The sequence below is a fragment of the Passer montanus genome, unplaced genomic scaffold, assembly GCF_014805655.1.
Source record: "Passer montanus isolate IOZ18808 unplaced genomic scaffold, ASM1480565v1 scaffold7, whole genome shotgun sequence".
Classification (NCBI taxonomy): Eukaryota; Metazoa; Chordata; class Aves; order Passeriformes; family Passeridae; genus Passer; species Passer montanus.
The window spans coordinates 982,645-1,126,823 of record NW_024372147.1 but is presented as its reverse complement, the minus strand read 5'-3'; the positions used below and the strand labels follow the sequence as shown (position 1 = coordinate 1,126,823).

Here is a 144,179-nt window from a genome sequence, read left to right as displayed (position 1 = left end):
TTGAGTAGCCCAAGAGGAAGTTGAAGTATGTTGTAGAGATTGGAGGAAGGACAAGAAGAAATGGGAATATTGACAGCTATTATTGCTCCTGAAAGGGCAAATGAATCTCTAGTAGGGAGTAAAAGACAGAAAAATCACAACTAAATTGAAAACAGTCCATTGCCAAAAATTTAAATAAAGGGTTGGTTCTGGTTTTTTAAAAATATGGTCCTACTGTCAATATAGATTGTTCTGTGTAAAGTTTTCATTCTGTCAGAAGTTATGTCCATTCCCAAGTGTCCATTTAGCAAAAAGAAGACTCATCTTTGGAGGGAAAGATAAAAAAATAAAATGCTCTGTGTTTATGACAGAGAATTTCTGTGCTTGCATAGAGCTACCTTCAGGCAACCATTCCACAAATCTGACAATAAGCATGCACTCTGTAACTATGGTTTTTTGGAAATGTGACAAATTGGAGAGGGCCCATTTTCTAAATGAGATCCTGTGGAAATATATTGTTTTGACAGAGTGTTGTTCAGGAAGAAGGACTCACCTGCAAAAGAAGGAAAATAACTTGACAGTTGAAGCTCTCAGCTGGGATTTGTGATACCTAGGTTTCAATTCCTACTTTTTCTGATTTAGCCTAAAGAATGGACTCAGACTTTCCTAAAATCTAGTTTTAGTGATCTGTCTAAAAGACTATCAGGTATTTCAAATTGTCTGTGCTCATCTGTTTCTGTCTTTCTCTGTCTTTTTTTTTCAGATTATTTTTTTAATTTTTAAAAAATAATAATAATAAAAAAGAAAGTAAATCCTTGGCTTTGTCCTGATGCAAGACAGGAATATGTTTTACATCTCAACATTTGCAGGACAGGGAATCAATTTTCTGCCCAGCTCTGTCTGGAATATAATTATGTTAATTTTAATATCCTCAGCTTTAATTATTTTTATTGATCCTGTTATTGACCTGTGTCCTCTTGTTACTGCATAAATACTGGCAAAGAAACAGGTGAAAAATAACAGTTACAAGGTGGCATAAATTAATTTTTAAAAAATTTTCTGAATGGGGAAGGAAAGAGTGTTTTTTTAGTGAAAGTCCTATCCCGTTCTCTTCAGTGTAATCTTCAGTTCCCCATTGTAATCATCCCTTTCTTAATTGCAAGTATGTTCTAAGTCTACTCTCAGATTCACACTGGTGCCTAAAAAAATCTGTCATGCCCTGAGAGTGCCAACTGGGGACATCATAAAGCAAAACAAAGTTCTGTGTCCATTTTGAAATCATAACACAGGAAAAAAAGCCAGTAAAGGACACTGCCCTGACTGCAATGATTTGCATAGTGAGTTTAGATTTGTTTTTCAAATATTACAAAAGAATTAACTGTTTTTCTTAATGACTGCAGAAATCAGGGGTGGAAAGGAGACAGGATACCCTCACTCTGACTGTGGGTTTACACATGATATAAGCTCTTGGCTGCATCTGGGCCATTTCTGAGCTTCTTCATTTCAGATGTCAGAGTATATCTGGCATCTAGGGCATACACACAACGGCCTTTGGATCCTGTCTGTTTAAGTATGTTTTGTGCACAATTAAATGGGTGGAGGGTAGATTGCTTTTGTCAAGCAACTTGGCAGATTACTTCTCCTGCATGGTCAACATGAGAAAAAAAATTCTATGCCTGTGTATGCAGTCATACAGACATTTGTTTGGCAGAAATGTGCAGCTTTTTCTGAGATAGTCAAAGACAGCTCTTCCCACAAAAATGTACTGCAGCTAAACTGTTGGTTTTGAGCAGGATTATTTTCATCCATTTTATTATGGCAGAATTACCTCATGCGGGCAAAAGGTATTATCTCTTTAATAACTAACAAGTCAGCCTGTTTGTTTTCATGGTGGGAGTGAATGGCTTTGATACAAGCAGTGTGTTGCAATTACAAATGAATGAAACAAATCCAGTGACAATTCTTCAGAAGGGGTCTTTTTTTGTTGCTCTGAGCTTTTGTTGCTACTGCTGGTACTTTGTTCTGATTCCCATTTGTAGATGTGGGAAGCTGGAGGGAGGCAAAACTGTAGTTCAACATAGCAGTTAAAGGATGTGCAGCTCTATCATGTACTTGGTGTTCATGAAGATGGCCAAGACTGTGTCCTCTGAATCTGGCCTTGGAGTTGTATTAGGCAGTGTATTTGGGGAAAGCCAAGAACGATGCCTCAGCTGTGGGTATCAGGACAGTCACAGGCCACGGCTCCAGTGCTCCAAAGTGGGGTCTGTAGCCAGTACAGGTCAGGTCTCTACTCACTGTACCAGGCAGGACAGGGCAGATTGTAAAAACCTAAAAAAGGCTCTGAACTTTTGTGGTTCAGAAATATGTTTTTTTTTCTGAGACCCTGTGACAAAATAGAAGATAAAATAATCATGAACACTAACAGAAGACCTCAGAGGAAATAAATATTTTTGGTTGGAAGTTTAGGGAAAAATGTTAAAAGTAAAGCCCACAGGCAGTCAAATTAAACCTAATCTGTTTGCCTCTCTGCAGGACCTCTGGACTAGAGTGTAATATCTGTTAATGTCACATTACTATCCAAGGATGGAATTTTAAAAATAATTCTTGTTAATTATTTTGTTTATTTGGCAACCACCATTTTTCTTTGCTCCCATCAGGAAAGAATTGTAAGTTTGCAGTTTGGTGTTCTTGCACATATGTTGTCTTAGTTTTGTCATTATGGGCAGTAAAAGAAAAAATTTACAGATTCATGTCACTTTTGCATTTAGATATTTGGAAAATTGTGGGGGAAGTAAAAGGGCTTTCTTGAGGTTAGCATTTTTGGTTTTATAGATTTTTTCCCTTTTGAAATTGTTGTTTGGACAAATGAAAACATGACAAATATAATGACGAGAGGGGCAAGTAGAAAATTTAAATATCTTAGAAATTTGAAGAGGTTAGGTTTGACTATAGTTATGCAACTTTACTTTCACAGAATATAGATTACTTGGATGTGCCCAGGGCTATTTTGAGGCTGGTCTGTCCTGCCAAACTTTGTCCATAGAACTTGTCTTTTATAGTAATTGTCTTCACACTCATGTTTCAAAACATGAATTCAAGCAGGTCATCTGGTTCTCCATCCATGTAGCTCAACACAGACAATGACTCATAAAGCATTTTGCTGTAAGCAATGGTTTCCCTGCAAGTGGGAACACAAAAACTTCAGAGCTGAATAATAGTCTTTTCTTTTCCTAAATGAGTTCAAGTTAAATAGATATAAAATGGACATTGTCTTGGATATCCTAGTATATTTTGTGGGGCACAGGTTGGGTCACATGAAAATATTACCTTATGGAATTGAAAATGTCTCCTTTTTTTCATCAGAGGGCAGTGGACTTCACTACATAATCAAAACAAGTATCTGTTCAATTGCTGTGAAAGTGCTACCATATGAATACTTATTTAGTGGCTTTTAGGACTCTGACATTTTGGTGTGGGAAATTACTGCCCAAAATGTAACCATAGTGAGCATAAAATGTGTGGGATGTGCTGACCAATCTGTGTGACGAGTGAAAAGTATAGGGAATAGAAATTCCCTACATCACACACAGATAAAACAAAATGGTTTTGAGGTTGTGCATATCCAGGTTTCCATACCTCATGGAATCCTGTCAGTCGTGACTACTTCTCCAGCTGGGGTGATTAATAAGTATTCAACAAAAAGCCCAACGACTGTGACATCACTTTATCGCTTTAGAGGCAAAGGTTGTGCTTGAATGACTCTGGTATCCAATATCCCCTTAGCAGCTCACCTGTTGGGGCTACCAAGGTAGCTCCTGCCAGAGCCTAGGCTGCTGCCCTGGCTAGTGATGTGTTTAAGATTTCCTTGGTGCCTAAAAGATGTGAATGGCTTTATGTTAAATGCTTGCATAAATAAAATTCTGAGCTAAAAGTAAAAAAATCACTGGGTTTGGGATATGTCAGGGCTGGAAGAGGCAGCAGCTGTAATAACACTGTTTAAAGCTGCAAAAAAGCAAAATTTCTGTTTTCAAATTTTCTTTCTGGCCAGTGTTAGGCCATGATTGTGTTCTTTTTATTTCTGTAGGAATAGGATAAGACATTAAACAACTGTGAGACCAAAGGGCAAGTAACTGGCTGTTTTAAACAGTAGAGGGTGATGAGAGACTTCTCATACTTCTCATCTTAATTTTCTCTTTTAAGTGACACAGCTTTCCTAGCTTGACTCTGGTAGTGTCTCATGAGCTGTTAGCTTCAACATATATAATCCGTGGGACTTGTGTGCTCCTCTTTCATGATATTTTATTGATAAAAGTTATACCAGAATTTTGGACAGTAGGTGGCTGGAGACATGTATTCCAGCCCTAAGCGATTTAAACTCATGTATCCTAGATCAGGTGAGAATCACCTTAACACCTAACTAAACTCATAGCAGAGTGGATTATACTTCTAACCAATCCTTTGAAGCTATGTGCCTATATATCAAAAAGCCCTATGAGCTGTACAGAGCTAGGAAGGATTAGTCTCTAGTCCTTGTGTGATGACAAATATATATATATTTATCACAATTGTCTATATGTAAATCAGAAAAAAAATCTGTAAATGGATGCAGGCAGCCCAGACCTCTGCTTTGAAAATGAGTGCACCAGAGTAAATCAGAAGTTTGACTGTAGTTTCTTGCTCCTCCAGTGAGATTGTGTGCTGGCTATAGCAGCTCCAGTAAAGGATGCCCCTACTGATAACCTCTAACATGGTGCTCACAGAACTCAGCTTCGGAGTGAGAGAGATGAAAGTGAGTTGCTCTGCTAAGAAACAGACTTTCCATTTCTAGATGAGCAGTTGTTTGTATAAAGATGGATATCAGAATAAAAAAAAATATTTAAATGCAATCAACTGAAGAGGTATGATGACTTGATTCCCTAAAGAATGTTGTACATTTTTGTTAGTTATGCACACCAATGTACTAGAAAGAAAGGGACAACACAATTTTGACACTGATCTAGGCAATGTTTGTTTATGAGTAATGACAAGAAAGTCAAGAACAGGTAACCTACATTTTGAATTATAGCCCTTCTTCACACTTGTTCAATTTTTCACAATCCTTATCTAATACCCAGGATAGATTTATCTATAATTTCATTGTAGATAAATCTTTGTAAAGAAGAGTCTGTCTTTAGCTGGAGAGGCTAGCACTTTTTAACTAAAGCCTGTTGTTGTCTCAGCTCACTTGACTAACTTCTGAGGAAGTGACTTGGTTTCAAGCAGAGGGAAATATGTGGAATGACTCTTTGGTTACCCATGCACCTGATGAAACCTAGCTGGTACAAAAATATTTTTATCCTAATGATCAAAATGAGTGGAAATATGGAATGAATTATTTTTCTCACTCCCTGAGGATATAGGCTGAGACATACTGAAAAAACAGTGCCAGTAGAAGCAGGTATTTAAGAGTAGATTTTTCTTTTTTTTTTTAAAGAGGGGACATTGGCCTTCAATCTGTTCCTAATCAAACTTTTAAACTTCATTAGTGGCTAGAATAAAATAAAATTCTGCAATAAGGCTTTAATTTGGCTTTATACAACATTTTTAGACAGTCTAAGAACGCATCAAGTATTACTGTAAATTACTGTAATGTTCTCTGTGAATTGAATTGTGACATGTACTCTGGGCCTAGTAAAACAACAGAAAATGTATTGCTCTTTAATTCTGTACAAGTTTTGCTGTTGAGGCAGACAATAGGTGCATCCACCTTTCCCTTCCCCCAGGGCTAAGCTGTGTGAATGACCCTAGGGAAAAAACAATGCAGCTTGTACCAGGCTCAATGAGAGTGATGTAGCATCTTCACCCTGGGGTTGCTGCTGCACAGGATAATACCTGTGAATCCTAATTCCTTTATATAGACATCTACCCAGCAGAGGCCTGCAGCCCTTGAGAAAACCTTGCTACAGAAAAGAAATATATAAGTTATCTCAGCAAGATAATTTAACTGACCAAAACTTTAAAGTATTTTCCTGTTGCAGTAATTTCAGTGAAGGGTGTGATCACTTTATATAAATCCTTATGTACACTTATAGTGCAGTTAAAATATTCAAACTATGGAACTGTTCAGGAATAATTCTAAACACTTTTTTACTGCAGTAATGTAATCTACTTTAAATTATTGGTACAGATTTGGTCTACCAGATTAGGTAACACATACGTTTTAACTATGTAGGTAATATGGCACCTCTCTCAAAATGGGAGGATAAATCCTGATGACTTTCATAAGAAGGATTCCTGTTTTGGAAAGCCTGAAACAATCTATAGAAGTATCTGAGTAATATAACATCTCAGCATATGTAATTTTTTCTCATTGTGAAGCAAAGGGTAAATTGGAGGGGAAACTTTAAATAAATACATTATTATGAGCTAAAAAGAAAAAAAATCAGTTCTAAAAAGGTCAAGCAAACAATTTATGTTAGGTCTTTACACCAGCATCAGCAGCTCAAGATGATCACGCAGTCTTTTCAAAGAGACAATCAACTCACGAGATGGATGTATTATGTGTAGGCTGATTTTGGGAAAAGTGCCACTCATTAACTAAATCCCCAAGACCCAAAAATAATAAAAAACCTAATAAAATTAAAAACCAGACACAACTTCCCAACTAAATAAAAAGTAACTGCCCAGTGGAAAGAAAGATAACATATTATTACATCAGTATATTATTCAGTTACAATCAAAAATTCAAAATTATGAAGACAGTTGCTAAGATTTTGCAGAGAATGGGTTAATTTTAAACATATGGGAAAAAAACCCCGGGCTTTGTCACAAACTATCCTGTGAGCTTGCAGCCTGGCACCAGCTCCTGCTGTGCACAGCAGGAATTTCCCCTGCAAACTAGAGCATATACTCACAAGACACTAAAGAGGATCAGAATTCCTCCTGATCCCTCCTTGAGGAATACATATTACCTCTGGCTTTGTAAAGAGGATATAGATCCATCCTGAAATGGGGTTGAAAATAGTATTTATAAGCAACAAGACAGACATAAATTCAGTATTAAAGATGCTACTCCTGAGTTTTGTTAGAAAAATATGTACCCCAGTAATTTTAGTGAGGACAATCAAAACACTCAAACAAACCAACCTTCCTTCCTTCCTTCCTTCCTTCCTTCCTTCCTTCCTTCCTTCCTTCCTTCCTTCACCATAGGTGTAATCTAACCAACAAAATACACTTTTCCCCTTGAGAATCAGCAAAATCCATACTTGTATTTTCTGCTACCTCAGAGGAAGATAAAGCAATAGAGAATCCATATCATCACTACAGCTGCGGTGAAAAAGTTGATAGATACTGCTGAAGGTAATTTTGTCAGGCAGCAAAACTCATAGGTCAGAATGAGAAATGTATGAAAGAGTTTCTTCAGTGAGACCTGTGCTACCAAAATCCCTCTAAAATCAGCTTTGTATTGGTGTTGAGGGTCTTGGCAGTCTGTTATTCATGCTCACAGTGGTGAGCTGTATTTCTTGCTAGTTCTGTGTGTTTTCTTATATTATCTGTCTCTGTGATACTTTTTGAAGAAGCACAAAGTGAATTGTTCGGGTTTGGCCAGAACTTTGGCTTTAAACCTCTTTTAGACTGTTTTGTTTGTACTCGCACAAAGAGGTAGATTTGGTGCGAAGTGTTTGTGCTCCTCCAGGTTTTCCTCTAACTTATCACAATGTAATGAAGACACTTCTGAAGTACATTATGGTCAGAATCTCCTGCTAAAGCTACGTATCCTGGAGGAAATCTCCAAAGAAAGGCTTACTTTGCCAGAGGAAGTTTCTTTGCTTTGGTTTATATCACGCGTGCTGTTAATTACCGGCTCATTTAAGACAAGGCTCTCACATACCTCAATATTCAGCAGTGTAAACTGTTTGGATAACAGTGTTGCTGTTTTCCATCTGCTACTGTTGGACATCTGGAAGCCAAATCTAAACTTACAGTAATAATTGAATATCTTGGAGCAGTCAGTCTGTCTGCTCCTATTTCAGGGATGTCCATTACAAAAGTCTACCTCCGGACAACAGGAGCAGCAAAGCCTCTTTTTTTTTTTTTTCGGATTTTTGGCCTGCTGCATTCTTTAACATAATTGTGTGAACACCCAAGGGCATGAACATGCTTTACTTCTTCTCCTGAACTGAAAGGAGACCAAGGATTATCGGGACGTAGTTATCCATGTGATGATGCATAGATCATAGATCGTTGGACCTTTCAGTTCACCTGCTGAAAAAGATTAGGTCAGACATTATTTAATCAGCAGTGATTATTTCTGTTTAGTATATGTCTATTTGTATTTTTTTTTTTCTGTTCAAAACACTTAAAAAGAAAATTAGAAATTCCTATTGGTGGTTGCATGTGAGGCAAGATAACTGAACAGCTCAGCAAAGAGTCACAAACCATGACCCTATATTCAGTTCATCCCAGTGGGTAAAGGTGCTTAGACCTAACATTTTGATTCAGGCCCCATCTTTACTTTAAAGCTTCACTTGACTGCTTTAAACAGACCACTGATTGCCTAGATGGATTTTCAGTGCTCCACAGCAGCAGTCTATTAACCTATTTAGATGGTATCTAAGGTAGTAATGAGATTAGAAACGAGAAAGGAAACCGGGAAGGAGGGAAGTCGAGAAATTCAAAAGCAGGTCAAAATTTTGGTACTTTTTATGAAAGTACCAGAAATAAGGGTCAAATTGTCCTGAAAGTGAGTGTGTCTAGTTGATATGAGGTAATCCGTTAAGGACTAAAATGCAACATCACAAAAGACAGTCATGTACTGTCTATAATTCTGAAAGAGGCTGATTCCAGATAACACAGGATTGTTAGGAGGTGTTGTGCATTTCTCCCCGGTGGCATCTCCTCACAGACTAACTGCAGCGCTTGGGAGCACTCTGTTTTCAATAAAACTCGTTTTTCTGAATGACAAATCTGTACTTTCCAAACTTTTACTAAGGAACTTAAGTGCAAACTTGCTTCAACAATTAGATTTTCATCAAACTCCCAATTTGATGGCTATGGCCCTAGAACAGAGCAACTATTCCGAACTTCAGAGAATCAAGTGATACTTTCTCCAAGAGGAGGTTTTGTCTCAGAGCATTGCTGTCTTTAGATCCAGGTTTTACACCTTTAAAACAGTAGTGAATTTTAATTAATTCTTAATTTATCTGTGTTGCCCAATAAAAGTTGCCATCTTCACAACAGTAGGATCTGTTTCTCCCACTCTTTGTATTGGACCCATCTTTGTGAGATCTTGGTGTTGTTTGTTAGTAAATGAGATGTTATTGTAAATCGGGTTTGTATAATTTGTAGTTGCTAATTTTCAGGGAATCCCTTCAGGCCAGCAGTTTGGGACCGTACTGGAAGCTGGGGATCAGAGGCTTTCCGCAATAGGTTGTAGCTATATTTTGCCTCTGCTTTGGTTAAAACAAAGGCTAAACATTCTACAGCTCTGCAGCAGGAGGCAATTTGTTTTTCATGGAAAAACACAGCCTATTAGCAGTTGTGAGCACAAGCTATTGCCCATTATAGCCACTCAGAGAAGATTGCATGTGTACACATATGGAAAATTCTTCTGATTCACTTGGGCTATACAAATCAGGGAATGGCCATACTGAGATCGAAATCAACCTTATTTAAAACCCTGCCACTCAGTAAAAAGTCCAGCAGTGTTATGCTGTAAAAATGCTTTTGCAGAGAAGATGTTCTTAAAGCACAAAGATATCCTAAAACCACAAAGTATCTATCAACTGTGGACAAATGTGAAGTCTGAAAACTGAAAAAAATTCAAGGAGTAACAGGGGAAACATAACACTCCAAAAACCCTTCCCCCCTTTTCTTTTATTTTCTTTTTTTTTCCCCTTCCAATAAGAGGTAAATGATTTAAGGGAGACGCTGGGACAGTATAATGAGCTTTGTTTATTTTGCCATTATTGAATGACAGGTTTTGAGATAGCTAAAAAGAGTGGGTTACAAATTTATATTTGTAAATCTTCATCGAACTGTCACATGCATTGCAGGAACTGTTTCTGACCATAGAAGGAGATATGTATACCCATAAACGTCTAAAGTAAGCACGGCGTTCAAATTAAATTTCTTGATGAGGCAGAAGAAACAAAATTTTCAAGCTGCTATCTGATGAAGAGTCATAAGAAAAGTAATCGAGTTGCCTAGGAAAAGAAAGGTTTAAAAAGTAGTTTTTTGAACTATGTAAATGGATACTGCATATATAATTTGCCATTTTAACTTTTGTATCAGTCATTGAAACAAATATATTATAAGCCTAGATTCTTTCCTATAGAAAATATAGTTCAATTCTTGTGAGGAAAAAACGCTGCTTAGGAAATTCCATTCCTTTCAAGGAAGATAATTTTGGAGCATTAGACAGATACTAGCAGATACTTGTCAGATGTCCATGAAAAAACTGTAGATATTTAAGGGAACTATGTTCTCTACACACTGTAGAAAATGACATCCTGTGTAAAAATCTCTATTTGTCAATCTCCCCACCCCCTAACCTTTTTTTTTTCCCTCACAAAAGCGTGTGAAGTTCCCCGGATAGTGAGTTGAGGTATACTGACAATCAGCTTGATTTTCTGTTACACCTTCCATGGTGATAAAGGTAGATCCCTGCAGGTACAGAAAAACACGGCTTTAAAAGAAATTTCTCATTTAATTTCACAGGACTGTTAAAACATACGGAAGAATCCAATATTGCTAGTTAGGTACCAATAAAATTTTCTATTAAATGAAGAAAAACCAACCCCGAAATCACACTTTCAAGCCCAAAGAAAAGTGGGAACTTTCTGTACTGCTTCCATTCTGGAAAGCAGAGTACAAGTAGTGTGAAAATAACCACAGAAGTTTTTTGTTGGTAAGACACTGGGAAAATTTTGAGAATCTCCTCTTCATCCTTACTTTACTTGAGAAGCTGGAATCAAAAGGAGGAATTCTTTCTGCAGTGAACATGCACATTTTCCCCTTCTATTTAAAAACCTTTTTGAGCCATTGGAATGCATTCCTGGCGGGCACTCAGAAGCACAGGAAATTTCAAAGGAGCTGTGAATAGCTGTTAAGAGTTGCATTCAGAAGAGAGAAGATAGTGGAAGCTAGAAAAGCTAGACCAGGAGTTTGTTCCTTACCTAGTAGGAAAAAGTCATGTTTTTGTGTTTCTACATAGCTTTCTAAAATAATATTTTTATAAACCTAGATTTTCCCTATTTTGTGGTTTTAGCAACACAGATCTTTGACTTAGTGTTTTACTGCCTCAATTAATTAGAGAGTTATCCTGTAGTATGAGGTTTTCCCAAGATTTTTTTTTGGCATGTTTAATGTCTTAGTTGTAATGTTGATGTCAGCAGCCTTCTGCAACCTAGCAGCTTAGGATCCTGCTTAGTGAGAAAATGCACACTATATATCTGCTGTCTCAGTCCCTAAAGCTAGTTTGCTTACCACAGTCATCTTGAAGTACATGCTATGTTATGCAGAGTCCTAAAAACTCACTTGTATGGGAAGGAACCAATTCCTTTTTACCATGGACAACTGCATCACACTCTGCTAAGCACAGAGAAAACAAAGTGTTTGCTTTAAAACCAGCCGGAAGGTAAACCAGTAGAAGAAAGATTTCTTTTGAAAATTTCCAGTATGTTTTTCATAATGTTTATGTGTTTGCACTGTGATTATGTCCATCAGTCACTGTACCTACCACAGCAATGTTAAGACATTAACCACCCCCCCAAAGCACAAACTGAACCAACTCCCCAAGGTACAAGTTCTTCAGTTTTGCAGTAAAGTTTAATAACTTTAACAACTTGCTTATAAAGTTCTGTTAAAAACATGCGCCTCTCCTAAATCCCGCCTTCACACATATGTGTTTTTGTGTTTGATCACCTGGAAGTTATAAATAGTTAATTTCTTTCAACTGTATTAGGAAAAATAAAGGAAAAATATTTTAAAATGGAGAAATATTGGAAATGTCTGTTGTACAAGGATTAGATTTCTTTTAGATATTTTTTTATCCTGTCCTGGACAACAGGGCAAAACGGTAAGATAACCTCTGGATGCCTTGCCTTCCCCTTTTTGTAGCTCTGTAATTGCTTGATATTCTTTCAGCAGAAACAGAGAAACAGGCTTGTCCTTGAGTATCTTATTTTCCTCATGTTATTGCTTAACGCAGATTGAAGTCAGGGTGACAGGAGGAAATGGTTCTGTAACACCATGTTTAGTAAAAATTCACCTCTCTTCTGTGGTCAGGGAGCTGAATTAATGTATTGCCAGCAACAATTTGGAAACGATACAGAGAAAACTTGAGAGTCTTTTTAAAGTAAGATTACAACTTAAAAAAAAATATTTTAAGTGAAGAAATTTTGGGTATTACCGAAGTTTGAAAATATGATCATAAAAGGCTGTTTCCCTCACCCATTAGTGAGGGAAACAAGACCCTACCAAGACGCAGTCTCTTCTAGTATAAAAATTATCTTTTTTAAGCACAGCACGTATATTTCATTTCCCAGATGACTTTTCCTGTTTAAAAAATATTTTCTTCAAGTGGTTGGAAAATAGGCTCTTTGAAAACAGCTCTAGCTGGTTTCCAGCATGCAAAACTTTTAATAGCTTGAAGCACAGGTTGGTGGATACACAGCAAGGTTACACTTTTACCATAACTGGTAGTTTTTCTTTGTTTTAAGTTTTCTAAAGTGAGAAAGCTTACTATCTGCAAAAATACTTTCCTACAAGAATGATCCTAGCTGAGATATTTTGTTGTAATTATCTTAAAATAAGACAAATAACCTAAATTAAGAACTATAAACATGCAGAGTATTATGGAGGTGAAATAAAAGTTTAAAAATTAGATAGAGATGGAGAGTTCAGTTTTTTAATAAGTAGTTGAAGAGTAAAGAAATCTGTTCACAATTAGCAAAAGACAAAGGAAAAGCAAAAGTTACTAAGGCAATTAGTGTGAATTATTCATCCGAGTTGCCACCATTCCTATGGCAGAAAGTTGCTCTAGTGCATAATCTTTAATTATAGGGTGGCACAGGAACTAACTGTGAGGCCAAGGAAAGGTAGCTAGGCTATATCTTTGAAAATATATTTGTTCTATTAATACTCTAGAGAGAATACAAAATTTGTGTCCTGGTGAAACTGTCCATTTCTATAGATGCCATCTGCTGTGTTCTTAATTTTAAAAACTGAAAAATATACTAAAAAAAAAAAAAAAAGAAAAGAGAAAATATTTTCAAATCTTCCCTAGCACTCTGAGTGGAAAAGCCCTTATCAAACACCGGTCCCAGCTTCATTGTGACAGAGAACAGAAACAGAACACAAAGGAATCCATGACACAAAAAGGGGTTCGGCAGAGGCAAGATGGACAAGTATAAGTTGCAGCATAGGTGAGAAAGGTGGAGTAATTCCCTGAGAGTTGTATATATGATAAAAAATTTAGCAAAAGTTCATGTAAACAAAATCTAATCCACTAGAAAAGCAGAGAAATCTTTCCCCTTCAGTTGCTAAAAAAATAAGTCAAGAGCTCTAAAAGAGCTTTAAGAGAATCTTGACCTTTCTAGCCTGGTAGGGAGGCTCTTTACTCATCATCCTTCTGTATACTTTCAAAAGCAAGGAAGAAATAACAGCACATTCTGTTGTCAAGTCTCTCTAGCCGTTGCTTACCAACATCTGTTTTCAAGAACAGCTCGCTGTGAGAACTTGAAGCAGCTTTCCAAGTTGTGTCCTGTATGGTTTAAATGCTGCTACCTCTGCTTTCCTGCCTAGCAAGTTAGTCAATAAGCAATTGAGAGGCAATTATCACTTGTCTACCTCCCACTCCCAGTATGGATATTTCCACTACAGCTCACCCGTGTGAACATATGTCACAGCAGATAGAGGCTGCCAGTGTTTCTGGCACATACTGCCCCAGTACTGTACACATTTTGTAGCAGGTGTCAGAGGCAGATGCATTTTCACTGATATTCGTGGGATGAAAATTTATTTGTACCTACACAGACATAATTGCCCCAGGAACATTTTGGAAAGCCAGCAGGTAGCACAGATTTTTGTGAATGAAAAAACCCATATCTGTAACACATTCACAGAAATACCTAATTAAAAACTGAAAACTGCAGCAATGAGTTGAATGCTTTCTCATATTCGAAAGAATCCTAATTATACTAAGTCTAGGATGTGTAATAGTGTTGAGTCATGCAGTAGCAGACAACTGTAATCCATTTTCTTGCTTTCCAAGCTGGAGCTCTGGCTATTACTTGGGCATGGAACTGAAAGCTGTAACGAACGAAGCCTTAAGAGCTGTCAAAGCTTCATGAAATCACAGGTTCTCTAGGTAGGCTTAAGGATCTGCCAAGTCAATACGAAACAGAATGTCTTGTATGCTAACTTTCCCTTGTATGCAGATGGTGCCTGCCTCAAGGAAATTTACACCTGTAAAGTTTAAATTCGAACAAATCATCAGGTGAATGTCAGGCAGCTGGCCAAGGCTCTTTAAGCCTAACACAAGTAATCGAAGCTTCGTGGGCATTGTAAATTACACATAAATTGCCATGTCAAAGGGCCCGGCCCTTTGAGAGAAATAGTTTGACAATATGGATTTATGCACTCATTTTGCAATACAAGGTCAAAACACAAGGCCAAGGCAATAGAGAATAAAGGACTAGAAGCCATATCTCCATTACATTAAAGAAAATTTCAAATGGGGTCTAATAAGCAGTCAATTCCACTACTGTTGAAATTAGTGGTGGTCCCTCGGGTAACCACTGCTTGTGCTTTGAGTACACCATCATCTGCAGCTGCTTGGGATGGATCTCAGAGGACCTGTGCAGTTTACTAGTGCACAACAGAATGGCTGTACTGCAGTGCTTGGAACAAAAGCATCTTCTTTTCCTCATGTGTAAAGCTGTGAGAAAAATGTGTAATGATTTGCTAGGCAACTTGGGGAAATGGAACTTTAAGGCCATCTATAAATAGGCGATAACTAAAATTTAACTCTGGGATACCAACATTCCTTGGACACTTACACATATAAGCACACACACACACATACACACACAAACACAGATAGGTATATAAAAATACATATATGCATACAAAGCAAAAAGAGAAATCTGCTGAAACGGAGGAGCAACATATGTTCCAAGTTGTACTGTCTTAAAGTCATGGACTCCCTTGTAACACTTGCATAGTTTTTTCAATACTTTCTTTTTTACTAGCTTCAGCTTCTTGGCGTTAAATTGAGCTGGCACTGTTGCAGGCCATTTTAAATTGATACTTGCAGAACAGCAAGAAGTGTGAAGCTGCCAATGAAGAGTCAATGAGGAGCCAGTGATAGCTGTTATCAGCTTCTCCACACAAATGTCCTGAGTTTTCCAGCTGTGCGAGCCTCTCCAAGTTTGATTAAAACGGGATTAATTTTCTTTTATATCCATACACACACACACACACACACACACACAAAATATATGTGAACCGGCTTATGTGGGGTTGCAAGTTATAACCCTTCAGGAAGATTTACATTTGAATGCACTTCTTTTCCCAGGGTGAGCTGTGATTTCAAGCAGCAGTGAAAATTTTTGATCAGACGTGCTCATACAATTTTACAAGCAGTTTGCATCATTTCATTGTTGAGCCAGAGCTGGGAGAGGCTACGCTTCAACAGTGAAGCCAGTGAGTTGGTTATGAAATTATTCCTGTCATGCTGAAAATAGAGAAGGTTCCTGGTCTGAGTGAGGCAGAGTTTTTAAAATTCTGTTGGTATTCATCTCTATTGATGTGATGCAGGGTTTTCTGGATTAGGGAGGGGAGGTCATGCAATTTAATATGGAATACATGAACTGCTCCCATCCAGTGAGTTGTTCCTTGTCGTTGGCTGATCACCTTCTCATTCCTTTAGAGAGAAAACATATTGAATAACAAACAAAGTGGTTGTTTTATCTTTGGTCTGTGACTTGAATTGGCTCATTTGATGTCAGATTGGGTGTTTCTCTGTCAAAAGCAGGGGAAGTGGGAAAGAAATTTGGAAAAGGAGTGGGAACTATGACTTCTGTTGCTGTCACTTTACCCTGTTCACCAATCCCACTGAAATAGCTTTGGGACCAGAATTAATGAAAGACAAAATATTGACTCAAAAAACTGGGTCAGAAACACCACAACCTCTCTTATCAGCAATGTGATGAGCGTGCACAGTTTTTAAGAGCTCCATGTGAATATATTGGTACAAGGACTGGCCATCAGGCCAACAGCATGTTTTTATTATGGGCTGTATTTATTGAGCTGTATTCCCATTTTGCATCAAACTGGCTAGACAACATAAGAGGGGTATGTGCTGAGGTTGCTTCAACTACATATGCTAAGTTCCCAGTGGTGTAAACTGGAATTTATTAAACTGTGTTTTTCTCTGCATGTTTTCTGTATTCTTCAGGGTGCCATGAATGCATCAAACATGAGCAGCAACTTACAGATCCTGTAAATATTTTTTACCCACGTTTGTATTTGTAATTGCTAAGGTATAAATCAAAGCAAAAACCCCTGTGTCAGTAAATGTACTGTGAGTTTTCCCCTTGTGTAGCTGTAAATCCTAGGGGATGATGTGGACTTGGAGCATTAAATGATCCGAAGTTAGATACTGAAGCAACATGACTCCAGAGGAGAAACTGAATGTCCTGTCTTTCAAGAATGTCTCAGGCATTTATGGCTTAAAACAAATGCTACTATGATATTCTTTCCCACCTCCCACCCCTGATGGCCCACCCCCCTCTCCCCATTCTCCCCTTCTCCCCACTTTTTGTCCCCACTTATTTTAAAATTGTTTCATATCCTTGTGAACAGAACATTAAAAAATTGTCTTCACTGATGGGGTAAATCACATGCTGTGATTCTTGGGGTTGTCCTCTACAGGGCCAGGAGCTTGACTTTGATGACTCTTGTGTCTTCCTTCCAACTCTGGACAGTCTGTGATTCTACCCTGTGGTATGAAATCTTCTTCTCTCTGCTTTATTCCTCTTTCTACTCTCATCTGAGCAGCCCTCTTGTGCTGGTATGTGTTAGATTTGGAAATCCTGCTGCAAACTAATTGCATTCTCAGAAAGCTGCTAATATGTTTTGCTGGAACTCTTTCTTCTGAGTTAATTATAAGCCACAGAGAGGACCTTCTTACTGGCAGAGTTGGTACAAGGTAAAGGATGGAAGTATTCACCCAGGAGCAGAGAAGGAACTAGGTCTTTCAAAGAGTTTTCATAAGCCTGGTGTGCTTTTCTGCCAAGGAGTTCCCCGGTTGAAGTTTGCCTCTCCTCACCTCTTGCTTTGGACCTGAACATGTAAGGCAAGAAGTGACAAAAAACCTTCTTCCTTTTGATGAAATTGAGCTCCTTTCACTCTGTCTCATGGATTCATGCCTTAAACACCAAACTCAGGCTTGGACTACAGGCCATCATAGAGAACTAAGGCCTGTATACACCTGTATATGCTACTCAGACCTTTGTCTGCTGCCAGAACTGCTATTGTTCATCTCCAGAACAGGTTATTGAGGACATTGTAAATTTTGGGTTTGACTTCCAAAATCTTACCTCAGCAGACTGCTGTCTGTATGGACCAGACACAAACAGGGAATAGTAGTTCCTAAGAGACGCCTTGTACAAACTGGTAAGGAAATAATTTAGAACAATGCAAAAGTCTGATGTGTTCATGGACTTTTAGCTGATGATCATGGCAGAGGACAAGTACAGCACAGTGGGTGCTTCTCACTGCACTGGAGCTTATCCAAGATACTGTCACACTTTAGCCTATCAATATTTATAGTCAACATTCACAATTAAACATATAGGATTTTAAATACCTATGTACAATCCCTTCATAGAAGACAGAAAGACCTTTGAGATCCCTGGAGCTTTTTCTGAAGACCCTCAAATCTCCTAGAATCTGATCAGTAGCAGTACAGTCATTAGCTCTCTGTTCATCAGTCCAAAAAGCTTCTGCTTGGTTGTCTGAGAGTGAGACTTCAGTTTCCCAAGTGCTGAGCTAATTTGGCTTTGCCGCTGTCCTGCTTACCTAGAAATGTGGGACTCTTCCCTTCTGCTGCAGGTCTCCCTACCTGCTGAGCTCTGCCAGGTGTGGATTTCAGCTGACAGAAATTAAAGCTGCCAAAAGAGATGGGATGTTTTTCCTCCTATGTTTAACTCCCCAAACCTGCTGTGTCTGGAACAACGCAGGTACCAGTGCTAAAAGAAGGGCAGATGGATGTGTCCAGAGCAGAGAGAAATTTAAAATGACTGCGGGAGGTCTAGTATTTTTTTTTTTCTGGCAGATTTTATCCCAGCTTCTTCTGCCTCCTACTGGAGGCATCATGTAGTTCTCCAAGAGATTAAAAACAAACTTTAATCAGTCACAAAGTGTCTTTTCATCTTTAAAAATAATCTCATTTTGGTGCTCCTACATTACTTGCTTATAATGCAGATCTCAAATCTCTGAAATACAGTCTTCCAGTTAACCTTATTAGATTGAATAAAAAACTATTTAAGGCACAAATCACCTGGGAATCAATCCCAGTCAGAAAACAACTTACCATCTCCCATTTTTTTTGTCACCCATTGCTTGTGGATACATAATGAAGTGCTGTTTAAGTAATTTTTTCCTTCTGCAGTACTGAGAAACATAGGTTTTAATTGTTCTGCTTTTCACAGTGTATATTTAGTTCCTTTGGTCCTGGCATCCTGCATGCTTTGTAATTATTGCAGAGGCAAGAAATCGGACTGAGGTATCCTTTATTTAGTTCCTGTGCTTTTGCAGGTCAAGGCTGTGCTAGCCTTTGCACAACCAGCACAAACCAGCTGTGAGTAATTATGGGTAGAACACAAGGAGAGGGTTACATGCCTTCAAACAAATCAGTTGCAGGAGCCTCTTTTCCAATAGCACTGGAGGAGTTTGATCAGCTGGTGAAAAACTCTGTCTCAATTGTGCCTGCAGTAGTAGGAAACTTAGTTCAAAAGATCCAGAAATTGAAAGGGCCTTCCTATAAGATATTTTCACCACAGTGACTGTCTAGAAAATGCTGTTTCAATAATATCTCTTCTTTTTAGGATATTTTGTTGTACCAAATGTAGTACTTAAGCACTTCATGTGACTTTTTGAATCTGTGTTAGAAACCTGTGTCCTAGTATAATTGCACATTTATCTGTTGCTGGCAATAGTTGAAAACATAACAAAATATTTTCATTTAAATTATTCTCTGTGTCTCTGATTTCACGCATTCTGAGAAATCACTATCAGTACTACTGATGAGCTCACTGTACTAGGATCTGTTCCACCTCAAACATTAATTTATAAACCTGTAACACAATTATTAAAGTTCTGCTAAAGGTTGGGTTTATTAAAATTTCCCTTCCAAATCAAAATGATGAATTTGGGTCTTAATGGGATAGTTCATTTAAATGCATTAAACACCATTTAAACTGTTTTAAAAGATCATTAGATTCTACTAGATTAATTACTTTAAAGCTATTGTTTAATCTGTATGAATTGCCCAGAGAGAACAAGGGTCCTTCATCCTTTCTTACAATTCATCTTCTGCTGTGATAAACTGCTTTGTCTCCACTTGTAATTACCTTCTGTAATTGCCACTGCCCCCTCTTGTAATATTTGTTTGACAGACTGAAAGCTAATATATATTTAATGATTGTAGCACCTTTAATATTTGCTGTTGTCAACAATACGAAGCTCAACAGTGTAAAGCTATACTGGTAATTAATAATGCTGTTGTTATTGTGCTGCTAGTAGTGAATTGGTGTGATGTCTTTCATCTGCAAAGGCTGGCAAGGTCTTTGAGTGTGTCTTCAACTTGAAGACCATGGAGCACAAGACCTGATGGTGGGTCAGTGTGATCACAGGAATGATTAACAAATCTGTCTGGGCTACAAGAATCAGTGTCAGTAATCATCCCTGAACCAAAGCACCTGCCAAACCCAGGTTCTTCTGTAGGTGCCACAGCCATCCTATGTACTATTCACAGAGCTTCCCAGACCCTCAGGGTCTCCATGGCATGAGGATATAGGTCTTGTGGCTTCTGGCTGTGTGGAGATTTATAAGTTGTGGGGTCAGCAAACTTGATGTCTTGTCCCTACAGTATAGAGGTTCTTTTGCAAAGAGCCTGTACTCTGTTCCAGCTAAATATTTGATTCTGGTAACTAGCCCCATGAGTCATCTGTAGAGGAGATGCCTGACTGTTTCTGGGTGAATTACCTTATCAATATTAATGTGTGTTAAGAATGTTCATAAAATTAAAACTTCTCCTTATCCACCTTCAGTACTCTATTCTTGATCTTGTTCTTTGTATGTCTCTCCTATTAAGTAAAAAACTTGTATACTATATAAATGAAAACCATTAACAACTCATCAAACTGGCACAATTAAGTTATTTCTCTTCCTTTCAGAGTTCTTCCCACAGTCTTTACAACTGCAGTATTATAATGGTGTGTTTTGAGGATGAACTTTCATTCAGTGTAATTTCTCTCAGCTCTTTTCATAGTATAGAGAGTGAAATAAATTACAGAGAGAAGCACTACAAAATTAGCTTAACTCTGATGGCACAAGGTCTGCAGTGACCACAAACTTTTTGTTACTGCCCTAGATTGAGCTTTATTGCTCTAGTTTGAACTAGTTTCTTATGTGTCACTTTGAAACTGGAAATTAACTTACTCATATGGGCTCCAATCATAAGAAATTAACTTGAACTCTTCTAACACTTATTAGGTCATTGCGGTGCAATCTAAATTTGGTGTATAATCAGTAACATGGCACTGAGTTGAGAAATCACTTAGAGATTTTTTTTTTGCTGTGTTTCTCTGAAAGTTGCTTCTCTTGAAGGAGATCATGTTCATATTTATACTCTCTCTGCTTGAAGTTTGTAGGTATGGACCAAAGCTCTTTTGCTTCATGGCTCTGTCTTCCACAGTAAAGTTATGATAAGAATTTTGAAAATGCTCAAAATATTGTGCAAAAAGGGGCAGAAAAGCTGGCTGGCAGCACATGAGTGAGAACCAAGTTTTAAAACTCTCAAGGCAATTTTTTTCTTTGCGTCACTTGGGTTGCACCTTTATTGTAATTGACTCTTCTGGCTCATGTGCCCTCCTAGAAGTGTTGCCTGAGTAAGCAAAACATTACGATTACCTGCCATTTCTGCTGCCAGCCCAAAATTTTGCTGGCAAACATGCTTCAGAAACCCTTTATAGTCTGCTTTTACCTTAACACAGCTGGTGGGGAGCAGGCAGTGGGCAAAGTAAGGGCAGTTATTATCGTGGCAGGCAATCCTTGTTCATGAGTCAGAATCCCAAAGTCTCTCTAAGCCTTTATCCCAGCCTTGTCTGATGTGTCAGAGTGGTGATATGAGGTCAGATTACACCTTCTTCCCTGTAAAGACATGAGCAGGCACCTGGCATTGCAGGCCAAATTTGTTTTCTGATGTCACAGTTTTTCCTCACTCACTGGCCTGACTCATGGCACCCTCATGAGTTCTCACTGATCTTTTGTTTCTTACTTTTTTTGTTTAATTCTTTGGTGCTTCTTTTCCTACATTTAATTCAATTCAAGCTCATTCCCCTTATATTAGGGACTCTGAAAAGGTCAGTCCTATTTTCTTATTTTCATTTTGTGTTGGCTTGTGACAATTATTTCCAAGCATGAGATGGTTAAGGAATGCCTACAAGTCATGTGGACTGCAAATAATAAAAAAAGGAAAAAAAAGAAAAAAAAAATAGTAAATATTATGTTGTTTATTGGTGAACCATTTAGTTTATTAGCAGCAGGTCATGAATTAAAAACAAAAACAACTGGATTAGTAGACAGAGACAGCTTCTCTTCTCTGTCTTTTCTATCTGTAGCTAGTAGTTGCACATCTAGGAAAATTTCTGTCTCTAGCCTAGTAATAGACATAGGGAGCCCTTTGAACTGCATACTGTATATGAATGGCTCTACAGTGGGGCTGCTGGGATGAGGCAGTCATACCAGAGGGTTACTCTGTGTTCTAGTAACATATTATTGCAATACCTCCACTCTGTAAAACAGATTGCCAAAGCAGATCTATTTCTGAGGCTCCACGTGACATACAGGAATAAAGAAAAAAGCAGGTATTTGTATCAATCTCTCCATAGTAGCACTCGAGTTGAAGGCAGAAGATCCTCAGGGTTGAATACTATAAGTGCAAGGAAGTCGGCACCCTTGTAATTTGGACAATAGATGGCACCCTTTGTTTCCTTCTTAAAAACACCACCTTATGCTGTGGTTTCATAAAGCAGCAAGTCTGCAGGAGGAGGGTGACAACAGTGTGTGTGCTACTTCCTAGCCAGCTCAGAATAGGAACCTTTCTTTGTTTTCTTTATTGTACCACAACGGAAAGCAATGGGGCAAGAGCCAAAAATCTGTGTTGATCCACAGTGTGTTGTGGTTTTCACAAGGTAGAGAGTTGCTTTGTCCTCTCAGAGACGAATAGGCTGCTGTATTGAGTTTGTGTGGCCAGGTTTTGGTAGTAGGGAGCGCTACAAGCGTGGGTTCTGTGACAAGCTGCTAAAAGCTTCCTCTGCGTCTGGCAGAGCTAATCCCTGGCAGCTCCAAAGATGGATATGCCATTGGCCAAGGCTGGGCCAATTAGAAGTGGTGATAATGCCTCCAGGATAACAGATTAAGAGAAAAAAATGTTATTGCACTAATGTAATTGTGGCCAGAGAAGAGCAAAGTGAGAACATGTGAGAGGTACATATATCAAGGTGGCTGGAGAAAGAGAGGAAGGAGGTGCTGCAAGCACTGGAGCTGAGATTCCCTTGCAGCTCATGGTGTAAACTATGGCGAAGTGGCTGCGCCCCTGCAGCCCATGAAGATCCACAGGCATTTAGAAATCCATAGGGATTCAGATATCCACCTGTAGTCGGTGGAGGAACCCCATGCTGGAGCAGATGAATGACTGAGAGGAGGCTGTGATGCCATGGGAAGTCTGTGCTGGAGCAGGCTCCTGGCAGGGACCTGTAGACTTATTGAAAGAGCAGCCCAGACTGGAGCAGGTTTCCTGGTAGGACTTCTAAATCCATGGGAGACATACACAAGAAAAGTCTCTCCTTGAAGGACTTCGCCCGTGGAAGAGTGACCCATGTTGGAGCAGTTTGTGGAGGACTGTTGCCCATGGAAAGGACTCAAATTAAAAAGTTTGTGGAGAACTCCTGTAGTAGGATCCCCACACTGGAACAGGGAAGGACTATTCTCCCTGAGCAGTGGGAGAAACAACTGTGATGAACTGGCTGTAATCCCTGTTTACTGTTTGCTTGTACTGCCAGGGTGGAGGAGGTAGAGCTAGCAAGGAGGAGGGGTAAGCGAAAGGTGTTTTTAAGATTTATTTTACTTCTTATCCTACTCTGAATTTGTTACTAATAAATTTGGTCAATATCCCCAGTTAATGCCTGTTTTGCCCATGATGGTATTGGTGAGTGATCTCTCCCTCTCCTTATCTCAATCCAGAAACCTTTATTATATTTTTTCTCCCCTGCCCATTTGTAAAGAGAAGTGATAGAGAAGCTTTTGGAGTCCAGCCAGGATTAACCCACTAGAGCTGCCTAGGAAGTGTGTTTCATTTGATAGCCCAGTGGTCTGTTTCCTCCTGAGCTCATGGCAGGCAAATGTTGAACTGAGATTTCCTATATTTCCCCTTATTCTTCCAGGTTTAATTGTCCCAGGAAAATCATGAGTTTTGTCCCTTGATAGTGCCCTGTTGTACCTTGATGAAGATATGCATACCAAAAAGAGCTTGTGCTACTTCACTGACTTGGTCAGGGTGGAGGGATAGCTATGGTTGGCTCCCTTTAATGACACATCTAATGAGGCTGTCTCCTAAGCCTGTCTCCTACCAAAAAAAGCCTCCTGTTCTCAACAATTACTGGTCAATCAAATGTAACACACATCTAATTTCTGTTCATTCACACCAGTGGGCTCCTGGTGGGCTCTTGTATCTTTAATTTGTTGCACAATTAAATGTAATGAGAGAGATCAATAGATGACACGCCATTATTTAGTTCACAAAATGTTTCTTAAATGAGGTGATTCAGTTCAAATCAGGTACAAGTGTAAGTAGCTCTAAAAGGAGCCTGTGGTTGAGTAAAACTCTGCTTCCATTTACGAATGTGTACATCATTCACACAGAGAGCTGATCATCATATGTTAATTATAATCTAAGTTCTGACATGTTTTCATCTAGGGAATCTTTATAACCTTGTTAACAACCTCTTGGGAGGACTTCCATCAGTCACAGCCTTTTTGTCTACTCAAAGTATGTGGTGTCTTGTACAACTCTGTATTTTAAGTGCTACATTTCTTCCTTACAATGTCTGTGCAATCCTTCATGAGTTCTTAGACATGCTTCCTGTTATAATTTGAATGTCCTTGCACATTTACTGGAGGTTGACTTGTCTCTGGACAAAGTCTTAATGAGCTGAAATTATTTTTAAGGTATTTATGAAATTTTGGGGACAGATATACAGATGTCTTGTGGTTCGTTTAGAGCTGCTGATTCCCAGATTGCTTGGGAGCTGCAATTTTGAGGACTTCTGTATTAAGTTAACAGAGTCTCCAATGAAGTCTCTAAAGAGCAGCAGGGAAGGGTTTGTTTTCAGAAGAGTTGTGTAATCTCAACAACAACAACAAAAAAATACAACATGAACCACAAGCCAAGCCTGCTGAAGCACCTGTGTGATGGCAGAGTTAAATCTGCACAAAAGGTCTCACAGAATAGGTAGGACAGCAAAACAGTGTGACTCAGAGCCCAGAATTATGAACATTGCCTTAGACTCAACTCATCATACTAGGCTCCAGGCACATTTCAGAACAGTCATCTCTGGGCTGTAGCTTTGTCAGGAGTTATAAATTGGATCTTTCTTTGGTACATACTGAGATTGCATCAGAAAGGACTGGCCCCTTAATACTGAAAGGTCACAGATATAAGAATCTAACCTGCTGAAGTGATTTCTAATGTGACTTACAGATTCTGCAGTATTATTACATTTATGCAGCAGCTCTGACAGCTCAAGACTGAAAGACATATGGATAATATGAAAACAAAGCAACAAGCAAAATGTTTTATTTTTGCTGAACAGTTTTGTTCAGTACATGATAAATTACTGTAGCAAGTTCTTTCTTCAGCCTGACTTTGTGTAAGTCTTTGCATGGATTTTACTTTGTTGTATATTTATGGGAAATATGTCCCTAAAAAGATGTTACTTGTCAAGTGTTTCCTTCTAGTAGATGTTTTGATCACAACTGTGCTGGAATCACTCTGTCTTTTAGGTCTGAAATGCTGGTATGAAGGTGCCTTGTCTACATGAAATGTTGTTCCCACTTCTACCCCATGCTAGGTCTTGCCTGCAGCCTGTGTTACCCAGACACTGACCTTAATGTTTAGAGTTTTCTACTGACCTTAATTTAATTGCATATTGTTATCCTTAGAATGAACAAGGAAGATAGACCAGAAAAACAAGCTTAGATATGTTTATACAGCAATTATTTGCACAGCAGATTAGGTTGCTGGTATCTTTGTTGCCTTTGTGAGTTTTCTATAAAGAAGAGATTGAGTTAAGTAGGGAAGTTTTGCTACACCTAATGCACAAGTGGAAAAAGATAATATCTCTTGGTGTGCTTGTTTACAGTCAATTCTCATTTACATCAGCTGGATTATCTGAGTGATGGATTTGTCAGTTTTGTGGGTAGATGATCTGCTATCCTAGGATAGCACACTGATTTATAACCAGGGCTTTTTTGATTTCAGAGTGAATTTATCACTGAAAGCAATACAGCTGCTGCCTCTGGAGCAGCTGGCTTCAAACTACAATAGCTTGGACAGATTTGCAAGCTGTTTCCAAGACTTGGTTGTCAGGGAGTCCAGTGCTGGCTACTTCTGTATTTCACAATAGCTCCAGTTCATGAGACTGATGAACTCCAGCAGCCAAAATGGACCAGGCCTCTTTATGAAATGACTGGTTTTGTACAACTTCCCAGGCAATGGTTTTCGTCCAGGAGGATGATTCAGTAGACTGCAGTGTCATATGAGTACACAGATGCTGGTCAGTCTACTGGATCACCTGGATGAGAAGCAATTCCTGTGGGAATGCTGTGGCAGGCATGCAAGGCTGTGTTTGAGCCAAGGTCAGTTTGGCTCTGACAGTGAATACTGCTGATGATGAACTGGGATGCAGGATGCAGTAGGCAAACACCTTTGAACAAACTAGCTTCTGTCACTCTAGTATGCCTTAAAATAGGCTCAAGCCTGCCAATGGGTTTTGTTGTTAGCAAGCAAGCCTTCTGTCTGTTCACTGGCCTGAGCAGTGTGCTGTCTTCTACTCCCTTGCTTGTGGTATTTTCATACTATTCTAGCATTTATGTACTAACTTACAGTTTTCCTTTTCCTTTTTATTTTTTTGTCAAGTACACTGAAATCCACAACTACACAGTATTATAGATTCTGTCCCTCTCACCCCTTTATCTCTCTTCCCAGTCAGTCACTTTTTAATATTTTTCTAAATCTTTCATGCCATTCCTCAGTTGTTTTTCCATCCTTAGTGCATTTTCTTTAATAGGATTTTTTTAAATGTAGGTGATGCCTACTTCATCAGCTGATCTTTTTTCTCATTCCCTTTCCAGCAAATATCTCAAGCCTCTCCTTGTCATGGGTAATCTATGATTGTAGTTGAAATGTTAGCTGATCTATGAATCCTTGGCTAAGGCCAGAGAATTAACTGCAAGCTCAGCTTTCTGTTACTGAAACACATTTCAGTATTTAAACATTTTAAGAACAGTCTTACCTTCTTTTGCCAAAAGCAACACCTGCACAGCATGGCATGGATCCTGAAAAAGTAAGATAGAGGTCAGTATTTTCTTAATATAATTGTTAATTAATTATTATTTCATGTTGTCACATTCTGAACAATAATATAGCAACATGTTTTCCAGGCAGTGTGCACAAAAGGAGAATTACACACCATGCTTTAGAATAAAGAAGGGATGTGCTCTCCCTGCTCCAAAGTATTGTTTTCCTCAATTATTTCTTCATTAGCTTTTGTGGCTGAAGTCTGATCATGCTCAGGTAATTACAACAGGTAATCCCTATCACTACATGGCAAAAACCCCCATGTGGTAGTGTTTCTTTTCTACCTAAAAAACTACCCAAAAATTTGTGGGTAGTTTTATGAGAAAATAAAAATGTAATAAGAAAATTGGATGTGGTGATCACTATTTATTATTGATATTTGTGAAGACTAAGATGACTGAAGAGTAAGGGTATGTGATGCAGGATCCTTCAGGCATGTTGCCATACCTTGAAACACACTGCATTGAAAATTATCAAAGCGAATCCTGAAATGTTGTCCTTCAGGCTTGAAGACAAAATTGAACATTTAAACTCACAGATCATGACTTTCCCATTCTAATATGATGTGATTTCAGTAAGGTCACTGAATGCACAGCAATGTAAAACCAGTATCTGAAGCTTAAGCTAAGCCCAGATGCAGTAATTAATGGTTATTGCTACTGGCAGGGATGAAAAATAAGCAGTAATTGTTGAAAAATATTGTTTTTTAAAAAAATACTTAAAAATATGAAACTATTTTAATTGAAAAGCTGAATTTTAAATGAAATTAATTTTAAGCTAAGCCCAGATGCAGTAATTAATGGTTATTGCTACTGGCAGGGACGAAAAATAAGCAGTAATTGTTGAAAAAAGCAGTTTTTGAAAATATTTATGATGAAAACCCTTATTTTTTGAAAATAGTCTTCCTTCCTCCTCCCTCCCTCCCTCCCTCCCTCCCATAGTTTTCTGATTAGAAATGAATGGGCTTATTTAATCAAAGGTACAATCAGAAAATGTTAACCATTCATGCTGAATTGTCAGGGAGGGCCATGAGTGTCCTGATGTGCTTCTGTGTCCATGTCCATCTTCCCTCTTGCATCCCCAGGACCCATCCCTTTTGCCCATGGCTCATATCATCATCTCCTTGAGCTTATCAGCCCCTGCCCTGGCAATGCTGATCCTGCAGCAAGATGATCTCTGGCTGCCCACAGCCCTGCCCTTCTGTTCCACTAACAATAAGCAGGAATACAAGTGAAAAGCATTGTCCTAAAAAAGGTGAGCCACCATCAGCAAGAAAAGCAGAATTTGCTGTAAATCAATCAGTCATACAAACTGCATGGTGATAGTCTGTGTACATATGTGTGTATTTATTTCAGAATTGAATGGATGTGGAAAGGAAAAGGTAGCCTGTACTAGAGGAATTCAGACTGTATATGCATTTTTTCTTTTATGCTCCTTGCCCTTTTCCAACAAATATACATAAGTATGAGTAATATTAGCTCTGTCACACTTCCCTTGAAGCAAATGAGATGCTGTCCTAGCACTGTTGTTTCCATCCTGTGTTGACTCATGCAGTGCAGACACTTTATCCTGCCCGTGTCTCTGCTGTAAGACCACAGATCATGTTATCACTTTACAAATATAGCATATTAGTATATCTGGAAGGCTAGTCACGCTGCAGGGTTCAAACAGATCTGGCTGGCCCTGAGCTGTGCTATGCTATAAACAACCTCAGTGTCCCACATTGAATAACTGCAGAGCACACTCAGGAGCTCTGGACACTTGTGTTCTTTAGTAGTAGGTAAGTGACAGCTTTGCTGATTATTGTGTTTCTTCAGATGTGTGGGGTCAAGGTGGAAAATGGCAGGAAAAGTGAGAAATAGCTATCAGGTTGCTCCTGTTGTGCTGCGGATCTTTAAAAACTAATGCATATGGGAAAAGTAGTTGAAACAGAGAGCAGTTAGTGCAAGGCAGTATGTTTGGTGGGTATCTTTAAAGAGAGTGAGATTCACCCCGTACATAGTTCCTGTAAATAGATTCATACTTGTGACAAATCCAAACTTTATAATTTAGGAAACCCTTCAAGTTCCACTCTGTGACTCAGTTATAATAAACCATTGCTATTTCATCTCAAGGACATATGTGTGAGAATGATTTTCAATAAAAAAATGGTTTGAGAGGTCAGTCATTTATCTTTGCTGTCTGCCAAAATCTACAGTAGAATTTAAAAAGAGTTATAGAACTTCACTTTCTGAAGGCTACTTACAGTTAATTTAATTGGCACAGGAAATACAGCCTGCTACATCTTTTGAGAACACAGCCTATCATTTAAAGTCAAATATTGTCATTATTGCTGTTGCTACCACAACAAGCATTTATGTGCTATCATTCTATTCATTTCTAGGTTGAAAGGTACTGACCAGCTCTCTTCCTCTGAACAGCAGTTAATTGAGCACAGTTTCAAGGATCAGAGATAGATGATAATGCTTGTTAACCAATGAGGTAGATCATACCAAAGAGTTTCACTCACTTTGCTCTCCTCAGACAGTAGGTAAAAGTGGAGAATTATTCCAAAGGAAGGTGTCCATCTGTCAATGTCACCTGTGTCCCCTATCCACAGATGTGGGAAAGTTTTGTGGGAAAGACTAAAGACACAGCTGTGGTGAGAGAACTGATAAAATACAGATGCCACCTCATGACTTTAAGGTGGAATTTGGGCCATTAGAACTAAAATAACTTGATTGCTGGAGTAGTTGAAAGCAGCATGATCTCTTGCTTATCTATATTATCTACCAACTTAAATTACAGAATTTAATATCCTTGCAATTGGCTATGACCATTTTACTCATTATACCACTAATGATCTTGTATCCAACACTGGAAATAGGACTGCTGTAGGTCAGACATAGGTTTTTGTTCTCCTTCTGCAGTAAAGGCAGGATTGAATTCTTAGATCAATACATGCAAAATGCACCCAAGAGAGAAAAAGAAAATGATAAATTTTGTGAGTTTTTAATTAGTGTCAGTTAGGACAGAGAGTCTAAAATAACATTTATGATGTAGGCATTCACAGAGATAATTTCAGAGGCTGTATCCTCTAAGGCTACATGAAAGGTAAGTAATAGTAGCCTCAGTTCTTAGGAACCTTAAGAAAAATAAGAAGTCAATCAAATATTGTGTTAAAAACCACAATGGATGCAAAACAAGTTTTAGAGACCTGAGAGTGCAATTTTATGCTTAATTAATATCATCTAATTGTATATGAAAGCCTCAATGTTTTGCTCAGTGACAAAGAATGCCAATTTATTTGCCATGGGTCTATGTATGAGAGGTTAACAGGGATCTCTCTAATCAGTTCTTAAAACATGCTTTTAGTTTCCCAGGACTCTGTTGTATGCTACCCAAGACAATTCTTTACATCTGCTGACTACAGCTACATACATAGATTCAACACCTTTACCAATATGTAATACACTTTTGAGCTGTTTTTCCTTTGACAAGAAACAACCTCAAAATGCATGCCCATTTCAAATACATCATCCCTCTTTCAGTCTTAAGAGAACTAGACCTCTCCTCAGCAATACCCAATGGAAAAAAAAAAGAATGGATTTTTGTCAGAGATATCAGTCCAGTGTTTCATTAGCTTCATTGTCAGTGGAAGAATAATTAGTCAGCTCACTGAAGTGCTAGGGGAATACATCTGTAATAAATCCCCTTGCATATGTAACATCTATCATACTTGATGGCAAACATATTAGTGTTACAAGAGTTGAGAAAGTATAAGGAATATTGTAATTCAGCTGCTAATTAATCCATAATTAAAGACCTAATTAATGAATAACCCTGTGAAAAATTGTCTAAAAATCAAGATGTGAAGACTGCAGTGATAAAGAGGACTCTTGTTTGTGAGACTGGTTAATTTATGTCTAGAATAGGAACTGATTAATGAAAACTGTCAGTAAAACATTATGCTGCAGCACTGGACAAAGAGAAATATGCACATAAAAACTGTGGAAACCAAGTTCAGCTCTTGCATATCTGTTTTTAACTTTATAGTGCTCATAGCTATTTTTACCTAAGATATAATGAGTAGGTTAATAAAAAGATATATTTTCTCTTAGCTGTGGTATGTAAACAATGCAAGAGTTATTTATTTGTGTATGAAAGAGGCTAATGTCAGATTCTATTCATAAATGTCTCTTCCATGAAATAGCTAAAGAAGAAAACTAAAAAAAGACCTTAATTCATCAAAGTGTTCATGATTAAGCTCCGTGATACAGAAAGACACTAATTTCTGAAATTAACTACACTGAAAGTTGGACTAATTAATAGCCTGAAAGTGTCACTGTCTGTCTGTGTTTGTTTATGTAGGAGCCAGCTGGCTGAGACTGTACTCTTGAGAGAACAGGAAGGAACATTTCAAACTCCCAAAACATCTGGGCTCATGTCCAGGTGTCAGGACTGCCTTCTCCAGCCCTGGAGCAGATTGTCTCTTTCCTCTAGTATTTATTCTGTGCTGTAGCTACATTTCTTGGATCTCTGGGGACCCAGGCCTTCAGGGGGACACCCGCTGTGATCCATTGCATTGCCCTGCCCACATATTCCCCAGGACCCAGCAATCACATGCACGAATGCATATGTGCTCTGAAACACAATTTATCTTGGATCCCAGACCTCAAACTCTCACTGTCAAATCTGCACTTTTGGCTAGATCAGTGACAGATAAACCAACCAAATTAGCAGGAAGAATAATTCCCTGCTGGTGTAGAACAATAAAAGATTGTTACTAGAAGCAAAACAAGGTAGGGAAGAGCAACTTCCCACTTTGCAGTCCTCTCCCACTCCTCAAGCGTCACAGAGAAGCAATACCCCACTTACAAGCTTGCTCAGTTAGCAAAATGTAATTGTATGTGGTGAACAGTGCCACAATCTCTATTGCTCTTTCAATCACAGCATGTTTCTCTAATTTAATCTTTTCCTCATAACATAAAAAATGTGTTCAGTTGCTATCCAAATGTCAGGTTTTCTCTGAATTATTTAAAAACTTGAGATAAATGACTTGATGATTCTGAAGCACACGGCGAGTGAGCTTATTTCCTAAGAAATTATTTGCAGGGTTGGTAGGAAATATTTCACTCACATTTTCCCCATGTAATCCTGCCAGTAATACTCATTAGAGTGCAGCAAATCTCCCACAGTGGTCATCTGAAAGAAAAAGGGCCCAAGTGAACCAGGTTGTTAAGCAAATTGAAGAAACCAAAACGTTAATAATTTAATAACTCACATTAAACAGCAGAGGAGAGTATACACAGTGCTGCTTTCTAGGGCAACCAGATGCCATGTGAAATCAGGAAAGCTGTTAACAGAGACTAATACTAGCTCTATCTGTAGTGTCAAAACTATGTTGGACTCTTTCAGACTCAAGACACAGGTCTTGTTCTAGAATACCGTACACACACAGGTTGGCTGGCACTAACGCTGACAACAGCTATGTTCAGAGAAATTTACACTCTACTATAACAAAGCCAATGCAGTTTTGACTTGTCACTGGCTGTATTCTACCCACTGCAGAGAAGACAGATAATGTTGGTAAACAGGAAGGAGCTGTAGGAGTTCGGTACAGTTAATCTCGGCAGACTACAGAGTCATCATATCTAAGAATACTTTTCTTGTGCTCCACTGCTTTTCTTTTCAAAGAAGACCTTTCCTTTTTTTTTTTATTTTATTTTTGTAGTATGCTTCTCAAGGTATTTACTCATTGATTGATCTATCTCAGATGCTGAGATAAGTGCAGAAGGGCTGAAAACTGCTCTTTCAATGAAGTTGCTGATTTGAAAAGCACTTTTTATCTGTGGAAGGCCTTCCATCCAGAATTCAGTGTTGCTTTTAGCTTATGTGTCCTTAAACTCTTTTTTGAAGATCGGGTAGTCCATGGCATCTTGTGGTGCAAGTGCAGGTGATGGAGATGAAACTCCTTCAGCATTTAACACCAGGAGCTGCCAAAAGGCATCCTAATTTTGAAACTTTGTTGCCTTCAGTGGTCCTCCATACTCAGGTTGGTGACACTTCTGGAGGTATTGAAAGTCACAAATTTCTCCCTTAACCCAAAGGGGAAAAAAAACAAAAAAGAAAAAGGAAAAATCCCAGTCATCAAATGCCTGTTCATTTGAAAAGGGTTCAGAGGTCAAGTGGAAACAAGCACAAGTGGTCACAAGATCACTGGCTGCTATCAAAGATGGCTGTGGTAGCATCTGTGGCAGACCTGTAAACAAGGGTTGGAGATATCAGTAGCTGAAGGGAGCAAGGGCATTTAAGGCACAGCATATTAAACCTCTCCAGTTTTACTGTAGAGTTGACATATGAAGTATGTGTATATTTGTAGCAACAACATGAATAACAATAAATATAAAATAATAAAGACTATAGACATTACAAGGTAGCTATCTTATTTTTCATCCTATATATTTTCAACACTTTGCTGAAGAGATTCTGTTTTAGAGCTGAATACTCCTACTATTTAAAAAAGAATGTCTGAAATAGATGCTAGAGACCAATCTGCCTACTTTTAGGTGAATTTATACAATACAATAAAATAAATGTAATATAAATGATAAAATAAAAATAATCCATGCAGATACTTAGGCAGATGCTTTTACTAGCAATAATATTTGGCATTAATATTATATCATTTAAATAAAAACATATGATGAGTATCATCCCTAATATGGTGTTTTGCCAGTTTATCCTCCAAATGCTTAAGAGCATCCAAATGCTCCAAATGCTCAATATCATTATACACATGAGGACTGTATTTGATTTTAATAGGCCTATTTGTAGATACATTTAAATGAATAAAATTTATGCAAGATTAAAGAAAAGTTTTCTTTTTTCTAAGAGCAGAAATTGCACATAAGTGTCTGGAAAGGCAGTTTTTCTGCTATATGTATGTAGGGATAGCTCACAGCAATAGGACACACAAACCCAAATGTTGGGAGCAAAGGAGTGCTCTTACAGAACAACTGCTTCTTCTCACCTCAGCTGGCCCAGAGAAGTGGCAGATTATTAAATCAGATTATTAAATTCACTTGGTAAGAAGATGGGTCTTGGTGTTGAGATGGGGCCTGCAATAGGAAGTGTCAGAGAGAATTCCTTCGTAGGGGAGGGACTTAGTAATGTGTCCTAGTGAAGGCACAGGACCCTGGAATAATGAAATTGAGATTATAATGTACAAGGTTTATAATGTAGAAGGAAAATTCTAGTTCCACAGATTCCGTGATTTCTTTATTGATGAAAACAAGGACAAGGTTGACATAACCTGCTGGTTGAGGAAGAGATGCAAAAGCCATGGTGTTCAAAGGGACTTTTTTATTCCCCCTCCTCCTAAAAAACAGCATAAAGAGCAGGAAAACTGAAGCAAAAAAAAAAATTTTCTTTCCTCTACCACTAATATAAGTTTCTCTGGTTACAAACTCTCATATCACCTTGCCAAGCTATGCAATGCTTATTTAAAAAAAAAAAAAAAGCTATTAAAAAAAAAGCTATTTTAAAATTTTTGAGAGGATTTTATTTATTTATTTATTATATTACCTGAAAATATTTCCTAAAATCTTAGAACAGCTAAAAAAAAAAAAGTATCCTGAATGGCCAACTCTGTTTCTGAGCTAATCATTACAAGGAAGGAAAGATCAGCTTGACTTCCCGGTATGTTGCCTTTTAAGGATATTGATTAAGGTCTTAAGATAACTTCTTGGGAGGTGTAACGGCTAGGGATAAGATTATTTGCTTCCACAGATACAGAGACAACTAGTTTCTCCAGATATGATTCTCTTGTAAATGACATTGCCTTCTTGTGTTCCTGAATCCCTTTTCCCCTGGAAAGTGCTGTACATTAACTACCATATGTTAGTGAATAGCCTTGTTTTGTGACCTATCTCACTAATAACTCAAAAGACTGATAAATGTTATAACCATGCATCAACTAAGAAAGGTGTACTGATGAACTACAGCATAATTTAGATGTAGATGTTACTCAAGTCGGGTCTTGCGAATGCAGGCCATGACTGCTTTTGTGGGCAGGACTTGTCCTTAACGAAAGCAAGGTTGCCTGTTTCTTGAGTACAAAATAGTTTTTTGTTTTTCCCTTATTGCCATATGGATGGGTGACATAATCCTCACAACTATGACAAAGCCTGTCCTTAATGATCATGTGTAAGTGTGGGTTGAGAAAGAAGCAGTGCTGAATTAAAAAATGATGGGGAAATTGGAAGAGGAGGGGTGCTGCAGGATGTACAGAACTGTATGACTGTTTTGAGCAGAGTAGTCAGACAAGGTGATCTCTAAAGGTCCTTTCTAACTTTGCTGTGGTTTCTGATAATGGACGGAATGATAATAGTGATTACTTGTGAGTAGCTTAAGTATGGGAGGAAACATAGCTGTGTTCCTAGTTGAAGCTAAGAAGTTAGAAAGAAGTGTATGATTGAGATTTTTCTCTATCCAAATGTAGCTTACCCTGTGAATAATAGGTGATAGTTTTGAGTTTTCCTCTACAGGCCTAATCTGATGTTTGGAAGAAAGAAACTGCTGTGTGTGAATTTGAGCATGTATTTCTAGAAATCAAAATCATTATTATTAGTTGCTTCTTCTGTGATAAATCCTTGTCATGTATGAGTAGGTATCCTGAAGAACCTATTCTCAGTATCAGCTAAGCATAGCTTTAGCCAGTTTTGCTTTCTGGGCAACATCTCATCATTAAGAAAATGATGGTGTCTGAATTTTGATAAATACATATTCTCACATCATGCTTGATACTTCATGCCTATTTTTTAGACAAGGATATAGAATAAAGCAACAGCCTTGTGAAGATTGCTAGGTGACCTTTTCAGAGTTGTAGATGTCAAAAAGCATTTCACATTTGTCCTGATACATATTTCTACAGCCTTAGTCACCCTGTAATCTGATGAGGATTTGTAGCTTTGCTCCCTCTGAAGAGATTAATTCTGAGGCGTTATGATGGACAGCTCTCACCTCCCACCCAAGTTTGTCCTCTGCTTGGTGTTACCAAGGAAGAAAACCCTACAATGCCTTGCCGTTTAGTGCAACATGTGGGTAAAAGCTGTATATGGATAAAAGCAATATGTTGATAAAATGAACTTTTCTGACCTAGTGTTTAATAAATCAGTGTCTCAATAAAGAATGGATGACTTAACCTGTGAGACAGGAAGGTGAGAAACAAGTCAAGGAAAAGGAGTGCTTTCACAGTCGATTCAGACTCTCTGTTGATTAAGGCCATCTAGTTCCAACAGAGGTCAAGTGTCCAGCTGCAACTTCACTGTCTCACAACAATTCAGCTTCTGCAACAGCCTTTCTACCAAAACACACTTCTATGAATTGGTCTATTAAAATGAATTAGACTCTTCAGAGTGACTGCTGGTCTGCAGTTACTGTGAGGGGTGAAGTTCTTGTCATTGGGTTTCTTCCTCCTGTAAGCAGAGGTGAACATTTTATTTTATGAGGTAAACAGTTCCTGTAAATTAGTAGCAAATATGTTTTAGAAGGACAAACCTTTCCACAGAGAATAAGGTCACTGTTTTAATTACACTGTTTTAATGGGGTTTTGACTCAGCTGCTGTCATCTGTTAGTTCCAGAAAGGTTAGGAAGGATTTTTGCCTCATTTTTAGTGCTATCAAAGATAAACAAGAAATAGTTGCAGCTTTATGAACAACAAAGATAACATTTATATAAACATCCTAAGATACAGAAGGGCTTGTGAATAGAATGATACTGGTCTCTGACCAGTTTCTGAGCCAATACTTGTTGGTATTTGAGAGGGTCTTTCTTACTGAGATGACTAATAAGGTGAGCAGGTACCTTTTCTCTGGACATATCTACACATAATTCTTTTTAGTCCATGCTGTGCATTTTCCAGAGGACATGAGGGTGTTTTTCTGGCTCAGAATAAATTATTCCTTTATATCCTATGTACTACAGAGGGATGTGTAGGTGAAAGGGGGTGAAAGAGAATAGCCACAGTTGCAAAGTTAAGGGAAAAAATACAGAGGGGAGAATAATTTCCCCTTTGTCCTCAATATTATAACAGAAGGACAGATAATAAATAGACCAAGCTGAAGGACACAATGCTTGGAAAAAATGATCACAGTAGCATCTGAGGGAAAATTATAGACATGAGCTTGAAAACACACAGGAAAGGATGGGGAGGATTGCTCTTTAACTGATAAGTAGATGGTAAAGAAGGGTTTTCTTCTACTGTTTATTTTTTCCCCCTAAGCTTATAAATGGTATAATAAATGTGTTCTCTAATAAAAGCCCACACAAAGTTAAAATAACTGATTTTCCTCTGTTGGTAATCTAGCTACTGTTTATGAGAGCTAGTATATTGTGGTGATTGTATCACGACTAGTGACTCTGAGCAAGAAAGTATAGTTCCACTTCTATCAAGATTTGTTTGTGTACTTGCATTAGAGATTTAGTAGGTGATTAGTTTCTTATGCTGGTACTGAACCACTGTAAGGAGCACCATCTTGTAAGATATGCTGTGTTTCACACAGAGAATCACAGAATGGCTTGGGTTGGAGAGGATCTTAACGATCATCCAGTTCCAGGACAGGGATGCCTTTCACTGGACAGGGTTGCTCAGACCCCCACCCAGCCTGCTCTTGAGCATGGATAGGTAATCCACAGCTTCTCTGGGCAACCTGTTCCAGTGTCTCACCACCCTCACAGTAGAGAGTATCTTTAGAATATGTAATCTAAACCATCTCTTTCAGTCTGAATCCATTGCCCCTTGTCTTATTATTACGTGCTCTCTCCATCTTGCTTGTAGATTTCCTTCAGGTACTGGACAGTTACAATTACCCCAAAGCCTTCTCTTCTCCAGGCTGAACAATCCCAATTCTTCCAGTCTTCTCAAAGGAGAGGTTTTCTCCTTTAATCTTCCTGGTGGTCATTCTCTAGACTAACTCCAACAGGTCCATGTCTTTCCTGTGCTGAGGAACATAGAGGAGGATGCAGCACTCCAGGTTGGGTCCTCATTAGAGTGGAGTAGAAGGGAAGAATCCCCTCCCTCAGTTGGTTACCATTCCTTCTGATGCACTCATTTGGCTTTCTGGGTTGGGAGTGCCCGTGACTGGGTCATGTCCAGTCTCTCATCCACCAGCACCCCTAAGTCCCCCTGGTCAGGGCCACTCTCCATCTGTTCATCCCCCAGCCTGTATTTTAATGGGTTGTCCTGACCCAGGTACAGAACCTTGCCCTTGCACTTGCACTTAGTGCAGCAAGTTGCACTTGTGCCAAGCGGGAAAGTGGAAAAATAAGTGGGAAATTCCCATAGGCCCAATTTTCAAGCTTGTCCAGGTCCCTCTGGATGACATTCCATCTTCCAGGTGTATCAACACCACTCAGCTTGGTGTCCTCTACAAATTTGCAGAGGGTGCATTTAATCCTTTTGTGTATGTCATAAAGGAAGATATTGACTACTACTGGTACCAATACAGACTCCTGTGGGACACCACTTGTCACTGGTGTCCATCAGGACTCTAAGCTATTGTCCACCACCCTCTGTCAACCTAATTCTTTATCCATCCGACATTCAACCTGCTGAATCCATGTCTTGCCAGATTAGAGAGAAAGACATTGTGGGGGACTGAGTCAAAGGCTTTACAGAAGTCCAGATAAATGGCATCTGTAGCCTTTCCCTTGTCCACTAGTGTAGTCCCTCCATCATAGAAGGCCACTATATTGGTCAGGCAAGAGTTGTCCTTAGTGAAGTCCTGCTGGCTATCCCAAATCATCTTCCTGATCTCTTTGTGCCTTAGCATAGTTAGGAGGATGATCTGTTCCAGGACCTTCCCAGGCACAGAGGTGAGGCTGACAGTTTGGTAATGCCCAAAGTTCTCCTTTCTAACTTTATTAAGGATAGATGCAGTTTTTCCCTTTTTCCACTCACCAGGAGCTTCCCTTGGATGTTCCCATGATCCTCTGCATATCAGGGAGATTGGCTTGTCAACTCTGCCAGCCAATTCCCTCAGAACTCTGATATGCATTCATCAGGCCCCAAAAACTTATGTATGTTCAGGTTCCTCAGATGGTCATGAAACTGATCTTGTGGGAGGAAGTTTTCTCTTCCAGTCCACATCCTGCAGTCCACCCAGTCAAGAAGGGTGGGAAAAGAGGTTGCCATTAAAGAATGAGCAACTAAGTGTTTTCTTTGTCCATTGTTACTAGTTTTCCAACATTTTATATCAGAAGAGATATATATTTTTTGAGCTTCTTTTCTGGCTGACATCAGTTCTTAACTGTATGGAGCCTGATACACTGATACCAAGCCTTTGACTGTTGGAATGTGTTTCCATATGTGTTGTGGTTTAGGAATTGTATTCTCCAATTTAGTGCTCCTCCTCAAAACACACCAGACAATGTGCTGCTCTCTCACTGTGCCTGCCTACCCCTGTAGCAGGATCAAGGGAAGAATGAAGGCACAAAAAAGTAAAGATCATGGGTTGAGATAAGAGTGATTTAGTGGAAACAGCAATGAAATAATAATAAAAAAAAATTAAACAGTATTTTCAGGAATTTCACAAATTCCATTGAAAGAGGATAGTTTGAGGTCATAAAGATCAATACACAACAGCTCCAGATGAAGTGCTTTTGCATGATTTAAAATGAATAAATTCTTTATGAGCATTCATTATAATATTAGTCACAGAAACGATTAAAAATGCAGAACCTTTAAAGCTATTTTCATCAGTGTTACTTAATCAAACCAGTATTTTTTTTTGCAACTCTGTCTTTATCTTGAAAAGGAAAAAATGTAAAGAATACAAAAAATTCAGTGTGTAGCTGTTGCCATGGATTTTATGTAGAAGTGAATTGTATGCTACATTGATTACTGCCAGCACAAAACCCTAGATAAATTGGGAAGATGGAAAACATACTATGTTAATATTTCTTATGACTTCAGCTCTTTTCCCCAGACAATTTTAATGAAACCTGATAGTTTGGAGCTTTATTTATCTCATTATTCCTTTTTCTGAACAATTGGCTTGTTTTTGCAGGAGAAGCTTAATGTCAACAATATGGGGCATCAGGTGATAATATTTGACTTTTCTGTCATAAGAGGACTATGGGAAACTCGAGTTAAGAAGAGCAAAGAACGTCAGAGGAAGGAGAAAGAAAGATTAGAACAAAGTGCTTTGGAGAAGTAAGACAACTTTTGTGTTATTGTTTTTGACCAAATCTGTTCTTATTATCCACTAACATTGCCATATACTAAACATAATAAATAGAAATATATGTAACAAATGTAATGAATATACTAAAAAAAAATTGTTGATTATTAAAATTTTGGGGTTTGGGTTTGATTTTAATGACATCTTGCTTCCTTTCCTCACATGATAGTAGGAAAATGCAGCACAAACAATACTCATGTTTCATTAGTTTATGCTCTTTCCTATGTAGATTTTAATATATTAATAATATATTTTATTGTTTAACATAGACATAAATTGAAGAGAAAAATAACATATGTTTGTAACTTTCTATTTTAATATACTGCATAAAAGTAGGGATTATTAATTATAGAATGAGTGAACATATGCTCACAAGCTTCAGGACTAAAAAATACTTTAAGTATTTTTGTTGTGTTGAGAGGAGAAAGAAAAGGAGTTAAATAAGTGGGCATATTCAATTGTTTCTGAATAGGTAATGCCAAAAAGAATAAGAATTATTAGGTTATTTTTTCTTGTGGTATTAAAGAAGGCCTTGATTATAATGCTTACCTCCAATGATAATTTTATGGGTTTTATTACACTGGATTTTTTTTTCTTTAAGCAATGTTTTGTTTACCATATGACACTGTTAAATATTAAGCTGCATTAGGAAGTTTGAAAACATAAGACTTATGAATTTCCTCTCTCTGAAAGTAGAACAAAATAAAAATCAAAATAAAAATCACATTCTGTTTTAAAAATAAAATGCACAGTGTTAAGCAATGCCCTTGTTTAAGAACATAATTGCATTGAGCCTTTATGTGGTGTTTCAGCACTCTCAGGATACCCTTACTAGCAGATTCTCACTACCAGGGCAGTTGCACTTGCAAGAGAACAGCTGGTCTAAGAGGAGACAAAGGTAATACAGAGTCTGACCGGCCTTTCTGGGACCTTTCTCTTCAAAACAGCCATAGCAGTAGTCTTGGTTTTCCCATCTCCACTAAAGCTTACCATAAAAGCTTTAATGTAATCCTAACAAAAACAGAAAAAAAAAAAAAAAAAAGAAAGAAAAAGAAGTTCATACTTTAGATTGAATTCTCTAGCGAAGATAGACATTCTTTTTGGTGTGAGCTGTGTCCTGGTTTCAACTAGGATAGAATTAGTTTTTTTCTTACTAACTAGTACAGTGCTGTGTTTTGGACTTAGTATGAGAATAATGTTGATAACACACTGTTGTTTAGATTGTTGCTAAGTAGTGCTTATGCTAAACCAAGGACTTTCCAGTGTCTCATTCTCTGCTAGCTGAACACAGATCTGGCAGGGAGCACAGCCAGGACAGCTGACCTGAACTTATGATATTCCATACCATAGAACTTTATTCTCGCCATATAAATTGGTGGAATTGGCTAGAAGTGAGTGATTTTGTTTCTCAGAAATCAACTAGAATTGTGTCAGCAGGTGATGAGCAGATGTATTTGACATTATTTATCTTGGATTTTCTTTCTCTCTTGTCATGATTATTATCACAATGAATATGAATAGTATTATGATATTTTACTTTGTTTCTATTATTAAGCTATATATTCAAAGCTATATATTCAAAGCAGAAGTATTACTTTTCTATCCTGATTTTTCTGCCCATTCTTCCGGGGGGGTTGGAGAGTAAATGTCTGTGTGGTACTTGGTTACCATCTGGGGTTAAACCATGACAGCTGAGAGATGGATGTTTGCTGTTTCTCAATGGTATAAAGCAAAAGCGAAAGGGCTTGGGATCAAATTTGATCAAACCTCCTTTCTGTCCTAATGTGGACAACATGTCAATATCCCCCTGCCACTTTTTTTTAATTTTTATTTTTATTTTTATTTTTTTTTTGTTTTGGTTTTCTGTGGTGCAGAAGACAACTTCTGAGTTCACTAGTATAAAAGAAAAAGATGCACAGTAAATTTTCTCTGTAAGAGGGAAAGAGGGTAGCCTTATGTCCTCTGAGGTAGCTGATTTGAGCTCCCATAGCTTTTGTCAGTAGCATATGTTAAGAATAAGTTCTTAGCGTGATTTATCTTTTCCTGAAACCAATTCATTTTCCCTGTTTTTTCAGTCTGTGGTTAATTACTGTAGACATACTGCTATTTGAAAGAGGGGAGCTTCACCACTTTTTCTGCATTTTTTCCACTAATGATGTCCAAATTAATTCTATTATCTTCCCATATCACTCAAAGATAGGAAATTTGAGATATAATGTACAGAAATAAAAGTTCCCAGGTATACTTGCTGCATGTGCAAAGGATCTTTCTCCCTTTAAATTGCAATTTGTGTATTGTACTTTGTTTAGTTGTGTCTTTGTGCATTCAGATTGCTTTCCAGTTAGTTCTACTTGTAGAGCTCCTGGAAAAAAATGAGGAAATAGATTAGCCTTTGTCTCCTGAGTATGAGTGATCAGTATTACACCCACTGAAACAAATGGCAAAGTTCGTGCTCATTCTCATGATGCTGGCCTTGTAGAATGGTCAAAGCTGATAGAATAATGGTCAAAGTAATAAGAATATTAGTAATAATATGCCAAATTCAGTTAAAAGAAAATGTTCATTGTTTTATGAGGTGTGCAGTGACCACTGGCATTTAGGTCCTAAATGTCAGCTCACAAGTTACTTGTTATGTGTTTTTCAGAGCTCTCAAATGTCAGACCAAAAATATGAGAAGACTTTGCTGATTTTTAACTTGAAAGTATAGATAAAATTATATTTCTAATTTAATAATAGAAATAGTGTTTCCATATATAAATACATTTAATTATTTTATGGAGTTCTGCATTGATCAAATTCAGGTATCATACTCAGGGATTAAAGTTTTACTATTGTCAGGTAGGCTTACTGAAATCAATGCAAGTTCATACTGTGTCACAGTAAGAAAGTATTTTGATCCAAAATTATAATTCCCAAAAGACATTTAGAGAGGGAACTTTCCTGAAATGAAGACTACATTCTAGCATTTAAGACTCTAGATATTCACTTTTGTTAGAAGACAGAGTGAATTCTTAAGTAGTGTTGAAATTAATAGAGTTTCTCTGCAAATACACTCGTGCAACAGAGTTGGGAATCTGGTCTTTGGGTTTGGGGTTTTTTTTTGTGGGTTCCCCCCCCCTTTTTTTTATTTTCTTTTTTTTTTTTTAAACCAGTTTTTCTCAAAGTGGTTATAATTTGCTAATACCTTTGAGATTGTGCAGTTTCTTTATATTCTGTGTTATTATGTAAAATGATCTGATAATATGCAGTGAAACGTAGTATGTATTATTTGAGGACAAACTTCCAGTCAGCCTCTAGGGAGCTCTGTTTGCCATGGGGCAAGGTAATTTAGTTCATGCAGCCTCATTAAACTGTAAGATAATTTTTGACTGAAGATTTTCTTCAGAGGAAAATTCCACAATTGAATGAAAAGCTTCAGCTGAACATTAATGGTGAGGTCTTGTAAAAACTTGTTTACAAGGTAGATGTTTAAGCAACTGGCCAGTGAAAGCTGATTCTCGACAGCCAACTACTGAGAATAAGGGCCTTCTGAGGTACTGGTATCAGATAAATTTTCTTTATGGATTTAATTCAGTCCTCTGTTTCGTCTTTGGTTTTGTGGGACTGTGAAAGTGTGACAGTTTGAAGAACACATGTAAACCAACAACTAAACATAAAAAGACAAAGAAATGGAACAGTGTTGGGTAGGCTTATTTTCATTGTATGTCATCTTTTTGATCCTGTCAGACAAGCCCATTTGAAATCTCCCATAGGATATGAACTACAAACTGTTAAAAAAGTGTGTACTGTCCTGAGATTTCCTATATGTTTATGAAAGTGCATATTATGGAAAGAAGTGTGTTTGTTTATAGCACTGTTTCATATTTAGTCTTCTAGATTCTTGTAGTGGTGATCTTTTATTAAAACCATCTTTTATTGTTCCCCAAAATCCTGAATACTGTCAGATGACCTTGATGTGGTATGATGATTTTCCTCACCGAGATTTCCTTTTTTTTTTTTTAAGGGAAAAAGAGTGAATGCTTACATTTAGCGTTGTTTTTTTTTTTTTTTTGAGGGATGGCAACATGTTTGTCATTTGTGTGAGAAGTGGGTAAGATAAATCTGAAGGCTGACAAATTAAACATTCTAGTGAGGAAATGATGCCAGAGCTCTTTGCCCAGATTAGCTATCTAAATCTTTGCTGTGAAATGGCACGGCCGTCTCTGTCCACCAACAAACATGCATGAAAAATAAAAGTTTGTTCAGCTACCTCTTCCTCTGTCTCTTCTTCAAAAATTTCTTCTCAAAGTCTGGATAATTCAATGTGCATGGATTATTTCTTGAGTTGTATACTTAGTGAATATTAAAAGTAAAAAACAACAAAGAAAACTGCATTTTGCAGACAAGCTGACTTTTTTTTTTCCCTGAGAGTTTACATGTTTGTTTAATAAAAAAGATTTTTCTCTCTCTGCCAAACTTCAGTGTTATAACTCTATTTGTACCTTAACTAAGAATTTATTTGTTGTGTTTATCTTTATTTTCCTACTCAAAACCCAATCCAGAACTTTTTCCAAGCTAGTCTAAAACTGGAGCTGGCAGCCCCTTGGCCACAAACACAAATTACAGTCAACAATTTTGGTTTCAATCTGCAGCACTAATAAAAATACTGTGTTATTTGCCTTTGTTTGTAGGCACTTGTGCATACAGACCATGCATCTAAAGTAATGCCCAGAAGTGCATTGTAAGATAAAAGCTGATGTTCAGCCACAATCCTTTAAATTGCATGGAAGAGCCTGGCAGTGATACTGAAATTGAATCAATCCAATTGAATTTGAAGCAAATGTTACTCATCCATCAGGAATATTATTCTGGGCTGAGCTCCAGTTCTACTGTGATGGCCTTCTAAAAATTCCATAGGATGATTCAATGATCCTGCACATCTAGTGGCTCTGATTTAAACATTGCTCAGGAGTTCTAAACTGGTGTTACCATGTAGTGTCCCAGTCAATTCTTGTGCCCTGGTTTAGAGGAAATAGTGCCATCTAACGAAACTTCCCTTCCGTACCTAGGAATCATAGCTTTCCTCCAAGAGCTTCTAATCAGACATTGAGCAAAGTGTACCTGCTGAAGGAAGAGTAACTGCAAGAAACCCAGTTACTCCTAATTTGCTCTTATGGCTCTGAAATCCCTACCAATGCACACTCCTTTTCCAAGATGGTTGCTCCTTTGAAAGGTTCAGTCACTGAGTTTATTGTAATTATTTGCATCAGGTTGATTAGATTAATTATTTTGTTAGAGAAAATAAAATTCCAAGGGAACTACCATGTCCTTGAAAAGAAATATGTATAATTATAATAATGAAAAATATATGCCATGAACCTTTTTTCTGAAGGTATAGTCCAATAGTGAAGAAACATTTGGGAAATGATTACCTGAAGAGGAATACAGCACTAACCAAAATGAAAATACTTGAATCTTCTATTTACCTGCTGGTCTTTTTTCATAACTGTAACATATTGCCCTGAAAGCTTACTGTAAAAAGGCAATATATTGGAAAATAACTTGCCAGAGTAAAATTCCTCTATACCACATACATCTGCCTTATTGACAGGTGTGCTTTTATGTTACAGATGTATAGGTATGCAACTTAATTTTCCTTTTTTTTTTTTTTGACAAACACAAGCAGCATGCAACCAGCCTTTTTTAAAATAAAGCTAACTATTTATATGATTGAAGAGGAAATACTAAAATGGTTAGCTGAGTTGAAACCTTACATCCCATCTGAGCCCTTTGAGAAAAATATTTTTCGTGTTCATAATCCCACCTAAATTAGGCTTGACCTTGCTATCTTCATTTTTCTTACTATTGAAAATAATAGTTGGTTTTTTTAACCTGACTTTAACTGTTTAATCAAGGCCTAGAGGAAGATGAAAATATTTTATTGTTAAATAGTATTAAAAAGACATAAACTTCAGCAGAGCTGTGGTTTTGTAGCTTATTTGTCATATGTGGAAAGATATGCTTTATTTTATATGTGTTTCTGGAATATGAGGAATCTTTAAAGTGTCAAGATTAGAAATATAATTTCTTAAAAGTATATTAGTATTTAAAAATTATTTTATTTGTGTGAGTATTTTTTTTTCGTTTTGCCTCACTGGTTTAGAGACCTTTTCTTTTAGATGTCTTTCTTAAAGATTCATGTAACAGCTTCCTGATATGACAAACATGGTGCAAATTCTGTATAATTTGAGGATTGTCACCAGATGAAGACTTTATTTTCATAATAATCCCTTAAAAAGTACCATCATCTCAATTTTTTGACAATGACAGAGCAGAATGACAGCCATGTAGCCAAATAGATCCCTTTGGTTTGGTCTGAACTGAACCTGCAAATTTACAGCTTTGTCATCTTTTCTTCATGATACACACTGGTTTGATATAATTTGCAACTCCAGGCCAGTAAGGCTCATAGTGATTAATTTGGGTAGTGTGCAACTTGAGGGTACAGCCAGGTGTTGTAAATTATTAGAACCTTTGCCCATGGGAAATATGATGTTTTCATTCTGAGATATACTGTACAAAATTATGCACTTTTGTTGCTCCATTATTAATTCACCTTCCATCTGTTCTAAATGTGCTTGTACACGATACTTGCATTCTTTAAAAGCCTAACAGAGCATGTTACCATAACTTCATGTACGAGTAAGGAGAAAATTTGACACAGGATTTCCATATCAGTGTGCAATATACATGCTGAATTCATTAATAAATTTAGTTTTTTACCCCTGTCTTTCTTCTGAGGTAAATATTTCACTGACTGATTTGCTTAACAATCATTTTTGTTGTATGCATTTTATTTTACTTGGCTAGCAATCACCTCTTGAATTTTTCGTTTTATCCTTATTATCAGCAGACTGTCAGAGGGCAGTTTATTTTTCAGCTTTAATGTAACTCCCTTCTTACCATTTTTTATATTCCTTGTTGTGGGAAAGTAATGTTTTAGACCTGAGTCCTCTACTCTAGTGTTCCTGGGGTCTACCAGACAGAGCCAGCGCAGATGTGTAGTAATGCAGCTTATTTTTTATTGAGCTAGGCTTTTTGACCTCTTATTTCTGTTAAGTTTCTAAAATTATTAGAATTTATACTGTCAGGCACAAGTCAGTAATTTTTTTGGGCCTGAAAGAAGAGCAATGAATACAAAACCCCTCCATTTTGTATTGCATTTTGTGCAATTTTTTTTAGTACACTAAAGTATGCACTGAGTGAAATATTTATTGTTTTGATAGACAATGAAGGAATTCCATGGGAATGAGAGGGTAGTAATACAAAATTAAGCTTTACAGAAGAACAGACAACTCTGTCTGAGGGACTGGAGAATGTGAGAAAGAGCAGAACAGCAGTGGTAAGTAAAATTTGGAATATTTTAGTAAAAAAATAATTCTACTTGTTTAATCCTATGGTCCTTATGACTCTTGCCTCTTTTGTTCAGATAATTTTATTCTCTTCCTTGAAATTCAGTTAACACCTTCCCCACACACTTCATTTCCTAGCCGTACAGAACTTTTATATCTATATAGCTATACTCACTGGTACACAAGTTTTGGAACAAAATGTGAGAAGGTGTTTTGGGACTGTTTGTTTTTCCTTATGTGCATAGAAATATTGGTTTGTAGCTTTCCCTAGCAACCTATTGCTATTACAATATTCACACTCTGTTGTGTTGGCATTCAGTACAAATGACAGATTGAATAGTTAAAATCAAAACTAAAAATTGAATGGGCTCATGTGTCAAAGCATCTGAATTGATTTTGAACTATCATGTCTGCTGATATGGAAATTCTGTCATCTGAGCACTTCTAGACTGCAACTGGTGGGGATACCCTTAGCAGGGCTGCTTGGTCAAATCAGATGTTTGGATATTTCTCCCTCTTTAATTGAAAATTTAGAAATATTAGCCACAACTTGATGACATATCGCAGTGTGGGCTAAGGAGCTGTATCTGTTTTAATCTATTTTCTTGTCTTTGTCATATCAAGTAAACTCAGACAATATTTGTGGAGATATTGTAAATAGTTGGTGGACTGTGCTAACACCTTTAGCCAACAATAGGGACTCCCTGGGCTGAATGTTTTTCTGTCTGCCCAGTCTATCTTTTGTTAACTCACATTTAATCACAGCTTGCTGTGGTATGAAACATTCCACAATGCAGTAGACACTGAGAGAAACTAGGAGATTTATTTCAAATATATTTTAGTACTCTCACACCTCCCCTACTGATACTTTTTAATACAAGGAATTCTTCCAGATGTTGACTTGTGAAGTACAGCTTGATCTCTCTAATGAAAACTGAAGCCAAGAATGAGTAACATTTCTGCAGGTATCAATAACTTCTATAACTATTCCTTCATTGCTCCTTTCATATTTTGAGAAGTTATTGTTCCCATCATCTCTCTGAATCTTCTTTCATCTGATATGCTACAAATCCTTTTCTTACACATTTGCATACCTGCAGTAACTTAATTTTCTTTTTTGGTGCTTATCAGAGATCATGTTTCTTTCTAATTTTTTTAATTTGAAGGTAAATACAATTTTATCTTTTAAGAAATATTTCTGTAATTTTTGAATAAGGGACAAAGAGATCCTTACTGTCTTTTCATTAGAATGCACTTAGTCAGAATTTGTCCTGTCTTCCTATAGTCTGTCAACATTTTATCCAGTGAGCTACCTTTTAACCAACCTCACAGTTAATTCACCTCCTGAAATATTTGTAGAAGATGTCACTTCGGAATACATTGAAGTCATTGTTACAGTAGGGGCTTTCTGCAGTTCTCTTATGTTCCATGTATAGTGTGCTGCTCCTTGAAACTCTCCTCCGGTGGTCGCTCAGGCTTGCTCCTCTGATAAATGGTTATATGTATTTTCCAAAAGTGTAGAAAGTGCCTGCAGTGTGTCTCTGGTCTCTGTGCTCTGTGTCTTTGCCATTGCTGTGCTCTCTGCTTCCAAAACTCTCTAAAATCCCCTGAGATTTCTGTAAGTGCCACAATATATACAACTGTCTCAATACCTTTCTATCTAGGCATGCAGTTTTGCTCTCTAAAGACTATTTTTGATAGCATTAAGTCATCTATGACTTTTAATCTGTGTTACTACATTTCCATAAGAGTGCTCTGCATTGAGGCTTCATACCTTGTTATAGATGTCCAAAAATAATTTATTTCAATAACAATTTGAGACAAGCTTCTTTCACCTAAGTTTATAGTGGGTTTCTTGTATGTGACTTAAAACTCGACATTCTGGCTTTAATCCTGACAGATCTGTGAGTCTTTTATGATGGAACCATGGCATTGGTGGATAGGGGCAAAGCAATTGACATAATCTACCTGGATTACGCAAAGCATTCAATGCTGTCTCACATGCCATGTTTGACTGTAAATAGGGGGTCATGGATTTGAGAGATGAACCATCTAGTGGATAAAGTACTGGCTGGGTGGCCACTACACTTTGCATGCAGCCACCCAGCCATGATGGCTAATGGGTGACGATCCCTCTAGAGTCAGTGGGGTTGTAAGTACGTGATCTTCATCGTCCCTTCACACCCAAATAATTCTATTACTTCCAACTTCTCTCTCATGTGGCATTTTTTTTTTTTACATCCTAGCGTTGTAGAGAAGAACCCCATAACTAAGTGGTAATATGTGCAAAGATTTTGTAACTTCCTATTTGAACTTTTTAAATTTCCATGTGTTTCTCTTTCTAGGATACAATGTATTTACTTTCTCTAGGGCTACTTAATCCTGAACTTTATGTTGTTCTTAAACTCTCAGTTTTCTTCAATCCTTTAGATTAAAGTTTCTGTCAGAGGATGAGATCACATAAATGAGTCTTATGTACCACAGGATATAGAATTCAAAGTGTGAGGTCCGATTTATGATACAAGGGGCCCTCCAGAGTCTTGTTTTGGTGTAAGAAAGGCTTACTTCTGTTAATCAATGAGTTCTTTAATTGACTAAATTGAAATAAATCTCTCTTAAATAAAAACATGAGCTCTTAACAATGCTTAATTATATCAAATTGAATTTGCACCTGAAGTTTTGTGAAAAAGCTTGCCTTGGAGATGATGTAGAAGTTACTGAAACTGAATCTGAAATCAGTTGGCGTGTGATAACTTTGACCTTTTCTTTCTAAGAAGATATTGGTGTAAAAATAGAAATAAATCATTATAGTTGATCAAGAAAGGGCAGGGAAAAAAGGCACTTCTTACCTTTTCCCAAAGAAAATGTTTTCCTATATCACCAAGTACTTGATTTCGTTTATGCATGTAATTTATTCTGTGAGAATATATTTCCTATCCTATCAAAATAAAGGGTATAATTTTTGCTCTTTTCTGTTACAGTTTGCTCAGTCTCCACTTTTCTATTGTTCTCTGCATCTCATTGTTTTATAGTCAGTGAATGAAATCCTGATCACTTGAAATGTATACGTACCTTAGCCTACTCCAGGAAAGCATATTTTCTTGGTATGCATATATAAAAAATAGCCAATACCTTAGATGAATAACTATATTTAGTTAAGTACTTTTGCAAACACAGATTAAGCTTTAGAACTTACCTGCCGTATTTTTTTCCCATAAGCATTTTTTTGCACTATTTCAGGATAAAACAGGAATGGAATTTGATACTAGAGTGCCGTAAGAAAGGTATTCCTCAATCAAAATACCTCAAGAATGGCTTTGTAAACATCAATGAGAAGAACCTGGACATCCATGGAAAGAATCCTCAGCTCAAGAAGAATCATGCCTTGTCAGATGGAGCAAATAAAGAACGGAACAAGTTTATTTTTCAGCTTTCTGGAGAGCAGTGGACGGTAAGTCTAATGGAAAATATGTTTCTGTTGGTGAAGACTTTGTGTTTCATAGACTATAGCTTTTAATCCTACCCTTTTTATGGCAAATATGAAACTGATGCTTTTGCACAGTGTTAGAAGTGACAAAGTATTTTCTACCCCATCCTGAACTAGTGGTTTAGTTTTCAGGTATTTGTATTTTAAATTCTCTGCTGATACATGTAATTCATCCTTCTCATAAGTTTTGGTATGGACAATAATATTGCAACAAGGTCTTTTTCACTAAAATTCCCTAGAGTGTGAAGAGAGATGAAAATAACATTTGTTGTCTTATTGCTGTCTTCTACTAATCAGAGATCTGTGTTATTGCTCTAATGGTGTGATAACACTTTCTCAAGCTCTGCTCAGTTTAAAATTAATATTAGCAACAATTCACAAGGGTCTTATTGAAAAAAAGCACATCTGACTTGCAGATATTTTTGATGTGAAATAGCAGCTTGCAGGTAAGATGTGAATTAGTGCTGGCTTGAAATTGAGCAAGTGTTGGGTTAGAGTTAGTCTGAAGATTTCTGGAGTTGTAAAAGCTTTGATTGAAATGTATTTAGAGAAACATTACTTTATTAATGATAATGTGAAATCAAAATTTTGAATTTCATGTAGTATTGTCATTCAAAAAAATATAAGTTAAAACATTGATAAAAAAAGCTAGAATTATTTTTTGATTGACATGAAGTGTAACTTTATCCTAGATTTGATCTTGAATCTGATGGTATTTTCTTTTTCAGTTTTCATTTTTCTTTCTTGCTTTAATTTTCTTCTGAATAAACATACAGTATTTGAAATTTCTCATCTATAGAAAACCCTGGCTCTTATTCATCTTACTAAGGAGCCTCTTTTTGCAACTGAACCCAGTCATTCACCTGGAAGGACTGGTTTTTGGGGAGCTATCACATTTCTTCTTTCAAGAACTTGGGATTTTGAAAGTGATGTGTAAGATGTGCAGTCAAACACTGCATTCTTTTGGGTATTGTAAACCTTAGAGGTACTCTTTAGGGAAAAAAATAAAGAGAGAGGGAGAGATTACAGCTCCTTAGACTCTGATATAGTAGCACCTGCAAATATCTTTAATGCCTCCGGGTGTCGAGAGTTGCATAATTGAACTTTTCTGTTACTTATTCCCTTTTGCCAAACCATTAAAATTTTGCTTTGTCACCATAAACTAGGCTTACGTTAGGAAGCAAAATCAAACACACATGTTTTATTCTGTTTTCCAGAATATTTAATTTTAATTTGATGTTCTGAAAAATCCAATTTAAGAGAAATTGGTGTACTGTCATGTACTGTTATATTATGTCACCTTGAGCAGTACATTCCTAACCATCATGAGTTTTGATATCTTCTTATCAGGTGCTCAGTATGTCCATTTCAAACATGCATCAAGTCTCATTGTCCAGCTCTAGCCTAACTAAAGTGGGTTTCCTGCTTCAACAACAAACTGTGACATAGTTCAGATATCTGTGGACAAAAATACAATCACAGCTGTTTTATTCAGATCAGTACTCCTTCAAAATTGAAATGTCACTTTCTAACAGATGACAATTATTTTAAAATTGTGAAAACTCACTTGACAAAGTTCTGAAGGAAGTGTATTTCCACTTACTGCAGAAATTTTGTTGTTTTTGTCTTATATAAATAATTATTTTGCTTTTTAAAATCTGAACTGTTGTTTCTGAACAAAAGACAGAATCAGCTGCTATAGTCTTTTCTCCTATGGCTTTCTCACAAAAAGAAAGGATTCACTTTTAAGCAAAATGAATTTTCAGATGATAAAAACAATGCTGCACAGTCTGGCAATCTGCACATGAACAAAATCTGTGGACATATGACAGTTTTCTCGGAGACGTTTGTATGTTATGTAGCTGGGAGGTGGTGGTGTCAATTGTGATTTAGGGGTTTTTTTTATGTGTTTTGCACACAAATACGTCTATGAGTTGAAAGTTTCAGTGATTAAGCACTCAGGGACTTGGAGAAGTCTGAGCTGGGATTACCTGTGCAGATTTATGGGCACATAACAAGCTGGATTTGCTGTTGACTGGCCACTTACCATTGGCAGCAGCAAACAGCACAGTCCTGTAAAGTATCCATTTGGGGACGAGCTGCTGAATCTTCTATCTTCCTTTTAGCTGATAAGTATTTCTATTATGTTTCCCCTTTTCTCTCATCTATGAAGCAGTAATATATCCTCTAGACAGTTGATAGCTAAATCTGAGCAGGTTGTTGGTGTGACTTAGAGGTTTAATTTTGAGAACAAGGCTTGCTTGTACCATTTCTTTTTATGGATGCTGGGAAGCTAAGTTACACAGAGGAGTAATCCCCAGCATAGGGATGCGGCTTTAACACATCCTTTTCATAGATCTCAGTGTCAGAGTGGCCAGGCTGTCTAGATGGTAAAAATGTAGCCTGGTTAGAAAGAAGCTGCTGCTTTGTGCTCTGTATTCATGTAGCATCTAGCTTAGTGATTCTGCGTTGAGTAGGAGGTTAAAAAATGGATTTGTAAAACACTCTATGATGGAATCATAGAATTGTTTAGTCTGGAGAAGACCCTTAAGTTCATTCAGACAAACTATTAACCTAGCAGTGGAGGGATGTAGCCATTGCCTTTGGTTGGTTATGCTTCAGCAGAAGCCCCATGAGGCTATCTGGCCCCTGGAGAATATGGTTTCTCCTTATCTCTGAGTATACCTTGCATAGCCAGAGTACTTGTGGATACCTAAGTATATTTACCAAGCCACAAGAGTTTGGGAAAACAAAAACTTGGGTAAATATTTTGAAAATAATCTGGATCGTGCCCTTTTGAAAATTATATCAGACCCACTTCTGAGAACCTTAATAAAGGTCAAAATCAGAGCACATTACATCTTTAGAATTCCTGTTAGGAATTCCTTCCTTTGAGACCTTGTGCCACTTTTTTCCCCGCCTCTCAAATATCATTGCTATGATAATGTATTTTCATAAGTGGAGACCCACTGTTCCTTGTAAAGTAATTATTTTTACACATCTGAGAAAAGATAAAGCTCTTTGACAGCAACAAAATAGTAAGGGAAAAAAGAGTAATAATTTTGTAATAATTAGCCTTTAACACTTTCTGGTATATTTCTACTATTAGTTTTCATGACTGTGGACGTCCTTAAAGGCATTTATTTCTGTGAAGAGGATGACTAGAGTGAGTGATTTAGGGATTTAAAGCCAAGGAATTATGACACAATGTTAAAGTAGACAAGGGAGCAGTGCAGTTTGTGCTTTTAACAAAGCTAGAGTGACAGTGAGATCAGTGAAAAGAAACTGAAAATAAGAAGAATTGAGCACAAATCAGGTTTTCTTAGAAGCAAGAATAACAGTCTTAAACATGATACAGCTAGCACTAGGCATGCCTTGCAAGGGAGAAGTACGGGAATGAAAAGTATTTTGATTCCAGGAAAACAAAAAGAGAAAATGTTAGATTGGAAGAGTAAATGACATACTGCATTGTCCTGTGTAGCTCACACAAAAATAAAAATCTCACACAAAAAAATACTAAGTTAGACAAATAGGCACAAAGTAGTAGCTAAAGAGGCTTAAAATCAATTTTACAGTGTATGAATTCTGAAATTATTGTTTTCTCTTTATGCAGACCCTTATTCAAGTCCCTCTGAATCTGGAAGACATTTTGTAACTTGAGCTGTGGTTTATCCATGTCTGTCCATGCAGTTAGCTTCAGCCTATGGGCAGTGGTTGATAACTACATTTATGAAATAGTCTTACCTTTGTCTGTCAAAGCTCCATCTGGCTGGGCCTGTTAGACAACAGCCTTAAGGTTCAGGGATCCTTGTCTCCCTTTTACATACCAGACAAATATTTTAGGCTGGACACTTTAGGGAAAAGTTCTTCACAGAAAGAGTGATTGGGCATTGGAATGGGTTGCTCAGGGAGTTTGTGGAATCACTGTCCCTGAAGATATTCAAGAAAAGCATGGATGTGGTACTTGGTGCTATGGTGTGACAAGGTGGTGTTAGGTCATAGGCTGGACTCAGTGATCTCAAAGGTCTTTTCCAAGCTAGTTAATTCTGTGATTCTGTGGTTCTGTGACTCAAGTGTCTGTCTCCCATGAGTGCATTTCTGCCAGCTGGAGACAGTAATGAATCAGTATTTGCAGTTGGGAAAGAAAAGCGCATACCATAAAAAATGGTCTGGTCTCATAATCACAGAATCGCAATCTGATATTGTGAATGAAATTGTATGGGTTTTCTTTTCTTTTTCTCTTTTAATATAAAAGGGGAAGAATCCAGTTGTGTTGCCCCAGCAGTGAGTCTCCTAAATCTCTCTGTGTTCGCAAAACTTTTGGGACTTTGAAAGCATGAGAATGGTGTGTTGTGCCACAAGTAATTTCAGGTTTCCAAGGTATGTTTCAGAAAAACATTCAGAAAAATTTGGGAGTTTTACAGGGAAACACACTGTGAAATATATATATACACACACACATATATATGGATTATGGACCTTTGAATTATGCGTTTGAATTGGATGCCTAGGAAAAAAAACCCACAACTGATACAACACTTCAGAACCTCTGTACACATAAACATGTATCTACTCAATTAAATTAGTTCTTCAGAGAAATAGCACCATTAGAACTAGAAACTGAGGCAAAATTATGACATGAATATTCATATGAATTTTTACATTAAATCACTTTAACTCTGTTTTTCCCCTCTGAGTGTTTACTTTCTGCTATTAATTAATGAATGTTTATTCTCTAGTGAATCAGTGAATTTTAAATATTTTTTCACAAAACATTCAGGATAAACAATTTTTAAAATATTGTGATATCAATATTGGCAGAGGAAAGCTGATGATGCTCCTCAAATACAGAGTAGTACTGCTCTTGGCTATGCTGCTTTTCCTAAACAGAGTATCTGGATGCATACCTACTTTAAAAAACTTTAATGTCAGATGTGCAAGTAAGTAAGCAGTGGAAAAATTTTTTACTCATAAATAATGATTTTCTTGCATTTAATTTGCTCATGAAACAAGGCAGCAAATTACTATATTTATATTTATTCTCACAATTTTATTGTCTAACATAATAAGTATTTTCACTGACAATAGAAAATTTCCATTGTTATTCCCAACTGTTTCTCACACTGATTAATTTCCTATAAAGCGTCAAAGAGCATTGCTGCATTGAATGGACAGGGAAAAATCTCTCTTGCACTTATGTAAATTCCAGAGATTTCCCCAGAGATTTCCCCCTGGAAAAAAAAAAAAACAACCAAAAAACCAAAATTTAAAAAAACCCAACCAACCAAACAGAAAAACCCAAAAGAAACAACAAACAAAAAAAGACATTCCTGACTCAGTCATGACCACATTTATTAAAGGTGGTCCCACAACATACTATATTCCACAGAATCATAGAATCAGTAAGGTTTGAAAAGACATCTAAGTTCATTGATTCCAACCATTAACCTAACACTGCTAGGTCCACCAACTAATCAGTGACCCAAAACACCTGGGGAATGTTTAGCCTGGTGACACTGCCAGATGTAATCTCTTTGCTTCTGGGCTCCAGCCAGTCAGGAGTGCAAGAGGCATGGGAGAGGCTAAGGGCAGGATCTCTGCTTGGCCCATGGAAGAGGAGCATGGGGGCTCTCCTGCCCTACCTGTCGGCATGGGCCTTGCCTGCTCTCCTATTTCTCTCAAGAAGCAACAGGCACAAGTAAGCAGAGTTGGCACATCATCCTATTTGATTGACATGTCCACAGAAAAGTCCCCCATGCTGCTCTCTTGGGAGTGTGATATCCCACCACAGATTTGTAAATGCTCACTGTTAAAAGGAATGACAAAACTCAGAGGGTCCAAAAAAGCTCACAGAATTTTATCAGTAAATTACTGTTACAATTTGATATTAAATTGCTCTGCCCAAATGAAGGTGCAAATGAGGCCAAATACTGGTACAATAACAACAATTTCACTTTGTGTACCAAGTTTATTAAGAGTATGGGGAAAAAAGACTGAGGTGGTGAGGAGGCAGAGAGAGATAAAGAGATAGTGGAGATAGTACAAGCAGAAGATAGCTACCTCTGAGTGCTTGTTTAAAGTATATGATGAAAATGTTATTAAGCCTTTCCTTACACCACCCTGTTACTTAAATTTTGCTCGGTGGTCACAGTCTTTGATCATAGCCTTCATCCATGATGGTGATGTGAACATACCATTCAGAAGGAGAAAATAAGGATGAAGCAGAAGAGACAGTGCAATAAACAATGTATGAAACAATTACCATTCCAATAATTTAGAAAATAAATCCAGTTAACAACATCATTCCAAACTGCAGTAACCATGAGCCCCTTGCTAAGGAGTTCTAATGATCAGAGTATAGACATCAACCATTACATCAGTCATTTGGCTTCATGGACTGAAATTCTGCAGTTTAGCCAGTCATTTTTTCATGTCAGCTCACTCTTCCTTAATGAAAGTAGAGGCATAATGAATGGTTATACAACATTCTGTGTTGACTAAATTTAAATTCCACATACATCTTGTTCTTTAAGTAATTGATCTTGTAAAGCCTTTTTTGATACTTGTTTGACTTGCAAGTTTAGTTCTCCAGAGGCATACTTTGTCCAATTGCTTGATGTATGCGTTTGCCATGTTATGTTTTTTATTGCCCTTTGATGTGGTCTGATAACTATATAAGGTGTATCTTAGATCTCAAAGCTAATCCAAATGGTACAAGACAGTTCCTCATCTTGCAAATCCAGGTATCATTATAGCCCATCAAATATATTTAGGAACACTGTGGTAGCAAAATAGTCTTTAGCAGGCAGTGGGGGTGAGGGATTGCACAAATGCTGCCAGTTGGATATGGGTTCAGTGCATCTTGATTTCCAGGAACTGGGCTCAAAGTCAAGCCACAGGGTGGAAAAGTCTCAGATTAGGCTTGTGGGGTATGTGCTTGGGAGTGGTAACATCCCTCAGTTCTTTGTCAAAGGGTACGAGATTGGGATAGAAGTGCAGAGATGACAGGCTATGGGCAGAGCTTCTCAGGTAGCCTTGATCCTTTTTTATTTGTGGCACAGTTTCTTGCTACACTGAGGTTAATATCTCAGCAGGGACACAAACAGCAACTCCCTTCCCAAGATTTTTTTTCTCTGAAGCAGGGCACTGAATTTTATTCTCTGGGATCTTTTAATCCCACATCTTCAAAGTGCTCAATAACATAGTTTTGAATATTTCCCACTTTATCTGTGTCTGGACCCCTAATCCATATATCATCAATATATTATTATCCCCTTATCTACTGGAATTGTAGATAATTTTTGGGCTAGGGTAAAATGTGCTAGCATGGAAGAGTCCTAGTCTCCCTGCAGTATTTCGTGAAAGTTTATCGCATCTCTTTGCACGTGAAGGCAAAACAAGTCCAATGGCTCTCCTGAAATGGAACCATAAAGTATATGTTTTTCACCTTGGTGGCAGCTAAACTTGGATGAGCTTCTTTTATTATGGCAATTAACTCAGAAGTGTTAGGCACTGCTGCTGTTAAAGGTGCAGTATTAGCATTTAATTTTCCATAATTCATGGTCAATCTCTGTTTTCTGTTTGGCTTTTTTACCGGGCAAAGAAAATAGTTACAAGGAGAGTGAGTGGAAACAACTATCTCCTTTTCCCACAAGTTTAATATCACATGAGAAATTCCCCCTGGACTTGACTGGAGGTACTTTTTATAGAGAGGTTTTCCTGCCCTGAAGGCAGATATCTCACTTGCCGGACAAATTTGTCATCATGAACAGTCCATTCTTTCAGACGTTTCTGGAAATGCATTTCTTGGAAGCCTTTGGGGGTTTTGGGTGGCTTTAATATCCCCCTACAGTCAAATGCTGCATCTTGGCCTTGTTTGTGTGCTTAGGTGGTACTGTGCTGTAGTTATCTCTGGAAGCTACAACAAGAATGTTTGTCCTGGAAAAGTGCTGCTCTACCTGGGCCAGCACAGCCTGCTGTGTGGCTGCCTTCTCCAGCCAATCCTGTTCTTTCCCATGACAGGTTATTACCAAAAATTCTTGGTTATTATCAACAATTCTTATCTTTTATTACCAAAATACGTGGCTGGATCCACAGCTATCCATCTGTATATAGTTGTTTGAGACATACACATTAGCCCCTTATCTTGTGGGATTTTACAGGGATTCTCTACAGGCTTAGGGCCAGTTGCCATCTCCAGAGGTCCACCTGACACTGGTAGTGGAATGCTATAGTTCTGGCTGTCTTGTGATGCAAGGGCACTGGAACAACTTGCAAAGAGCACCAAGTGCCCTCCTGAAGAGTGAGGCCTGTTGTGTGGGGACAGCTGTAGGTGCAGACATGCATAGGATATGCTCAAATGACTTCCTATTGCATACCACCAACTCTTCCTTCCAGAATGGGTTCTCTTTGGAAGGGATTCTTTCCCTCATATCCCACATGTCATGGCCTTCAACATTGAAAAAAATTTCTTCCTCCCAGTCCATGTCTTCATCCAAGCCAGACAGCAGATCCAGGTCATAAGAAGGCCTGTTATAGACCCACCTTGGCAGATCCAATTTGGTGCTTGTGGCTGTGTGTAGTTGACTGTCCCAGTGCTCTTCCTTTGCCTCATGTGGAAGGGATACAGAAGGACTTTCTTCCTCGGTACTCCAGTTTTTGTCTGTGCTGTCCTCTTCTTGGGACAGCTCGTGGTCTCTGTTATCTTCCCAGCATTTCTCCCTCTTAGCCAAGGCCTCTGCCTTGGCCACTGTTGCTGACAGGAGTGGTCCTGCTGCTGGTCCTACTTGCTGCCTGCTGAAGGCATGGGCTCCCATCTGGCTTGATGCAGAGGAGCTGGGGTGTGACCAGCAGGGCGTGTGAATTGCAGATTCCTGGCTCTCTCTGTCTGCTGCTCTGTATGGTGTTGTCATTCTCATACCCATCATTTCAGCCATCCAGGGGGGCTTATAAAACAGGGTCCACATTGGGCCCATTTTTCTAGTCCTTAGAGGTGGATTGCTGAGGTGGGGTACTTCATTGTTAAAACCCCAGTACTCTGACCATGCCTGATATGTGAGGGGCAGGGAAGGCTTCTCTTTTCTAGCACTCCAACTTTGGTTTTCATTGTGTTCCACTTGAAAGAAGTGTTGGATGTCACAGAGTTTCAAGCTTTCCCTCTCCTCTACCAAGACATTCTTGGTCTCTGGTACTTCCAGGACTGCCCCTGCTGCTGCCCCTGACCATTTCCTGCTGCAGGTGTGGGTTTCCAGAGGGCTTGGCGAGCAGCTGGGGGGTGGAGGGCAGGGGCTGTGTGCAGCAGCTCCCTGGCTCTCTGCCTCTGCTGCTGTCATCTGCTTGATGAAGTCAGAAGCTGCTGCCTTGGACATCTCTTGAGCTTCAGTGGTGAGATGCACACAGTGCTTCTCTGCCTGCAGTGCTGACTATAGCTGCATGGGCCTCACCTATGGGCAGGAGGAGAAAGATGAAGAGGAGGAAGAGAAGGAGGAGGAAGAGGAGTTGGTTGTCCCATTCCCCCAGTCCTTCACCCTATGCCTCTTTGGCAACCTCTGCCACTGAGGCATCCAGGGGAGATGCTACCTCCTGAGGGAAGTGTTCTCCTACGACTGAGCGCTCCAGGCCTTAGTGCTCTTTGAGTAACCTCAGGGTCAGGACATGGCCCCACCTAACAGTGGTGTCTAGGCACCTGCATCACAAAGGGCCCTGGAATGTGCTGCTGTGACAATGGGCCACACGCCAGCATCCTTATAACAGCGGGGTGGGATGCACAGGGCTGCCTGGGACTGGGGGGACCCAGCTGGAAGTAGCGATGCCTGGCATAATGCAGACCCTGCTTTCTCCACACAGAAGTTGCAGCTGACCTAAACCATCCCCTCCCACACAGTCCCAGAGCTTGTGGCCCTGCTGAGCTCAGCCCTGTCTGCCTTCAGTGCCTTGGGGTGCCACCACCCTGGGCAGCCAGTGGCTGCAGAATGATGTCCAGATGTCAGAAGGATAAACTACTTGTTGATAGATAGCAAGTCTTTCTGTGCAGAACTGTAAACTAATCAAATAATGCTTCTGTATATCAGCTTTTTACACAAAACACACAACAGGGAGGACATAGGGACAGTGCCAGTGTTGTGCTGGGGACCAGCAGCAGGGAGTGCCTGGAACTAGCTTCAAATTTTTTTAGAAGAGTGGGAGATTTGGATCCAAAATTTTATTTTGGCCCACTGCAGAGCTGGAAAAGAAACCAAATTTTAACTTAGAGCTTTGACCACAGTTTTACTTCAGGCTCAGGTCTAGCAGGTGAATTCTCACCCAATTAGAGATATTATAATCAGCAATGGTTGTATGTTTGTTATTTATTTCCTTTTAAAACTTCTTTTCCTCTTCTAAAAATCAAACAAGTTTAAGGTATTGTTTTGCTGTTAAAGGAAGACTGGCTATCCTCCAAATGTCAATCTTCATGCAGCAATTTATCAGCAGCCTGCCAGCTTTAGCATGGCAGCAGAAGATTACAAAAGAACACAAGAGAAGAAGAGAGTAAAGCAAACATAAAGCTTGTGGAAGTTTCACTTCCCATTCCTACCTGGTTTGTAATGGAGCAAAATATCACATCAATTTATGTTTCGGCAACACAAACATAAATGCATTTTAAAATGGAAAATATTGAAAAAGAACACAGTAGCAAAGTATTTGCATTCTTGCATTTTCAAATTGTAAATATGATCATATGATATAAAGAAATATTCACAAGAAAGGAAAGCAAGTTGGCAGCTGGCAGAAGAATGGAATCTACTTCCATTCTTATGAAGTAGTGTCTAAGTGTATTTCTGCTGCTCCACAGGAATATCTTGGTGCTCTAAACAAGTCTTAATGCAGACATAAAGATTTTTAAAATTATCTTTATGCATTAATAATATGTTTTTTGCATTTTGTCTTAATTTTTCTAAAATGGTGAATGAGTTTGATCTTGATCTGGGTAGACAACTTTGTGTGCTGCACTGTTTTGAATGTACCAAGGAGAATTTTTTTCTTCTTCCTTCAGTGTCAGAGAAGAGCATGGCTGCTGTCTTCAAAGGACAAAGGGCTGTATTTGCCACCAAAAAGCTGGAGATGGTGTGTTGTGACAATAAAGTGAAAAAACCCATTAGGTCAATAGAAAAGCAGAGACTGACCTGCAGTGTGGAGAAATAGAGTAGAAAATAATGTCTGTTAATATAGACGTCTTTTCCCCTCCAACATGGTTATTCATCTCTCTCTCTGAATCATGGTTTTTCCCTACAGAGATATCTATAACACTCCAGCTAAATACTATCTCCCCTGTGCTGAATTTTCCAGTCTTTAAAGATAGGAAAGAGAACACTAATTGCATTTGCTGTTGTTCTCTGTTATTTTATTTTGCTGCAGAAAAATGTGCAGTACTGAAGATGAGAAATAGTAACTACTTCCACAAAGTTGGAGAGATTTTTCACCACCAGCCCTGAGGCATTTGAGGCATTTTATTTTTTGTCATAAACTGACAAATACAGAAGATGGATTACAATGCAATACACACATATACCTAATCAGAAGGTGAAGTAAGAAATGAAATTATCTGTATCAAATGTGGAAGGGAAAGTAGCAAGCCAGAACGAAAAAACCATAGGTTTTATGTCAGCATGTGTAAATTTGAAAATAACTGAAATGAGAGACAATGTCCATCATATCTATAATTACAGTTAGATCTTTTAATTTAACTAAGAGTTAAGTAACGCAATCGCTAATCCAGAATTTCATCATTAATAAAAAATTCAAATGCAACATTCTTACAAATTTCTTGGGAGAGCTATGAAATCTAGGAAAAAAAAAGAAGAGGGCAAATCCTTTATAAAAACAGTAATTCCTACTGTGTCATATTCTTCATGCATAGGAAAAAAATCTGAAATTAATAAAAAAATCAAAAGCCAAAACTCTCACATCTCTTAATACAGGGCAAAGTTAGTGGCAGAACCTCTTCCAGATTATTTATTCCACATGTTACCATGTAACAGTGTTAAAAGACCTAGGACAGACTGGTAAATTATGGAATGCTTAAGAAAGTGAGAGTTAAATGATCTGACCTTCAACTTTTGGTATTGATTTTTGTCTGTTTCAAGTTAAAGGAATTTGGTGACATAATTCAAACAAAGACATGTACATCTGAAGTGATTATCAATTAACTAAAGCAGTTTTGTACTAGAATAAAACTTTATAAATTTAGGTTTCATTCATAAATTGAAGACTTTTGTTAAATAGAATAATCTGAAAATAACTCATAAATTACAGGAAGTTTCAAAATTATTTTGAAATTTGAAAGCAAAGGATTCTGCATGACTAGATAAAAAATTACTTGCAAATGTGGACTGATTTAAAATTCAATTTTGTTTTTTTAATTTTAAAATCAATTTCATTGTTTCTAAGGAAATCCTCTACATTTTTTTTAACATTGCTACAACATCTTAGGAAGTTAAGCCAACTGATATGTGTGTATAGTATCTGAAATGGTTTCTGTTCCCTCTTGGAAAACAAGTTTTGAAACATTGGCAGGCATTCAGAACAAAATCACACTTATTTTTTTTTAGCAAACCCTATTTAGATATTCTCTATGCACTCTCCTGTTCTGTGCTGCATTTTACTACATCTTGATGTGTGAATTAAAGCACTGAAATGTGTTTTAAAGAAATCCTCCATCTGGAAAAATGAAATAATGTGTGAGACACCAAACAGATTGAGTTCTTCAAACAGGTTTCTGTTTTAGAGCAAATAATTGCATTAGGAGTTAAAAAAATGAATATGTGATGAAGACAGCTGCAGTGCTCCTCAAAAGCAGACAGCTTCTGTAAGGCTTTGGCAAACTACTATTCTACATAAAGATAATTAAGGCAAAGTGCATTTTTCTCCCTATTTGGAAACAGGGTAACAAAATTCTAAGTTCATGCTTTCTATTTACCTCTTCTTACTTTATTTACAGGAACTCCCAGATTCTCTGAAAGAACAGATCTATCTAAAAGAATGGCATGTGTACAATACATTGATACAGACCATTCCAGCCTACCTTGCACTATTTCAAGACCTGAGAGTACTGGAACTGTCAAAAAATCAAATCAACCATCTTCCAGAAGAGATTGGTGAGTTGGTCCAAGATATTCAGATATTTACACTCATACTATTTAATTCTATTGCAAGGAAATGAGCATCTGTGGATATTCTTGTTAATTTACTGATAATTGTCTTCCTCGTTTACACTGAACAGTCCCCACTACATTTTTATATCTCTCTGGCTTTACTTATATTTGCAAAATTGTATTGAGAACCATGAATACAGTATGAGAAAAAGTTAGGACATTTTTGTTATCTGATTCTGAGGAAGTTATTGCCTGTATTCATGCAAATGGAGAGTTGTTTCTGGGAACAGGTGGTGTTTTATATTTCTTACAGATTAAGAAACAGAAATATTACAGAGTTTTAAGCCTCAAGCAAGATAAATTGAAACATAAGATCATGGGAAAAAGGAATAAAAAATAGAATCCTGCAAAAATATACATTTTCATTTTTTTAAAAGTTCAGTAATAATCTTAATTTATTAAAGAGATATATAATAGACTAATTGATTAATAGAAAAATTTGAATTACAAGGTACCTTAAAGGTCTTCTAGTTCCAAACCCACTGCTGTGGGCAGGGGCACCTTTCATTAGACCAGGTTGTTCAGAGCCCCTGCCAACCCAGCCTGGAATGTTTCCAGGGATGGTTCTTCCACACTTTTCTGGGCAACCTGTGCCTTTACAGTGAAGAATTTGTTTGTGAGATCTAAACTAAATCTGCTCAACCTGGTGTTATAAGTTTTAGAGAAACAAATTCTCAATGCCTAAATACTTTGGCCCTTGCCATTTTAAGCTACATAACTATGATTTTAATGCTTGCCTCTCCTAAGTTTTTAGGTATTACAATAATAATCTTGTTTGACACATGTTATTGGTATTGAGAGGGATTTGCTGCTCTCACAAGGAAAAAATATAGTTATAAAAGGTGGCATGTTTGAGAGCAGAAGAAACTGGGCTCATTGTGGGCTCACCAGTGCCAAGCTTATGCACCTAGGTGTACTAATACCTCAGCCTTTGATTTTAAATACAGTAGTCCTGAGCTTTTCCCATGAGTGACCTTCCTTATGTACACTGAGATAACAGCTTAAAGACTAAAATCTTCACCTCCCTTGATATCAAAAGTTAACTAAGAAAAACAGGAAGAGGTGGAGCATCCTGAAACACAGAAATCTGAGCTGGAACTTTCTACTCTTTTAGTATTCTATTAGTCAAGTAACACTCATGCTTTTGATTTATTTACTAACACCATATTTTAGAAAGAAAATTTTACATAGACCTCAAGATCTATTTTATAGTTTCAGCCTGACACCTAAACACACTAACAGATCATAAACAAGACACAAGCAGGAGATAATGAACATAAAATGAACACTGTTTTATCAGCACTTTGACTGCAGAACTCAGATAGGTCGGTGAGTTTAATGGACAAACACTTTGTAAGATTTAGTTTGGAAGAAAGTGGAAATAGCATGGAAGAAAGGGAAAAGACTGGTAGTTTCCTGCCAGACACTACCCTAAACCATTAAAAAGAGGGTTTAAATGGGTTGTTGCTTAACAATTGAGGCAGGTAGAAGCAGGAAAATTTTTATTTATTCTTATAATGTTATGCATTGTTAATGAAAATGATCCCTAAGAAAAAACCCCACCACTAATGATATTAAAATCTGTTTCCACAATAAAGCCATGAATACAGATCTCAGAATCACAGAATTGTTAAGATTGGAAATGGCCTCTAAGGTCATTGAGGCCAACCATAAACCTATCCTCACTGTGTTCATCTCTATGTCCCTAAGTGACACATACACCTTTTTTTTTAGCATTTTCAAGGATGGTAATTTTACCTGTTATTTGGGTGGCCTGTTCTAATGCCTGGCCAACCTTTCAGTGGAGAATTTTTTCTCTAGTATCCAATCTAGAACTCCCCTTGTGCAATTTGAAGTAATTTCCTCTCATCCTTTCACTTTTCCCAGTTTTCAAATGGGAGAAGAGACTAACCCTCACTTTACTACACCCTGCTTTTCAGGCAGTTGTAGAGAGCAATAATTTCCCCTTTCTTTTCTCCAGGATCAGCAATACCAGCTCCCTCAGCTGCTCCTCATAAAATTTGTGCTCCCCAGCTCTGTTGTCCTTCTCTGGACAATCTGCATCACCTCAGTGTCTGGGGTTGTTGTGGATTAGAAATGGTATTCCCCAATTTAATGGTCCCACTAAAGCATTAATTTCTGTCTCCTTCTCCCCTCCCCTTTCAGCCATGTGGAGAGGAAAATTTGAGGTACAAAATGTAAAGACAATGGGTTGTGATAAGAACAATTTACTAGAAACAGCTAGAACGTCAGTTACAGAGCAAAGCAGTGACACCCAATTGCACTTACTTGACCAGCAGGGAGCCTTCTCCTACCCCTGAAAAACTGTGAGGTGGTATAGAATAACCTCTGGGTGTTAGGAATGTCCCCTCCTGTCTGCTACAAAATTTAACCCTGTCCTGGTCAAAACCAGGACAGGAGCCCAGAACTGAAAACAGGATTTGAGGTGTTGTCTCACCAGTGTTGAGTACAATAGGACAAAAACTTCCTTGGTCCTGCTGGCCACACTATTTTTGATACAGCCAGGGTGTCTTTGGCCTTCTTGTCCACCTGGGCACACTGCTGGACCATGTTTGACTGGCTTTCAACCAGGTGCTTTTTTGCCAAGCTGCTTTCCTGCTACTTTTCCCCAAGCCTCTAGAGCTGTCTGGGGCTGTTGTGAACCAAGGACAGGACCTGGCTCATACAATTGTCCTTGGTCCACTGTCCACCTGGTTCAGGTGACTCTGAATATCTTTCCTTCCCTCTAGTAGATCAATCTTCCCACCCAAATTTTGTTTGGAACATGACTTAGGACGTACTTTATCTCCACATCCAGATCAACAATAGTGACTTTGGGTTGTACTCAGTGGTCTTTGGGTTGGACTTGATGACCTGGGTTGGACTTAATGATCTTGAAGGTCTCTTCCAACCCAGTGATTCTGTGATTCTGTAATAAAGACTCTAAAGAAGGCTGGCTCCAACACTGAGCCCTGGGGAACACCACTGATGTTCAGGGGACAAGTAGATTGTTCTAGTAGAAGGTAATGTAGAGCCTTTATCAGACCCTTTTTGGGAAACAAGGAAAAAGGTCTCATTGTTTCTAGCAGCAATCACTGTTCTTTCAATTGCATTAACATGATGGGATTTCTGCTCATCAATAGCTTTTATGTAATTCCCACTTATTCACTTTTCCTCCAATATGTTTATCTCACTAGCTTACACCCATGATTTATTTATTTCAATACTTTTGTTGCTTTTTTTTATGCAAATGTTTGCCTGGAAGGGCCGGAGAATGTTAGAAAACGCTTTGTTGTAGGACTTCCCTCAAACATGGTGTTAAAGCACTCACCATCCTCCTCTTACCTGGGAACTTTTGTTCAGAAATATTGTTTTTCAAGATTCATTAAACCTAATAACTCCTCAGTGGAAACATAGAGTTTGCTAAGCTATAGATACTTATACATACATATATATTTTATATATATATATATATGTATGTAACTTATATAATTCTATATCACGAAACATAGAGTTTGCTAAGCTATAGATACTTATACATACATATATATTATATATATATGTGTGTGTATGTAACTTATATAATTCTATATCATGGTAGTAATTCTAGCCTATCCAGAAAATAATGCATAATCACTCATGTCGTCTAAGAAGAAATAATACAAAAATCCACTCCAAGACTCTGTACCTGAACTGTTCAGCACTTTTTTGTCAAATCTTCCTGATGTTTTTAAGTATTATTGAATGTTGTGTGTTGATAGCTCACCTGTTAGTACGGCACTGAAACTGCTCTTTTTGTTATGGCACAAATTACAGAGGAACTTTGTGTTAATTTTTGTAATGCTCTCTTTGTTTGTGTAAAGAGATAAGCTTGCAAACTTCAAATAGCTGTTCTTTTATTTAATGTACTATATATACATACAGAGACGAATATTAATGTGTATCGGAAATGTTAATTATTTTCATAAGACAATATTATGGAAGGTCTTGGATATTTTGGCGTTTTTGAATACTGCTTCTAAATGAAATATTTGATATTTCAAGTATACTTGTATATAAGTCTATTTAGCTACTAAATTTTCACAAGGAAAATTATTGATGTGGGTTTGATTTGGGAGCTCTAAGCAAAGAGTGAGGACTTAGTGTTAAATCAGAGGGTAAGGTGTCTGGAAAGGCTAAGTGCTAAGGTATACATCATTTTGTCTTCTGCTTACAAAACAGCAATAACTAGGTAAATATCACAGCTCAAATGTACTTGAGAGCAATGACAGATAGTTGATGTTGGCAGTGACATACATCTTGTTGAGTCTTTAATCTTCAGACAGAATTGAAGTCAACTTTAGATCAACAAATCATCCAGCAGAGGATAACCTGGTGAGGCATATTATGACAACTTTTGATTCTCACAAGAGGTAAATGTATGAGAGAACATCAGATGATAAGAATATTTTCAATGAAAAGAATTATTGCTGCAGTAGAAGTTTCTGGACTTCTGGAACATTGACTTTCATATTCCTGTTTTACTAGATTTAGAAGATAATACACCACCCTGAATCAGAGAGAAGAAAGAGTTGAATCCATTATCAGATATTTCATATCGCATTTTCATAGTCAGATATATACACGAACAAGAACATATTTGTAATAGAAGACAGATGAGATTATTTTTGATTTGATAGTTTTTGTGTAAGAATAAATATTTTAATCAGAATTGTAAAAAAAAGAAAATAAAAGGAAAGAAAACTGCAGAATGGAGTTGTTTGTCTTAAAATGTTTTGCCTAGGAATAACAGCGAAAAAATAATGAATGGCATGTAGCCAGGGGATTTTCTTTGTCTTCTGAGTGAGATTACAGGTTTGGCTTTGACTCTATGGCTGCAGTGCAATTGCTATATGTAAAGCAGTGCTAGTACATTAGTAATTGCTATAAATGAAACTATCCAACATTATATTCTCATACTCACATAGGAAGTAGTGGACTGAAGTTTCATCTGTTTCCAAGGCCTTTGTGCTGGCATGGAACTGTAAGGTTATACTAGGATTTTTTTGTTCCACAAGTTATACTTCTCAAAGAGCTGTTAACAAAATACTTGTACTGTGTCCTCTCCCATTTCTGATTTTCCAGATATTGAGGATTAAAAATAATTGCTTTTGGTGCGTACTTTATTAAGAAATCACAGTGAATTTTTGTCTCTTTTCCACTGCACAGTATAAAATTTCCTCTGTTCATATCATTAATCCAATTTTCTATAACTCAGAAGGGAAAACTATTATTAATAGAATTTAAAATTACTTCTTGATACCTAAAATAGCTTTTTCTATTAATGAGATTGCCAATGTGTTTTGAGTTTCCGAGAAGAAAATACATATTCTCATCTTAAATGCCTATTCTGAGGAACTGCAAATTCATCAATTACCTTTGTAATTTACTCAGTATTCAGTGTTATTTTTCCAGCAGCTCAGTCTTGTATGAAACACAGGAAAATTTTGATTATATCCTCCCTTTGGAGAGGAAGTATTAAACACTGGTGTTGCAAGTTGACTGTTTTTATGAGGACATTCTGGACTTAGTTTTCAATGGCAGCCTCTATTCTCACACTTCCTGAGTGGATGGCACTGAGGGCAGGGACTGGGGGAGTTAGGTCAGTCAGGTAAAGTCCCAGGTGACTGAAAGATGGGAAATGTTGTGCCCATTTTAGAAGAAAGTAGACAGGCTGGAAGGGATCATGTGAATCTCATGAGGTTTAACAACACCAAGTACCAGGTACTGTGCTTGGGTTGAGGCGCACTCTGGTATCAGCAGACGCTGCGGGATGAACAGATGGAGAGCAGCCCTGAGGAGAAAGGCGTGTTGGCTGAGAGGCTGGACATGACCCAGCCATGGGCACTCCCAGCCCAGAAAGCCAAACGTGTCCTGGGCTGCATCCAAAGCAGCGTGGGCAGCAGGGGAGGGAGGGGATTCTGCCCCTCTGCTCTGCTCTGCTGAGAGCCCACCTGGAACCCTGCACCCAGCTCTGGGGTCCCAGCACAGGGAGGACATGGAACTGTGGGAGTGGGTCCAGAGGAGAGACACAAGGGTGATTAGAGGGATGGAGGGCCTCTCCTATGATGACAGACTGAGAGAAATGAGCTTGTTCACCCTGTAGGAAAGAAGGCTCTGGGGTGACCTTACTGTGGCTTTTCAGAACCTGAAGGAGGCCTATAAAAATAACTGGATGGCTGCTTACAAGGACATGTATTAACAGGACAAAGGGTAACGGCCATATACTTAAAGCGGGTACGTTTAGTTTAGATATTAGATATTCTTTCCTCTGAGGGTGACCAGGCAATTAAACAGGTTGCCCAGATAAGTTCTGGATGACCTATCCTTGGAAGTGTTCAAGACCAGACTGGATGGGGCTTTGAGAACCCTGGTCTAGTGAAAGGTAGCCTTGTCCATGGCAGAAGGGCTGGAATTAGATGATCTATAAGGTCCCTTCCAACTCAAGCCATTCTATAATTCAATGACTCTATGCTTGCAGATAATGTAAAAAGTTGTCTAGCGTTTTACAAGTGGATCTACATTTGCATTGAATAGGATCCTTAGATAATAAAAGCATTCTGTAACCTCATCTATATTTTGTCTCTGACATCTTGTTAGAACCACTAATGTAGGCTTGTGTAAAAGGTGGATTTGTACTAGCATTATTAGAATGCTGCATTGCTCATAAGAAATTACAGAATTTAATTATGAATTCAAGTTTTTAAAAATGAATTAAAAATTTAGACTGTAAATAAAGGCAACAACTATGACACTGGATCTCCCATCTAAAAAATAATCTTAATTTGGAAATTTTCAGGGAGACCATGGATTTAATTTTGGCTTTTACTGCCTCTCCATGGAAAACACAGAGGTGTTAGCTGTTTAATTCTAGAATTTGCATATTTTATAGAATGAAAATTCAGCAACATTAAGCATAGTTAAAAAGACTATTGTACAACAATGATTTTACTTTATTACTTTATTACTACTTTTAATTCAGAAGTTGTGCTTGAATATTATATGAATGTATATGTAACATTTATGGGAGCCAAATCCTCCTTTGCATTTGTGCAGTCATGGAAGGGATGCCACCTCCTCCCTCCCCTCCTAAAGCGCCTCAATGGCTGTATTACGTGCTCATTAAGCTTGATTTTACTGGGCACCCTACCAAAGACTGTGGAGAACGTCTGACTAAGATGACCTTAATAAGCCCCTAGATGCAGGCCTCAGGATTGTAAGAGTCCATACTGCTTTACCACCCTTATTTCCCCTCCTCCAAATGACAATGTATATGGTATTTGAAGACTGTTTTGGAATTCATCCCTCCAAACTTTTGTGCTCCTTTGGTCAAGCCACAGGATTTGAGAATCTTTCATTTTCATGGATGTTTTTTATAGTCACAAATTTGTGCTCTCTCTCTGATAAAGTTTGCCTAGCAGGTTTCACTCTGTAATCTGGGTTACCATTCTGAGAGCTCATACAGCCTAACTATATCTTTATCTACTGTTACAAAAATTTTAAACAGTTATTTAGGGGAAGGAGTCATTAGAGATGTGGTGCTGAATGGAAACCAGGTTGAAATAAAAAATTTATAAAGGAAAAGCAAGTTGTTCCCAACTAATTCGGTTTCTATCTTTGGAAAATATGACTGAGCTTCAATCTTGTCTACCTGGTATTCCGCGACAGGTTTGGAAAATGATGTTTGATTCTAACAGAATGGACTTTGATGCCACAATTTTAAAATATGCAAAAGACTTGTTAAACTAGAGGCAAAAAAATGTGTTTATTTAGAAAGAGAAGGTGTTGGTCATGAAGATGGTAATTTGTGGATTTTCTCAAGGATCAGTCTTGACTTTATCACTTAGCAATTTTCAGGAACAGGGTTGCTGAAATTTTCTGACACAGTTTGTCTGTGTGTTGTCTCTGCAAAATACGTGGAAATATGGTAAGACTGATGAGCAGATAGGCTTCTAAAAAATACAGAGGTTAAATTCACAGTTGCTGAGCTCAAGATCATGTATTCATTTTTTGTGCATCATGTCAGAGATCATTAAATGAAAAAAAATGAAATAAATGAAACTCCAAATCTAGCAGTCACAGGAGGACTATCCTGTAATTTTAGATGAGAACAGATGCAAAATATGTCTATTAGGACCATTTAAGGAGGGGAATTTTTATTTTGTCAGCAGAGACTAGAAAAAATGGCTTATTCAGGCTAGTAAAATGAATTCTGAGAAGTCTGTTACCTATGAAAATATCAGAAGTTAACACCAGTGAAGGAAAAAATCCTATTTAAAGATGAACTACACAAAATAATGTTTAGGAAACTTCTACAAATAAACTGAGGTTAGCAATCTGAAGATTATTCTAAATAAAGAAAATTAAGAAACTCAGTAACTTCTTATAATGCCATAACAGCAGCAGATGCAAAAAATAAGCTACTTTTCAAATGAAATTGAGAAATGAAAGAAATGTGATTATGTGAAGTGCTCATGAAAGGATTTTATCCAGTAGGTCCTGGTTAGTCTTATATATATGTCTTATCGCCCTAGAGGGCGTGTTATTGCTTGACTACTGCTCACTTGTCAGGTGGCATAACTTAATTCACTGAAGAGCCCAGAGGTGAAAAATAGCCCCTATAGAATTCCAAGATTGCTCCCTGCAGGCAGATCTTGGCAAGCTTCATCCGATTAATCTATGTTGTCCTGCATTTGTTATGAAAATAAAATTCAATTGCATGACTCCTGCCTTTTCCCAGTAATTTTCATAATCATAGTCACAGCAATTACTGTAAATTGACTGTAGAATCTGTAGTGCCCTTCTGTCATGTTAGAGAGAGACTATATACGGTAAGAAAAAATGTGATGCATTTTTTACGTATCTTTTTTTTCATACCTGCAAACCATACTGGGAACATTGACATACATGTTAGGTGCTGTGAAAGACAGGCAGAGAATGATGTGCTTGAATCCATCACACTACCCAGAAAGGCTGCTATATTTTTGTGATTTCTTTTTCATAAGTGATTCTGCTCCATGTCTCCAATGCATGAGATGACCACCTGAACAAAGTTAGATGAGACAGTGACTAGCAAGTTGGTAACACCAGGTGCCTTGCCTAGTAGTCCATTAGGGGTTAGTTCTTAAATTACTAATGGAACTGAGAGGTAGAAATTTCAGTGACTGAAAAATTACCAACATCTGTTGTGGTTTAACACTTGGAGGCAGCTAAGCCTCATACAGGTTGCTCAGTCCCCCGCAGTCAAGTCTCCCACAGCAGGATGGGAAGAGAAAGGGAAAGGCAGAAGTGAGAAAACTCATGCATCAGGATAAACACAGTTTAAAAAGAAGAAGTAAACAAACCAGTGATGCAAAAGCACTCGCTCACCACAAATTGATCCACATTCAGTCTCTAAGCACTAGAGACCTTAAAACTCACTGCCATTCAACCCCTGTCTCCAGCTTTTACTGCTGAACGTGACATTATATGCTATAGCATATTCCTTTTGTCTGTTTGGATGCAATATGTCAGCCCTGTCACCTCTCAGCCACTTGCCCACTCGTAGTTGACTCACTGGGGCACCAGAGTGAGAAAAAAAATTTTTTGCTGAGTTAGCACTGTTCAGTTATTAACATTGTTTGGTCATAAATCCAAAACATAACACCATATGAGTTGCTATGAGAAGGACTAACTCCATTCCAGACAGAACCAGTACAATATTCCAGTGGTGAAAGAACAGGCAAAACATTCCAGGGCTATTGAATATGTGGTTCTTCTTTCATTCCAATGGGATTTGCTCTCCTTTAACACGGGATTAGCTGGTTGAGGAAGTGAATTATGACTTTCTGATTCTCTAGTTTTAAGGCATTTCTGTTTTAATCATTATTTTGTTGCATGAAGTGGTAAATTCATGGTCATGACACTTAGCATGTGATATAATATCTTCATGTACATTATGATAGTAAATGTGGTGAGGTTTCCTTATCAGTAGACTAAACTGCTATTATTTTTAGGTGCTTAAAATGTAGCTCACATGTTGACACAATTAAATTGTTTTATTACCTAAACGGCCCTTGTCAGATAGTAGTGTACTGGCAAAACAATGCCTGTTGTAGTCTTACAAAAATATTTTCTTCTATTTTAGCTAAACCAGTAGCTTACAGCAAAGGAAAACAAGGTCACCATGCTAAAAGGAAAGCTGAATTTTGAAATACACCTTAGTTTCTGGCAGAGCTAGAACTGGAAGGAAGCTGGGTGGAAGACTTTGTTTTTCTTTGTTGTAATCTGTAGAGATTAATGTAACAGAGTTATCACAACATATGCCTTGTCTGCCATATGTGAGATGACTTGGGTGGTCCATTCATCATTTAAAAACAATGTTGTGTCTAAGGGAAACAATGGGGTTTATGTAAAATGCTGTGTGATCTGGTGACTGCTAGTGTTGGCCAGCAAACTGCATGTGTCTGGCTTTGGCCACAGCAATTTCTCAGGAAAAAAAGTAGGACTTTCTACTCCCTATGCCTCTTCTCTGTCTTTTTCTGTAGAAGCACTAAATAGCCCTTGGTGAGGATTTCCACAGATTGCAAAAGGTGAGCAACTCTAAGCCAACAGTTGCTTTGGAAGAAGTTTAATTAATGTTAATATCTTAAGGATAAGAGCACTACTATGACACTGACTTGAGGACACTTTGTACTCGGCAGTGTCAACCAAATCTAATGAAACACCAGATTCTTTAAAAAAATTTGTTATAAATAGAAGACTGATATGACTTAGGAATGGTATGCCCCGAATTCAGTGGCCCTCCAAGACTCTTCAAACCATGCACTGCTCCATCTTGCTCCCAGGCTTTTCCCTTCTCCTGTCCCTGTAGCACTCTGGAGAGGAGAGTGAGAGGAACAAAAAGCAAAGATTATACACTGAGAAAAGAAAAATTTTCCAGAAACAGCAATAAGTTAATAAAATGTACAGTAACAACCAGAATACTAATGACAGAAGTTACAACAAAAGACATGATTCACACAGAAAACAACCCTGACAATAAAAAATTAATAAATCAGATGGCTCCCTCCGTCAGGGTTACTTTGCCAAACCAGAACCCCTTCTTGCTGGAAGAAAGTCTCTTCCACTCCTGACAATGATGTGAGGTAGTATAGAATAACTTTTGGGTCGTGGCCATGCCATTTATCAGCTACTGGAAAAATTAGTCCTGTCCTGGCCAGACCTGGGACTCTGATTAATGTAAGTTTTTGGTTGATGTGTGTCTTGTCTTGCTTTAGAAATAGCTAGTCTACTTTGAGAACCTGCTGACAATGATACTGTTCTCTCCCAGTTTCCAATTACTGAATTGCATTTGTGTTTCTTACTTCTCCATTTCCTTCTAAATGCTGTATTCTGTCACTGGGTAGAAGGGAATACTGCAGGAAAATAAGTTAGTAGAGGGAAATATGGTAGATGATAACAAGCTGAGTATATAAGTTGATATCCTTACAGGAAGGGATGCGGTCCAGGACCACCTTGACAAACTTGAGAGGTGGGTTCATGTGAACTTCATGGAAGTCCACAAGGGAAAGTACAAGATCCTGCACATGTGCTGGGATAATTTCTAATATCAGTGCAGTCTGCGTGTGAATGGATTGAGAACAGCTTCACAGAGAAGGACTTGAGAATACTGGTGAATGAGAATTGGGTACGAGCTGGCAATATGCATTTGCAGCCCAGAAAGGCAACAGTATCTTGAGAAAAAAAAGGGTGACCAGTATGTTGAAGGGAGGGTGTCACTGTGAGACTCCTCCTGGAATACTTAATCCAGTCCTGGAGCTTTCAGTACAAGAAAGACATGACCCTGCTGGAATGGCTTCAGTGAAGGGCTGTGAAGATTGCCAGAGGTCCGGAACAGTTCTGTGAAGGAAAGCTGAGACAGCTGGAAGTATTTAGACTGAAAGAGAGAAGGTTCTGTTGTCATCTTATTGCCGCCTTTCAACGTTTAAACTGCACTTATGAGAAAGGTGGGGGGGACTTTTTACCAGTGTCTGTACTGACAGCACAAAGGACAATGGCTTTAAATGGAAAGAGAGTAGGTGTAGCTTGAACCTAAGAAATTTTTTATGATGAAGGTGATGTGACATTGGAACAGTATGCCTGGAGAAATTGCACATGACTCACCATGGGAAGTATTCAGTCAAGTTAGACAGGACTTCGTATTTTGTACTAGATGATTTTTGAAGGTTCCTTCCAAATGAAACCATTTGTGATTCTGCAATTCTGTGATCATTCATGTAATACAACAACCAGGCCTTCCATAAAAAGTTCTCAATTTGTTATGTATTTAATGATGCCTTTACTAACACATTAGCTGCTTTATGCATTCAAATGTCTTCCAGTTTGGTTATATCACAGAATTACTTACTTTTTTCATGATATTGCATTTTAATTATGTTTCTAACCCTCCTTTTGCTGACAGTTATGTAATGTTTAAAATTTGAAGAAACAAAAGAATTTGTTATTAAATGTAGCATAGAATATTATCATAGCCTTTAAAGATACGATAAATCACAATAAAGAAAATAATTAAACACATGCACACATACATTATATAATCAAAAGTGTGCAATGCAGGATGCTAAAGATAGAATTCTGTAAGTTTAGTAGGAGTGATTGTTCTCAACAAGGAGTTTGTATAGAAGTTGCTAAGAGGTGTTTCAGTTGGCAGGCAAATTTTCTACAGTGGGCAAGCCAAAAGCCAACTTCTCTAGTTTCAGCTGAGGTTAAGAGGTATCTCACTGTTAGAAGAAACAAGACCTTTGAAAGTCTTTGCTGTGTTCTTTCAAACACTCTCCAAAAACACTGCTAAATAAGGGCACTATTGCCCCTCAAAATGTTATTGCAGAAAATATTTATTAATCTCACCCATCATCACAATAAGGAGCTTTTTTTTTTTTGCTTAACTGAGTATACCTTTTATTTTTTGCTTTCTCTCTCTCTCTCTCTCTTTTTTTTTTTTTTTTTAATTTAAGTACACTGATTTGAATTATCTTACCCTCACAGGCTGCTTAAAAAACCTCAAAGTGCTCAATGTGAGTTTCAATAATTTGAAGTCAGTTCCTCCAGAACTGGGTGATTGTGAGAATCTAGAAAAACTGGATTTGTCTGGAAATATGGAAATAACAGAGCTCCCATTTGAAGTAAGACAAAAATCTATGTTTGTTTCATGTTCAAATATTTTCTTAACAGATTAAATCATATACCATGAAGTTTTTAACAATAATGTTTTGCTAGTAATATCATTGAAAATGCCTTAGAAGTACTTAAATAGGGCCAAGGTACCTTGTTTTGCTTTTCCAGTGACTAAATTTTACTTGTATATATTCTGATAAATGAAGGAGGACAGGATCCTAAAGGGGATTTGACTGTGGTAATAAGCAGCAGGCTGCAAATAGCTGTTTTCTGTAAAAATGAAGTACATCTTTGTAGTCAAATTCACATACACACTTTGTTCCCTGTGTCTGTTTTCATTTAAAAACTGTATAGAAAGTTCTATAAACAGCACTGTCTTTTGCTACGAGCACAAATATTTCTCTGAGAAGGATATTACATGTGAGGAATGGCATGAATGTATAATAGACTGAGAAAAGAACTCCCAGGCATCCACCAACATTTTTTTTTTCTGTTGGCTGCATAACTGCTTTCTGCCACAGCTGCTCTGAGACTTATTGTCAGGGGGAAATAAAATAATTGGTTGGTACCTAACCACAATTTTTGCTGTCATCTGTATTTTTCAAGTTCTTAATATCCTGATTTCTGGGGGGTGAGTAGAGGGATCTTTAGGGAAAAGTGTCAGGCTCTTCTTTACTGATTCCTACTTTTTCTCTAAGCATCTGTAACTGGTGATTCACAGGCAATTGGAATGTTGGAGTGGATTAAACTTATGTGAGGTCTGATTTAGCCCTGCTTATGTTCCCTTCTGAGGAAAGTAATAGTAATTAATTTTCTCCACTGACTTTTCATAGTAAAGAAGTTTATCTAAAAAGAATTGCTAAAAAAATTGAGTTAACAAAACAGAAACAAAGAGTGAACTTTCCCACTGGAAAGTTCATGGACATGAAAAAGAAATGCTAGCAACAGAATAAGCAGTGCAGGTCTCCATTCTCCTGCCTCTTCTCCTTTGCATAGCAAAACCAGGGAATGAAACAGATAGAATTTAACTAGTAAAAAGGAATCATAATGGAATCAGGAAATCATATGTCCTGAATAGGCAAATGAATTAAACAAAATTATCAGTCTTGTAGTGCAAGGATTTACCCATGTTTATGCATTATGGGTAGCCTTTGCATGGAATCCTACCTGTGCATGTAAGTCTTTTCAGAGCTGAGCCTGAGAGACCAATGTTTCTTTTGGAGAGGTCTAAAATGTAGTTTCTTTCCTGAAATCTCCTGTTCAATGAAATTGAAAGCCACAAAACTGAGTGTAGGTTATGGCCTAATGGTTCACTTAAAACTTACAGAAAAAAAAATGGAGTTGTGCAAATAACTTTATACAATGGTAAAAACTGCAAGCAACATCATGTTAGTGTGGTACAAAAGGTCAAGAAGAAAAATATTGACATTATCTATTGTGTTTCTCTGGAGGCTGAAACTCAATTCATACTTGTAGTGATCTGGGAGGGAGGCTACACAAGCTCTTCTGATTTAGATTATAAACTCAGTTTCTCAGAATCAACATTTCAAGGTCAGCTTTGGAAGCTGAACATACAATTAAAGGAACACTTTTTTTGAATGATGTGAAATACTGCTAAGTGTTTGGCCTTTAGCATACTGTCTGGCTTGTGTTATTCAGAACAAATGCATCAGAATCCTTGCTAACATAATAGGTGACTAATGTTGACTCTAAGATAAATAGTTATAGTTATTAGCAGGTAACAGGTTAATGAATTAAAATATTGAATTAGTCTAAATAGTCTAAAAAAGGGAAAATAGAAAAATAGTCCTGGGCCAGCTTTGAGTAGCCAAATGCCTACCTGTTTGATCACTTCATCCCCCTCTTCAGCATGACACTGGGAGGAAATATTTTGAGAAATCACATGGATCAAGATAAAAGACAGGGAGACTGTTTCTCATTTACTTTTGTAGCCAAAACAGACTGTACTTTGGAAAGATTAATATTTGTCAAGATATATTTCAGTAGTAAGAAATAAAGACAATAAAACAAAATCTTCCCCTCTCTTCCAAGGTCAACTTCATTTCAGATTCCTCTTCCATCTCTGATTAGTGCAGGGTGGCAAGGGAAGTTACAGCCAGTACACAGTAGTCTATAGCTGCTTCTCCTTCATCCTCACTCCTTTTGATCTCCCTTCATGTGGGGTCCCCATGGGCTGAGCTTTTTCCGGGAATATCCATCTGCAGCAGCATGAGTCTTCCATGAGCTGTAGTGTGGAGATCTACTACACCATGCAGGACCTCCACTTCCTCCTGCTTTGATTTGATATTTCCTGTATTCCTTCTCGCTCTTTTTATGTTCCCTCTTTCTCTGGTGGATTTTTTTCCTCTTTGTTAAATCAGGTTTTAGAGTGGCACCATACACACTTTGCTGAGTGCTTTGCTGTGTCCTGTGCTTGGTCCATTAGAGCCATCTGGAATTGTTGGTATCCATTTGGGGCAGCCTCTGGTGTCTTTCTGCAGAGCGTCTTCCCCTGAACGCCACTGCCAGTGTGTTGCCACGGGCAAGCAATACAAGTATTAATGACCACAAGTTAGATGGTATCATTTATTGTCCAATAGAATTGTTGCTAACATCCATTAATCCAGTGAAATGCTACTTATAAGGGTTAGCAGTGTCTCTCACGTGGAGTCAGTACTGGGAATTGGAGATTATAACAAAGCAAATATGTGCAAGTTCTGTTTTGTCAGGAGAATGGCTTCTTTTTACAACATTAGGAAGAAAGAGAAAACTTGGCAACCAATAGAAAAAATAACATAGAATGTTAATAAAACTGTTTTCTGTTTATCCTCTCTTAGGAAATTAAATTTTTATTTGACTTTCAAGTCCTTAAAAGTTCCTTCTGGGAAGATTAAAGGAATGTGCAAGAATGGCATCAGTATTCTTCAGTGTAAAACTTAAAAAGGCCAGCTGCAGCCCAGTAGAAATTATTGAAGTCTAATTTTTTCTTGGTTTTTTTCTTGTTTTTTTTTTTTTTTTTTTTTTTTTTTTTTTTTCCACATTGAGTAATGGCCAGAGAGACACCCCATTCTAAACCATAGCATCATTCTAGCCCAAATGCACCTCAGGGAGTAGCTATATCAGCCTGTCAGGAACATGCACGTCCAAGTGCCTAGGCTTTTTCACTATTTCTATTTGGGTATGCTTTGGTTCCTTGAGGGATGTGCCTTGTGCCATAGCATCAGGAGGAAAGTACATTGCTCACTTGTCTGTTCATTTATAGCAAAAAGCTCTTTCTTTGTTTGCAAAGACCACTTTCAGCACTCTCTAAGTCATCTCACTAAACCTTAAAATGAGGTAATCTGATGCTACATGAAAAAAAATTGAGGATGTGTGCTCTCATCTTTTACATTCTGAAGGATTAAGACTTCATACCATTCCATACGATGTCGAAGGAAGAGTAATCTGTTTCAAGGTCTAGCTTTCAATTTTTAAAAATTTGTTCTATTTTTGGATGTGCAATATTTTTAGATTCAGATATTTATTAGAAATTATCTAATTAAATATTTAGATAGTATGTCTAACATTTTAGATATTAGTTAAAATCAGTTTTTGATTAGTATCAATTGAAAGTAAAACTTAGCAGAGAAAGTTTATGGATCTGCTGTGGAGTTCAAATCTATATTAGCTGCACTTGCAAATGAATGTCTTCCTCTGGATATAGTGAAAATATAAATTGAAATAAAAGTGTATATAAGAAAAGTCAGCCTACATGACGTAATGTTTATGTAGTCAGCTTGTAACTCAGTAGCCAAGTTTAACAGAGGAAAGTACTCTATGAGGTTTAGGGCACAACACATATCTTGCAAGATTCTTAGATGAAGAGGAGTGTTCTTCTAGATGAGATGCTCAGGAGAGGCATGCCCTGTACCTTTATCCAGTCCCTCTCTCATCACAGTGTTGTTATACTGGATACTATATATTAGTAATTACAGAGAGAAGGAGATAGACAGACTTATTTCCAAATTTCTTGTCTATTTTGCATGTGAATTTAATAGTTAGCATGATGCTGGTATTTGTATTTTAACTGTTAGATAGTGTTCCTCTAACTATTATCATCATAGAGGTTATGCAATAAAATTCTACTTCCAGGAAAAAACCTGTATTATAAATAATATATTTACTGATTAAAGTTCATAGAAAAACTGCTCTGACCTTATTTTCAGCTAGGCTTTCTTTAGAAAGTATTACTTTTTGCAGTTATTTACTGAATCACATAATTAGAGTTTCATGATATTGATATTTCAAAGAGACAGCTTTGTTGTGGACTCCTTTTGTTTTATGCCAATAATGTTACTGCAGCCAACAGTATCTATGTGACCCAAAGGAACTTCAGTGAGAAAAGAGGGAATATGAAGAAGTTCTAATTTCCTCCAGCTGTGCCATCTGGTACGGCACATGCTGTCAGTCACAGGACAGGCAAGTCATTCCACAGTACCAGAAGCAAGACAAATGCTTGCACTAGATATCGTGATACACAAAATTAATAATAAAGTTTTTTTTTCAAAGTCATTGTGCCTTGAATAGTGTTCAGTACTACATCTGAGGAGTTTCAGTAGGTGATCAGAATTTTTTCTATATCATCTGGGTAGTGCAAAATGAAGGAATTAGAGAATGTTAAAGGGTATAAATAATTTGTCAAGCAGAGTGTGTATCCATGAATGCCTACATTTTCATGTCAATCCTGTATATACTGATCTTTGAAATTCAGAGAAATTAAAATACTATGCTTCATGGTTGCTTTAACACACTGTTTTCAAAAGATCAAATTAAATCTTGTTTTGTATATCTGATGCACAGTTTCAGCTAAGTCCTAATATAAGCAAGCACAGACGTGAAGACCTTTCAAAATCATGGAACTGTAGAATAGTTTGGATTGGAAAGGATCCATAAACATCATCCAGTGCAGCCTCCCTGCCCTGGGCAAGAACATCTTCAACTAGAACATGTTTCTCAAGGCCCCATCCAATCTGACTTGGAATATTTCTAGGAATAAGATATTTACCATTTCTCTGGGGAACTTGTACCAGTGTTTCACCACCCTTGTTTTTAAAAATACCTTTCTTATATTGTCTTTTAGTTTAAAAACATTACTCCTTCTCCAATCACAACAGTTCCTACTAAAAACTGTCTCAGTCTTCATTGGAAGTCCACTTCAAGAACTGAAAGGTCACAGCGAGGTCTCCTCTGAAATTTGCTGTCTCCCAGGTCAAACAACCCCAGCTCTCTCAGCTTGTCTTCACAGAGAAGGTTTTTCATTACTCTGATAATTTCTCTTGTTTTTTTCTGGACCCACTCCAACAGCTCCATGTCCTCCCTGTGCTGGGACCCCAGAGCTGGGTGCAGGGTTCCAGGTGGGCTCTCAGCAGAGCAGAGCAGAGGGGCAGAATCCCCTCCCTCCCCTGCTGCCCACGCTGCTTTGGATGCAGCCCAGGACACGTTTGGCTTTCTGGGCTGGGAGTGCCCATGGCTGGGTCATGTCCAGCCTCTCAGCCACCAACACCCCCAAGTCCTTCTCCCCAGGGCTGCTCTCCATCTGTTCATCCCCAGCTTGTGCTGTTGTCCTAAGCCAGGTGCAGCACCTTGTACTTGATCTTACTAAATCTCATTATGCTCATGTGGCCCTGATTCCCAAGCTAGTCCAGGTTCCTCTGGATGAGATTGCAGCTCTCTGAGTGACATCACATCACATCACATCACATCACATCATCACATCACATCACATCACATCATCACATCACTCAAACAGGTCAACTGCACCACTCAGCTGGGTGTCATCTGCAAATTTGTTGAGGGTCTATTTGATCCCACTGCTTATATCATTGATGAAGAAATTTAATAGCACTGTTCCAATACAGACCCCTGAGGCACACTTCTCATCAACTTCCATCCAGATATTGAGACATCGACTAGTACACTGGGGATGACAACACCCAGTCAGTTCCTCATTTGCTGACCACTCCAGCAATCAAATCCTTCTCTCCCCATCTCAGCGAGAAGTATGTTATGGGGAACCCTTCAAAGGCTTTACAGAAATCCATACAGATGACTCTTTCCTTATCTTCTGTTGGAATCATTCCACTGTAGAAGGCCACTAGGCTGAGCAGGCAGAATATTTCCCTGGTGAAGTTCTGCTGGCTGTCCTGAATCACCTCCCAGTCTTCTGTGTGCTTTAGCATAGTGTATTGGGTTTGCATGGCCAGGTTTTGGTAGTGTGGGTGCTACAGGAGTGTCTTCTATCAGAAGCTCCTAGAAGCTTCCTCCAAGTCTGAGAGAGCCAGTGCCAAGGCTGGGTCAGTCAGAATTGGTGGCAATGCTTCTGTTATATTTAATAATGAAATAAAAGTTATTATGCAGATGTAGTTGCAACCAGAGAAGAGCGGGGTAAGAACATGCAAGAGGAACAACTCTGCAGATACCAAGGTCAGTGCAGAAGAAAGGGGAGGAGGTGCTCCAGGTGTCAGAGTTGAGGTTCTGCTGCAGCCCATGGTGCAGAGGATGCGGAGGTAGCTGTGCCTTTGCAGCCCATGGAGGTCCATAAGGATTCAGAGATCCACTTATAGCTTCGCCTTGGCCTTCCTCACTCCATCCCGTTACAAATGGACTGTGTTCCTATTGTCTTCTCAGGTTACCTGTCCTTGCTTCTGATATGTATTTGCTTCTTTCCCTTTAGTTTTACCAGCAGTTCCCCGATTAGCCATTCCAGTCCCTGGTCATCCTTGCCTGATCATTTACGCCTGGGCATAGAAAGATCTTGTGCACTATGGAAAGCATCCTTAAATGTCTACCAGCTCTGTTTTTCACCCTTGTCCCTGACATAAGTTTCCCAAGGGATTGCTATTGACTAAGCCCTTGAAGAGCTGGATGTTTTCTTTCCTAAAGTTCAGGGTCCTGACTTTGCTCTTCAACTGACTCATATTCCTCAGGACTGTGAATTCCATTAGTATATGATAACTGCAGCCCAGGCTGCTTCTAATCTTTGTGTCACCAATTAATTTACTTGCATTGATGACCTATGGGTCCAGGAACACATTCCCTCTAGAAAGGCTTTCTATGGTCGCAGGAATTATAACTGGTGCTATTTCTCTCCTTTGCTTACCTGAAAAATATAATTATAAATAGTTGTCTCTTAAATCATTTAATAATGCTAACAGGTGTGACCCTAAAAAAACCCCTGACGTGAGAAGGGATTTATTAGGCACTAACATTAGTCACCTATGATTTTCAAACACAACAGTACCCAGAACAGACATAAATAACTATTTATACATTAATAAAATTCCAATTGATATTTTAAAACTGTGGTTCAACAACTGGAAAATTTTCAGTCTCTTTTGTCCTCTTTTTGTTAGTCTGTCCAGTCCTCTTTATCAAAGTCATACATTTTGCAGGAAGAACAGAGGCACAAGCTCTATGCATTTGTGTGGAGGCTTCAAATAAGTCCCCACTGGGCATTTTCATAAAACTTCTTGTCTTTGTGATCAGTGATTGACACATCTCAAAGCCATTACCTGGTAGGTGAGAGCCAGCCATCTCTATAGAAATGTAAAATATTAGGTTGTTTTACCAGCACATTATTCTTCAAATCTGTATGTTTCCAAACCTGTCTTGTTTCATTACTATTTTTTTAATGCATGTGACAATATAATATATAATCAAATGTAAATATAAATATAATCAAATGTACAGGACATTAACTTCCCAGTGGTTTCACCATCCAGTAAGGCACTCGAAGAACTCACACACAGGTCCTTACTGTCTCATTAAATGGGACCATAAAGAATCTTTACATCTGTAAAATTTTTCATAGGTTGTAAAGGAGCCATGTATCATATTTGTTAAAAATGGTTGCAAGTTGCAAAGGAGTCATATATGAATTTGCTAAAAATAGAATTTTATTTGTGAGGGTTTTTCAGGACCACAAAACAGAGGGGAGTGCTGTAATAAAGGGGTTAACTGGGAACTGGGAAGCCAACTTCGGGTAAATTTTTAATTTTAAATCACTAGGAAGAGTCCAGTTGACTGTAATTGGGCCATCATTTCTATACGTACATTTTTCTGTATCAGAAGGGGTTTTCCAATTGCTTGGCTTGGTTGCATCTCCATTAGACAGAATTTCATCTTGTCCTTCTTTGCTCAGGGCTTATATTCTCTTTGAATTTGCATAAAGCTCATGATGAGTTGTTTTCCAATGCAGTTGGTCAAAGTGTCAATCCATGAAAAACAACAGCTGTGTTGTGGATCTGGTACAAGACACAATATCAAACATTGACAGGAGGGGTGTGAAATCCAAAAAAGCAGGTGCAAAGGTGTTAGGTGTCAGAAAAGATTCTCAGAGGCCTTACTGCTGCAGAGTTCTTATAAATGTTTTAATAGTTGAGGGGCTAAAGAAGGACATGGATCTATGTTAGGAAATAGGATTATGAGGTTAAGCATGGGAAAATGTGTCAGTTAATCCCACCCTTGACACTGTGCTTCCAAAGCCTTCTAATTTATATAGCATCATTTAAAAACCACTCCACTATCAGAATAAGCCAGCAGCTAATAATAACAGTCCTCTTCACTGGAGAGCTGACCCGTGCTTACCTCAGCACTGTGGTGCCAGTGACCTTTCCTTTACCTTTCACATTAGTGCAGTAAAAGTAATATCACCTTTCACAGTCTAAAACGTTTTTGTAATAGGGAATGACAGACAAGTAGTTTTACAGCACAAGGGTAGACTTAACAATGACCAAAGGGGCATAATGTGAGCATTAAAACATGGCTATATTATTACAAAAAGCTTGAATATAACCGTAAAAGAATTCAGTGTTAAGAAAGTGTATTTGGTACTGTTCCAGCTCTGCTTTCTCTCAAAACAGCTCCAAATCGCAAAATGGGTTTTCAAAATTCTAGTAATATATCCTCCATTCATCTGTGACATAATCTGAGGCAGATTTTATACAGTTACTGAATAGAAGCAGAGAGCATAACAAAGGCATAGCACTACCATACTTGCATGTTTTGTCTTGCAGAAACATGTTTCTCGTGCCAACTTACCTGGATTGATGAGAATCAAAACAGAGTTATAGTTGAAGGGAGAGAAAAGCATGCTTTTTCCATAAAGTGCAGAAAATGAGAGGTATTATTTATTTCTTAAGAAGAATAAAGTTGGAGAGTATAATTGAAATTAATGTGTTTAATTTATTATGGAATATATTTTTATCAGTTGTTAACTAATTACAGGTAGTTACATGATTGATCAACTCTTCACAGCTGTACAAAACACCTGGTAAGGCTGACTGTAATTTTTATTCATCATCATTGATCAATGTGAAAGGTATGAAGACAGAGATAGCCTGATCAGTTGAAAGTAGACATCATTCCAGTATTTTTTTATCTCATACAGAAGTTGGGTAGGATCTCTGCCTTACTAGTCCTGGATAAAAGAGCATAGAATTATACTCAATGTGAAGTGGAAGAGATGTTGAATTTGTGAGGGAATTCAAAGAAGGATATGTCCCAATTGTTCCTGCTTTTGGCATCCTGAGATGCCAACTCACAAGCCTGGATTTCTGCCATTCTGTACTGTAGTACAAAGCAGGTTAAGAAATGAATGACTGAAAAGCTAAGAAAAATACAAAAAATGGAGACATTTCTTCACTTGCTGTTTAGACTATCCATGTAAATCATTATTTTTACTTGTCATAGAGCCATTTACTACTGATGGAGTTTAGAAGGAGATGTGTAATTTTATGAATAATAAAAGCAAATGTTATAGAGGTCATGGATGGGTTAAAACACAGCTTTGTAAAAATAAGATTTCCAGACTTCTTTTATCTTTTACTTTGCAAAATCAATCTTTTGTTTTTCCTATCTATTTTTAATTGACATGTGTTCTATTGGATTCCCCATCACCCGTTATCACTGTAGCCACACCAAACTGTTTCTTTCTGGAACAATCTAAGGTGATACTAATAGTCTTGGTTTGCCAAATTCTGTGACTCAAAATTTGAGATTCCATGTGCCAGTTTACTTGTGCAGTGCAGGTGTTGGGTATAAGTGACCAGTGCTTGCCTGTGTGTAGAGTTTGTGTGCAGAATGTGTACGACTGTGCGACAGGACTTCCCCTGACTGTGTCTGGTTACATGATACACGATTATATGGCCTCGTGACTGGGGAGGTTATGCACCACAGACAGCTGCTGAGGGCTAGTTGCTGCTGACTTCTAGCTTCAGCCATGTCTTATGCTGGCTGCGATGTAGTCTTGAGGCTGTTATTTCATTTCATCTTGAAATACAGACATGGTCAGTTGGAAATTATGTCTGAAGGGTGTGACAGTAGTAGCAGAGGGGCTACAAGTGTCTGGATCACATGTGGGCATCACCACTTCATGATTTGCTGTTCTTTTCTGTCCTTATGGTTTCTCTTTGAATACAATCCTTTCAGTGAAGAGAGTTGGTTTAAGGAGAGGCCCAGCTACTTCAAACTATCTTTAATATAGCTGAAATATCTTTCATTCTCAGATATAAAAGTGTCTTTGAAATAGTGGTTAGAGGCAACAAAAAAAGTTATTGAGATTAGAGGACCTAATCTGATGTTCACAAGTGTAGAGTGTTGAACTACATTTTTCAAAAAAAGGGAAGAAACTAGAAGGTTCTAAAAACACAGGTAATCTTAGATCTCAATTAATTGCATTGCCATAATTAAAGTCTTGATATACTTGTTATATCACATACCTGGAGTGATCCTCAGCATCTCAAGACTAGAAATCAGGAAACCTGTGTTATACTTTCTGTGATGTACTTTTTCACCTTGGGAAGTGACTGCCTGCCACAGTGTTTCTGTTCCTTTTTTCCATTTGCTTGTAGTGACTATTAATTTTATTGAAACAGCACAATAGAGAACTCTTACTGTGTTTTTCAGGGCTTTGCATCACAGAGATTTATTTCCAGTTTTTTGTGCTCTGTTAATTATATCAGTAGAGTAATAAACCCTAAATTGCAGATCTGCTTTACTAAAAATTAAACTTTTAGATGTTATGACATTTGAAATCTCAATAAGCAGTATTATTTTACAAGAACACTGGTGAGGTGTTTGTGCTATATTCTCAGGGTGAAACAATTTGACTGTGCTTCTTTGGACTGTGACATAGAAACAGAAGTTTTCATTATTTGTGTAAATGTCAGTTTCCTCAGAATTCTGAAAAGTAATTTAAAAACATGTTGCAAATTCTAGAATCTAATTGTGTAGAGGTTTCATTTTATTGAGAGGTGCAATACTTTTTGATTATATTGCTCTTGTGAGGAACATTGTCAAGGAAAAATACATCATGAATTACCAATTTCTCGCTCAATTGTTCTAACCTTTACAGTTTTTCCTAATCTTGATTTAGGTTTCAGAACTACTGCAAACCAAAAATTTAAAGAAAATAACAAAGTATTTTCATTCTGTTATTATCTATTGTTCATCTCCAAATCCCATAATTCACCTAGAGAAAAATTGGGAATTATGGTGTTTTGTGTGTAGTGTTTTAATTAGTGGGAAGTAATTTGGGATTAATTACTGTACATCACATTACATATATATCCAATGATTTATTTGCTCTTTTTACACTAATGCATAGTGAGTGCAAGACTTTAATGAAGTTACTTTTTTCATTTTTCCATCTTTTCCCAGGTTTCAGTCAATTTAAGAAATATTCTCGCATTATCTTGCACTTCTCAGTAGCAGGTTTTATTTGCAGTTGTGAAAATCTTGACAGCTTCAGATGCATGCTGTTAAATGTTACTTCTATTTGCTCAGCAGTCATACTTTCTTTTGTTATATTCATGTTTTTATATGCTCAAAGCATTATATAGGTATTTGTAAAATGTCATGGTCACAGAAAATATGATCTGATATTGCACATGATGTACACAAATACATCAATGTTTTTTGGATTATTATTAAAAAATTACTAGGGCTGTATATGCCCCTCGCAGCAATACATAGCTAAACAAAGATAAGTAGCTTGGATGCAATCTAGAGGGAATTGAGTAGTAAAATATCTGTTTGTAAGCTATTTATATTGATATAGGACATAGAAATAAAAGTGTAAAATGTATCTGAGCTTTTACTGTTTCAGTACCATGAAACCTGATTCTACACAATTTGTCTTCCGAACAGCTATGCTGGGACAGGCCAGATGACTGATTTTGTTAGCCATTTTTTTCTTGTTGTTTAAGAGACACAGGACAATATTTAGCAATCCAAGGGGCTTATGGAACATGCCTTCAGCTGTATTACTGCCTATATCTTCCTGAGGTACTCTGAGCCAGTGGAAGAGGTCTTGATATAATTTAGACTTAGCAGCTTCCCGGAAGTACAAGAGCATCTTGGCTACACTGAAGACCTGGCCAGATATATTTTATGCAGACAGGTGGTTTTTTATTAGACCATTTCAGCAAATGCTTCATTAGTGTATAATAGAAAAAACAATCAACCAATCAACCAACCAGCCAAAAAAACCAAGAAAAAGATAATTTCCAGACTTTCCAATGGAAAGCAGATGATGTTTGTAGGCTTGCTATGTAATCATCCCTACCAAAAATTACATGGCTGAGTAGAATTACTAGAGTACTGCTGTCCAGAACCTGTGTCACATCTCTATAAATTTCACATTAGGGGAATTCTACCTCTAAAATGCATCTTGAAAGTCCAGCTTCATTGCAAGCTTTCTAAATTAAGTATAGGAATAAGTATTCATTTTTATATTTATCAGATACCTAGTAATAAACACATAATTCAATGGATGCCCTAAGGTTACTCAGTCACAGACTGGATGGAACAGTATAAAATAGCAATGAAGCACTAAGAACTGTAAGAATTCACAGCTTCATGCTCTTAATTGCATCAACAAATTCTTAGAAAGTAGCCAGATATCTATTTGTACAAAATCCTGACCACTGTACACACAATATATGTGCCATTCCTTAGCTTTCGTATCCAAGTCAGGAAAAGACCTCTTGCATATCTGATTATTTTTATAATATTAGCTTTATTTTCAATTTGTTTTTGCATGTTTATGTCAAAGCACAACATAAACTTCCTAGAAATACTGTTATAAAATAGGGAGAATAAAATACTTTGGGAAGAGATATAGTCAAAATTTTTCCTCTTAGCTTTTTCACTGCCTGAAGGAAAGTAAATAAAAAACCCCTGTGTGCCTAGCAGCACTATCAAAAAGGAAGGAAGAGGAGGAAGAGAAAATTTGCTGTAATCTTGTCAAGCCACAAAGCAGTGACCTGTTGTGTTGAATTGTTGATGGTGTCCTCAGTTGTGGGTTTGTGTCATACACATGTAGCCTGTGAAGTTACAAGAAAAAGAATTTTTATAATGGATATTTTTACAACAATATGCTGTACTAGACATGGTCTAATTCTAATGTGTCACAGTGTGTAAAGTAATCTTATCTCCATTGTGAATTTCACAAATCTGGGGATATTCTTTACAAAACTCCTGCTTCAACAAGACAAATCCAGATCCAAGTTGCAGTGTTGTCCTGGTGCTAGACAATTGTTCCCAATGGCTGTAGTTTAGTTCTCAGCACCACAAATAGCAAGAATCTTGTGCATTTTGGTGAAGTTACTCTGTGCCATGACAAAAAGAATTTCCAACATTTCTGTTTTTTGCAAAGCAATAAAACCACAGAGATGCTTATTCTGGGTATCATAAAGGTGGCTCACAATTGCAAACCTTCTAACCTCTGCTGCTCAGGTAGAAGAATCTTTTTTGCCATAACATTATGTCTTCCACTTAATATATTAATAAGCTGATATCTGGCTGACATTTCATGAAAGTTTTTTTCCAAGCTTATCAGGCTATCTCTGCTTGATTAGTTGTAGAATACAGATTCTTGTCATTGCCCAGCCGAACAGTGGGCATATAAGGTGAAATAATTTAATAATCAATCATCAAAATGGGATGATAGTAACAAATTAGAACTACAGAACCACATCCTTAGTTTTATTTCTGTGAATTTCTCCTACAATTTTTCTAATTGTTTATTTTGCATCTGTCAATATTGCATCATTACTTGGTTCTCTTGTGCTGATATTACCTCTTCAAACATCCTTGAGACTCTTTTCTTTTGAACTGAATTGTTACTATTTTATCAATGTAAAACAAAACAGCCAATGTATTATAATTCTTTCTTTGAACTGTTATCTTTGTTTATAATAATTTTTTAAGTTGCTATAGAATAAAATTTCTATATCTTTTGGATGTTTTTCCCACATTCCATTTTGGAAAATAGTGATTTATTCTGCGTTTCAGAATGAGCTGAAATGAGCAGACTCAGTCTTTTGAACCAGAAGGGTAACTTCACAGGGTGCATTGTGTTGTCACGGCAAACCAGAATAGTTGTACATGCTTAAATCATAATTAAGATGGTACCATCTGAATAGAGTTTCTTCAGTTGCTACACACCTTGAAGGAGAAATGAAAAAAATGTTTTTGGCTTTGTCTCTATTCTGTTGTAAGAGTAAGCAATATTGATAATCTCTTGGTGAAGGAACAGAATATGTCTTTAAAGAGTCTTTTGATAGGTTCAAAGGCACTTTGTTTCCAAACATGCTGGATAGGTCAGTTAATGTCCATATGCTATTGACATTGCTCTTCTTCCTCTTCCAATGTTTTTAATTGAAACATATGAAGAGTACACTCCCAAAGTGAGTTACTGGACCTATTTAAGTTAATAAAAATTTTTTAATTGACCTTTGGTAGAACTTAGTTTTCCCTTATAAAGTGTGTCCTTTATTTACAAGTTTTGGAAATTTGAATATGAGACGACTTTATGATGGCAAAGCTTATGATGGCAAATAATATATGCAGACTGTGTAGCTGCAACATCAAAGCTATGAAATTTAACGTAAGTAATCAACATAATTTTATTTTTTGAGACAGATGACATATTTTGGCTTTAGCCCAGAAAATCCTTAATTGGGTACTTAATTTCATAAATGTGACTCTTCTGTTGGCTTGGAACAACTACTATACTTAGACTTAAATATGTAATTCACATTCTTAGGGATTTTAGCTGTGTGATGATAGTCCTGCCTTTATTACTAGGTGATTCTTCAATCACCTGTGAATGATCGATACCTGATACTTTGGTGAACATTTTTTGTGTTGCATGTATTGCATGTATTTTGTGAATGTATTGAATGAAACTGATTTTCTCTTTTTTTTTTTATAGAGCTAATGAAAGATTTGCACACACAAAAAACCTACTTTAATAACAAGCAAAGTCCCTTTCTATGAACTTCTAATACTAAGACTATCATAGCTATATTTACCCTATTAGACACTAAACTTTAGCTGTTTGGATGATAAAATGATGAACAGTGAAAGGGGACAATGTTAAGCTTCCAAGTAAATGGTTTGGCATAAGGATAACAGTGTCTGTTGGTGGATTAACTACAAAAGGTCTAGGATTTTAACACTGCAAAATCAGAATGATGCCATCACAGTGAAGGCTGTCTTTCACTTACATAGCTTACCAAGATGTCATGATCCAATCAGTGAGAAATGCCTCTGCCCTAATTAAAGTGCAAACAACACCATGCACTGAAGTCAACAACACAGATTTTATTTAACAAGCATTGTGAGGTAGAAAGAAAGAAGTAGAAAAGCCAGAGGGGAAAGAGATATAAAGTAGAAGATATTTGTCACCTGTGAATCCAGTAGCTTCCCTCCAGTCCTTAATCACCCTGGGCTTCTTGGTGGTCGGGTTCTTAATATCTTTCAAAACTCTTCACTTACTTATTACGTATTCATTTAAGCAAACGAAGGAATTAATGCTTATTGGCTACACTATTCTCTTATTCTATTGGTCACATGATTATCTCACTTCTAATGATAGCAAGTTCGTGTTCTTTGTTTTTCTCTCCTTTTGAGTTGGTGGGATTCTTGGGTTGGTGGGTTATGAGTCAGTGCTCATGATCTTCCCCTGCAGGAATTATCTTTTATCCAGACAGAGATGATTTCAGCACAGTTGCTGAGTTGGCTTTCCTTGAGGCTCATAAATTCTGCATTCTTTGTGGTCATTATCAGTGATAGATTCTTCTCTTCAAACTTTGTTAACCTCTCCCATGAGATAACACTCAGACAATAGCACCACCTTTATCTTATCTCAAGCTTCTGGTGTGGTGGCTTAATTTACTGTCCAACTTCCAGGTATCCACAGAGGTCTCTTCAGAGGGGCTTCAGTGATTATGGATGCTATTCATACCATAGCTTGGAGCGAGCTTTTTTTGACTAGTTATAAGCCCATGACCAGTTTCTTCTTTGCAGAGTTTACCGCAGTGTGAATTTTTTTCTGGATGCATTGTCCAGGATTTACTACACCAATCTCACCTACACTAGGCCTAGAGTTAGTGCCATCCTGTCACTCCATTCTGTGCTCATCTCATCTCATCTCATCTCATCTCATCTCATCTCATCTCATCTCATCTCATCTCATCTCATCATCTCATCATCTCATCTCATCTCATCCCATGGCAAAGTCCTTCTCCTTAACAGAGGACTTCTCATCTCATCTCATCTCATCTCATCTCATCTCATCTCATCTCATCTCATCTCATCTCATCTCATCTCATCTCATCTCATCTCATCTCATCTCATCTCATCTCATCTCATCTCATCACATCTCATCTCATCTCATCCCATGTCAAAGTCCTTCTCCTTAACAGAGGACTTAACAGTGTTTGAGACAGACAACTGTGTTCTTTAAGGCATTGCACAAGATACAACCAATGAAGTGCCACTTGATTTAATACGTCTTTGGGCTTCAGAGGGTTTTGTCACAAAACACATGAAATTAGTACTCTGTTTCTAAGCCATTGGATTGACTGTTGAATGCCTTTGCCTTATCAAGTTTAAGAGTCCAGTTTAGAAGTCTGATGGTGAACTGGGCTATAAATATACAACTATATCTTTATGAAAGGTATATTCTGCCTCTAAAGATTTTTGTACTAAACTTCTGTAATTGTTCTTTTATCCATGAATGTCAGTGAGATTATAGAAGAGGTTACACTTACAGCTCAAGGAAAGAAAAGATAGGCACTTTGTTTGAAGTCATATCTAAGTGGGCAACTATGCAGTTTGCTCCTAGGGTGTTTCTTTTTCATATATATCCTACTGTGTTCTGCAGGTTAATAATGAGTGTCAATCTATGGGAAACAATATATGTGATAGCCTATACTACTGAAGTGGTACAAATTTTCTCTGATGTCACTTCTGAAGTTTCTGGGCAGAAGCGTATTTTTTATGCATGGATAGACGTTCCTTTGCATGTCTTATCATGTATTGACTTTGATGGGTTGTAGTTTCTGTTATTTACATGTCACTGAAAAATATGGTATTTTAACATAATGTTGCACCTTTTAATGTGTTGACACTAAGTAGAAGGCAATTCATGGTAAATAAGCATTCAACCTTATGTGCAAATCCATTTCACTGCAAAAAAGCAGAAGAAAAATAAAACCAGACCCATCAATCAAATAATAGTTCAGTCTGGGACATGTTGTCCTCTTCTTTCAACTGGAGGTTTAACTGCCAGAGAGAAAAAGAAGCAGTGGACTTCTACAATGTTATCTGAAATAATTCTATAAACAAAATTATGAAGAGAAATGGTGCAGTTTGTCAAAGAAAAATGACAAGAATGATTAAACATAAGTACCACAATAAGTCTGTCCAGGTAGCTAGACTATTAAATATGACTATTTTTTTAATGGAACTTGCATAAAGTCTATATAGTGATTGATTCAAAGTTGCATCATAATGGAAAATAGTAAAAATCAATGTCGAGCAAAATTGAATGGTAACTTAAAAATTATATGGAAGCCATGCTTGTTTGAAAATGAAATGTTGCAAAAATCCATCAGTTCTTTAAGAAGAAATAAAATACAGAGTGCTTTCTTGAGAAAATATAATACACATCAACCATAATTTCCAATACATCATCTATCAAAGGCATTTGTTGGTAATATATCATGGAGATATTAAATTAAAAACTCCATTAGGTTTCAACATACTCAGAAAATGGACAGCTTTGTTAAATATTACCCCAAAACAAGTACTGGGGGTTTGCAGCATATGCAATATAACGTGGCTCCAAATGATTTCTGGCATGCTGAACCAAAATCTGTATTGATAGAGTAGATAGCCTTGGGTTTTGTTTTTACATTTTTATGGGAATACAAACCTCTGAAAATGTGTATTTTAATCCAACCAAGTATTAAAGTATTAAACCAATCTATATACCATACTATTTGAAAAATGGAAGAAACAGCTATAGTTCTTAAAAAAATAATACTGCTATAGAAAGAAAGCTTGTAATATTTAATTCAATAAAGCACTTTCAGGGAAGACTAGTTAAAGAAATATAAATTTACCATCTAATCTTAATGTTACCAAGTTGTTTCAGTGTGACAAGTAAAGTGTTTAGGAACTTGAGTGAACAGTAAAGAAAGTACATTTTAACAGGTATCTGCTACTCTGTATTTAGAGTTTGTGGTTTTTCGTCTTTGGGGATGGTTTGAGAATATTTTGGTTGGCATTTAAGCTTGTGGGATATTATTTTAATTCTGTACTTGCAAAATTTTTGGGTGGAGATTTTGTTGAAATACACATATTAACAGTTTTAGCAAGTAATTCTGAGTTTAGAGAAACTTTATATGTTTCTTGGGATTTGAAATTGTAATAATATTTTGAAATCACAAAGATAATGTGGTATAAAGATGGTGCCAGTTATTTTCCATACTGTCCTCTTTTCACATTCTAGAAGAGTTTCTGTGCTTTCTGTTTTTCTGGCAAACAGATTCAGTATTTGGAAAATTTACAGAATATGATGGAGTGTTCATTGCTTTTAGTCAGTCCCCAAAATGACAAAATGGTTGGAAAGTAAAAAGTGTCACAATAAAATGTGTTTGCCTGCTCTGAATCTGTACTGAGATATATCCATGGTGATGACTCACCAGGACTGTTTTAAGAGTGGGGAGGACATTTTGAAATTATACCTTTGACTTCAAGAACTCTGAACTTCTATTATATTTTTGAAAGATAAACTTCATTGTGTAGTTGTTTGTATAGGACAGCTTCAGTAAACATCCCTGAAAATATTTCTCAAGATGGTAAGATTCTGCAGCTTATAAGGCTATAACTAGAAAAAAAAGAAACAGCAATCAAATAAAACCCACGAAACCCCAAACCAAAAAAGAAACCTACATCCCACAAAAAAACCCCAACAACAGCAAAAAAACCTACACTGCAAAAAAATGAAGCAAAACAAAACAATACAACCATAAACCAGGACAAAACAAAACAAAAACCCCCCAAAAATCCCACAAAAAACGACCATCAAAAAGTCCCTAGAGAAACTAGTTCTGTCACAGCACCGTGCTTTGAATATGAGGATTTTAAATAGCAAGAGTCAAATTAAGACGAAAGTCTGGTAGTATTACAATAAAAAGGAGCTGGGATAGATAATATAAAAAACTCCTGGTTTTAATTATTAATAATTAAAAATAATTTTCAGGGACTCATAATGTATTTTATTACTTTATAATTTTTCATATTTTATCTTTTGCGTGTGTTCTGCTCACCTTGAAAGAGGTAAATGTGTTTGGTTTGAGATTTTTTTTCCTATATTCTAAGGCACCTTCAGGTAAAGGCCAAGGAAAGTTTTTTGCTGCTTTTTTTTCTGTATCATGATCTGTAGAGTTTGATTGTGATGCTGACTAATAATTAGAACCTCAGAAATACAATTTCTATTCTCTAGTAATTTGTTTCTTAACATTTATACTCCTTTGACATTCACTTTAACTAGCTGCATGGTTTTATGAACGCTGGTAGAGTGCATAATTGATTGACTACACAGAGAACTCTATTCAAGACATTAATTTCTTTGACAAGTATATTTTACATTTGTACTTAATCTTCATTGCATTTAGTGTTTATTACATAAAAATAGAATTCCTTTGAAAATTATTTCAGTAAAAATATCTAGTGTAATTATTATATATTTAGTTTGCGGTATGGAAGATGTGTTTTTAAACATCTTTGAAAAATATTGGGCCCAATTATCTGTTGGCTTAGATTGATAGTTTCATTTTCTAATCATGTGCTGGTAATACACTCTAAGTGCACAGTAGAGTTATAGTGAAGGGAATCTTTGTAATTTTGATAGGGGCTATCAAATCTCTGATTTTGAGAATGGTAACATATTAGTTATAAAAATTGTCTTTTGTTACCTCAAAACCAACTAATTTTCTGGTTCCAGACCTGTCATCTAAACCTGTAGGTTTTAAAGAATAAAAATTTCATCCAATCCCCTGATGCTGTTAGAAAGGTGATGAACAATTTGGGGGGTATGCATTTCTGAATTACTTTTTAAATAAAGTGATGACTAACAGATGAGGCTGGAAAATGGCTAAGTAAAAAAAAAAATAAAAATGGATTCTTATCTTCCTAAGTGCTTTTAGAGGAATAAAGATGGTTGATGAATGAAATGTCTTCTTGTATTTGCAAAAAGTAACTAAAATAAACAACCACTTCTTTCTAGCTAAGTAATCTGAAACAACTCACAATTCTGGATGTGTCAGCAAACAAGTTCCATTCTATTCCAATTTGTGTTCTCCGGATGTCTAATTTGCAGTGGTTGGATATTAGCAGCAACAGCCTGAAGGATCTCCCAGAAGACATAGACAGGTAGTTTATGTTTTAATTCAATGACAGGTATAGGAACTCTTAAGTGAATTTAGAAAGTAAAATCTTCCAAGGGACACTGTTGATGGAAATGTATCAGGTATTTTTGCATGCAAATATTTCTGTGATTGATGGACTGGGTCTGAGAACAAAAGTTAATTTTACTAGCACATTGATGGTGGTCAGTTAACAAAACATTTTTTTTGCTGCTTTCATAATAATTTGTTATTTTATCTAGACATTGGTTTTTTGGGAAGTTTACTGGATATACTCTGCTCCAGTTCCATCACAGGGAACTCACCATATGGAATTGGCAGCAGTAACTCTCTGGAGGGTAGATGGGGAGGAGAAGGTGAACTAAAGCATACTTAAGTAACTCAAAGAGCCTGATAAACTTTATTAGTAAAGAAGAAAAGTATTGGTAAAATTAAAAACCCCATTGAAAATCCTCCCCTTCTACTCTAAAGTAAGTACGAATGTGTGCACTCATTCTCCCAGTTTAGATAACCACTTTGAGTTAGTTTTTAAAAAATAATTCTGATCCCTTTAACGGGACTTGCTGCCTGAGAAAGCACTTTTTTATCCCTAAGCTTAACTATTCACTCCAGAGTGCTGCAGCAACTTGGTTTATGAAACTTTACTTAGCCTTAAGTGAAAAAAACCAAAACATATTAACTGAAGTTTATTAAAAAATATTCAAGATTATTTATTTATCTGAGAATAGAAATCCCTGAGGCAGAATAAACTTCACAGGAACCTCATTCACTCCTAACTTTCGCAAGGCCTTTTTTGCTGGGCAAAAAGACTTTTCTGGGACATGGTGTAATCACAGATTATTCTGACAGCAGCACTGCTCTTGACTTGTGTTAGTAATTCACAGCAAACAACATAAGCTTACCGTTTTTTTCCCAGGGGATCTGACCAGAGATTTAACTAACTTCAAAGAGTTCCTAAGAGGATATTTTTCTTTTAAGGAAGGATACCCTTTCAACTTGTAGAACTTTTTTTCCCCTATAACCTATATTCCCTTAGCTTCAAATTATTCCCTTTTTACATTTTATCCTCTCTATTTTGTACTGAGTTGCCAGATTTGATGCTAGAATATTATCATCAGACAATAAAAAATAAGGTTTTCTTTGTTTGACTTTGGGCTCAGAAGACTAAAAAATGTCAAGATAACCCCCGAATCAGTAAATTAATACTCTCATTCAGACTTATGATTTCAATGCCTGTGGTGTCAAAGAACCTCTGTGAATTATAATTGTCTGTAATATCATTACGATAGTCTGTAATTAATAAAGATGAGTTGACAGTAAACTGAAGCCTTACTTAATATTTTCACCTGAATTCAAACAAACCGCATGGGCCTGATAAGCATAGCCTGCCAACAGTGTTTTAGGAATGGACTCTCCCAGTCAAATAAGACAAATTTGTTTCATCAATTTGCTATGCTCTTTGTCTTCTACCTAATAGAAGGAATAAAGGCACAGACACAAATTTCTATTGCATTAGGAAAAGCCAGGGGAAATAAAACAAAAGTTCCTCACAAAACACTGTCATTAAATTGATTTCATTGGGACAACTTGCAAGAACCTTTTGACGAGGAGCTGGTCTTTCTCTTGCTCCCCACAGTATTAATTACTAGTGGAGAGTAGAGATGGAGATGTACTGCCTACCACAGACATACCTAATTCATAGAAACTAGCATATGGGCAAAAGTGTGACCTGCTGGCCTGTATTTTTCATTAGTTGCAGCATGCATATGGTGAGGCTTTATATCATATTCTGTTCACATTTTCTGTATGAAAACACATTAAATTTTGTAACCTTTTATCTTGAGCCTGCTTCTGATTACTTGCCAGAGGTATGCTATTAATACTATAATGCTGACCCAGTACTGAAGATTTCCATTAAAGTTGATGAAATTTTGTGAAAGTAGTGTTTGAGCAACTTTTTAAGACAAAGATGTTGCATGCAATTCCTCTTATTATACACAACATCAAGTCAGTATTACTATCTTGGCTAGATGTTGCTGTTTGAAATAAATAACTTACGACATCTCTATCTTTGACATCTTTACAGGTTAGATGAATTGCAGACGCTCCTCCTACAGAAAAACAAGTTGACTTATCTTCCACGAGCTCTTGTCAATATGCCAAAGCTCAGTTTGCTAGTTGTCAGTGGTGATGACCTGGTTGAGATACCCACAGCCATCTGTGAGTCAACCACAGGTTTAAAGTAAGTAAAAGAGCGAGAGAAAGGGAAATATTCTTAAGAAAATAAGGTAAGATACACCCAGAAGAAAGGCTTTCACCAGCATGTTTCTAGAAATTCTGACCTAATTTATATCAGAGTGATAAAGGAGGCACTAAAAAGATTGGAAATTACAGAGGATCTGCATTTTCATGATTTTCATCTACCAGTTACCCACATTGTGCATCTCTATGTCTAAACTGATATTCCTGGGTAGACTTGGTCATAGCAGCTCTAACTCTGGAGTTGCAAAAGCATGCTTCAGAGTGGGACTAGTAGCCTGGAATCTAGCTGCTAATAACCTCTGTGATGACAAAAGCATCTTGCTGGGAGAGGGAGACATGGCTAGGGAAATGTTAGGTAAGGTCACAGTAGTTCTTTGCTGTAAAATGCCACCTTACTGCTGCATGCAGGATAAGACTAAAAGAACTAAATTGTAGTCTGCAGTTACAGAGATATTGCATTTCTGCAGAAAATGTTCATGTTTTTGATTATGGAACCATTTCAGACTCTATAGTTGGTCTGGCTCAGAGTGGAGTTAGCTGAGGATGAAATTACCTTTCCCCTCTTAGAGCTATTCCTTGCACTGGTAGCTAGAAAGGTGTTGATAACACATCAGTGTTTTTAGCAGTTGCTAAACAGTGGTGGCACATCATTAAGGCTGTCTCTCCAACTGTTCCCTAAGAAAGCACTGTAAGCTGAGCCAGAGGCTGGGAGGGGAAACAGCCTGGACAGCTGGGGACACCAGCCAGAACAGTTGACTCCAATTGGCCAGTCGGATGTTTTCATACCATATGGTGTCTTGCTCAGTATATAAAGCTGAAAGGAAGAGGGGTGGCGGATCATGTGTTATTGAAGTTTTTGTCTTCCAAAGAAACCAGCTACATATACTGAGTCTCTGCTTCCCAGGAAGTAGCTAAACACTACCTGTTGAAAAGTAGAGAGTAATTTTTCTGCTTTGCTTTGCTTTTCTTCTATATAGGTTTTACTTTTTTCATTAAGCTTATCTACATTTTTTTCATTTGCTATTCCCCCTTGCCTAGTTGAAGAGAGGGGCAGAGAGAGGTGTTTGGTGGGTACCTGGGCCAAACAAGTCAGCTGATCACAAACTTACAACAATTCATCAGAATTTTAGAAAACCATATGATTTGTTGGAACATTTGTTCTTTTGAAAGTAACAACTTTTAAATTATTTTTTCCTTCTTGGAGTGAAAATCAGAGATTTTCAGAATGCTATACACTTATTTGCACATTATATAAGTTGTTTATGTAGCCACTTAGTTTTTCTTCTGCAAAGTGTACCTTCATAATATTTTCAATTTCAAAGTAACGCATGCCCTGTCATGTATTGTAAAAGATGAATAATGCAATAACCAAAAAATGGAGGCACATATTGCAGCTAAAAGATTCTGGCAAAATTCCAGATTGCTAGGCAATATTGCTGGGATGAATTTCGTATTGCTCATTAACAGATGGGGAAATTACAGTATAGTTGGTCAGAAGCTCCATAATAATAGCTATACCTGTTATTACAAAGAATGATTTATGTAGATAGATGGAAAAAAGATAAACCTGACAATTTTTATATGGCAAGTGGATTATAGAGAAAGTTCCTTTTGAAATCTGTATTTCTATAGTAGATGTATCCTAACTATGCCATACTGCAAAATTGAGCTAACGTTCTTTACATTTCTGCTTCTGGCTCTGGTAGCAATTTCTAAACTGTCATTCATGATGGCCAGTGATGTTCAGCTACCTGCACATACATTTGTGTGTTAATCTCTGTCTAGATTTGTAAGTCTCAAGGACAGTCCTGTTGAAACGATTGTATGTGAAGACACTGAAGAAATTGTAGAAAATGAACGTGAACGTGAGCAAGTTGAGAAAGAGTTTATGAAAGCATACATTGAAGACCTAAGGGAAAGGGGTATGTGTAAATTTGCAGTAACCTTTCTTCTGTCTTGAATATAGATGCAGACAGATATTGTGACCATTCGTTTTTAAGAGGAAAAGTAATACACCATTAAACACTGGTTGTCTTTTATGGTATTAAATGAGACTAATAATGACATGCCCAATCTGCTTTGTTAAAAGTTTGGACCCTAATTAAGACCACAGATATTGAAAAAATGTATACAAAATTAATTGTGTGGTATATTCCTTAATCTCAAATAATTAATGGTGTACAGAAAGAATATTCTCATTCTCCAGATTTATTTACTTCTCTTGGGATTAGTATTAGTGATTTTGAATTCCTGAAGAAATGCTTCTCCTCCTCAAAAAGATCAGTATATATATGAAAGCCTCATTGTATTGGTAGAATATTCTTTGGCAATGTTATCAGCTTCAAGGTACTAACTATTTAACTACTGTACAATTATAGTAAAATACAAGCATTTATCTTTATTACATAGCACGAACAACTTTACACATTTCTTCATGTTGCCGTTCTGTTTTATATTTACCATCATAGAGAAATCCTTGTTCTCTTGAGTATTCTTTAATAAGATTCGTAAGGAAAAAAGAGGAAAGTTTCCTGTGCGACAGGGTACCCCACAGGCTCATTTTAATTCCTTTAATATTTTGTGTGTAGAAAGGACTTTTTGTGGAATGAATCTTACAGTAGATTTTCATTCCTTGTGTTTAATTTAAGTGGTCTAAATAGTGGTCCTACAAAATCTGTTAAAAGAGAAATATAAAGAAAGGGTGTGACTTCACAATATGTTTCATGTTCTCATGCTGGATTTCTGTTCCTTAACATCTATAAGTTGTGGATATGAATATTCATCCTGTCTATTTCTAAACTGAAGTCTGCAATAAAAGTGCTGGATTTTGATAATGGTAACAATGGTGGTTAAAATGGAGAGAATAATGCAATGGAGGAAAAATTTGGGTGATAATTTGGCTTTAGAGACAGCCATAAAATATGTAGTGATGAAGTTGTGTCTAGAGTCAGGAAATGTAGAGGTCTGACAGGCTGTCTGAAACCTGCATTAGACCCTATTGAGAATAGGCCAGGTTTATGCTCTTGTGGGGCAAAGCTGCTCAGAGATACAGTTCTCTCCTTCTAGACAGAACTTACTTCACTGTTTTTTATGAAGAGTTTGAATCATTAATCACTTTTGTATTTCCTGCTTCTGAACTTTTGTGCTACAGATAATGCCAATACCTGCTTTTGAAAAGCAGACTGTAGAAGGAATATCTTCTATAAAATATGAACTGGCAGAAACTCTGAAAGACAGCACAGAGATAATTTGTAGAGTACCTTTGAAACAAGACCAAATCCAGCTGTTTCTAGCTAAGGGCTTCATTTATTTGTGCTGGATTACATAGCTAAAGTCTGAGATTTATTTCTTTTTTCTCTTTTTGCAGAGTCTACTCCTTCCTACACTACAAAAGTAATGCTCAGTCTCCAGCTCTGAAGATTAAAAATCTCTAGATCTCTACTGAATATCTGAATAACTCTCTTTTTATACACCTGAATAGTAAACACATGAAAATATAGATGGCCAGAATGACATCAAAATCACATTGAATTATTTATTTGTTTTCTGTAGGCTTTTCAAGTAACTACAGATAAAACAAGGAGTGGTAGAACATTCATAAGATGCTGTTTCACATTTTAAGTCAACATGTTTATTTTCAAGTTCACAGCAACAGCCACTAATTTGCATGCAGACCCTCTGAAAGTAAAATTCACTGTAACTAAGTATACACAGGCATAGCTGAAGAATGAAGACATTGTATGTTGTAGCTGGAACAGCGAAATGCAAAATATGATCTTCGGAAGAGATTTGATTTTATAAAAGGGGATAAACTGATTTAGAAAATGAATGTGATCTGTTGTTAAGACCAAATACACATTTAGGTATTTACAATATTGAAATTAGAACACACTTGTAGTTTGCTTTTCTGCAGGAAAATTATTCTTGGGATTTTCAGTTTAGATAAGTTTCAACAACTTTACATATAGAAGCCGTAGCACTTCTTTTATTCAAGCATATTTTAAGCTCTAACCTCTTTGCAAAACCAAGTACCAATGTGACTGAGATTTCTGCGCTATGCAGTCTTGTAGTATAGTTGTATACTATGTAAGATTTTAAGGCACTTAGTGGTGTCAGCTAATACTATCAGCAAAATGATGATACAGGTATTATATTAATGGTTTCAGATCACAGGATTTTGTGGACATTTGTTGGAATTTTCCAAGTAGTGTAAGAATGAGTTTGCTGCTAAAACATTATTTTGCTTGCTATTTAATTATCTGTTTATATATAATTATTTAAGTGTATATCAAGTAGAGTTTCAGAAACCTAGTTTTACATGTATTTTTGTTTAATAAAGCAATCTTTTTAATCTAAAAAACTTGAGACTTTGAGAATTGAGAATCAAATTAGATTCAAATTATAGAATTTAAATGGTCCTGAACTTATGAGTGCAGTTAAGTGAGATAATATTTACATCTTTCTTTTTCATTATGGGTGATCTGTTTTCAGTTTTGTGCAGTAGCATGTCACTTAAGTAGCCATATTTAAAACACAAAGCAATGAAGGATATGCTCCTCTGGCTTTCATATAGAAAAAGAACTTTAGATGTCTTCTTTTCAATATTCTAGTATTCAAATTTTAAAAGAAAAAAACATTTTAAATAGTGGGTGTGTTATTTCCACTTGCAGTCTTCTTTATATTACTATCAAAATGAAACCCATTCAAAATGGTCTCTATATGTTAATGCAGATTTTAAGCAAGTTCTGATCCAGGGGGAAGTTAAAAAAAATTAGAAAAATTGGCATTGATCTGAAGCAGAATAATAGAAGACATTTTTTTTATCATTAAGGACAAATTGAAATAGGATAAAGTAGTGTCAAATTAGTCTCAGAGAGTTCAGGCTATGTGAAACTATCCTACCACACTTTCTTTTATTGAGATTATAAATTTATTTTATTGATATTGATATAATAAACTTCTGTAAGACATCTGATATTGGTTGAAATTCTATTTCTAAAATCTCTCATAGTCTAATATGATCCACTGAAAATTATAGGAATGGAAATCACAAAGGCTGTATTTATAGAATGGAGCTGCAACTACAAAAAACTAGGGATGCAAACACAGATAACAAAACAAAAGTGCCAGTGCAAATTCTACTATCAGCAGTACTGGATATATAAACAGAAAGCACATGAATAGAGAAGTCATATTAGTCCTTAGCATTGCTGTTAATCTTATTCAAAATTTTTTTCTATTCACAGATAAGACTGATAAAAATAATTTGGAGACAGAAACAAAAAATTAGCATAAATAAAATCCATGCATTTTTAAGTTCATTGAACAGCATTGTTCTCAAGTCCATTTGCTTGTCAATATTTATAAATGCAAGGCCACTGTCTAGAAGCAGGACATTTTAATGCAGCAGGCAAACATAAGGCAGAAGACTAAAACTTGAATTCACATATCTGAATTAGAAAAAAAAAAGGTCTGTTTTTCCATAAAAGGAACCATGAGATTATTTATAAAATACAAATTCTCAATCACCAGCAATATTTAAGTTCAGGTTAACATGTTCTTAAAAAAAAAAAAATCTGTAACAATTAAGTCATGGAAAATGCAAATACAGGAGGTCCAAATAGTATTCTCCAACTTGACTTCAGACACCTTTCAATCCAATTTTCATGGAATCACAGACTGATTTCAGTTGGAAGGGACATTCAAAGGTCATCTATCCCAATCATTCTCTCATAGACAGGGATGTCTTTCATTAGATTGGGTTTTTCAAAGCCCCGTCTAAGCTGACTGTGAATATTTCCCTTGATGGGGCACCCAAAACATCAAGTGACTCTCCAGTCTTGTCACAGAGAATTTCTTCCTCAGATCCAATCTAAGACTAAAGCTACCCTATTTCAGTTTCTTACTGAAACTTATCCTTTGTCCTGTCACTTAAAATCCTGCTAAAAATATCTTTCTCTAATGTTCTCATAAGCTTATTTATATTGAGTAGCTGCAATAAGACTTCTTTTCTCCAGGCGGAACATCCTCAACTCTCTCTGCCTTTCCTCAAAGGAGAGGTATTTCAGCTCTTTCCTCAAAGAAGAGGTGTTTCAGTGATTTTTGTAGCCCTCTTCTGGATCTACTCTAACAGGGTACTCTAACATCTTCCTTTTGCTGAGAATGATGCAGTACTTCAGGCAGAGTCACAGAAGAGTAGAATAGAGACTCACCTCCCTCAGTCTGCTGGCCTGGCTCTTTTTCTTGCACGTAAGGCTGGTTTTCTGGGCTGCAAGAACACATAATAAGCTCATGGTCTATTCTACATTCATTAGTATCCCCAAGTCCTCCACAGGGCTGAAAACTTTTATTCCTACCTCTCCTAGAACATTTCTTCCTGAAATGTTATCCATAGATAAGAATTTTTTTGTCACTGTTGTTAACAGAATTTGTGAAATACCTTTGTTTTAAGGGGAAGATGGAGTATGATGGTCTCCATTACACTTAAGATGTGCAGTGGGTAAAGCCAGCTGCCACCTGTTACTGAAATACCTAATTTCAGCATTATTCCATTTAAGTCATACTTCCATGTCCTTTGCATATTTATCATATGATGTTAAATATAACTTTATCAGAGTCCTCCACTGTAGTAAAAAAATATGCATATCTAAAGGTACTTAATTTTTAATTAGATCTAATTGTACTGCTTTTCTAACTGTTTTACTAGCAAGTATACTTTAAACTATTATCTTTCATTAGGAAACAATACTACGAAAGAGAATTCTGTTATTGGCATGTTTAATATTTTTTCAATTTTTGAAAGTGAATAATTTTATGAACAACAGCAATTCTGTGTACAATGGCAATTTATGTTATTTACAAGCTTCTGGTGCCAGATACTTAGATACCTTAAGGAAAACAATGTGCTTTTTCTTCCACACTGCATTTTCTACAGCTGCCAAACACGACACCTCCTAAAACTCAACACTTTTTTCTACTTTACAGGTAACTGCTATTTCAAAGCAGCAAGACTAGGAGGAGTTGAAATGCGTCTTCTAGAATACTCATGGGCTCAATGTGCAAAAGTAAATCAGAAAATCATTTTTGATTTTGTTTCTTTTCATTATTGTATATTGTGGCCTTTTTTCTAAGGATAGCCAGGAAGACAAACTTATAAGGATAGCAAATAACCTCATATTTAATTAATGAATGTCTAGGAATAACATAATCTAGCATCAGATATTGGCTTAGTTTACAGTTAACACTGTACAATACATTCTTTTCCCACCCCCACCTCTTGAGCATTTATGAAACATCAGAATTGATTTACTGTGTTTACTTTCTGCAATGGAAGCACCAAGAAAAATAAAAAATCGAATGGTCTTTTCTTGAGGAGGTAGGCTCTAGGTCCTGGTTTGTGCAAGATTTCATAGAATCATAGAATGGCTTGGTTAGGAAAAGACCTTGTAGATCACCTAGTTTCACCTCCCTCTGCCATGGGAAGGGACAATTTCCACTTGACCTGGCTGCTTAAAGCTCTACCCAGCCTGGCACTGAACACTTTCTCTGAACACAATTTCTCTGTTCCAGTGACTCATTACACTCTGAGTAAAGAATTTCTTCTAATGTTTAATTTAATTCTGATATAAATTTTAAAATGGTTCCCCATTTGACCTAAAACCATCAGATTGCATTAAAAATAACTTTCCCTCTTTAAGTCCTGTTATTATAGTGGAAGTTTGCCATAAGATCTCACCAAAATCTTCTGTTCTCCAGGCTGCACAAACCCAGCTGTCTCAGCCTGTCTTCATAGAAGACAACCCTCTACTTGTTTTTGGTCCTCCCAACAGGTCCACATCTTTGTTGTGGTGAAGACCCCAGAGCTGGATGCGACATTCCATGTGGTTTCTCACGAGGACAAGGCAGAGGGAGAAAATCACGTCCTCCAACCTGTTGGACGTGCTGAGTTTGATGCAGCTCAGGACACAGTTGTTTTTTTCTAGGCTGTGAGTTCATGTTATTTACTCATGTCCTGTATTTCATTCACCATAACGCCCAAGTCCTCATCAGGATTGCTCTCAATGACTTCTCCATCTGTGTTCACATCTGGGATTGCCCTGACCCAGGTGCATCACCTTGCACTTCACCCTGTTGAATCTCATGAGGTTCCCATGGGCACACTTCTCAAGATTGTCCTGGTCCTTCTGGATGGTATCTCATTCTTCAGATGTGCCAACAATTCCACTCAGCTTTGTTTCATCCACACGCTTGCTGAGGTAGAACTTGGCCTCACTGTAATTGAGACAGACATTGAAGAGCACTGGTCTCAGCAGAGAGCTCTGAGGAACATCTCTAGTCATCAGTTCCACCTGGACATTGACTTCAATTCTGTGGATGTGTCTGTCCAGCAAATTCTTACCTACTAAGCAGTCCAACTTCAAATTCATGTCCAATTCAAAGACAGCTGGTCTTCATTTGGAGATAAGGATGTTGTGTGGAACAGTGTCAGATGCCAGGGAGAAGTCTAGATAGATGACATTGGTCAGTCTTTTTTTGCCAACCATTGCAGTTGCTCCATTACAAAAAGCCACCGGTTTGGCCAGGCTAAATTTGCCCTTAGTGTTGTGGTTATAGAAAAAAAGGGATGTGGTTTCTGGGGCTGTTCAACTCCATACTGCCCACATTATTGTGGAGCCTTGGTTCAGCTTTCTTTTAATGACTTGAGGGCTTGAGGGAGGGGGTGTGGAGTTTGCAGGGTCAGCCCAGTTCATCCAACCCCTCTCTGCTACCGGCAGTCCTTGTGCTGGCTGCCTCAGATCACTTTCTTGTCTTTCATGTGCCTTAAAACATGTTCTAGGAGGATCTGCTGCATGATCTTCCCAGGCACAGAAGTGAGACTCCCCAATCTGCAATTCTCTGTGTCTTCTTTTCTCCCCTTTTTAAAAATAGGAGTGATGGTTCTCTTTTTTCCAAGCACTGGAGATTTCACCTGTTCGCTATGACTCTTCACATAGGATGGAGAAGCACTTGGCAATAGCATCATCACTCAGGATTCCAGATGCATGTCATCAGGTCCTCTAAAACTTGTGATTATTCAGCTTCACCAAGTGATCTCAAGCCTGCTTTTCATTGACAGTAGGAGAGAACTCACTCCCCCATCCCACTTAGATGTTCAGTGACTTAAGAGACATGGGATGTCTGGTGATGGGAGAGGGTTGAAGCAAAGAGCTTTTTTTTGGGTACTACATTCTTCTCCATACCTGCTGATATCAGATTTCCATTCTCATCTACCAGAGATGGGAGTACACTCTTCTTGGAATTTATTTTCTGGCCTACATAGATATAACCCCTTCTGCACTGGAGATCTCTTCTTTCTCATGATTTACAGGTATTTCCTTGTTGTTTCCTGGAAGTGCTGTTGTTTCCTTGTTCCTCTCTGACACTTGGAAATATATATCTTTCCCTTGCTGAGTATGGTTTAAAGCTCTGCCAAGAAGTCCAGCCAGTTCTTTCCTAGAACATGCTCATCTCAACCAGTCAGGTGAGCCCCATTGACTGTCTGCTGTTTCTCAAGGGTGCATCCTAGATCATAGAAGCCAAAACCTTGAGCATGGTATCAGCCATGCAGTCAACCATTCCCTTGATCCATTCATCTTCTTTCTGTGTCCCCAGTCTCCAGCTAGGGATTTACCCATGGTTCTGGTCCCTTCAACATCTCCCTGAAGGATGTGAAGCCCCTTTTGATACTTTGCAAACTCTTTGCTGCAGCCTAATTTGGCTCTGTGTGGAAGAGTAGGAGTGCATGGTAGTCCTCTGGTTTTATGAGGTGGGGCAGCCTCTTTGTGTCTTTGGGAATGTGAGCCCCCAGTACACAGTAAACCTCTCAAGAGAGGTCCAGATGGCAAATGGGTACTTCAGCAGCTCTCAGTGAGAAATCAGCAATTACTAGCAATGTTCATGCTTTTTTGGTGTCACTTTCTGCAGAGATTAGCTCCTGCTTTATAACGGATAGGAGGAGGTTGGAAAGTAAAGGTTTTTCTCCTGATTTTGAGACCTCATTTGAACTGGTCCTCATAAATAGAACTGTAACTCAGCAGAACTCTGGCTCTGTACTTCCAGAGTAACTACTGTACATTGAGCAATTCAGGAAGAGTCTCCTCTCTTTTCAATAGCTGAATCTGCTACTTGGGCTGATTCCAGCTGTGACTACATTCTCTACTACAGCTTGCTCTCTTCTTCACTTCACTGGTCCATTAACAGCTCTGGTATTGCTGAGTGTAAATAGGTGATTTGCATGGTGTTTTCATTATCTGCTGACTGTCATTAATATGAAAGGATCATTGCTGCCTCTTACTACTCCCTGCAACTTGCTGTTTTCTTGTCAGCTGCACCATAACTACTCTAGTATGCAGTATGTAACAACAGAAGGTTTAGCAAAATCTTAGTAAAGATGCTTTTTATATCTAAAATGCTATTGTATCTTAAACATATTGCCTTGGCTATGTTCGGAATTTCTATTTTTCACTAATGCTTCCAGCCTTTTCCTAAAATCAACAGTGACATTTATAAAGTAATTAAATTGGCTGTCAAATCCTGGTGAATAGATCTATAAAGAAGAATATCATCTTAGAGAACTGAAAACCAGTTTTAGCCTATACACGAACAATATTTGAGTTCAAATTTGCATATACAACATTGCATTTTCTTTTTCATTTGTTACATAAGTTCAGTCAATTTGTAGCACAGTCACCCTTTGAGCCTGTGTATTATGTAATGACATAAAACAATACATTTGCAAAAACCAATTTGTTACACAGTAGGGCTATAAATTGATAAAATATTATTCAGTGTTTCATTCTTATTCAATGTTTGCTGATTTTTTGTAGTTGTGGTATCTACACAACTTTCTGTCAAGATAAATATTTGAAAATAAGTTGATCCCAAGCTTGTGGTGCTGCCCTGGCCCCAGAGAAGTATGCCAGGTCATCTGTTTGCTCTGAAAGCATTCAGAGAAGGTGAGTTCAGTGGTCACATATTGGCCACTTTAGGAAGCACTACTGAAAACACTTGATAAAAACAGCCAACTAAAGGAGATTAAGCCGTTATTTAAGGGAAAAAGAAAAAAGAGTGATTTTGTTTTTAGTTTTTAAAGACATCAGTATTGCCAGGTTTACTTTCGCTATAGCTAAGGAAGCTGTCTGTCAAAGGGTACATTGGCATATCATGGTACATCATGATTCAGGAATGAAAGTATAAAGAAAGCAATAGTATTTTAATTGCATTGAAGTGATCTTTGATGACACCTTGATATGGATAAAAAGATATATATCTGCTTTTATGCTACAAGTATGCCTTGTATATATTAGGAAGTCTTCCTATAAGAAAGGCTTCTGCTCAGAAGATGTCCCAGGTTGCTTTTCCCCTTTGGACTAGCTGAAGAATATATTTTATTAAGCCGAAATACTTAGGGCTTTCAGTTTCAGAAAAATGGAAAAAGACCTCAGGATTCTGTTTCCTGTGTTTTGTAGTACTCCTCTTTTTGTCATTAGTATTACAAGGTTTTACAGTAAAGGTAGACACTTTTCCACCATTGGATTGGTGTCCTTGGATGCTACAGTTTTGTTAGAGGTGTTTGCTTTTGATGTAGAAAAAAAATACAAGTGGCTTTTTCTGTGTTTAAGATCAAATCGGAATAAGAGTAGCTCTAAGAAGCTCACGTCAATAAGTATACTAGTTTTAAACATACAATACCAAGTGAAGGTGAGACGAGTTTCAGATGAAATCTCTGAAGTCACCAGTAAGGTATCTTGGTCAGAGTTTGACAGTAATTTCTTTTTCTAGTGTTGTGTTTGCATAATTTGTTCTTCATATTGCTTTTGGTCCCCTCAGGGAACTCAAGTGGATTAAATTTCTTGGGTGTTTTAATTCTAGTAAATTCTCTGTCTGTTTGACTGTTTCTACTATCACAAAGGGGTTTAGTAAAGCATTTCCTTTGAAATAAATGTTCACCAAACTACAGCCTTGCTCATTAGTAAGTAGCTTGTGGAGAAGTTGTAGGTTATCCATTGTAGGTTATTCAGTTGTTGGCTCCTGACATTTTCTGATCCATTTAAGATCAATGTAGCAGATACACATGGGAAGTGCTGCTGTGAGCTATCAGAATAACAGTTGTAAGTGGCACCTCTGTAATATTGGAATAAGAATGAACTCTGGAAAAAAATCTGTCAGCCATGTTTGTGATACTTAAGTATTGCATTTTATATGCAATCTTCTGGGAATTGCAGTCCATTCCTTGTGCTCTGTGCAGTTACTAATTTCAACAGTTTTCATATCTGGCTGATGGTTTTAATTTCCTTCCTCAAAAGCTCCCAGTGAATTTTTTATAATATATTTCTATATTTTATTTGAAAACCATATAGACATAAAAATATCAGAAACAAAGTAAACCCAAGACATATTAACCACTGACTGAGAATTCACTGATTATTACAATTTTTATTTTGGAGAGAGATCAACATTTCTGGACAAGTTTTCCATTGGAATTTTTAATTTAACCAAGCCATATTTAAAGGGAAAGATTATTTAAAGGGAAAACTGGTAACTACTATTGTATTTTCAATATTTTAAAACAATAAATTTAATTATCTGTACAGCATCAAGGATCAGCTGATTAGAAGGAAACACTGATGTATATGCACTTTGGTTCAATATGGTTCAATATGGTTCAATGTGTTATTGCAATCTAAAGTGCAAGGCTCAGTTTTTTAAGGCCTTTCAGTTTTGTGGCATTTTTCTCCTATTTAATTTTCTAAATTTCTAGGAGGCAATATGAGGTATTTTCAGGATAAATAGTGTGAATGGAGGAAAAAGCTTGAGGCTTTAGGAAAGACAAAGTCCAAAAATATTACAAAACAGATTTCTCTAGGTGTTTCTGAATTACATGAATAGTCTTCTATTGTCTGAGAGGCATGATTGTAGACTTGAGAAGTTTGGAAAGGTTTTAATTTATATTGCTGCATGGATCTTAAGCTTCAAACTTTTCACTTGTTTTTTGGTCAGTTGTTGTTTTATGTGACTGTAAATTTAGAGAGAATAGTTGCATGGTACATCAGAGAGGAGTTTTGGAAAGTATCAGAAATGTACATCTTCAGCCAGGAATACCTATTAATTTCAAAATGTATTGTGACTTCTATTCCCTCTCTGCTAATGTTGATAATGTTTATGTTGTTAATGTTATATGCTAATGTTATGCTAATGTTAATGTTGTTAATGTTATAAACAGGTTTATTTTTCCATGTCTGAAGGGTTTTCAGACTGTACCAGAATACCTCAAGAAGCTTTTTAATTTCAAAGGTACTGGAATTTGTGTGGGGGTTATGCACTTCTTCCTCCCTATAATTGCTCTGGCTATCTTGTCAAATTGTTATTTAGAAATTGATTCTCTCCAGAGTCATGTCTGATGTAGGTCTTTTGAAGCGTGAGCACAATTTTTATCTAAACTGCAAATAGAGGCAGTTTTAATGGAAACTAAACCAAACAGTAACAGAACAAAATCAACAGATTAAGGAAGACTAGGTTAGTACTGCATAATTTGAAATTGTGTTCACTATTACAGTCAAGGTTACTTCTTATCAAACACCTTTATCAAGTATGATTTGTCCTTGTTTTACCTTTTTTCATGTCTCATTATAAATTTCATCCTTATATTTTATTACTTATGTATTATGCAGCTTTAAAATAGATTTGTATTTAAGAACCTACTTTTTGTCTTCATTCTGACCAAAAGGGGCATTCTGGGAGCCTGCATCCAGATACAGCAACAACTGTGGCAAAAAGCAATGTACAGACGACCAATAAGAATTTAGCTTTATCTGTCTATTCCCGCAGGTAAAATTAGCATCTGTTGGCAAAAAAATAAGGACTGACTCTCTAGCAGAAATCCTGTAATGCAGGGACAATACAGGCTGTAGGACTTTTTTTGGTTTCGAGAGAGATGGTAAACAGGGTAGTATTTCGTAGTCACAGAGATTGTCTCTTTAAGGTAAAAAAGACCATATGCTGTCTGCTCTAGTCCATGTAGCTCTAAGTTCAGTGTGAAAGAGTTTTATTAATTTATCATTTACCAGTGGTCTATAAAAAAAGTATGCCTTCAAACTCGTATGAGCTTGACTTCCTGAAGTTTTACAAAGATTTCTAGCCAAAAGATTTATCTGCTCCTCATATGTGTCCCTTCAAGATACAAATTAGCCATCTCTCTTTCAAAAAAATCTACATATTAAGAAGTACTACATTGTGGGAAGCAGGAGGTAATTTTTCTGAATCTCTGTGGTCCTCTGTTTGTGGGAAAGAAATTTTCATTTTAGAGAGGCTGTACTTTTACATAGAAAGCACAGCAATTACACCTGTTGGTAGAAAGTGACATGGCTTAGTATTGTTCTGTCTTTTGTAATGTGAGTAGGAAATTTACTATTGTAGCCATGTCACACATACAGACATGGAGTGAGGAGTCTAAAAGTAAGTGCAAGGCAATTTCCAGCTCAGCCAGATGCAAACTACTCCTAGTTTGTAGGGCACATGGGGGGCCATAGAGGCTGTCTGTAAGGGCAGATAGTGAGACAAGTGTTGTATGTGGAAGATTTTTGTGGTGACAAGCAAGCTACCAACGCATATGTCTTCTGTCTGACAGCAGAGTGCTGAAGAAGTGGCAGCTAAGTGCAGGGGAGACTTGCTTTTCGTCTGGTTGAGATTCTTAGTGTGACATATTTTTGGCACCACAACCGGTATGAACAAAGAAGAGGCTCAGGTAGCTGGAGCTGACAGATGCTGTCAAATATGGGACACAGGTAGCAGCCTCCAGCCCCTTCTCCCTACTCTTACTGTATACCTTGATTTTATTCTAAACCCTGGGAGAATCTGGCTAACTGTTCCCACACAAATCCCCACATTCACAGAGCCCAGCTCCCACCCATCCAACAATCTTAAATTCTCTTATTTAACCTTGCTTGCTGTGCTCTGCAAAATGCAGTGATAGTAGGGCAAGCTGTGGACAGCACCTTGGTTCATTGGCATTTCTTGTCCTTTCCTTGCCTGGCTGGAGAAAAGATGCATGCCCAGGATTGGCATGCAGCTGCTGAAAGGGGCTGTCCAGCACAAATGCTACATGTATCGCTGTTTGCCTTATCCTGGGGATTGGTGTTAGGGCCTAGAGGCACAACAACATGTGTTACACCTTTCTGTTAGTCCCATTTCACAACCACTTTAGAGAGACTTTAATAAAATTATTAGGAATCATAAGTATACTTTAGAATACAAAGATTTTGCTCCCAAGTTTTAGTGCTTCTGAAGATTACTGTAATATCTAGCACTTTAATATAAAGCCTTGCTGTACATTAGATGTAGAAAGGTTTATTAGAAGGGAAGCTATGCAGCATTGGAGTGATTGATTCCATATAAGTCTTGCCTTGGAAATCAGTGGCATTTTGTCAAGGGAAAAACATTTGCATATCTGCTTTGACTTTTGATGTCATGGTAGAAATTTTCAGAAAATTACATACACTCATATACATTAATTTCTTTTGCAGTACCAAGCCCTAGGCTAGACACTTCTCTGCATTTTAGTGTCTGTCCAGATCAGTTTAGTTAAAGAAAATAGCGTGAATTTTATGTTCACATTATTTTTCTTTTAAATCAGACATTTGAGTAGAATTGAAGGGAGAAGACTACACCAGTGAGTGCACTGTAGCAATGAAATTGGTTGAAAGGGATTATTTAGCATAATAAATAAGTCTAAGGTATCTAGGCGACACTTCCAGCACTGTGGAAAAGACTGTGAAGTACACTGTAGGTCTTTCCTCTACTTCCAAAATCCTTATATAAAATGACAAAAATAAAAAGTAAATGTGAACTTACAGTATGATTATTGTTATACTGCATGCAGCTTTTTGAATAGTTCTGGAGCTGTTCACTTTGTAATGAATAGTTTCACTTTGCCTCCAGTTTGCACATTTCCTATGACTATCTCTGCCATTTCTCTAGGGCAATGTCTTTAGATTCTTAAGCTGTAAATATCCCGTGGATTCCATAGACTACTTGGGCTTGTAGTGGCTGTAACTCATAATATAAGTACTCTCTGACTGATTTCTAGCCAAATTGTCTTACAGACCCTGCTGTCCCAAAAATGGGTGTCCCCTGTGTTTTCTCACTCCAGTAGTATCTCACTCTGTCTCAGTGAAGACATCTTTCATTAGAATAGTTGAAACACCATTCTTAGTAACTTTTCTTCTGTGAGGTTTCTGAAACTTGTTGATTCAGCTTGAGAGGTGAGATTTCTTTTCAGAAATGTGAGCTATCCCTTACTCTTTCTGCCTTCCACACCAATTACATGAAGAGATCTGTAGAAATAATCATGTGACAGGAAAAAGACAGAGGAGTACCATGGATTATTACCACAGCTTTAATGTCATATAGAAAGTAGCCTGACTTATATAATAGCTGCATAAACTTCACAAGGTTATTTTATTGTTTTTCTTGACAATTAAAAAATTACATTAATATTTTCCTTGTTTCAACCATGCTTTTTGGACCATATATATTTTCTTTCTTTTTCACCCCTAAGTTTACAGATATCTTCAGCACATTTTTTGCTGTTTTAGAAAACTACTATTCTCTTGCCATTTTTGAGGTTGAAAATATAGTTCTTTCTCATAAAAGAAGTTATAATTTGATATTACTAATATATCTGGTAAAAAATTCAGAAGATATCAAAAGAAAGCAGCCATAGAATTTAGATTGATATAGCTGGGTAAACAGTAGCAGAACAAGTGCTCTGTTTATCTGAAGTCAATAGTTGTTGTTTTCTTCCTTTACTGGCCATTGTAAGTATTTTTATTTTCATTGTTTTTGTAAACCAGCATTGGTGTTAATGCCACATGCCAAGTGACTTTTTCTGCTTAACAAAAAGTCCTCTAAGATGTCATACCAAACTTACAAGCCATTAAGAGAATATGCTGATGAAGTTTGTAATTGATTTACCACATTCATCAGTGTATTTCTTGACTTGATTGCCTGGTCTTAACTGAATTCTGAATAAGTTGGCTACTCATAATTATTTTAAAATTGCCCAGCCTTTACAGTTTTTTATTAAAAAATATCTTATAATAACCTTTAAGAATAATTTTTTAAATTACATTTTTTTTGTGGGAAGACTCATATGTCTTATTGCAAAAATTTCTCCATCAACCTGCCTTCTGATAGACATAACTTAATTCAAAATCTATGAATGCATGTTTTCCTTGCCAAGCAGAAACAGAAATGTCATGACATCCTTTCCCTTTTCCCAAGTTCACATTATCAATGCTTTCAAATGTTGTTGTCAAGCCTCATATTCTGAAAATTAGAAACTTCCTTCTCCCTTTTAAATTTTGTGTAGTGAATGGATAGTGCAAAAAAGAATGTAAAATCATAGAGTGAGTGTAGTGGGTTGCCCCAATAAATGTTTATATTTGTTTTGTTCTGTATCAAGGTTGCCCTTAAATAGATTTTTTCCCCTGTCTTTATACATAATTCTCTTATGCATACCATCAGCAACATTTTTCATTCTTAAACAATTTTCATTTACTCTGTAAGATCTGAAGTTCACTCTCAATGGTATTTGCATTGATTCTAGGATGTCTACTCTCTCTTATTGTTGTGAGTAACAGCCACCACTCCCTTTAAAAAAAATATTTTGTTCTTTCTTTCTTTTAAAATTTTATATATTGCTGAATAAAGTGGCATGCAGCCTGCTGTACAGGCTTCAGCACTGTGCGTGGAGCAACATTACAGCTTTGTCACATACTCAAGCATGTACAAAAAATGCTGTTTTTCTGTGGATGCCCACACTGGTGATTTTTCATCATGTTACTTACTGACAAATCTTGATTCTTCTCATCATATTAGAAATGCTCAAGGGGAAGTTACATGGTTCACATTTTAACTAATTTCTTACTGCATAGAACATTTAAGGGCTTCCATATTATGATTTCAGTTTTCTACAAGTACTTCATTCACTTATTTGCAATGAAGGAAAATGAATGTACTTCATTTTTAAGAAAAACTTTTTGCAACAGGAAAATTTTATGTAAAAACCCATGGGATACTTTTGCAATGTCTCTTAAAATATTCTTCATGTTTATTATGTTGCCATCATGAAATATTCCACCTTAAAATCAGATTATATTTTTGGAAATTTTGAATTAGGTTCAAAGGTAAGTCCTTGTGGTGTTTTACGAGATTGTGAAGGGATATCTATATGGATATTCTTAAATATTTCCCAAACCATAAACATATGCCTTCCCCCACCCTCAGAATACTCATCAGTGGCAGGGGAAACTCATAATGGAAATGGCCTGAAACTGCCTCAGAGGAAATTTAGGTTGGATATCAGGAGAAGATTTGTCGCCTAGAAGGTGTTTGTGCAGTGGAACAAGCTCCCCCAGGGAAGTGGTCACAGCACCAAGCCTGACAGAGTTTAAGAAGCATTTGGACAATGCTCTCAGACTCTTGGGGGGGTCCTGCGCAGAGCCATGATTTGTACTTGATTATTCTGGTGGGTCCCTTGCAACTCAGCACATTTTATGGTTCTATGAAAATGAAATATCTTAAAATTCTGTTTAAGAATCTTAATTTTTTGTGTCATCAGAGACACACATAGTTGTTTCATTTGTCTCATTGAATTATCCTTGTATTTTTAAAATGTTCAAACACACTGTTCCACAGGGAAATATGAAGGGGAAGGGGGAATGAAGGTATAAAAGTAAAGATTTTCTAGTGACAGAGAGGGCAAGCAGTAGAGAGGAAATATTAAAGTGAATGGATAGTGCAAAAAATAATCTAAAATCATGGAGTGAGTGTGGTGGGCTGCCCCCGCAAACATCTTCCTAGCTCTTCATTCACATTTGCAGAATGTGGACAAAAAAGAAAGGAGGTGAGAAGACTCATAGGTAGAGACAATGACATTTTAATAAGAAAAGTAAAAGCTGCATGGAAGTGAAAATGAGGGGTATCTGCCACTCCCCAGATGGTGTTGCTCCCTGAGAAGCAGGGCAAAAGCATAGTGGTTGTTTGGGAAGACAAATACCAGAACCACAAAGATCCCTCCTTCCTTGTCTCCCTGAACTTCCATTGCTGAGCAAGATGTCATATGGTGGGAGATAACGCATTGGCCAGATCTGGTCAGCTCTTTTGCTGTGTGCCCACCACTCTCAGTCTGCTCACAGGGAAGAAGGGAAAGAAGAGAAAGTCTTAATGCTGTGCAAACATGCGCTGTTCAGCAATAAACAAAACACAGGTGTGCTACCAACAGTGTTCTAACCATGAATGCAGAGCACCACACCCAAAAGGTTGCTGTGTAGAAATTAAATTTTATCCTGGCTGAATCCAGTACAATGATAATACAAACATCAGACAGAAACATTAATTTTATGAACTCTTTACATTTCAGAGTGAATTTGTTTAGTCAGTTGAATTACAGATTTTTTTTCCTTTTGTACAGAAAAATAGAAAGCACATACAGTGAAGCTTTCATTTCTCAGAAATTAATAAGTTTGTTACAGAAATGCATTTTGGAGCATGATAATCAAGTGTTTTGTTAAGACCAGTATCATTCTTTTGCTGGGAGTTGTGACCAAAAAGGAAATGAAAATTTGTTGCTAAACTCTGGGTTCCTAATTCACCTTATAACAACACCTGTTTGATTAATGTAAGTTTGTTTAAGCATAGTAAACCTCAACCACACATCTTGCCTGTCTTAAAAAATTTAGCCAGGAGGAGCCACCAGGAAGTAAAAAACTAGCTTGCTCTTTTAATTAAAAAGCTTACAAGGTGAAATTTAAAATTTAATGCCTTTTAGTGTTAATTTCCAGTACTTTCACTTTCTTTGCCATATGTTACTGTCAGGGTCTTGATTGCTACTACTTTTGCAGCTGTGGAGGTTTTCTCTTTCCTTTTGTTCAGCAGCCTGGTACTGCTGCTGATGCCGTGTGCTTGTTAAGGAGGTGTGCAAAATCTGAAGCAATTAGACAACCAATATAAGAAAAAATATTTAAAGCTTTTAATTAGCACAGAAGTTAAGTCACGTTTTTATGTTGCCATTGTTAGTGCGAATATCAGGAATGTGTGTCAAGCACAACTAGGAAGGGATCCTTTCCCTGTACTCAGTGGTGGTGTCCTTTAATTCTGTATTCAGTTTTTGACCTCTCACTACAAGAAGGACATTGAGGTGCTGGAGCAAGTTTGAAGAAGGTAATCAAAGCTGGGGAAGGATAGGGAGCACAAGTTCTATGAATGTTGCCAAAAACCAGCAAAAAAGCAAAATCCTTAAGATTATAATTTTTGAACCAGGGCATTCTTCATTGTGACACCAGTTACATAGGGGATAGCTCCATCTGTTTTAGGTGCTGAGTATGGAAAAAGCTTCTGTTTACATACTATATTTCACATACCTATTAATAGGTTTTCCCAGAAGAAACATATATGTGATGGTAATTTCCCCAAAGCCATTAACATATGTTCCATTTATCAAGACATAGCTTCTTCTGTCTTGAGAGTGTTGTTGGTTATCTCTGGTGGTCATGAACTGGTGTTATTTTTCCAAACACATGATGAACCGGTGTTATTTTTCCAAATTAGGAGAGAAGTTAACATATCTGGTCTAGTTAATTATTTTGTGAGTCCTTAGATCAATGAAGTGTAATTTCTTATTCCTCTCCTTGGTTAATGTTGATCATAACTTTTGACTGTGCAGCTCCATGGCCTAATGATTTTGCAAAATTATCATTGTATTAGCCCACTAGAGGCAAGCAATTCTTCACCTGGCAACATGAGGAGCAGTTGAAGAACCTAGGATTGTTGAGCCTGGAGAAAAGAAGGGACAGGAAGGGCCTTACTGCTTTCTACAGCTACCTTGAAAGGAGGTTGTAGTCAGATGAGAGTCCACCTCTTCTCCCAAGAAATAGAGTGACACAATGAGAAGAAGCAGCTTCAGATTGCACCAGAGAAAGTTAAGGTTTGAAATGAGAAAAAACTTCTTCCCTGAAATAGTGTTCAAACTTTGGAACAGAATGCCCACGGTATTGGTGGAATCACTGCCCCTGGAAGTGTTCAAAGGTGAACACTTTCAAAAGTGAATGGTTTAGTGATGACTACAAAGGAGTTAGTTAAACAGTTGAAATTAATGATTTTGGAGATCTTTTCCAACCTTAACCTTAACAATTCCGTGATTTTATGAATATATGAAGTGCAGGTTTTCAGGGTCACTCTGAGTTGTGCAGCTAAGGAGAAGAGGAATTTTTTGGACTCAGTTCTGGATTATATTTTGTTTTCAAACCATCTTGAATGAAAGGAAAACAAGTGCCCATATTTTATAGGATCTTTCAGATAAGAAAGTGGAACTTATCGTTCAGATAAGAGTGGAAATAGATTTAGTTTATAGCTTCTGCTAAAATAAATAATAGCTTTTGTTAAATGTACTGCAGAAACATTCAACTTAGAAAGATTAAGTAGGATAAACATGAGGCAGAAAACACTAGTATAAGGCCACTGGGAAGTCACTGAATATCACAGGCATAAAAATATATTTCTTGTATTTAAATTCTTCTGTTTATTTAAAAAAACCTGTTTCAACTCAAAAAGAGAAAATACATTCCTTTCAAAATCAGTGCTGATATAAAGCCTATTTAAAATGTTGTATGGTACACATTCTCTGATTTAATGCGGCACTTTGAGTCATTCTTTGTTTTATGTTTGCTGTCTTTTTTGAGTCTGTCTTATCTAAATATTTTGATATAGCAGGTTTTTATTATAACCAGTAGTTTATAATTATGAAGTATATGTTTCTTATTGACAAATGAGAACACATATTTTGGTTGAAGTTTTTAAAGAGGTATTGTTTCTGGGATGCCTTTCTAATTGCTTGTGAAATAACAATTCAAAGTGAAAGTGGACAGAGGAAAACAAAGATTTTCAAGAAAATTTCTTGTAACCTAACAGGTAGGAAGCAGACTACACACAGCAAAAGCCCAATATGCACATTCATTATTGATGTGATAATGTTATTTCGGTTGCCTTCAAATATGTTTCAGCCACCTAAACAGAAATCATCCTGTAGGTTGATTTAGGTTTTTGCAAAAAAAAAAAAAAAAAAAAAAAAATCAAGCAAACAGATGAATTAAAGGACAGATCTCTTTTGGCTATGTATATGGAAGAAATTTCAAGAGAAAGTAGCAAATCCTAAAGGTAAGGACAAAGATATTTTTCTCAAACTGGAAATTCCTATATGTTCTGTGATATAATGTATGAGGTGCCACCAAAGGTTAATAGTCATCTTTCACTCTGGGAAATCTTTCCCTGTTCTTCCAGCTCATTGTCCCAGCAAACAAATACAGACTATATGTGTGTTTTTGTAATCTGGTTTCTTGAGTCTAGCATGATTTTTTTTTGCTTTTTTGCTACATGGTTTAAGAAATGTCTGCAACATGGGACAAAATTATGTGACTTCATTAATTCCCTTCCTTTGACTGACACAAGGGATTGATGGCACTGATTCCAGCATAAGCAAAAAAGAGAGAGGTGGAAACAATGTTTGCCAGGAAAATAAATAATTCAGAAAGTAGGATAACTGAGCTGAAAAATCATAGTGAAGTTCTTGCTTGAAGAAAAGACAAATCTAAAAATCCCAAACAGGAATAGAGGTCCAAACTTTCAGGGTCCGAAGAGATAGAAAATGATATAATCTTTTAGTAATTAGCTGAAAATTAGCTCACAGTCTGTTGTGAGGCCTCTAACAGTCTTTATTCTTTTTAATAATGTTGGGAAAAGTGTGATAGGTTTATTTTTCCTATTACAGGCATCTTTTCCCCTACTTCTTCTTAATGGAATTAAAAAAAAGTAAAAATAATATTTAACTTTCAAACATTCTTTTTATGCATTTGTGGAATTTAAAATTAAATTAAGTAGGCCAGGCAGTTAACTCTTATAACTGGAGGAAGATTACACCAGCAAACGTCATTTAACCCCATCTTTAGGCAAAAAGGTTTTGCCCAAGCATCTGCCACTAAGTCTGTGGGTGCTGGTGTGTTGTGTAAGCAGAGAGCTTGTAAGACTGCTGCTCCACTCACACCTTTAGTACTGGTAGAGAATTTATCAGGTCTTCATAACATCAAGTGTAATCCTTGTTCGAAACAATATTCATTCTGCTGAGGAAATGGGGGTGAGGGGGAGGTGAGGGTGGGAAAGGCTGTAATTCTCAAGGAACTTTTATCTTGGTTCAATGTCTTTATCTTGATTGCGCAGCACAGACTTATTCCACCAGTGCTCTGTTTTTAGGTATTGAAATGGATGTAGCTCCATTTCAATCAGTGAAGCTGTGTAGGCTTTTAGCAGCTGAGGATTTGTATTGTATTCTAGTGCACCGAGTGAGATTTTTCATATGTTTCATTTCTGTAGACTCAGGCTTAATATGCTACATCTAGTGCCCTTCCATAACTCAGTGTTTTTGGTTTAAATACAGTGATATTGAGATATTTCCTTTCAAGTACCTTGATGCTGTGCCATCACTGACCCATAATTGCATGTTTATTTCTCAATTATGTAAATCTCTGCACTCTGACTGAGAAAGGTTTGATTTGCATAATTATTAGATTGCTATTTCTGAATAGCCATGAAGTGTCTATCAGATATTTTCATGTTAGACATTGGACTGTCATTCCCCTAAAGGACACAACTTTTTGTTTCCATGCCTACATGTTTCCATGTCTACTTCCACTTTGCTTCAGAAAATTAATGCAACTTATCTCCAAGAAGAAATCACTATTTTGGAAGAGGTAGAAGAAATAAAGACTTGACAGTAACCTAATCAATGAAGACTGACTGGGTGATGAATTAGTGTGTCCTTCTGTATAAGACCTGCCTTTCCTTTCTCTCTCATTCAGCCCCATGATCTCAGAGGATCATATTGTGCACTTAAAGAACACAGCTGGTTTGTACATCAAAAGCCTCAAACAAAAAAATCTCAAACCAAACAAATAAAAAGAGAAGTCATTAGAATAAAAGGAAATTAGTTTCAAGTAATGTTTAGGGCAACAGATTCTTATATATAGAATTAGAATTAACATCTCAATAAGGAAATGAATTCTGCGAAACCAAGAAACTGCAGGCTGGATGCTAGCTATCTGTGAATTGCAATAAAATCTTTTTATGGAAGCTGAAATACTCAATTTTGATACGATTAGAAATGTGTCTTACATTGTGAAAGCTACTGCAAAAATCTGATTTTAAAAGGCCGTGTGAATGGTTTATGCTTTTCCCTGATCCATCAAAGCATGGTAAAACTGATAGTTTTTTGTTACTCATGTAACACTGATTAAAAACCATTTATGATACTTTTGGTAATTTTTCTTTTAGATGGAACAGTGTATTTTTTTTTTCTATTAAAAATGCAATTAGGTAAGTCTTAGACCAGCAAAAACCTTGTTTAAAAGATAATCTGGTGTTTCTAGAACCTGCATTACATACAGCTTAAAGGAATTAATGAGAATGGACATCAAGAAAGAAAATACTGTAATGCTCAGACCGATGACATATGACACAGTAGTCAGATAAGCATGCTGAGCAATAAGATGTGTGTTGATCATGGTCATAAATTTTGTAGTATCATTTCATGACATTCTAATAGACAAGGAACTGAGGTCTTTTTGTTGAGAAGTTGACTGCCTATGTATACAAAATACATTGAAAATTTTGATACTGGTACTGATGTTCCAAATAATGAAAAATATTATATTAATCTGTAGAAAAATTACAGAATTTTTGCTAGCCAGTCAGCAACAGTAAAAAAAAAATTGCTGTCAGAGTCTCACAAACAGCCCTTTTGAATAATCTGTCATTTAATCATAGAGATCACAACATTCAGTTTAATATTATGTGACTCAAAACTTCTAGTTCTTTCCTATGGTGTTGGGATCTTGAGTTTATGAAGCTTAAAAATACGGTGTTGCTGTAATTGCATCTTGCACCGCCTCTGTTGGGAGACATTATTGCATGCACCTGGAAACAGGTCTGTGCATGTCATGATGATGAATGTCATCCTTTGCTAAACCTTTGGCCACCATAAAGGTCATATTTGATGGTCATAAACATATTTCCTGAGGTCCTGTCAGGTACTTGTTTTTTCATTCTGTAAGGATTTTTAAGGAGCATATTTTTGGCTTTTATTTAATTAATTTTTTAAAATTTTGTGACAATATATACCATTAACAGCAGGATAAGATTTCCACTGCAGTGAATTGAACAGGATGTTATTGCTGTTGTTATGCATGCCATATGTACAATTATACCACTTAGTTTAAATTTTAATTGAGAAGAGAGAGAGACTTGTTTGCAATTAGTAAGATTTTTTTTCTCCCTACTTTTTCTCAAGGCACGTGAGAGAACAGTTTACATTTATTCTGAGGCTGACACAAAATAAATATTTCCTGCTTTAATTATCATTTTTCCAGTGGAATTCATCCATAATATGAATTAGTTACTCCATAGGTGGCCCTCTTTTTAGAAAATATTTCCATATTTTTAAACTGGTAAAAAAGAAATTGAAGAAGAAAATGGGGTTTTTTAGCATTAAATATAATCACAAGTAAAGCTAGATTGTTTAGTTTTGCTTTTTGTTTTCCATCTGTTTTTTAAACTCTTCTATGCAATTTTCTTTATCGTGTGTCATCGGCTCCTATGTTCTCCATTGATGTGATGATGACACGGGGCCTTTATCAGCATGATGATTTGCCTTATTGTGTGCAGGATTCCCTTTGTACTTGTTTTGCATTCACGCAAGTGGGCTTGTGAATTCTGATGTCAGAGAGAACCACCACCTAAAACATAGCTTTTCAATTTATAGAGATTAAAAGAGTAACTCATTTTCAAAGTCAGGTAAATAAAAATTGATTTTAATATGTTCTATGCTTTAAACAATGGCCTTCAGATGCTAAGTATGAGAGCCTTATATCTTCCAGGGAAGATATATACAAGTAATAAGTTTGTCTATTGCTTTAAAGTGACACATTGTATAGTCCCTGTTTATGCTCTACTTAGTGTCTAATACATGAACAAAAAAAATTATGGTGTAAATATTGTTACAAAGTCATGGAGCTGAAGTATCTCATGTTTCTTTCTGGCACTGTGGCTGAAAGTAAGATGAATTTTTATAAGGTTTCAACTGAACCAAACAAATCTTGCTGGGTTATGAAATAATTCAAGTTAAGACAGAATAACACAGAGACTTAACAAAGTTAATTTTTTGCACAAAGAGGACCAAAATGTCTTCTGTACAATTGCCTTCCCAGCTTGTATTCTGAATGCTTTTGACTGCAGTTATGAAGGAGAAATTTTTTTTGCTGTTGATTCTAACATATAGTTTCTTATTTCTCTGCTATCTCCTGCTGTGTGTTCATTTAATAGGAAGATCAGAAGGTTAAAAAAGAAGTATTTATTCTCAGAAAAAAACCCAAAATTCATGACATGAAAAGAAAGAACTACTGAACCAACATAGGATACATACTAATGCCTTGGCATAAGAAGTGAAAGATAAAGAGCAAGTGATGTTAAGGGCCACAGATGACTGTGAAATTACCCAAGAGGACCAGGCTGCAACTAATTTCAAAAGCATGTGGTAGTAACTTGCTTTGTCAAAAATCTTCAAACTAAATGGTGGACTGTTGAGCCCTGAAGCTTGGTAAAAAACTCACTGCTGCAGGGGAATTGGCTTTGAAAAGTAATGGTATCTAAACAAATGTTTAATTTTTCATCACTTCTATCTAAGTTGTGTATGCTCCATCTATGGAAGTGTTGAAGGTGAGGTTGGATGGGGCTTTGAGCAACCTGGTCTACTGAAAGGTGTCCCTGCCCACAGCAGGGAAGTTAGAACCAAATGATCTTTAAGGTTCTTTCCAGCCCAAACCATTCTGTGATCCTATAAGCGTAGAATTCTTGTGCAGACCTATGAACCTGTATGTGACATGACATAGTTCATGATTAAATACAAAACTCTTAATTCTGTGTTATGGCAAACTTATTGTGTAACAACAAATCATCCAACTAACCAATGCATCAATGAAACTGACAAACAAACCAGCCAACCAACCAAAAAAAAAAAAAAAAAAAGAAGAGAAAAATAAATAGAGAAGTATATCCTTGCTATTTTTTCACCATGACTAGAGCAAACAGGGATAATTTTATTTCTCATCTCATAGTAGCTGTTGGACCTTATTGTAGGTTTTAGTAAGTATTCAAGTAAGTGGTTCCTGGAATTTTATTTTATTGGCTTTTTCAGTCAAACTGCATTTCTCTATGATAGCTAAAAAAAAAAAAAGGCCCCAGCCTGATGTATATTGTACTATCTAAATTTTATGTGTGTGAATCCAAACACTCCTGATTACTGTTGGCTTTCTGCTAAGTAAGTTTTCTGGACCATAGCCACTGTTCTGGTTATTTTCAAGTAGATAAGGTCAGCTTAGCTATTCATATCTCCTCAAACACTGCCTTAATTCATAATCTTGTTATGCTCTTTTGCAATATGCAGAAAACTCACTGTATTTTCAATCAGGAATTGACTAAACATTTGAGAAACTACTTACATTTTTAGCATAGCTGGAGTCAATTTTCATTTAATTTTTGCTTTAATAATTTCCTGCATCAATAAGCAAACTAAAGAAAATTAAATGTTATGGGTACGAGGGATGTTTGAAGTGCCCTGTGATGGAAACACTCCTAATTATACAGCAGTCTAGTCTAGTCTTGTGAGTACTTGTGCTCTGTGATGCTGAACTCTGGAACAGGAAAAACTCAGTATGCACACAGTTACAAAGCTAGATGATATGATTTGGGTACTAATGAAAACTAAGCAAAGCTCCCAAGTACTTTGTGTGTGGACGGGTTGCAGTGCAGACTGTAGAAAAAACAACAGCTAGTGAAGCGAGCTTGGATTCTGGAATCAGTCCTTTCACAGTCTCGTTTAACTTTACCGGTCTGTGAAAGAGCTGGTAGATGATTCTGGTGCAAACTCACTTGTTTTGGTACAACTTATGTACCCCTACCACACACACATCTCAGCTTCTGAGACTCTGGCTCCACAAGGAGTAATACTGCCTTACCACAGAGCTGTGATATGCTGATATGCTCTTGGAAGCATTTTGAAAATGCAACTATGTGCGTGTTGTTTTTTTTTTTTTTTTTTTTTTTTTTTTTTTTTTTCTTTTTTTTTTTTCCCCAATTTAGAAGATTCTACAGGGTTGTTAAAGGATTTTTTCAAGCTTAAGGAAAATTTCTAAACTGGATAATTTCCTGTCAGATCAGGACTGAGTGTTTGAAACATTTGAAAAATAGTTTTAAAAGGCATTTAAAAAAAAAATCCCTATCTTTGTCTTCACTCAGTTGTCTTCAACCAGTTGCCACCTCAGCACTGGAATTTGCCCTTATCTCTTTTCTTGTCTTTAAGAACCCAAGAACTGATGACAAGGGTTACCAGAAAGGTGACAATTCTTCAAAAACCTCTGAGTAAGACAATATCGCAGCACAGAAAATTTAACACGCTGTCTCTCCTGCACGTTTTATCACTTTTGAATCAGCAGGCAAAAAGTGACCAATTCTCTTTAGCATGCTCAAAATGCTAATAAAAATGAAGGAAAAAAGTAGGTAAAATAGATGATGGAGAAACATTAAATGAAATTTGTGATTGTGTGATGCCTCCCAAATTATACCAACACAGTAGGGGATTTTATTACTTCAAATGATTGCTGTTTTGAAGGGGAAGGCTGTTGTTTGGGAGTCCTAAGGTGTATAGCAGATGGTACTGCACTGAAACTGTGGATGATATTCACAGCAGAAACAAAAAAGCCTTAAGATGGAATTGACAGGTTGTACAAAAGTGAAAATGCATCTCAGTATCTCAGTATTATTATGAGAAGTATTATGAAAAACCTAGATTAGAATGGCATGTTGATGTACATTTATTAACTAGTGTTTCATTTATTTTAAGCCCATCTGGAATATGTCTTCTCACAAGTAATACAGTGTGATTGCTGTGTTTAATAGTTATCAGACTGGTTATTCTTATTCTTTCCACCCTAGTTATGAGGTGTGAACAGACACTTTGTGGATATTAAAATCAGTGTTTTTCTTCAGGTGATTTTAATTTTGGTTTGGTGTGATTGCTATGAATTAAAGAAAAAATACAGGTAAATAAACTTTTTAAGGTTTTAGTTTATCTGTGTTTGTTTTGAACCCTAGCAACTAAAATAATAATTTAGGGAATAAACAACAGCCAGATTTTGTCCACCAATGCTACATTTGTACAAAGCAAGTTGTCTGACAGTTATATATTCAACATTTTGATCTCTTTTGAAGGTGCCAGGATAGTCTGAATCTTAGCTTCCATAGGATTTCCTCCAGCAGGTGCTTTTATAATGCTGTGTTAATTCACTTTAAAAGTAATAATACAAAGAAAATGGGTTTTTTTAACATATGAGTTTTTGATTTGTAATAAACAACTTTGACAGAATTTGCTTTACCTAGCTTCTGGACAGCAGTTCCAGGAACAAAACTGTTGTCTATGAAGGCCTAGACTTATGGACATCCTAGCACTGAAAACCACAATGTTGTATTTTCAGGGCCCACAAATCGACTCTGCATCTCTGAAGCCAAGGAAGTTGGTCAGCTTCCTACAGGTGTGCTAGGAGCTGTATCAGTTAGCCATACTTTTTAACAACTTAAAGGAGTATTATGTCATTTTTTCTCTTCCTTCCCTCTCCCCCACCCCTTAGAATTCTCATATTATAATTGGCCAGGTTCTCCACTGATGAAAGTATAGTATAATATATGAGTTTGGGCATTCTTTAAGTGAGATTCATGACTGTCAAAATGTCTTCAGAGAAAAATTCTGGATAAAACTCTTTATGCTCTTCTGATGAGAGATAAAATTTATGTTTTATCTATATTTTTTAGAGTTGTCAAGAATTCCCACAGCTAGCCACTAGGCTACAGGGCACTATATGGGTTAAGAAGTTTTGCAGAAAGTATTCTATGACGTTACTGGAATTGAGAGTGAATCTAGAAATATTTTTGTAGGTCATGTAAATATTTATGAGATGAGTATGAAGATCATCCTATGTGCACCTGGAGAGTGCAGATGTTCGGTGAAATATTCAATTTGTATATTAGATTTTCCACTGCCAGTGAAGTTTTTCAGGAAACTAGAAGACTACAGACTTTAATTTCCCTCTAGATAATACATTTTAAATTATTGTAGGTAGAATCACGGAATCATCTCCTTCAATATATGTACCACTCTGCCTTGTTGAAGAGGAAGACCTTAAGTTTCTAGATCTTAAGCTTTTTTCTTTTTCTTAATCTTCCTCTCCTCTCCCCAAACCTAAAAAAAAATCAAACCCAAAAACCAAAAGTAGGCTGTCTAAGTGACCTATGTTTGTTTCCTGGGGCAGCTGGGTTTATTGGGTACCTCGTGCTGAACACTGCTCAGTAGGAACATGTTCAGCTGCCACTCCTCCACACAGCAAAAGTACCATGTGGTGCCTTCACAGCTGAGAGAGCAGGTCCCTCCAGGACTGAAGGAATGAAAAGAAATAAATTTTCTTAAGGATTCAGAGGAGCTTTGCGAGTTTGGAAGTCTAGGCAAAATGGTTTTGTCCTTGGGCACAAGCCACAGTATGCTGCATAAGAACAGAGTTGGAGTGTTTTTCTCTGAGCTGATAAATATTATATTGGAGACACGAGGAAAAGAATAAGAAGCACCCTAATGGTGAGCTTCAGAAAGGTAGCCAGGCATTCTGCGGGCAACCTCCATGCCCTCACATGGATGAACAACTTCCAGAGCCATGCAACACTCTTCCAGACTCTGCAGTCCTGTGTCCATCACGAGCTGAAGGTCTTTGCCATGGTGATATTTGCACAGCAGCATGCACTTATGGCTGTGCAATGGTGCACAGAAGCTGTCATCTGCTGGGCTGGCAGGGCACCTGTGCCACCAGGAGCAAGGGAGCAGTCTGCATGTGTCCCAGCCCTGTTAACTCCTGAGGAGAATCTCACTCCCACTCCATCCTCATTCAGCAGTGCTGCAAGAGCCAGTGCCAGTGAGCTCCCCAACACCTCCTCCACGAACAGTGGAGGAGGTCTAAGCTAGCTGCAGACAACCACAAGCCCTCCCTTTGCTGCGACTGCCATCCCTGCAGAGCACAAAGAGACTCAGAAGGAAGCAGGGGAGTCTGTGCTTCAGCCCTCCATTGCAGCCAGAGCAGAGAAGGCTCCACTGTGGGCCAGAGGAGGACAAATAGCCCCCACACCTCTCCAGCTAATAAGAGGCTGAGACGGCATCAGTTACTTTGGAGGATGTCTTGTGGGCTGACCAGGACCAGACCAGGACTGAGCCATCAGCTGGGAAAGGCACCAGTCTCAAGGGTTTCCAGCCATCCAGGTCAAGCTATTTCAAATAAAATAAGCACATGAAAACTATAGGAAAAGTCTCCTTGTTATGAACAGGTCATATAGTATTGCTGTCCTCACATTTTTTTGCTTTTGTTGATGGGTAGGTGGGGAACTTTGTGGAGGGGATCTTTGTGGAGGGGCCACGCTGTTCCAGATTCTCTTTCTGTTCCCCCTGAAGGCTAGTGCTAGACTTCTCCAGGCCCATTCCTGTAGCCAGCCCCAGGGCAGACATTTCCAACAGGGGGGTCTCCAGGTCCAGACTGTGCCCCACAGCCCATTACCCCAGGCCACTCACGAGCTCTTCAGTGCCAGCCCCTGCCCCCACATCCTGGTTCTCTGCTCTCCTACCAGCCTGTGCTGCCCAGTGCAGCCTCACTATGGCCACGACCAATTCCCTGCCCAGCCTGGAGTCACAACTTGGTGCTGCTCTCTGTGTCACCCAGGGTCATACCCTGCCAAGGCAGGAACTTCCAGAAGTTAATGAAGGAGAAGTTTGAAGTCCTGCTCTTGGGGAGGGAAAAAGCCAGGCAGCAGTACATGCATCAGGCTTCCTGGCTGGTAAGCAGCCAGGAAAAAGCAACCATACTGCTGCCCTCATATTGTGATCCAATGATAAGAATTGCCTGTGCCTGAGTTAAGGTGCAAAAAATACCATACGTTGATGTCCAGATGACAGATGTCAATCTCTTTAAAAGAGACATCTGAACAATGCTCTTCATAATGGACTTTATCTTTTGGTCCTCCCTGGTGAAGCAGTCAGGCAGTTGAACTAGATGATCACCATAGATCCCTGCTAATGGAACAAGTATATTCTTTCTATTCTATTCTATTCTATTCTATTCTATTCTATTCCATTCCATTCCATTCCATTCTTGTTTGATATAACATAAGATAAAACCTAGGAAGGTTTTACAGGAATTTGTGGAAGGGTGTTGAGTCAGGAAGTTTACAGGCATCTTGAATTTCCATTGAGGTTTTATAAAACCCCACCAAACCCAAGCAACTGCACCCAGTGATTTCTGTGCACATGTATATGAGAGATGGTATACACAAGCACACTTGTATATGTGGCTATATGTGATTTCCCTTTGCCTGTATATACTATAAATGTGTTTACACATAAACACACAATCCTACATGTACAACTATGTATTTACTTTTACAAATGAGATCTATTCAAGCTTTGAGGTTTTTTGATTGCAACTGAAAAGCATATAGATTATATGGTAAATAAATTTCTGATTTAATATTTCACAAAACCTTGTAAGTGGTTAAAGCTGTAGCTTATCCAACTGTTCAACCTGTATTATATTCCATATAAAAAAATCAAAGCTGTCATATTCAATTTAGAAAAGGCTGGCAAGAGTAACATTCCTACTTACAGCTCCATAAAGTGAAGCAATAGCTAAATCTTCATAATCTTCATAACTCTTCAGACTAGCTTTGTGTACTGAGGCTTTGCTGCCTAATTAAATTGCAGTTGGCACATTTGAAAATGAAATGTTGAACTCAAAAGTAATTGAGAGCAAGAATGGAGAAACTGGCTGGGAGGGGGCATTTTAATTCTTTTCCCTTGTCTCCAACACCGTGAAGTTTGTAAAAATATTTCATTGGCAAATTTGATGGTGAAAAACCTGTCATTTACCAGCTCTGGACATGATACAAAGCCACCAGGGATTCTCCCTGTACATAGTTACTATGCGTCTAATTGGATGACCCAAAGTTAAACAGTAATGTTCTGAAATAGCTGTCTAGAGCAAATGTCAAGCTGATTCACAAGTGGGTTCTGTCTGCTGCAGTTGTTTCTGTTCTGAATCTCAGCCTTTTTGTCCTGCATGTTAAAAATATGTGGTAGAAAAGACAGTCTCTCGCCTAAAGAACTTGGAATTGAGTTTCTGTCAGTAACAAGCATTAGCTGTAAGCAAAATGTACCCATTAAATTAAGCTGGATTTATTACACCGTTTCATCACAAAAATAGCTCAGTACATCTGAGTCACAAGTGCCATTCGTTTAATATCCTAACCGGTACTGAAATCAATGTTGGGAGGGTACAGGATCCTCTTTCTTACCCTGCTGCAGGGCAACTGAACTCCTTTGTACAAAACTAAAATGGATTGGCTAGGGCCTCTTTGCCTTTTTTTTTTTTTTTTTTTTTTTTTTTTTTTTTTTTTTTTTTTTTTTTTTCATTCCCAGTACTGTAGTCCTTGAATTGGGTTGGTACTTTTGGAAACATTGGGTTCAAATGCTTATTGCTAAGTAGAAAGTGTTGTGATTAACATTATAGATTGAGTTCCTAATGCTAAAATTTTGTAGAAAGGAGAAAAGCCACTTCATTCTGAAGACAAAATCACCTGTTGTGACTTTTGTTAAAGCAAACACATGCTTATGTGCATTAACCTAATAAAAACACACATGTGTGTTTGCAGCTTGAAGTATATCTGCTGTCTTGAGAAACATTGTTAGGAAAGTTGTGTTTTGTCAGTCTCCGAGGATTTACTCTTCCCTAATAAAACAGAAGATCTCCTAGTAATGTAACAGAGCAGACCTTCTGGAGCTGTGGAATCTATCTTGTGAAATCAAATATTTATGGGTTTGGGCAAGATTTTTAGGCTTGTGTTTCTGAATATGAGGGAGCAAACATTGCTAGAAGGTCCTCTGTGGATCTCAATAATAACTTCCTGGAGGGATATTTTTGAAACCATCATCTTCAAGAGTTAGTGAGTTAGTAACTCCACCACTGGAGTTGACTCGTTTGTGTTGGTTTTTCCTTTCTTTGTTTCTTTTTTGCTTTGTTTGGTTTAGTTTTGGCGGTACTTTTTTCTCTGAATTTGTTACAAATTTGTTTAGGACACTATAAATGGCTCTATCCCAAGTTTGAATGCATTACACTTCAGCCAGAATGTTAGTTTAGGTTTTGATATATTGTATTCTATAGATCTTGTTTGTTCCAGCAACCAGAATGGTTACAAACCATTCAAATTTTTTTAATTTCTTTTACGTAATAAGTCTCCTGTTATCTATCCCAGGTGTGATTTCTCCTGTTCGGTTTTAAGCCATTTGAAGCCTTCCTGGCCTGCAGGTAGTCATTAATATATTGTCTGCTTTAGAAACCATTGAATTTAGGAACTATTGAGTTTAGAATCTATTGAAATCTCTAAATTTGTAGGATTTTAAAAATAGCAGCTGCTTTTTAGACACCAAGAGCTACATCCTTTGTGGGAAGGGGTACAAAGAACACAAGAGTCTTCTAACCCACAGTCTTGGAGTTGTGGATGACACAACTGGTTTTCAGCAGACATGGGGTCTGCTGAATGTCTTTTTATTTGGCTATTTAATGTCTTTTTGCTGGTCAGGCAAGTTATGTAATTGAACCTCTTCCTTCCAGTAAAAGAAAAGAACACATGATGAGATCTTTTCTGAGATATAAACATAAAATAAATAAAAATTGGAGTAATGCTTCCTTCTTTCTTTTATTTTTAATTGCATTTTTTATTATTTTTATTTTTGAAGTGGAGGTGTTAAGTTTGTCTTTTGCAACTGGAGGCACAGTATGACAAGTCGTATTGTTTGGATGATAGAAGGAGAAATATATTTTGGAGATTATTTTAAAAATATTTGTGTTACATTCTTACATCTAGTTTGGGTGAAATAAAAAAAGAATTTTTTTGTGGTGTATCTTACATAAGTGAAAAAAAATCACATCCCATGATTTTAAAGACTATCAGGCCTATAGGTATCTGTGGGTTTGGTGAAATATTTGGCTCTGCGGTATAAATGATTTTTTATTTCTGATTTAGTAAGCCCAAAACTCCTGTAAAAATATTCTTTAATGCAGCTCTGTGCAAAAGACTTTTAGGAAGATTTGGTTTTGTGCTCTTATTTTAGGATAATTTTTTGTTTATATCTGTGGTTTCTATTTCATAGTGATTTTTCTGCTGTTTTTATGATACCTTAGCCAATTATCTTTGCTTCTGTTTCTAATTATCCTGAAGTCTAAACCTTTTTGCAAATTAATATTCTGTCTGCAATCACTGGTCTTGTGCAGTATGGCACATCATACACAAATTTTATATTGTAATTGTGAATCCAGTCTGCATTATTGTCTGCTTTTGCAAGTTGTCATTATCTACTACCAGCTTTGTTCCTCATACTAATTTATAAGTTGATGCTTGCATTCATATGTATGTCAACACGTGAAGCATATGCCTGTGTATATTTCCTAATGTCCATGTTGACAGGATGCATTGCTTGGAAGCAGTAGTATCACACTTAACTTTTTCCTGCTTGTTAAGTTTTCTTCCTTCTGTAATTGTTGGATGCCTTCCAGCTTATTGTAAATTCTTCAAAAGCTTTTTTTGAAGCTGGATGCTGTTAGTTGACTGAACAGTAAAAATTGGATACTTGTTTAATACAGATAGCTTTTCCCTGAACCACTCTGGGAATTTAGAAAGAATCCAATTTATATGTTGCTCTTGGAAAGCCTTATTTCTATTTACAGTATAATTTGCAAAACCATGCCATCAGTTAAATTCATGTTCTTTTTTCAGCCTTTCTGAAAGTTGCTTGCAACTATATTTCTGCTGGAGTAATTGTTAAAGACACAAAAAGAAAAAAAGAAAAGAAAATCCCTGAATTCCTTACAAGTCTTTTTGTTGTTGTGTTTGGCTTTTTTCCCCATTATTTCTAGCATAGGAGATCTATTGTAAAGAATAATCTTTGAAAGCAAGTGTTAGTTCATAGACTCAACAGAAAATAACAATCCTGTTTGCAAGAAGACTTTCTCTAGAGTGGTTTTGATATTGTATTAAATGGCTCATTACTGTTAGAATTGTTTGTCATGAAAAACAAGGATATGACTTTTTTGAATGTTACTGATCTATGTTTCTGGCATTTGCTGTGATGTATTGAACCAGTTGGTTTCCCTTATTAAAAAAAATTCTCGCTTTAGCAGGTCTAATATATTGTTATTAATCTGATCACTTTCATAGATTTCAAATATTGCTAGATTACATAAATTTAAAAAAGCTTTGTACAGCTGGATTGAAGGAACATTAGTACTACTGGCAGTTATTAACAAAACTTTTCCAAAACATAGCCTAAGCCAAAAACCCCATGTGATCAGACATCTGTTAACTTCATACTTCTACTGGCATTTCTGCAAGATGCATAGAACTCTCTCTCACCTTTATCACACACAAATAAACCCATATCTTTCTCCTGCAGATATCTTAATTTTATTCAGTCACTAAATTAGATTCACTATCTACAAAATTTATTTCATTTTAATCTATTAAAGATAATGAACCTGGTGCTGCAATGTAAATAAAAGGTTAGGAACTAGAAACTATATTTTTATATATATATTTTTATTGCAAATTGGCTACTTTAGATGAACTCTGACATAGGTATTCTATATTGTTGGGGTGAAAAATGCAGACTAAGAATGCCTGATCCTCATACCTCTAAATTCATAAACTTAAAATCATTATTATTTTCTGAATAATAACGATTGCGTGACTGTCCCCAGGAAATACCTGGGGACAAATAAAATTAAACAAATATTATTTTTTTAATATTAAAACCTCAGCTGAATCTGGGAAGAGCATATTTTGGTATAGAAATGCAGGTTTTGAAATTATACAGAAATTGGTTTAGAGAAAACAGTTTCTTTGATTTTATTTTTCACATTGTGTAGAAAAACTTGATCTTATCAGCCAGTATCTCTAACATTCCGACCAGCAACTAAGCTGGTCATTCACTCACTTTCACTCAGAGGGGTAGGGAAGAGAGTCAAAAGAGCAGTAAAGCTGTGCAAGCAAGCAAAGCAAACCAAGGAATTCACTCACCACTTCTCACAGACAGGCAGGTCTTCAATCATCTCAAGGAAAGCAAGTCTGCACCATGCATAACAGCCACCTGGGAAGGCAAATGCTGTTATTGTGAATGTCCATAACTCTAAGTGTCTTCCATTCCTTCTTCTTACCACAGCTTTTTGTTACTGAGCTGGTCCTCATGTGGTACGGAATATCCACTTGGTAAGCTGGCGTAGGCTGTCACAGGCATGTCACCTGCCCCAACTTCTTGCTCAAGTCAGTTTGCTGGGATGGGGAGCAGAAAAGGCCTTGACCCCGTGTCAGGGCAGCACAGCAGGAATGAAAACTGCCTTGTATTGCCAACAATAAGCACAGCACAAACCCAAAATGTAGCACCATAACAAGCTAGAGTGGAACATTTTAACTCTCTTCCATTCAAGACCACACAGAGACAAAAGCTCTCCAATGCCATCCTTCAGTCCCTTAGTGTCTTTTCATTCAGAACATTTAAGGAAGTTAAGTTATAATTGCTGTTATTTGTAAATCACCTAATGAACATCCATGTGGTAGAGCAGGAGAGGACAGTGTGCAGCATATTTTTAATACTTTGGTGAAAGAAAAGTTTGGTTTTTTTCACTTCCTTCAGAGATTAAACTTTTTTGCCAATCTGAAATTGTGATTCTGTTTTGTTTGCTTTAGGGCATGCTGCATGGACAGTCAGCCAGTGTTCCCTGCATTTTTAAATTTTTTAGCCAGGAAACACTCAGATATTACAAATGCATTTTTGCTTCAATTATGAATTCTAAAGGTTTTCCACTTAGGATTTTCTACAACAACTCTGTCCATATCTCTTACTATAGATTAGCAGGCTATATTTGTTTAATTTTTTGTGCCCCTAGTGATTTCTATTTTTCTTCTCTTTTGATTTCTGAGGTATTTTTGTGTGGAACTGATATTTCTCAAAACCTTTGACATCTGCCTCCTCCCTCTTCTACATCTCTCCTTTCTTACAGATGGATAATCTCCTCCACACTTACACCACGCAGCTGCTGCAGTCAAAACCAAGCCCAAGGAACACAAAGGCACCTGTGGAAAACCACAGTAACAGTAACAAATGTCCTCCTCCTTGCTGTGTGAAGACAGGTACAGAAAAAGGTGCAAGGATAACCAGCCACCCACCCATCCAACAAACCTGCTGTCCACCTCTCAAGCCATGTTAAGAGAGGGCAATAGCCATACAATGGTGGAGGACCAAGAAAAGTACTCTAATCTTTACTTTATGCTCTCGCCTCCATCCCAGCCAAAAATACCTGAGGGGTTTCAAGATGCTGCCATGTTTCTCTGGTGTATGCCTGTGGTTCAACACTAAAGGAAGTATAGATTTTACATTTAATTTTTTATTTGTTTTGCATCACAGTATGAAGGAAAAAAAAATCCATCTAAATTTTCAGTTACTTGCTGCATCAGATCTTGCAGGGTAGCAAGCTTTAGAGCAACAGGTTTGATTTCACCACCAAATGTCATAGCTCATTAAACAAGAAAATACTGCTATCTCTTGCAGAAAATGTTATGAAACTTATATAGTAACAATTTGATCCTTCTTGTGTATGTATTCTCAAAACAATAGAGATGAAGACTGGGATGTTTGAAGAGTACTTGACACTAGTGAAATTCTGCTGTTGTTTAGGTAAATGGCAGATTTGACACAGTCTTCCACAGAAGAACTGTGAAAGTTTTTGTGATGAAAAATTGGTTTATTTTTCTTTTTATTTAAGGAGAAAAAGGAAATATATATATTCAAATAGAAACAATTTTTGTGAGTACTACCAGTAGTGCATTTGTAGAAAAGTATATTGCTGACAACAGTGGCAAAGTTCTAGGCTGCACAGTCTGGGGGTATTTTACCTGCCTCTAAATGTGCTCATTGACCTCTACAGAGCTCTACAGCACTTTATGAAGCACTCAAGTAGGTATCAGAGGATATGGTGCATCATCTCAGCAATTTGTCATTTCTTTACACTGTGCTAGAATTAGTCAATTGATTGGAATATGACATTCTACTGTGTTTGGTAAGGAAGCATCCTCAATGCCTGTGTAGATGCCCATCTGTCTTTTTGGGATAACCTGCAGAATCGAAAAGCAACTTTTCCAGCAGAGTAGAATACATGATTTCCTGAGGCTTTGCTTTGTAATGTTACACTTCATATATGGATGGGATGCACACATAGGTTTCTGAATACAAATAGTTAGAAAGAGTTTTGAAAGCCATGGAAACAGCCATTATCAAGAAAAATGAATAGTGTAATAAAATATGTGATAAAATCAGGTTAATTTCTAACTTTTTAATCTGCTTCCTCTGTAAAGAACGCTGCTATCTATCCCTCTTGAATAATATCCTTCTCCCAATAATGTGCAGCCCCATAATTAATAAAGATATGTGGAGAAGGATGGAAATGTACCTTGGGAGCAACTTAACCTTTTGACTAACAAGTGCTGTTAAACTCATCTAAAGTGCTGTTAAATGAACTTAACGTGTCTGGGAGATTACTCATGGATCAAGGCAATAAGAAACTTCTGAGCAGTTTGAGCATGTGAGTTGCCCCCATAATGTAAAGTTCTGCACAAAAATATCAGTTGGTGTGCTTAGATGAGTATTATGGCCTTGTTTCCATGTCAGAGTACTAATGTATTTTTCTACGTCCTCTGGAAACAATGTTATTGTGGTTTTAAACTTGAAAGGAATCCTGAGACAAGTTCAGATTTTTGTTTGCAGTATCGCTTTTGTTGGGATAGTACAAAACTCAGTAAACCAAATTTCTAGAAGCAGAATGGAAAAGAAAATATTTTCTGAATTCCTTAATTTCCTGGGAAAAGGTCTAGAGGGTACCTTTTGTCAGCTTAGAATACAGCTTAGCTGGCTTAGGTCACTGATAAGTTCTCACTTCTGTTATTTACGGTCTGTTACTGTTTACTGTCCAGTGCTATACAAGAACAGAATACTCTTGCTGTCTTTTGATCTTCAGCAAAACATCATTTGAATATTATATTTTATATATTTTTTATATTTTTTTTAAAATATACAGATTTATAGGATTTTTTCTTTTATTATTGTAGTAGTACCAAGACCCATCTATTCCAGCCAAACAAATCCATCTGAGAAGTCTGTTTTCCATTGCCATATATGTCTAAACTTGGTGTTTTTAAAATGTGTTATTTATGTGTCTCTAGCTTTAATCTAAAATGATTGAATCAAGTGTAACTTGACTTTTTTCCAATTAAGTAATGGCCAATATGTATTTATTTTAAAATATCTAATGCAAAAATAAAAATTCTGACTGAACTATCCGAAAGGTTATTTTCCTCTTAATGAAATCCATGTTCACTGAAACTTTTCAAGAAATAAAAGTGACTATTGAAATAAGGCAATTACACTTCCGAATCTGTATTTATTTTGGAATTTAAGAAAACATTGTAAGATTAGAAGAAACCCATAAGTTGACTGTACAAATATAAGTCTGCATATGTAGAACTGTAAAATTATAAAAGTAATTCTCAATATTTACTGTGGATTATTCAAATATTTTGTGCCCTCTTCTGATGCTTAAATCTATTGGTTTCTGTAAAAGATGGCAAATTGTATTAGTTTGTCCAACCAGATACTTTTTCAGCCAGTTTTAAAGTTTCTCTGTGAGAATAAGTCCCACTATAACAAAAGGAAGGATATTTTTTTAAACTTTTACCAGAATAATTAAAGCAGAAACGCTACAGATTATATTAAATAATTTTTCTGTAAAATACTGGCAATTTTCTTAATCTATTGCCTCTTTGGACACAATTAGTCACTGAAAATGCATCTTCAAAATAGTTGTGTAGCATGTATATGTATGTTTCAAAACTTCAAAACACAACTTATATGAGTTGTTAATGAGTAGTTATATTCAAATAATATTTTTTTTTTAGTATTATGGTTATCTAAGGAGAGACAAGAGCGCTACAACTCTGAAGTGCTAAGATTTAACATAAGTCTAATTTTTATCCATAAAAACATTGTCTGTTACAGTTTAAGTGCAGCTCTGAATGTGAAAAACAGTTTGCTGACTATCTCAAGAATAGCTGTAATTCTGTTAGGGTGTTATAAATCAGGGCTGTAAAATGTTCAACACTCTACTTTTTAAAAATTTTTAAACTTTTAGTCAAAAAGTGTCTTTTATGTGACAACAGATTGAACCTCATTGACTTAAAATGGCAGAGGAATACCTGTTTTTTTGGGTTTCAGCATCTTCCCCTTCACCTTCCTCTTTCTCTTTGCTTCCTATTTCCTTTTTCTTTCCCACATCTAACATGAAATTTTGTCAATAAACATTTGTTACTGTGACAGAAAAGCTAATTAACATATAATACTTTAGTAGCTCTATGCTAATTTCTTCTTTTGTGCTATATGCAGCTCTTGGAAATGTACCTCTTTGTGCTATATGTAGCTCTTGGGAAACATTAGAGAAAAATGTCATACTTTACTGTAATCTGATAGATCCTAATTAACAACAGTTGTCAAAAATTGAGACAAACAGCAGATTTGACACATTATACTTTCTGTTATCATTAAAATGATATATACATATTTGACACATTTTCAGGAATGCTAGGAATAATTTGTGCTCAATACCTGACTTGTGCATTTAAATGCATTATCACTATTTTACAAAAGACAGGATTGCTTTTGTTCTGTAGAAATTTTAATTAAAGTTTAGATCATAAATTAAATACTTGAATGTGGGTAAGTTTTTGTTCTATGAAAGACTAAAGAAGTAGAAGCCGGTTTTCAATATGCTGTCCCATTGGAAAATATGATATGACATAAATTTTGGTTTAAATTGTTGCCTTACTTGAAATGTATGCAGAGCCACGGATATATGAGCTTTTTTTGTCAACAGCTGAATAAGTCATGAAGGGATTCTGTCAAATGTCTCTCACAGGAAAGGTGTGATCACTTCTGTGGCTTTTGTTACAAAGATGCTGTGCATGGGCCTGTCCTTTGGAAACATCTGAAAACGGAAATTAGTTTGTGCTCCATCTCTTGGGAGAGGTCAGCCTCTCCTTAGAGCCCTCACCTTGCAGGCTTATCTGATGTTTTGCCTTGATTCTTAGGATGTCATCAGCCATGCTGAGAAATTGAGAGTAGGGAAAAATGCAGACACAATTGAGATGATGCTAGTGAGCCAATGAATATCCTCTTAATGATATTGAACAGAAATACAAGTTATTTCCTTTTCTTTGTGGTGCATGAGTGTAAGGTAGAAATAATGTTGCTGTAACTATTTGTTATTAGCTGTTGTTTCTAGATGCCTCGTGTAGGTGCAACTGCTCTGCTTTCTCCGTGTTGAAGGGGTTTTTTTTGATATTTAATGGTAGTTTTTTGTCACCTTACCACAGAGACGTCCAGTTGCTGCACATCCTCCAGTGCTTTTCTTCTTTACAAGAAGATGAATGAAGGCCCATTAAGAGAAAGGACCTTTGATGGAGAACTAAAAGCACTAGAAGAACAATCCAGTGAACCCATGTTTGAAGGCATAATATACGCTTATGATCTGAGATCCTGGAGAGGATTTTGCTAATAAATACAGTAAAGGTGGATTTTGTGAAATCACTGAGAAATTTTTTGGTTATATATTGGAAAGCTGCCTTGTCTACCCAGTCTCCCTAAATGAGAAAACCTGAGATGAAAAAAATGTGTGAAAAGACAGTTCTTCAGAGGCAATTGTTTCAGTGTATGCTCTTCCGTGTCTGTCTCTGTCTATTCTTTAGAAAAGAAAAAATTTGGATTCCTGTAGATAATCTGGACTGTTGTACTCCTAAACTGAACACTAAGAGGGTTTCTGTGAAAGGTGATCCAGAAAGAGCACCATGTGGAGCTGTGAGAACAGAAGAGTCAAAATGATAACTCTGGTCAGTCAAGAAAGAAAAGCAACCTTGGTCTGACCACCAACATGCAGGCATGTTTGTAGGACTGAGAGATGTGACCTGGGAATTTGATAATATATGGAAAAATTTGTTTGTGCAAAGTAATATGTTCATTCTCCTCCTCTGTAGAATACTTCCTTTCTACATTGTAGCCCCTTTAACTCTGACATTCAGCAGGGAAGTGGTATATTAAATGGTCTGTGGTTCATTCTCACACTGTGAAACATCCTGTGTTGGGTGGTTGTAGCTTTACCCACTGTTACTTATATAATTTATTAAGAAGCCCTCAAAGTTCACTAATCCTTGTTACTGCAAGCTAGTGCTTGGCAAAAGGCCTACATTTATGTCACTGGTTATTTGTGATGTTCAAATTAATGTATAATCCTTTTTCATTTATTTTACTAACACTTAAATTCTTGGCCTTTGTAACCTGCTGAGTCATTAGTATTCAACAGCTAATTACAGGTCATGTTTTAAAAGTATTTTTTTAAATGACTTTGTGAACCATTG

The 144,179-nt window shown here is 37.0% G+C and overlaps 1 protein-coding gene across 1 annotated transcript; it reads left to right on the top strand.

Moving 5' to 3' along the window:
• Window positions 1-28,526: 28,526 nt before the first annotated feature.
• LRRC2 (leucine rich repeat containing 2) lies at window positions 28,527-122,563 on the top strand. The gene is made up of 9 exons (XM_039729748.1): window positions 28,527-28,667; window positions 39,938-40,083; window positions 50,743-50,953; window positions 63,966-64,122; window positions 77,245-77,381; window positions 97,997-98,142; window positions 100,222-100,377; window positions 102,183-102,319; window positions 103,765-122,563. The coding sequence occupies exons 2-9, from the start codon at window positions 39,959-39,961 to the stop codon at window positions 103,812-103,814; spliced, it is 1,119 nt and encodes a 372-aa protein (XP_039585682.1). The 5' UTR covers window positions 28,527-28,667; window positions 39,938-39,958; the 3' UTR covers window positions 103,815-122,563.
• Window positions 122,564-144,179: the final 21,616 nt, after the last annotated feature.

Coding starts and splice junctions, on each gene's coding strand:
- LRRC2 (XM_039729748.1), top strand. CDS start 39,959: ATGGGGCATCAGGTGATAATATTTGACTTTTCTGTCATAAGAGGACTA. Junction 40,084..50,742: donor GAACAAAGTGCTTTGGAGAA/GTAAGACAACTT, acceptor GCACTATTTCAG/GATAAAACAGGAATGGAATT. Junction 64,123..77,244: donor CCATCTTCCAGAAGAGATTG/GTGAGTTGGTCC, acceptor TTACCCTCACAG/GCTGCTTAAAAAACCTCAAA.